The 144,179-nt window shown below is 39.9% G+C and overlaps 2 protein-coding genes across 5 annotated transcripts; one reads left to right on the top strand and one right to left on the bottom strand.

Moving 5' to 3' along the window:
- The first annotated feature begins 9,293 nt into the window (after positions 1 to 9,293).
- On the top strand, positions 9,294 to 23,632 carry ADH5 (alcohol dehydrogenase 5 (class III), chi polypeptide). The gene is made up of 9 exons (XM_045792300.2): positions 9,294 to 9,394; positions 12,775 to 12,876; positions 14,647 to 14,788; positions 15,307 to 15,394; positions 19,201 to 19,420; positions 19,571 to 19,831; positions 20,669 to 20,804; positions 23,028 to 23,166; positions 23,302 to 23,632. The coding sequence occupies exons 1-9, from the start codon at positions 9,383 to 9,385 to the stop codon at positions 23,324 to 23,326; spliced, it is 1,125 nt and encodes a 374-aa protein (XP_045648256.1). The 5' UTR covers positions 9,294 to 9,382; the 3' UTR covers positions 23,327 to 23,632.
- A 1,349-nt stretch (positions 23,633 to 24,981) lies between these two features.
- On the bottom strand, positions 24,982 to 103,730 carry METAP1 (methionyl aminopeptidase 1). Of its 4 annotated transcripts, none has more exons than XM_045792280.2 (12): positions 103,506 to 103,730; positions 69,286 to 69,337; positions 63,225 to 63,337; positions 62,009 to 62,069; positions 57,859 to 57,950; positions 56,602 to 56,685; positions 54,292 to 54,430; positions 52,652 to 52,783; positions 49,007 to 49,150; positions 45,088 to 45,153; positions 40,324 to 40,510; positions 24,982 to 25,630 (listed from the first exon to the last, which is right to left on the bottom strand). In XM_045792280.2, exons 1-11 carry the CDS (start codon positions 103,617 to 103,619, stop codon positions 40,347 to 40,349), a joined length of 1,161 nt encoding a protein of 386 aa, XP_045648236.1. In that variant the 5' UTR covers positions 103,620 to 103,730; the 3' UTR covers positions 24,982 to 25,630; positions 40,324 to 40,346. The 4 variants fall into 4 exon arrangements, with proteins under 4 accessions (XP_045648236.1, XP_045648245.1, XP_045648226.1 ...); XM_045792289.2 differs by lacking the exon at positions 24,982 to 25,630 and adding an exon at positions 37,270 to 37,477; XM_045792270.2 differs by lacking the exon at positions 24,982 to 25,630 and adding an exon at positions 38,826 to 40,236 and having other exon boundaries at positions 103,506 to 103,729.
- Between the last annotated feature and the right edge of the window lie 40,449 nt (positions 103,731 to 144,179).

Consider the following 144,179-nt stretch of genomic DNA (forward strand, 5'->3'; position numbering starts at 1 on the left):
ACATCACGTGCCCTCCTTAATGTCCATCACCCACTTACCCATCCCCCTATCCTCCCCCCCCTTCCAGCAACCCTCAGTTTGTTTCCTATAGTTAAGAGTCTTTCATGGTTTATCTCCCTCTCTGATTTCCTCCCATTCAGTTTCCCCTCCCTTCCCCTATGATTCTCTACGCTGTTTCTTATATTCCACATATGAATGAAACTCTATGATAGTACTGGAAGTCCTAGCCTCAGCAATCAGACAACAAAAAGAAATAAAAGGCATTCAAACTGGCAAAGAAGTCAAACTCTCTGTCTTCGTAGAGGACACGATACTCTATGTGGAACACCCAAAAGACTCCGCCCCAAAATTGCTAGAACTCATTCTGGAATTCAGCAAAGTGGCCGGATATAAAATCAATGCGCAGAACTCAGGTGCATTTCTACACACTAACGATGAGACAGAAGAAAGAGAAATTATAGAATCAATCAATCCCATTTAAAATTGTACCAAAAACGATAAGATACCGAGGAATAAACCTAACCAAAGAGGTAAAGGATCTGTACTCTAAAAACTGTCCAGCACTTTTAGAAGCAACCATCTACCCCTCTAGCTTTGAATGACTCATGCACTTTAATACTCCTCTGTGGTAAAAACTGAGTAGTCCCCAAGGTTTTGCCTCCAATACTTACTCACTTCATTCCAGAAAATCAGAGTTGATTTTTTAATTAATTGTTTCATCCATCCCTGCATACCTAGAGACACTCTACCCCTTAGAATCAACTGAATTTTCACTGCTTTCAGCCTCAACCAGGTCAGATAATTAATCCCAGATTAACCCCCTGATGGTCTGTTTTCTTGCAAAATTCCTAGTACTATTTTTGACTGATTTCATCAGAAGTCACAGAAATCAATTCTGGCTAATTTAAAACGATAAGGAATTTATTTAAAAGATATTGGGTAGGTCATATTGAGTAGGTCACAGTATTATCAAGAGAACTAGAAAACACTTTCAGAGATATACAGCCTGAAATTTATGTCCAAGCCTATGCAGCAGAACTGATCTATCAGGCTCCAAATGCTACAGACTAAACCACTATTCCACCCCTGAACACAGGACCCCCACCCCTGGCTTCGCTGCCCTTGCTGCCCCAGGAAATTAAATCTGCAATGAGGAAGGAATGAGGGGCTTGCTTCTTCTCTTGTTCATGCTCTATCGCTCCCACCACTCGCTAGCTACTACTGCTCAAGCCCCTCCATTGTCCAGAATCAAAGGGAGGTGAAATTTGGGGGAAAAGACTATATTCTACATGACCAGTAACTACTGTCGCAATCTGATTTTCATACTCTTTGGGTGTAGCACCTTTTAAATACTAGATTCCTTCTTGAGTAGGGAATTTCTGTGGGTTTCACAAAGAACCCTCCACCCCACTGGGGACCCCCTACCTACAATTCCTTTATAGGTTGGATTCTTTACACAACCAGACAACTAAGACTTTGCCTTTAGCCCCTGACTTCCACCAGGGTGGATCTCTTTGATGAAGTTTAAGATTGTCTACAACTGTCTCCCTTTGCAGGGTCCACATTTGGTCCATGGGAAAACACACCTGTGGGTCTGACTCCACTAAACTCTGCTCTACTTCATTCTGCCACCAAACAGAATGCTCTAGCCAGCCTCTAGCCTGACTTTTTTTTTTTATTATTTCAGATACCAGACTTTGAGTCATTCAGGTTCCAGAGAACACATTTCAAGCTTTTTGAGTGGTTCTCTTCTCCTGGCTTCAGATGAGAAGAAAATGCTTCCATCACCCTCACTAGAAAGTGGGAAGGGCATATACAGCACACTCTCTCCAAAGAAATCCTCCTTCCCAATTATTTCTGTCCTTCCTCATGAAGTCTTTGCTGTCCCTTACAGAGCTCAGAAACAAGAGATGAGCTAATGCTGGCAGAAGAAATTGTCTGTGTCTTAGCATGTCCTACATAAGGTAGGCTAGTACCTTGCCTTAGAGTGTGGGGGTACTTTTGGTACCTATATTGTTTAGCCTTGGAGTTCAAAGTCAAAACTGAGACAGTATGAAATTAAACCTTATACTTCTCCGGGCTGTTAGGTTTTCCAGAGTCTCCAGAGTTCCAGAGTCTCCAAAGTTCTTGTCTGGAAAAGATAAGCTCAGGTTATTTACAATAAGCAATAACTTCTAATATATGATTACCTACAAAAAATACAAAGAAAATTTCCTTCTTTGGGATCACAGAGCCACCTGAGAAGTCTCTGACCTCCTGATTCTGTGATATGTGTTGGTCTTGAAAAGTAACAGGAAAAATTGCACAACATAATTCAGATCTGTAGCTGCAAACTAGATATCCATCTTCTCTGTATGCTATGTGTATATCTGTTTCCCAAGAGAAAGGGTTTGTTGGGTAACTTTGGAACCTTTGATTTATCAGAACTAGTACCAGCCACTCTGGTTCCCTCATGTCAACCCATCTGAGGCTTCCTTCAATTCAGACAGTTTCCTGTTCCAATTCATGGGGTCTATAGCAAGGGCTGTCTCTGCCTCTCAAATGGAGTATGTATACAAGCAGTGTCAACTAGAACTAGGGGGAGAAAGAGTTCCCCTTAAAATGCATAAGATATTTATGGCTTCATGAACTCTCCTTTCAATTCGTTCAGTACTTATCTTTCTTGCAAGCTCTGTGAAATACACTTCCACTTTTTGAACTCTCTTTGACTCTGTACACTTACTTGCTATTATAAAGTCTAAAATGATGGGTCATTTTCACCTAACGAGCCCTTCAGTTCAAAATAATCTGAACTTTTTTTCTTGAGAGTCAGAATTAAGTTAGCAGTATAACTCATTGTTTACTCTCTTCTGGTAGATGAAACACAGAGCAAGATAGATAGATCAAGAATTTAACTACATGATGCCTTGGGGTTGATGTTCCCCATTACTTCTCTTGTGCTGCTATGCCCATTATGTGATCTGTATTTGGAAAATATCACGCGTATCTTGCATCTCCTACCTGGACAGGTTATTTCTAATCTAGTCTACACTAGCAAATTCCCTCATGAAACTGAGGGCCTCTGATTTCACCTTGAAACAATTTTTCCTTCTCATAGAAAGTAGATGTGACTTCTATATCTATTTGTAACTCCTGTCTATTTTTTAATATACCTTATTTTTTGAAGTTTTAGGGTTCACAGCAAAACCAAGCAGAGTTCCTTTCTACCTGCCGCCTCCACACACAGACACAAGCTGCCCCTCTATCGACGTGTCCCACAATACTGGTACATTTGCTACAACTGATGACACTGACACACCATCATCACCCAAAGTCCAGACTGTACGTTAGGGTCAGTTTTTGGTGTTGTACATTCTATGGGTTTTGACAAACGTGTGATGATGTTATCTACCATTACAATATCATACAGAATAATTTCATTGCCTTAAAAATCTTCTCTATTCCACCTATTCATCCCTCCCTCCCCCAACCCCAGCAACCACTGATTTTTTTTTCTTTTTTACTGTCTCCATAGTTTTGTCTGTTTCAGAAAGTTATACTGTTGGAATTACACAGTATGTAGCCTTTTCAGACTGGCTTCTTTCATTTAGTAATATGGATTAAAGATTCCTCCAAGTCTTTTCAGAGCTTGAGAGCTCATTTTTTTTTTCAGCGCTTGACAATATTACACTATCCAGATGAATCATAGTTTATTTATCCATTCACCTACTAAAGGATATTCAGTTGCTTCTAAGTTTTGGCAATTGGAATAAAGCTGCCATAAATATTCATGTGCAAGTTTTGGAAGTTATGAATAAAACTTCTATAAAATTTGTGCAAACACAAGGTTTCAACTCATTTGGGTAAATATCAAGGAACATGATTGCTGGATAGTATGGTAAGAATATGTTCAGTTTTATAAGAAACTGTCAAACTGTCTTCCAAAGTGGCCATACCATTTTGCATCCCCACTAATAATGAACGAGAGTTCCTGCTGCATTTGGTGTTCTGTTTTGAATTTTGGCCAAACAGTTGTGTAGTAGTATCTTATTTGTCTTAATTTGCAATTTCCCAGTGATATATGTTGAATACCTTTTCATACTTGCTTGCCATATATACATCTTCTTTGATGAGGAATTTGTTCAAATCTTTTGCCCATTTTTAAGTTGGGTTGTTAGTTTTCTAGCTGTTGAATTTTAAGAGTTCTTTGTATATTTTGGAAGACCATCCTTTATAAAACATGCCTTGCAAATATTTTCTCCCAGTCTATGGCTTGTCCCCTTCTCTTGACACTGTCTTTCAAAGCATAAATTTCAAAGAAGTCCAGCTTATCAATTATTCCTTTTATGGCTCATACCTTTGGAATTACATTTAAAAATCGTTGCCATACCTAAGGTGATCTAGATTCTCCCCTATGTTATCTTCTAGGAGTTTTACAGTTTTGCATTTACTTTCAGGTCCATGATCTATTTTGAGTTAATTTCTATGAGGGATGAAGGTCTGTGTCTAGATTCATTTTTTTGCAGTATATATCTAGCTGTTCTGGCACCATTTTTAAAAAGACTGTATTTCCTGTATTGTATATTGCGTATTTTCTTTACTATATTGTCAAAGATCATTTACTATACTCACATGGGTCTATCTGTGGACTCTATTCTGTTCTATTGCTCCCCCACTGTCTCAATTATTATAGCTTTATAGTAAGTGTTGAAGTTGGATAGTGTCAGTCTTCCAAATTTGCTCTTCTCCTTCAATACTGTGTTGACTTATTCTGGCTCTTTTGCCTCTCCATATAAACTTTAGAGTCAGTTTGCTGATATCTATAAAATAATTTGCTGGGATTTTGACTGGGATTGTGTTCAATCTATAGATCAAGTAGGAAAGAACTGACAGATTGACAATACCGATTCTTTTTTTTTTTTTTTTTTTTTTTTTTAGATTTTATTTATTTATTTGACAGAGAGACAGCCAGCGAGAGAGGGAACACAAGCAGGGGGAGTGGGAGAGGAAGAAGCAGGCTTCCAGTGGAGCAGGGAGCCCGACGCAGGGCTCGATCCCAGGACCCTGAGATCACACCCTGAGCCAAAGGCAGACGCTTAACCACTGAGCCACCCAGGCGCCCCAATACCGAGTCTTTCTTTCCATGAACATGCAATATCTCTTCATTTATTTAGTTCTTGTTTGATCTCTTTCAACAGTTTTGCAGTTTTCCCCATATTGACATTGTACATATTTTGTTAGGATTATAGCTAAGTATTTCATTTTTTCACAAGCAAATATAAATGGTATTGTGTTTTTAATTTCAAATTCCATTTGTTCATTGCTGGTATATAGGAAAGTAATTAACTTTTGCATATTACCTTGTACACTACAAACTTGCTCTAATCACTTACCAGTTCTAGGAGCTTTATGTGGATTCTTTCAGATTTTCTACATAGGCAATTATGTCAGTTGTGAACAAAGATAGTTTTATTTCTTCCTTGTCAATCACTATACCTTTTATTTTGTCTTATTGCGTAAGCTAGGATTGCCAGTGTGATACTGAAAAGTAGTGGTGGGAGAGGACATCCTTGTCTTGTGCCTGATCTTAGCAAGATAGCTTTTAGTTTCTCTTCATTAATTATATTTTTTGTTGTAGATGTTCTTTATCAAGCTGAGGAAATTCTCTTCTATTCCTGGTTTCCTGAGAGTTTTTATGGTGGGTGTTAGATTTTATCAGATGCTTTTTCTGCATCTATTGATATGACCATGATTTTTCTTCTTTAGCTTGTTGATATGACAGATTATGTTATTGATTTTCAAATGTTGAACCAGCCTTGCATACCTCAAATAAATCCCACTTGGTCATGCCATATAACTCTTCTTATAAGTTGCTGGATCCAAACTGATAATATTTTGTTGAGAATTTTTGCACCTAGGTTTATGAGATATTGGTCTATAATTTTCTTTTCTTGTAATGACTTTGTCTAAATTTGGTATTAGTGTAATGCTGGCCTCATAGAACTAATTAGTAAATATCTATCTTCCTCTGCTTCTATCTTCTGAAAAAGATTGTAGATAATTGGCATAATTTTTCCCTTAAACAGTTTGTAGAATTCACCAGAGCCTGGTGCTTTCTGTTTTGAAAGGTTGATTCAATTTCTTTACTAGATATAAGCCTATTCAAATAACCTATTTTTTCTTGTGTGAGTTTTAAACGGATTGTGTCTTTCAAGGAATTGTCCCTTTGATCTAGGTTATCAATTTTGTGTGCAAACAGTTGTTCACTGTATTACTTTATTATCCTCTAGATGTCCATGGTATCTGTAGTGATGTCCCTTTTTCATTTCTGATGTTAGTAATTTGTGCTCCTCTCTTTTTTCTTAATTAGCCTGGCTAGAGGCTTATCTATTTCATTAATCTATTCAAAGAACCAGCTTTTGGATTTGTTGAGTTTCTCAACTGATTCCAGTTTCCAATTTCATTTATTTCTACTCTAAATTTTATTATTTTCTTTTGCTTACTTTGGACTTAATATGTTCTTCTTTTTCTACTTTCCTAATGGAGAATGTTAGGAAATTAATTTTTATCTTTCTTCTTTTCCAATGTATACATTCAAAGTTATAAATTTTCCTATAAGCACCACTTTCACTACATGCCACAAGTTTTATTGTGTTTTCATTTCCCTTCTTTTTTTTTTTTAAGATTTTATTTATTTATTTGACAGAGATAGCCAGCAAGAAAGGGAACACAAGCACGGGGAGTGGGAGAGGAAGAAGCAGGTGCTTGCAGAGGAACCTGATGTGGGGCTCGATCCCAGAACACTGGGATCACACCCTAAGCCAAAGGCAGACGCCCAACAACTGCGCCACCCAGGCGCCCCTATTGTGTTTTCATTTCCATTCAAGTAAGGAGCCAATACAAAACTTTCTTCTCTTCCTTCCCACTGAGCAGCTTGCCCAACACCCTAGTTCAATTCTGATAGCCCATTTACAGGCCACGCCCTGCACACTCCCTGAAATCACAAAAGTGTGAGGACCCGCCACCCCCCCATGACTAGATCTCTCTGGAGTTAACTCTGACTTATCCACACTAAGCCTTCAGCTATTCATCAATTACACTTCACAATTTCCAATACCAATATTGGTTCCCCCAGAGGTGGGTTTTTGCTCCAGTAAGTTGTGATTCTCTGTATTTATCTAACTCTCCAATTCTGGGGTCATTGGTTTGCCCTGAGATCTCAACTCTCTGACAGATCTAAGGAGAGTTTTTGATTTCTCAGTTTGTTCAGCTTTTTACTTGTTGTTAGGATGAACTGACAACTTTCAACGTCCTTACATGTCAGACCGGAAACTAGCAAACTAGAAAGGTATCACAAAAATGCCAATGCTTCTTCCAAGAAGATAGACAATATATCTACAATAGGGAAAAGAACATTAACTCTTTGCTAAAAGCTTTCTTTCACTAAAAAAATGCTTGCTGTATTCCAAGCAAAAGTTCTATTATATACAAAGGCCTGGAATCAAGAAAGAGAACAGTCCTTTTAAGAAAATGCAAATGTTCCATAAGCTTGGAATGAGACTTGTGTGGCAGAATAGCAGAAAATAAGGTTGTGGAGATAAGTGGGAATCATGTTACACAGAACCTGACTGGCCCAGCTAGATACTGGATTTTATCCCTTTCTCAGCCCTTGATGACTTTTAAATAGTAGAATGACATTTATTTCCTTCGAATCCACTGCATTCAAAAACTATTAAAGGTGAGAGAAAATGGCATGAATTGATGTATGTTTCAGAAAGATAACTAACGGGGCATTAGTTAGAAGTACATTAGATGCAGAGGCCTAACAACAAAGACATCAGATGGGAGGCTTTTTCAGAAACCCTGGAAGACATGGTGACAGCCGAAACTAAGGTGGAGGCGCGGGGGAGGGGGGGTGGAGGCACAAGATATGAGAGGTGACAGAATGAATGCAGGCACTGAGGGTCAGGGAGAAGTTGAAATTTCCAGGTTTCTGGCTTGGGAAGGAAGGTGGGGATGCCTGGGTGGCTCAGTCAGTTAACCATCTGCCTTTGGCTCAGGTCATGATCACAGGGTCCTGCTCAGCAAGGAGTCTGCTTCTCCCTCTACCCCTCCCCCTCTCCACCCATGCTCTCTCGTTCTCCTTCTCTCTCTCAAAAATAATAAATAAAATCTTTTAAAAAAAGAAAGAAAGGGAGGGAGGGAGGAAGAAAGAAAGGAAGGGAGGAAGGGAAGAGGAAGGGAATGGTGGTGTCACACACAGAAAGAAGATAAACTTTAAGAAGAAAAGATGACAAGATGAGTTTTGAACAAGCTGACTTTGAGATAACTACGAGATACCCTAATGGAGACAGAAAGATGTCTAGCAGCCAGTTGTATGCCCAAGCCTGGAGTTCACCACAGCCATCCTTATTTATAATCCAGAAGCTGTCCTTATATAAAAAGAAGTTAAAAGCCATGGTGTAAATGAGAGAGTGGAGTGAAGGAAAGCCGTTGGACAGAATTTTTTTGGATCACCAGCATTAACTTAAGATACATACTGAGCAAAAAAAGCCACGAAAAAGACCGGAAAGCAGAGGAAGAGAGTGGTCTGTTAGAGCTTTTTTTTTTTTTTTAATTCAGCATTCGCAACAATCAGAGTTTAAGAGAAACTGGCAAATACTCCATCTTCCCTCTTTCTCCACTCTGGCCACTCCTAAACCACACCACATCAAACACGTCCACGTTCCGGAGGCTTTGCACTCACTCGTGTCCCTCCTCGCAAAGTTCACTCCCCGTATCCCACCGACCGCCAAAACTCCTACTCACCCTTCAGGAGCAGCTGGAATAGAGCCCGGGGAGTTTCCCCAATGGGTACCTCCTTTGTGCCCCCTTAACCACTCTTCTCCCAGCTGAGTTTCCCCCTCAATGGAGTCCTTCGAAGGGCTAGATCCTACTCATGGGATCTCAAGACGCAGCGCACACTTGGTGTGTAGAGGAGCACAAAATGGTGCAGTCCTGTTTCTCACGTGCTTCCAGTTAAATTCCTGGTTCTTCACCTTCCCTCTCTCCCCTTCAGAAGCCTTATCTACGCTGCCTGGGCTAAAGTGACAAGGGGAAAACCCCTTCCGTACACAGACGTTTCGCATCTAGCCTGATGGCCTCGCCCAAACCCCGCCAAATTCAGAGCTGAAACCACGTGGGCGCGCGCTAGAGCGCCGCCCGCGCCAAGCTCAGGCCCCGCCCTTCGCGCCCAAAGCCCGCCTAGCAAACCTCGTTCACGCTCCGCCCCCTGGGCGGTCGGAGGCGGTACCACGCCAAGAGCACGCCCCGCCCCCCTGCGCCAGCCGCACGCCCCGCCCACGTGCCCAATACGGTGGGTTCCACCCCGGATGTCCGCCCCTCGCTGACCGAGTCCGAGGCCATGGCGAACCAGGTAGGCCTGGCAGTGCAGCGCGACCGACTCCAAGGGAGGAGACAGAGGGAAAGCGTAGGATGGAACCGGGCCGCTGACTGCGCTGGTGGCGCGGGGCTCGGCCCGTAGACAGGCATGAGCTGCCGGATCCGAAACAGTGCCTTGGGCGAGCTGCTCTGGGGGAAGGAAGGGAAAGAATCTTTTGTTTCCGCTCCTTCCTTGAAAGGATTTTGCTGCTTCTGGGATAGCGGAGCGGGGTGGGGGTGGGGAGAACCGGAGATTAGGGGACCGGGGTGGTCGGTATCCTGCTAGAAGTGGTTTAGGAGCGCTTGTGCTTTGCGTATGCTAAAATAACTAACTTGCCTGCGGTCATACTTGCAGGTAGCGGAACCCGTGCTCCTAACCCTTAAGGTTGCTGTGTTTCAGGATTGTAAATCATAATTGAACAATTATGGTGACACCAAAGAATGTATTTGGGGAAGATTCCTAGGCCCCTTTCAGTAGTAACATTTTTGAGCACTTTAGGCACCAGAAGTTTATATTTCTTTAATCCTCCCGTGACACTTGTGCGAGATATTGTCTCCATTTTACAGGCCTAGAGGTTCGGCGTCCTTAGTGGTCACTTTAAGATAGCCGAGATTCCAGTCCCAGGTCTGTCCCTGTGCGAGGACCTATTCCAGGTTCCTGAAATATGCATTGGACAATAAAGGCAGAAATATACGAATAACAATAAAAGTTATTTAGTGTTTTAATGTTTTGAAAACTTTAGAAATTTTCTAGAAAGATTTAGGACCTTAAATGTTGAAGTAGAGAAGAAATCGTAAACTCCAGACGATCTTTTAGACTTAACACATTGGCAAGTTGTTTTTCCTTATTACCAAGTGAGAAGGAGAAGGTGAAAAATTATAATCCTGTGATAGTTCAAATGTTGAGGTAGGGCAATTGCCTGTGGATTTAGGGTGGAGCTTTGCTTGCTTAGAATTGTCATTGAAAGGAAAAGGTTAATCTTTCAAACATTCCTGAAATGAGGGGAAGGGGCATAAAAACTTAGATTATAGACGAATTATTTATGCGTGTTGCTCAAGTTCTCTAGGACCCAGGACTATTCTGAATTTGACCTTTAGGACTTTTGTTTTGAGATTTAACGGAACATTGAGTTGAAAACAGATTCTAATGCAATGTCTTGAATTTTTCCACCATCAGATTTAATATATACACTTTAATTTTAAAAGCAGTAATTTCCAGCCTCACCAATTTACACAAACCACTCATCTCTATATATAATTCAACTCTCCTTTTCCTCCACTCTCTGCTCTGCTACCAATAAATATTGATTCGTTTTTGCCGAGCTACACCATGCCAAGGATTGTATTAGGGACTTCATTTTCATTTACTTCTCACAGTTGCTTTTTGTAATTGTAGCTGTTTTATCACTGTTTGTAACTCTTTCTCATCCTTTGGTATCCTAGGTAAAAGTGAAGTTTTTTCAAACCCACCAACCAAAATTAACTTTCTTTCTCTACTTTGTGCATTCTGTAGCACTTTATGCCTCTCCCTTTAACTTACACTTGTTGGAATTGTTGACTTTCAGGTCTGCCTCCTATAAACCCAGCAGTTTGCAACGTTTATTCTGTCAACACATTTCATAAGCATTATGTGAACTAATCAAAACTTTCCTGTGGGAGGGGAAGGGAGGGCAAAATAGGAGATTAAGAGGTTCAAATTTCCACTTATAAAATAAAGAAGTCATGGAAATGTAAAGTCCAGCATTGGGAATAAAGTCAATAAAATATTGTAATAACTTTGTATGGTGACAGATCATAACTAGACCTCCCATGGTGATCATTTCCTTATGTATTTAAACATCAAATCACTATGTTGTACACCTGAAAGTAATATTCAATATTAACTATGCTTCAATTAAAAAAAAATTTTTTTTTAACTCTCATTACACCTGATTCTCTAGTAAAGGAGGAGTGTACTGACTAGAATTTCTAAGGCAATGCTATGCTATAGATACAAGTCCCGTATGTAATTTTTATTTTTCTAGTTACCACATTAAAATTGGATAAAAATTTAATCCATTATACAGTAATCCCCCCCTTATCCACTCTTTCAGTTACCCAAGGTCAACTATAATCCAGAAGCAGGTGATCTTCCTTCTGACATACTGTCAGAAGGTTAGTAGTAGCCTAACACTACATCACAGTGCCTTTGTCACTCACTTCACATCACCTCCCGTAGGCATTTTATCATTTCACATCATCACAAGGGTGACTGCATACAGTACAATAAGATATTTTGAGTGAGAAACCATATTTACATACCTTATTATAATTGTTCTATTTTATTATTGTTGTTAATCTGTTACTGTGCCTAATTTATAAATAAAATTTTATCACAGGTATATTTGTATAGAAAAAACATAATCGTTTCAGACATCCACTGAGAGTCTGAGAATGTATCCTCCACAGATAAGGAAGAACTACTGTATTCAAGTTACTATCTTGACATATAATTAATATTTTTTAAATACTGAAATACTTTTACTTTTTTTGTACTAAGTCTTCATAATCCGGGTAACTTTTACACTTAACAGTTTATATCAGTTCAGCCTGGCCATTTTCCAACTCCTCAGTACCACACATAGCAAGTGGCCACTGTACTGGATAGCACAGCTAAAGGAGTCGATGTGGTATTTTAAAGTTCCTGCATTCTGGTGCTCTTTATGCTTCTTCCCACTTTGCAGTTTTGCACTAAACCAGTGTTAACTTAAACCAGCCTTAGCAAAGGAATACTCTAGGGTAAATGTTAAGCGTTCAGATTCCTTGGATCCTATGCCAGACCTATTGAATCAGATTGTCTTGGAACCTGTATTCTTTTTTTTTTTTTTTAAAGATTGTATTTATTTATTAGAGAGCGAGGGAGAGAGAGCACAAGCAGGGGTGCGGGGCAAAGGGAGAGGGACAAGCAGACTCCCTGCTGAGCAGGGAGCCCGACATGGGGCTCAATCCCAAGACCCTGAGATCATGACCCATGCTGAAGGCAGACACTTAACCCACTGAGCCACCCAGGTGCCCCTGGAATCCGTATTCTTGATGTGCTCCTGCTTCTGCATTGTAGAAGGTCATTAAATATTTGATTAATAAAACTTCTTAACCAAAAGAGGCTTTTATATCTGACCATGTGGTCATCTCAATTAAATTTTTTTAGTGAACATTATATATATGAAATCTGAAAACATGCAAAACAGTTCTCCATATCACTTCGGGGTGTATAGTTTTTGTGATTGTCTGATATACTTTCTAAGGTTAGCATTCGTCAGGATCTAAATTAACTAATAAGTAGGTCATTATTATGCAGGAGGATAAATAACTTGCTCTCTTTTTTGCCCATTTCAGGTTATCAAGTGCAAGGCTGCGGTTGCCTGGGAGGCAGGAAAGCCTCTCTCTATAGAGGAGGTGGAGGTGGCACCCCCAAAGGCTCATGAAGTTCGAATTAAGGTAATGATACATCCAAGGCACTGGAAGAGAAGACTTACAATTAGGTCTCTGGGTAGATGAATCCTCTGAGGAGAAATCCCAGAGGCCAGTGTCAAGGAGAAGGTATCGAAAGTCGTCCAGCCTTAGAATCACAACATCCTCCTCTTATTTTACCCCCTTCACTTTTGCAGCACTCTTCTCCGTCTTTTTAGCTTTGACATTGAGCTCCGCAGCCTTCCCCACGGATCACTGGATTATTGCAATTTATCTTCCATAGCCTGTGTTTAAGATGAATTTGTAAGATGCTCCCCTTTCTCCTGATCCCATGACTTAAAATGTATGATGACACTTCAGAAACAAAAGTAGAAATGGTCTTCAGTTTTGTTAGAGGAGGTTTCACATAAGATTTGGGAAGAGACTCCGGATTTGACTGGAGCAGCAAGCAAGTGAAGTCTGCTTGCTTCGAGAGCTTTAAAATGTACTCACCCTTGCAGGCAAGGCCAGGGTTCAGGGGATCCATCAGTCTAGTCCCACTCAACCTCTGCTGTGGCAGAGAAAGGAAGTTACCCCTGGAAAGAGGGATGTTGCCCAAGGCAGCCACCTGGATATTTTTAGCATTCTACTCTGTTGTTTTGATATAAAATTAATACTTTAAAGTCGTGACCATGGAATAAAACTAACATTCTAGAAAAAGTAAACTTTCCTGAATTAGAGTATACTTTCCCCATCCCACCTCCAAACGCTCATACTCCCAGGGATCAAATGTCAAGTGGAGGAGCCCAGGGCCAAATAACTTTTTAAGATCCTTTTCAACCTGGACCCAGGAATCTGAAATCTTGTACAGTTTATATGTTTTTCTTTAAGTTCAGAAATTAACCTGATTGTGATTTTGCCACCGAAAAAGAAAATGTGTCCTGGGACGTACTAAGATGAGCTATATGGGAAACTACTAACAAATAGCAGGTATACGTGAGAAACAAAGACGCGTAAATATAAACACTTCAAGATTTCTTTTTCTTTTAAGATTTTGTTTATTTGAGAGAGAGAGAGGGAGAGAGCACAAGCAGGAGGAGTGGCAGAGGGAGAGAGAGAAGCAGACTCCCCACTGAGCAGGGAGCCTGATGCGGGGCTCGATTCCAAGACCCTGGGATCATAACCTGAGCTGAAGGCAGACTGAGCCACCCGGGTGCCCCTCCAAGATTTCTTTTCTGTGCTTTTAGTGGTTTAGAAAGATACTACTTTTTAAAAGCCAGAGATATGGGAATAAAGGGTTATTTAAGTAGAAATTGTGTGTGTCTGCTAAAAAGGGAGTTGGTTTCACTAAAAGCTCTGAATTTTGGCCCAGAATAAGCAGCGTGTCATATTTCAGAAGTAGACTGTACCTTCTTAGAAATCACATTTGTCAGCAGCCAGGAGGACCCCAGCAATGAAGTGAGCTCCACCTGCTTTGTACATGGGTCATATTCCTCTCCACACTTGGAGGCCCAATGCCCATAAAATCACTGTGTTTACCGGCTCTTGCTAGCCTGCACTGGAAAGGAGATAGATGTACCATTTCCTCTGCATATAAACACACCATTATTTTATGGATCACTAAAAAATGTCAATTCTAATTGTTAAGATGCCATAGATTATAAGCACATGCTGATTTTGAAGAGGTTAAAATATCAAAGAAATGTATCTTAGCATCAATGAAATAGGGTTAAATTAAAAATGCCTTACCTTTGACCTATATCTCACCCTGAAATGCATGCAGACAAACACACTACATGCTCTTTAATATCCTGCTAGATTATTGCCACTGCAGTTTGCCACACCGATGCCTATACCCTGAGTGGGGCTGATCCTGAAGGGAGTTTTCCAGTGATCCTGGGACATGAAGGTGCTGGAATCGTGGAAAGTGTTGGTGAAGGAGTTACTAAGCTGAAGGCAGGTAAGGAGGATATTTGAACCACTTAATTTCATAATTTTGACTTATTTCTACATGGAAATTATATTTCCAATAAGCTGTACATTGTTTCTTCATGAACAAGTTATCACCTGAGTCATTTGTCAAGAATGATTTTGTTCCTTATCTGGGAAGCACAAATATTTGAGTTTTTTTCTTTTGGATTTTGTGGACTGCTATTCATCTGAAACTATTTCCAAAGCCAGTTTCGACCAATTAAACAAGAATTCTTAAAGACTTATCTGTGAGTCAGTATTTTGAAGCCCATGACCATGTTTTCTAGTTACAATTTTAAGAGCTTCTTTTCAATCAAAATTTTGAAAACTTGTATTTCTTGTATAGTCAGTGTCTGAATGATGTTATATAGGTAAGGTTCTAAGTTGAAGCTTTTAACTTTGCAAAGCCACATGCGTTGACAGGAGTGGGAATTTGCAGGGGCTACTGTATCCATTTAGAAACGGGTGCTCCCTATTCAGGAGAATGTCTCTGCATTTGTTTCCCAGGTGATACTGTCATCCCACTTTACATCCCACAGTGTGGAGAATGCAAATTTTGTCTAAACCCTAAAACAAACCTTTGCCAGAAGATAAGGTTAGTATCTTTGTTATTTTATTCTTAAAATAGGAAGTAATTGTGTGGCAGTCTATACGGAATATTCTACATGAATTATTTCATTTCAGCTTAATGGCAACCTCACTATCACTGGTATCCCCACTTTCATAGATGAGAAAGTTAAGACTCAGAAATTAAGTGGTTTACCCAATATCATAACTTTTAGATAAAACAGAATTTTCTGAACCCATTCTTCCATAACACAAGGCTAAATTTGCCAAAATATATATTAAGGAGGGACATGGTTATGAAATTAAATGAAATGATTTTTATGAGCCATTTTATTGCCCATGAAACCAAAGTAATAAAATTCATAAGGTTACTAGGAAGACTACAAGAGATAAAATAACCCTTGACACAGAAAAGGTGGCTGTTTTATTGTAGTAAGGAAGCACACTTAAAGAACTACTATTTTGAGGCAATTTAAGATCTCCTCATATTTGCCTTTTTTTTGCCTTCTTCTTGAGGTAGAATATATATAATAAAGTACTTCGTCTATAAATCTTGAGTGGACAGCTCCATGAATTGTTAGGTATACATACAGCCGATGGTTATAACCACCCAGATCAAGACAGAGAACCTTTCCAGCACCCTACAGAGTCATTCGTATCCCTTCCACGTCAGTAGCTCCTCCCTCAAAGGGAACCACTCTTCTGATTTCTTTCCCTACAGGACTTGATATAAATAGAATCACCTACTGTGTGCTCTTTTGTCTGGTTTCTTTCTTTCTTTCTTTTTTTTAAGGATTTTATTTATTTGAGAGAGCGCGAGAGAGCACAAGCAGGGGAGAGAGGAAGAAGCAGGCTCCCTACTGGGCAGGGTTCCTGATGTGGGGCTTGATCCCAGAACCCCGGGATCATGACCTGAGCTAAAGGCAGACGCTTAACTGACTGAGCCACCCAGGCGCCCCTTGTCTGGTTTCTTTCATTCATAATGTCTGTGAGATGTATCCGAGTTGCTCTGTGCATCAGTTGTTTTTGTTGCTCTGCCATGTTTCATTCATTTATCTCTATTTATCCATTCCCTGTTGGTGGACATTTAAGTTTCTCCTTAAATGTTTGGGGGCTGTCATGATTGATGCCGCTGTGAACGTTCCTATTCATATGTCTTAGTGAATATATGCACTACTTTTTCTTCGGTGTTTCCCTAAGATTGGAACTGCTGAGTGTAATACGGTGATGACCAAATTTACATTTCTCACATGTGTTTGGTCTTCTGCCATGGTTTCTGGCTCAGACCCTTGGAATTTCCCGTGATGTGGGCTGTATAGGTGTCTTTATTATATTAATGAATGTGACTTTTGGAAAACTGTTAGGAAACCTATGGATGGCCTGGCCTTTGGTAGGGGAAAAGGGGCTCTTGTGGTTGAATCAGCCAATGGCCAATGACTTAGTCAATCATGACGATAATTAAGCTTCCATAAAACCTCACAGGTACTGGCTTCAGAGAGCTTTGGGGCTGGTGAGCACATGGAGACTGGGGAGAGCGACCTACCTGGAGAGCGTGTGGAGGCTCCTCGGCTTCTCCCCATACCTCCTACGCGTCTCTTCTCTGGCTGTTGATTCAGATTCTTTATCATATCCTCTAATAACTAAGTGTTTCTGGAGAATTAAAAGAACCTAAGGAGGAAGTCTTTGGAACCTCCCATCTGTAGCCTATGGCTCAGAAGCATAGGTAACATGGGGCACCTGGGTGGCTCACTCGGTTGAGCTTCCTACCCTTGGTTTCAGCCCAGGTCACGATATTGGGGTCGTGGGGTTGAGACCCGTGTTGGGATCTGCACTCGGCACCGAGTCTGCTTGAGATGCTCTGCCTCTCCCTCTGCTCCTCCCCCAACTCGTGTGCACACGTGTGCGTGCACGCACTCTCTTTTTCAAATAAAATCTTTAAAAAAAAGACACCGGTAACCGCCTGGAGCTTGCAGCTGGCTTCTGAAGTGGAGGGTAGGGGGCCATGTTGTAGAACTGAGCCCTTAACCTGTGGAATCTGATGCTCTGTCCAGGTGGCTGGAATCAGAATTGAGTTGAATTCTCAGACACCCCGCTGGTGTCCAAGAATTGTTCAGTGTTGTTTGTGAACACACCCCCCCACACACACATTGGAATTGAGTCCATGACCTGGAAGATTGAGTCATCTATGGAAGATCCGTGTGATCTTACTTTTGTTTTCTAGTGCCATTGACAAACTTAGTTTATATTTTTGGGAAACAAGATTCCATTTATTTTATAACAGAAGTCCAGTTAGTTTTGGCTAAGCTAGAACCAAAATAAGTCTTGTTTTGAAAGGTAGTCTCAACACCGCCTAAAAGCTTGGGTGGGACCCATCAAGTATAATAACGGTAACGGGCTTTTTGTGGCTGGCTGTAGCCTTTTAGAGGGACAAGTCCTTTCAAAGCCTAAAATGTGTACCATGTCACCTTTGGTTCAAGAAACTCCTCTGGGACAGAAGTGATTTCTTACAGTAACGAAGGCTAAACAAACAAGTCGCTCCCTTAAAGATCTAGCAGTTATTTGTGGTAGAGCTTTGTCACATAGCTGTTTGTTTCTGGTCATACTTTTCTCTCAAAGGAAGTGTATTTACTCTGGAGTCTAGAGGCAGTCCATTCTCTCTTCATCTGTGTATTTGTTTATTCTGTGTATTCCAAAAGATGAGCCTAAGAATGTACATCAAATTATAGTGCATTGTTTTTGCTAAAAATAACAAATACTTATGAAGCACCCTGTGCCCGGCACAATATTAATGCCTTACATAAGATCACATGTGATTTTTATAGCAGTCTCTAAGGAAGATATGATTGTTTCTATTTTCCAGTGAGGACACCAAGGCACAAAGTTTAATTAACTGGCCCAAGATCACACAGGATTTGAACCCAGCCGTGTTTGACTTTAGGGCCTATACTCCAAAGCAGGACATTACATTACCTACCTACCTATTTAGAATGTCAAAAATAATATTTGATGCCATGTATCATACTGGTTGCCTTTGTGAGGTTTTTTTTCTTTATCTTTCATTAGTGTTACCAACTACATAGGCAAAAAACAAAGAAAAAGAAAAGATAACTTGCATCCTTGAGGACTGTTTAAAAAACAAAAGCCTCCTGGAAGATCTAAATTAAATTAGCCAGTGTGGCTGTCTATTTGCATCACCTGATCTGCATAATTGCTCATAATCTCTGCTTGTGTGGATTCTGGTTTGGGCTCTGTGCTTTCAGAAGTTATATTTGCTCACAGTTTTATGATGGAATTTTAAAATTACTTCATCTGACCCATAAGTTGTAGCTGTTAAATTTATTTCAATACCCAACAGTGAGATCCAGAAGGATATTGAATCTTGGAAAAGATATGTAAGATCATAAGTCTTCCTTAGATTTCCCTAATAAGGCACTGCTGAAAGTAACTAAAGTACTTAATAAATACGTTAGAAATTAGACTCGGGGGGTCACTTGGATGGCGCAGTTGGTTAAGTGTCCAACTTTCGTCTTCAGCTCAGGTTATGATCTCAGGGTCGTGAGATGAGCCCCGCGTGGGGCTCTGTGCCTAAGCATGGGAGTCTGCTTGAGTTCTCCCTCTCCCTCTGCCCCTTCTGCTCATGTGCGCATATGCTCTCTCTGGCGCGCACACGCTGCCTTTCTCTAAAATAAATCTTTAAAAAAAAAAAAGAAATTAGACTTTGGGTCTTAGCACACTTTCCTGTCTATCTGTCGTATTTAAAATTGATTTCTTTTTCCTGTGCATTTTGGGAAACCTGATTTTACCCTTCCTTTTTCCTTTTTTTATTTTCTTTAGAGTTACTCAGGGGAAAGGATTAATGCCAGATGGTACTAGCAGATTTACTTGCAAAGGAAAGACCATTTTACATTACATGGGAACCAGCACGTTTTCTGAATATACAGTTGTGGCTGACATCTCTGTTGCTAAAATTGATCCTTTAGCACCTTTGGATAAAGTCTGCCTTCTGGGTTGTGGCATTTCAACTGGTTATGGTGCTGCTGTGAACACAGCCAAGGTAAGAGATTGGCCTGGATTTTAGCTTCTGCCTTCTAATTTGATACAACAGAGCTTTGCTAGAAAGTGCACTTGGCCCAGCGTGTAAGAAACCTAATGATTTCCTTGACACTTGTGCGATGAGTACCTAACAGACCGTCCTTACTGGTAGGTGGAGCCTGGCTCTACTTGTGCCGTCTTTGGCCTGGGAGGAGTTGGATTGGCTGTTATCATGGGCTGTAAGGTGGCTGGTGCATCCCGGATCATTGGTGTGGACATCAATAAAGATAAATTTGCAAGGGCCAAGGAGTTTGGAGCCGCTGAATGTATTAACCCCCAGGACTTCAGTAAACCCATCCAGGAAGTGCTCATTGAAATGACTGACGGGGGAGTGGACTATTCCTTCGAGTGTATTGGTAACGTGAAAGTCATGGTAAGTACGTCTCGCTTCATTCCTTTTTTTTTTCCTCTAGCTTTATTGTAAGAATAGAGCGTATGATACATACACAAAATGTGTTAATCACTGTTTATAATATTGGTACGGCTTCCAGTCAACAGGAGGCTATTAGTTAAATTTGGGGGTAATCAACAGTTACATGTGAATTTTCAACTGCATGGCAGGGTCGGGCCCCAGTCTCCGTGTTCAGGGGTCCGCTGTACATCCACGTTACTAACCTCTAGCAACAACTTCCCTTAAGCTCAGTTTCCTCTTGTGTAAAACACAGACGGTAATGACCCGTCCTTGACACGGGGCAGACGCTCAGCAGGAATGTTACTATTCTCCACTGCTTGCTTTAATAGAGTCTTTAGAATTTGAACTAGGATTTATTTTAAAAACTAGACAGCAAGGGGCACCTGCATGGCTCAGTCAGTTAAGCATCTGCCTTTGGCTCAGGTCCTGATCCCACAGTTCTGGGATCGAGCCCCCATGTCGGGCTTCCTGCTCGGCGGGGAGCCTGCTCCTCCCTCTGCCTGCCACTCCCTTGTTTGAGTGCTCTCTGTGTCAGATAAATAAAATCTTAAAAAAAAAACTAGACAGCAAATAAAAGCTTTACATTCTTTCATTTTGTGTTAATATTCCACCAGGTTATTAATTTTTTTAAAAAAACTGTTGAATGAAATTACATTTATTAAATATTCAGTGTGATCATTTTGTTGTGATTTTTTTTAAAAAGCTCTGTGCCACCACCCTCTCCCTGCAAAGATATTTCGCTGATCTTCTCAGCAGAATGCACTGACTTCTGTCGTTTGGCCCCGTCTCTGTCTGCAGAGAGCAGCGCTGGAGGCCTGCCACAAGGGCTGGGGTGTCAGCGTGGTAGTTGGAGTAGCTGCTTCGGGTCAAGAAATCGCCACTCGCCCGTTTCAGCTGGTCACAGGCCGCACGTGGAAAGGCACTGCCTTTGGAGGTAGCTCAGTGGATGAGCACATTTTCTCTCTTGTTATTTCCACCGGCAGAATTTGAATCCCAAGCTGATTTTTTTTGTTTTAACAACAACTTTCATAGACTACCTTCCCATCACAAGTTGTTGCATACAGTTATTTTAATAGGAGGGTTGCACATTTGATCCGTGTTCAGCCCTGGGGCTGGGAAGACGCTCGGCTTCCTCTGAAGCACAAGGTCACGCTTCACACACACAAAACTCAGCACTGTGTTGATGAGGAACTAGTTGGGGGTAGGGCAGGAGTGAGAAGTTGGTTCCAGGGTACGCAGACGACAGTGTCAGCCACACTGTTGTGTTGGGGACTGAAACAGATGATTGGCATTTCTACTCACTTTTGCAGAGCGCGGCTGTCGCTGGACGTGATTATCCCCCCGTCTCCGTAGCACTGACGTCAGCTGTAACCAATACAAGGTCTTCAGCTGAGAATACTGTGTGAGACCAGACCTTGTAACAGAATTGAAAGGCTGCCAGACTGATCTTTTTTCCCTTTTGTGATCATAAAAAGTACATGGTTGTTTGGGGTTGCCTGACTACTGGGAGAATGCTGAAAAATCACTTCCATCTTTTTCGTGGTTGCTCAGCCAGGAAGCACAGATCATGCTTTTATATCCCAACAATATGAATGATTGAAATCGGAAGTTTTTATAGATTTTTAAATATATATATATTTATTATTTATAGTCTCACCATCCTTTTTGGGGGAAAAATCACATAGCACGAGATTTTAATAATCTGTATTTAACAAAGTGTCTCTTAAGACCCCCATCCTCATACTACTATGTCCACTTTTCTGAAGGCCAGAGGAAAAGATGAGGAAAGTATGAGGAGATTAGCCAAGTTTTCTGTCTTTATACTGTAGAATTCACCATTAAAAAATGTCAAGGGGCACCTGGGTGTTGCAGTCGGTTAGTGTCTCTTGGTTTCAGCTCAGGTCACGATCTCAGGGTCTTGAGATCGAGCCCTGCGTCAGGCTCAGCTCAGTCTGTTTGGAGATTCTCTTTCTCTCTCCCTCTGCCCCTCCCCCGACTCGAGCAAGCCCCCTCTCTCTCAAATAATAAAATCTTAAAAAAAAAAAAATTATATTCAAGAAAAGTGTGAAGCTGACTCTACTTGCCTTTCCAACCAGGTGTATGCCTCACTTGAGTATCTCAGAATAGACTTTTAAAGCCACACATCCTCTCAGGTCCTGAGCTGAGCCAGGGGGTTTGAGCCTAACGTCTCCCTGAAGCCTCAACCTCCCAGCACGTGCTGGTTGGGAAATAAGCTGGAGCATTGGGGCGCAATGGGTGGTGTTAAAGCATGACCCACAGATGGAAATAGAACTTTTGGTCTAGAGAGGAGTGGTGGCTATGCCTGTCTCGGTTACCGGGAGTTTTAAAGGAGAAAGAAAGGGGCGCCTGGCTGGCTCAGTGGGTAGAGCACACGACTCTTGATCTTTGGAGTCGTGAGTTCAAGCCCCATGTTGGGCATGGAGCCTACCTAAAATAAATAAATAAATGAATAAATAAATAAATAATTTTTTAAAAAAGGAGAATGAAAAAGGCCCACAATTTGTAGGGGAAGAATAATTGGTAGAAGCCATAAGGAGGCAGATTTGGAAAAGACTTGGAAGAGGTTTGAAATGTCCCTGGTTTAAAAGGTGGGAAGGCTTCTTTGTCAATTCATTGCTTCTTTCAATATAAGTGAAAGACTGAAGCACCTGATTTTCTTTAAAATCTTAAGGAGCTAAAAATTTCCCACTTTTGTTTTCAGTTTCACAGTTTTCTAGGGTGAGATGCTATCACTAATTTCATTGCTAAATTTAAAACCAAAGAAATAAAGTCATGTATCACATCAGTTTTATTCTTCCCTGAATTTCACAATTACCGAAGTCTTTCTGTTGTGGACCTAAGTAAGTTTGTTTTAAGACTTCCAGAGTTCCGTCCTTGGTAGTTTAAAATTTTGTCTCAATTTGCTAAAACCTTAATGAGATTTTCGTAAATCTTAATACAGGAAAAGGAAAATACTCAAAAGGCATTTACTAAAGACATACATTAAGTTCATCCTCCTCTCTGCTGATTCTGAACTTCTTCATTCCTCTTTAATTCATGATAAAATGTATTGTCTTAAATGCCTGTCACCCACTAAGTAATAAGCTAAACTGTAAAGATTTGTTGGGAGAATTAATAGACGTATGATTTCTTTCAGGATGGAAGAGTGTGGAAAGTGTCCCGAAGTTGGTGTCTGAATATATGTCCAAAAAGATAAAAGTTGATGAATTTGTGACTCATAATCTGTCTTTTGACCAAATTAATGAAGCCTTTGAACTGATGCATGCAGGAAAGAGGTAAGCCTCCTGTGTGGCTGTGGACTGGAAAATGTAGTGATGAGTTAGGGATTATGGAGGAAGGGTAAAAAAAATTAGTTTTAGTGGTCTTAAAAAAATCATTTAAAACCTGTTTATTGCTTCCTTCTCTTACAGCATTCGAACCGTTGTAAAGCTTTAAATTCAGCAGAGAAAACATGTTCATCCTCGTACGTAAGGCTTGTGGTCCAGCTGAAGAGCCAGACAAGCAAGGAGACGATCTTCCAAGTCCACAGCCCCGTAGACCTTCTAGACCTTCTCTACTGCTACTTCTACTTCTAGAGTAACCTACTCTAGGCAATAGTATTTCTTGTATAATTCATAAATCTCTAATCAAGGACAAGGCTAATACAGTCATTTATCTGTTTTCTGAACTCTCCTTCACATGAATAATTGCCAGGTCATTAGGGAATATTCTAACATAATAAAAGTAATTTCTGTGTATGTAGATGTTGTCGTCTGTTTTATGCTGAACTCATTCTCATGGTTCCTGCCCCTATAATCTTCATTCTTTAAAGGAAAGCTAGAGAGACGCCTGGGTGGCTCAGTCGGTGAAGCGTCTGCCTTCAGCTTAGGTCATGATCCTGGGGTCCTGGGATCGAGTCCTGCTTCACGCTCCTTGCTCGGTGGGGAGCCTGTTTCTCCCTCTGCCTGCTGCTTCCTCAGGTTGTGCTCACTCACTAGCTCTCTCTCAAATAAATAAATAAATAAATAAATAAATAAATAAATAAATCTTTAAAAAAAAAAAAAAGGAAACCTAGAGGAAACGGGGCGGTGGTGAGTATCTGAACCTTGCCTTCTTCCATCCTCAGTAATTTTTGCTTAATTTTTAAGAGTCTCTGGCCCATTTACTAAAGAACAGATTTCCCTCACCGTCAGGGGCAAAGTTAATCAGCCCCTGTGAGATTACATTCTTGAGAACAGTTACCATACCTTGTTCAGACTTACTCTCCCAATTCCTAGTGTGGCCCACACGGGGCACTAAACTTCACTGATGAAACTACCTTCTGGGCATAAGGTATATGTGTGTTGGTGGTGGCTTCTGTGAACTCTTTCTAGCATATAAAAAGTACGTACTGAATTTCAAAGTTCCCAGGCACTCTTTCGAATCTTAACATTTCACCACTTCTAAACCACATTGCCTTTCCTTTCTAGAGGTTTTTTGTGAATTATCTGTCCATATCCTTTCCTCACCACCCAGAATTTGGTGTTTTTTCACTCTCATGCATGTTGTTACACTTTCACTATAAATATCCCCAAACCCTCTAGTCTTTGGTACTGAAAACCTAATACCGTCTCATTCTGCAGCTTTCATTTTTTACTCATTATTGTGTAATGAATCCATGTGATGCTCACATTCACTATTTTTAACACTGTGCAACAGTGGTCAGTTATATGAAATAACAATTTATCTGCTGTCCAGATGATGGCATAAAGCAGCTTCCAAAACTTTCTGTGTTGCTAACAACACTGGTGAAACATTGTACGTCTTGCTCATTGTGTAGTTACTTAGGATATACAGCAGACCCTTCAACATGGGTTTGAACACAGATGCACTAACATGGATTTTCTACATTATGGTATTGTAAATGCATTTTCTCGACATTCTTTCTCTAGCTTTTTTTTTTTTTTAAAGATTTTATTTATTTATTTGACAGAGAGAGACAGCCAGCGAGAGAGGGAACACAAGCAGGGGGAGTGGGAGAGGAAGAAACAGGCTCCTAGCGGAGGAGCCTGATGTGGGGCTCGATCCCAGAACATCGGGATCACGCCCTGAGCCGAAGGCAGATGCTTAACGACTGCGCCACCCAGGTGCCCCTTCTCTAGCTTTCTTTGTTGTAAGAATACCGTTTATAATGCATATATAAAAAATGTGTTAGTCAACTGTTCTCCTAAGGCTTCCAGTCAAAAGTAAGCTGTTAGTACTAAGTTTTTGGGGAGGGAGTCCGAAGTAATGTGTGGATTTTCAAATGCGTGGAGGGTCGGCGGTCCTAACCCCTGAGTTGTTCAAGAGTCAACCATATATCATAGGATTAGCACATCTTAACTTGACTAGAAATTGCCAGACTGTTCCTCAAAATGGCTGAAAACTTGCCAAGTGAGATGGGCATGAAATGATATTTCATTACTTTACCTGGCGTTCCCCTCAGTTACTGACGTACTACCGTACATCTGCATTTCCTTTTTTGTGAAGTATCCGTTTACGTCCTTTGCTCATTTTTCTATTGGATTAATTATCTTTTTCTGAGTAATTTTGAGGAGTTATAGATGCCAGTCCATCAGTTTTATATCTTATTTTAATATATTTTATATTTTTAAAATAGTCAAATATATCAGTCTTTTCGTGGTGCTCTTAACATAATAACACTTAGGTTTCTTTCATTCTGAGCAAATATAAAGAAGCAAAAATGATTCATAGTCTTCCCATCCAGGTAATCCATTGACACTGAAAAAATAAAACGTAAAAGCAACATATCCAAGAGTTAGAAAATTCAGATAGAGAAAATTATACAAGAAGAGCGACACTCCCGTCCCACAATAAAAACAGTTGACTGCTATTAAGTTTATGTATTTTCCCAGAAGTTTCAGTGCATGTAAATAGCATTTATACATACCCTTTAAAATTACAAAAGCATGTTGCAGACGGTCTTTATATCAACACCTTGGCTCCGCCATGCACATAGATTATTTTTGGTTGGATTGAAGCCATGTGCTTTTTTGTTGTTTTAATCCTTTTGATGGATGTGGCTTAATTGCTCCTGTAAAAAGGTGGTTTTTCTGAACACTATCTAGCAGACTGAAAAGTAGAAGTAGCAATTATGGTCAGGACCCCACCTTTTGGATCTTTGGTGCATTTGTAGAGCCGGGCAGTGCAGCCTAGTTTTTCATTTTACCTAGAGGGCTGGAGATGCAGTAGCGGCCCAAATGGCCCCAAACTATTGCCCTGAGAAAACCAGAAGAAATTAAAACTAGTTTCTACCGAAGTTGTAAGAAAGAGGCTTTTAGGGGCGCCTGGGTGGCTCAGTCGTTAAGCGTCTGCCTTCGGCTCAGGGCGTGATCCCAGCGTTCTGGGATCGAGCCCCACATCAGGCTTCTCTGCTGGGAGCCTGCTTCTTCCTCTCCCACTCCCCCTGCTTGTGTTCCCTCTCCCGCTGGCTGTCTCTCTGTCAAATAAATAAAATCTTTAAAAAAAAAAAAAAAAAGAGGTTTTTAATCAGGTTTGATTTAGCCTAGCCTTCTAGGAACAAAGTATATTATTACCCTGAGCAATTGCACTAAGAAAATGGACATGTAGGGTGATAATGGAAAGCTAATAATTCTTTGAAAAGTTTTTTTCCCCATTACTTTTCTTCTCATATGTACAATGAGGTACACACAAATGAGATGGCATTTTAGGTTCACCAATGTGAGGAAGTAAAGCCATTCTAAAATGTAAAACAACTCCAAGTCTTGTAGCTAGCCAATTAGTCTACTTTTCATTTCTGCCACAGTTAAGTACATACTCTCGAGCCAGGTAATTCAGTTTAACAAGTATGAGCATTTCCGGGCTGAAAGCACAATTGTCTCTTTTCAAAGAACTAGCAGAAACAATCAAGTTTATAAGATCCTGATTATAAAGATTCTTGGATCATGGGACTTAAAGCATTTTCAAGATCCTTTTAATACATCTTCTCAGATGGCACCTAGGATGTTATGTACAATGCTAGACAAAATAGGTTTTGGAATAAGGTATAGATAAAACACGGCTAAAATCCATTCACTATGTGCATGTGAGCGAAGCTATCCTGGTTGTCCAAAGTTTGGGGTCTAGCACTTTAGAAGCATTGCTGGAATTTTTTTTTTTTAAGTATCTTAAACTGCTTTCTTGGACAGATACATAATTTTAACACAAATGGCTGACCCACTGTATATTTCATGAAAGCTAGCAAAATGTATTTTCAATTTAAGTACCTAAAATTTTACAGTATTAAGAACTAACTTTAGGGGCTCCTGGGTGGCTCAGTCCATTAAATATCTGACTCTTGGTTTCGGCTCAGGTTGTGATTTTATGGGTCATGGGATTGGCCCTGCATCAGGCTCTGCGTTCAGAGGGGAGTCTGCTTGAGATTCTCTCCCTCTGCCCCTACCCCCACTCATGCTTGCACTTTCTCTCAAAAAAAAAAAAAACAAAAAACTTTAAGCATTTTTTTTTAAAGATTTTATTTATTTGACACACAGCACAAGAAGGGGGAGTAGCAGGCATAGGGAGAGGGAGAAGCAGGCTCCTCGCTGAGCTGGGAGCCCGATGTGGGGCTTGATCCCAGGACCCTGGGATCATGACCTGAGCCGAAGGCAGACGCTTAACTGACTGAGCCACCCAGGTGCCCCTTTAAGCATCTTTTTTACTGAAAATTTTTCTTATACCTAGCTAATATGTTTCAAATCTTGCTTGCATATGCATTTTCAGCATGTTGTGCTGTTCTTTCTATTTAACCCTACTGACGTTCACTGGGGTAAGACAGTCCATATACAGACATGTCTGACTTGGAACAAGTTCTTTATTACATGCAGAGAACTAACCTATAAAGTAGGAACATATAGAATGATGAGGTTTTGGGGGTGGAGGCAGGAAAAAACTGCATTATATCCAAAACTCTGTCACAGGGAACCAATTTATGTATGTACAACTGAAACCAAACAAAAAATTCTCCAAAAAATATACATAGTGATATTTCCATTTATCCCATTTGAATGCAAAATTATACATAGCTGGTAATTCTCAAAACGTTTGTTGATTTGGGGATAGAGGGAACATCTTTTCCATGCACAGAATGCTTCAGAACATCTTCTGCTTGGCTACCAATCTGCCAATTAAGCTGGTGATCAAAGTCCCAAAGTAACTGACAGTTCTTTGGGCCTAGAGTCACTTTGTGACCCGGGAAAAAGACCAACTTCGGATTCAGCCAATTTTGTTTCAGTTAATATGCAAGACCAGATTCTTTGTCAGCAAATACCCTTTAGAAAAAGTATACCACAAACACGTTTGGAAAACATTAATTATATTTAAAGAGATACTTAGATAATAAATGCAAGGAACTAAGGGAATTGTGTCTTTAAAGAAACAAAGTGAACAGGGACATACAAAGTCCTCCATTATACAAATTCCTTTGGTGGAACTTTCCTTTATGGGCACAAAGCAGGTGGGATGGGTTTTAAGCAGACTGGTGTTTATCGAAGTGGACATCATACCAGAACTCCTTGTGGTGAGATAAATTTTGCACATGTTCTTTTCAAGAAAGGAGTGCTAATCCACCAGAGAACCCCCTCCAGTTTAGAATGGACTCGAACGTCCTTGACGACCAAACCCAGGCTATCTGAGGCAAGACAAGCAGCTAACCAGATCTGCTGCTCTCGGTCTCTAACACACATCTTCATACTAGACGTTCTTATCCTTGGCTATTTTGTTTCCTCAGAATCACTCAGGGCTCAGATTTACTAACAAGGTTTTAAATCTAGCCTGAGTTTTCTGTTGACCCCCGGCCCAACTACTGAAATATTGCAGATTTGTTTTATAGTCACATTATCCATAGACTAAAACAGTTCCTAAGTTACGCTATCACCCCACAAACAGGGGGGCTCCAGAGAGTGAAGTACAGTGATCTGTGCTAGTCACGCAACCACGTAAAAAACTGGAGCAATCAGAGCCCTGGGGTCCTGACTGTTGGTCTTGTGCTCTTCTCGTGACACCAAAGTACAGATGGGCCTACAGGTTTCGGAAAGTGTTCACATGTTTGTTCTTGGGAGTGGGACGAGGTGGCTGGGTTAACAGTAAAAGGGCTAAGCGCCCTGGAGATGTAAGCAATTACTCTCTTAAAAACTTTACAATGGACATGACCGGGGAGGGAGTGACATGACGGGGGAGGGAGTTCAGATGGCGGAGGAGTAGGGGACCCCTTTTTCAGCTGGTCCCCTGAGTCGAGCTGGATAGGTACCAGACCAGCCTAAATAACCACGGAACCAGCCTGAGACGCAGGAAGATGCATCTGGATCTCTACAAATGAACATCTCCAGCGCTGAGTATTGAGGTACGAAGAGGGGAGCTGTAAACCGTGCACGGATATCGGAAGATAAACGGAAGGGGGAGGGAGCCGCCGCATTTGGGCGCCGGGAAGCGGCAGCCACCTGCACGGGGGGGAGCGGGCGGACACACAGAGGGCACCCGCGAGAGAGCGGACTGAGACCGTGAGCCGGGTGCGCGCGCCACCAGGCATCTCCCGGAACACCGGAATCCCGGTGTGCTCACGGGATCCAGACTGAGACCGGGAGCTCACGGAGCGTGCGCGGGGCGGCTGGCGGGCCACCTGCACGGGGGAGCGGGCGGACTCGCGGTCGGCACCGCGAAACAGCAGACTGAGACCCTGAACCGGGTGCGCGCGCCACCAGGCTTCTCCCGAAACTCCGGAATCGAGGTGTGCTCACCGGGCATAGACTGAGACCGGGAGACCCGGGAGCGCGCGGGGCGGCCAGTGGCTGGCGGCATTAGAAACACAAAGGACAGAGACGCGCGGGCTGGTGGCTGGCGGCATTAGAAACACAAAGGACAGAGACGCGCCGGCCCTGGAAGTGAGGGCAGGGACGCCGGGTGTGGGGCGAACAGCCCGGGACGCTGCAGGGTTGAGCAGCACCAACAGAAACAGAGTTAAAGTGGCCAGAACATCAGTGGAGAACGGTCCGCAATCCCTCTGTTCTGCGACAACGCAGCCTCTGCTGCTCTGACCCTCAGAAGAGGCATAGCCGGCCGCCAGGGAAAGCCGCCAGAGAACAAAAGCCTGGAAATACCGGCTCAGAGAGTGCCCATCCCCATCCTCCCTCGCAGGGGACACGGAGACTCTAACCAAACAGGGCTGCCTGAGTATCGGTGCGGCAGGCCCCTCCCCCAGAAGGCAGGCTGAGAAATCAAGAAGCCCACAACCCGGGTGCCTGGGTGGCGCAGTCATTGAGTGCCTGTCTCCAGCTTAGGGCGTGATCCCGGCGTTCCGGAAAGGAGTCCCTCATCGGGCTCCTCCGCTGGGAGCCTGCTTCTTCCTCTCTCACTCCCCTGCTTCTGTTTCGTTCTTGCTGACTGTCTGTCTCCCTCTCTAAGTAAATAAATAACATCTTTAAAGAAGAAGCCCACATCTCTATGATCCCTATAAAACAAGGGGCACGGCCTGGGACCCAGTCAATAATTTTGGGCTCTGGACAACCCCGCAACCTCCCCTCATTAGAATGACAAGAAGGAGAAGCCCCCCCCAGCAAAGAAAAGACAGTGAGTCAGTGGCCTCTGCCACAGAAGTAACGGATATGGATGTAACCAAATTATCAGAAATGGAATTCAGAGTAACAATGGTCAAGATAATGAGTAGACTTGAAAAAAGTATTCAGGAAAATGTTACTGAGAATATAGAATCCCTAGGGGCGGAAATGAGAGCGAATTTGACAGAAATTAAAAATTCTATGAGCCAAATGCAGGCAAAACTAGAGGCTCTGATGGCCAGGGTCACCAAAGCAGAGGAAAGGGTTAGTGAATTGGAGGATGGGTTAATAGAGGAAAAAATAAAAATAGAAGATGGTCTTAAAAAAATCCACGCCCACGAATGTTGGCTACGGGAGATTACTGACTCAACGAAACGATCCAATGTTAGAATCATCGGCATCCCCGAGGGGGTGGAGAAAAACAGAGGTCTAGAAGAGATATTTGAACAAATTGTAGCTGAAAACTTCCCTAATCTAGCAAGGGAAACAAAAATTCGTGTCCAAGAGGCAGAGAGGACCCCTCCCAAGCTCAACCACGACAGACCTACACCACGTCACGTCATAGTGCAACTCGCAAATATGAGATCCAAGGATACAGTATTGAAAGCGGCCAGGGCAAAGAAATTTCTCACGTACCAAGGCAAAGGCATCAGAATTACGTCAGACCTGTCTACACAGACCTGGAATGAGAGAAAGGGTTGGGGGAGCATTTTTAAAGCTCTTTCAGAGAAAAACATGCAGCCAAGGATCCTTTATCCAGCAAGGCTGTCATTCAGAATTGATGGAGAAATAAAGACATTTCAGAATCGACAGTCACTAGCCAATTTCGTAACCACGAAACCAGCCCTACAGGAGGTATTACGGGGGGTTCTATAAAAGTAAAAAGGCCCCAAGAGTGATACAAAACAGAAAGTCACAGCCAATACAAACAAAGACTTTACTGACAACATGGCAGAATTAAAAGCATATCTCTCAGTACTCAGCCTTAACATTAATGGTTTAAATTCTTGCTTTAAACAACACAGGGTTGCAGATTGGATAAAAAGAAATGACCCATCCATTTGCTGTCTACAAGAGACTCATTTCGAACCCAAAGATACATTCAGACTGAGAGTAAGGGGATGGAGTACCATCTTTCACGCAAATGGACCTCAAAAGAAAGCTGGGGTAGCAATTCTCATATCAGATAAACTGGATTTTAAACTACAGAATATAGTTAGAGATGCAGAAGGGCACTATATTATTCTTAAAGGAAGTATTCAACAAGTGGATATGACTATTATAAATATATATGCCCCCAACAGGGGAGCAGCAAGATACACAAGCCAACTCTTAACCAGAATAAAGAGACATATAGATAAAAATACATTAATAGTAGGGGACCTCAACACTCCACTCTCAGAAATAGACAGAACACCCTGGCAAAAACTAAGCAAAGAATCAAAGGCTTTGAATGCCATACTCGACGAGTTGGACCTCTTAGATATATATAGAACACTACACCCCAGAACCAAAGAATACTCATTCTATTCTAATGCCCATGGAACATTTTCAAGAATAGACCATGTTCTGGGACACAAAACAGGTCTCAGCCGATACCAAAAGACTGAAATTATCCCCTGCATATTCTCAGACCACAACGCTCTGAAATTGGAACTCAACCACAAGGAAAAATTTGGAAGAAACTCAAACACTTGGAGACTAAGAACCATCCTGCTCAGGAATGACTCGATAAACCAGGAAATCAAAAATCAAATTAAACAATTTATGGAGACCAATGAGAATGAAAATACAACAGTCCAAAACCTATGGGATACTGCAAAAGCAGTCCTAAGGGGGAAATACATAGCCATCCAAGCCTCACTCAAAAGAATAGAAAAATCTAAAATGCAGTTTTTATATTCTCACCTCAAGAAGCTGGAACAGCAACAGAGGGACAGGCCTAATCCACGCACAAGGAAGCAGTTGACCAAAATTAAAGCTGAAATCAATCAAGCAGAAACCAGAAGTACAGTAGAGCAGATCAACAGGACTAGAAGCTGGTTCTTGGAGAGAATCAATAAAATTGACAGACCACTGGCAAGACTTATCCAAAAGAAAAGAGAAAGGACCCAGATTATTAAAATTATGAATGAAAAAGGAGAGGTCACGACGAACACCACTGAAATTGGAAGGATTATTAGGAATTTTTATCAACAGCTATATGCCAATAAACTAAGCAATCTGGAAGAGATGGACTCCTTCCTGGAAACCTATAAACTACCAAGATTGAAAAAGGAAGAAATTGATTTCTTAAACAGGCCAATTAATTATAAAGAAATTGAGTCAGTGATAAACAACCTTCCAAATAACAAAACTCCAGGCCCGGACGGTTTTCCTGGGGAATTCTACCAAACATTCAAAGAAGAAATAATACCTATTCTCCTAAAGCTATTTCAAAAAATAGAAACAGAAGGAAAGCTACCAAACTCTTCTATGAGGCCAATATTACCTTGATCCCCAAACCAGGCAAAGACCCCCTCAAAAAGGAGAATTACAGACCGATTTCCCTAATGAATATGGACGCCAAAATCCTCAACAAGATACTTGCTAATAGAATCCAACAGTTCATTAAAAGGATTATCCACCACGATCAAGTGGGATTCATACCTGGGATGCAAGCGTGGTTCAATATTCGCAAATCAATCAGCGTGATACACCATATCAACAAGAAAAGACTCAAGAACCATATGATCCTCTCAATCGATGCCGAAAAAGCATTTGACAAAATACAGCATCCTTTCCTGATTAAAACCCTTCAGAGTGTAGGAATAGAAGGTACATTTCTCAATCTCATAAAAGCCATCTATGAAAAGCCTACTGCAAATATTATTCTCAATGGGGAAAAGCTGGAAGCCTTTCCCTTAAGATCAGGAACACGACGAGGATGCCCACTCTCGCCACTACTATTCAACATAGTACTAGAAGTCCTTGCAACAGCAATCAGACAACAAAAAGGGATCAAAGGTATTCAAATCGGCAAAGAAGAAGTCAAAATGTCTCTCTTCGCAGATGACATGATACTCTATATGGAAAACCCAAAAGAAGCCACTCCCAAACTATTAGAAGTTATAGAGCAATTCAGTAACGTGGCGGGATACAAAATCAATGCTCAGAAATCAGTTGCATTTCTGTACACGAATAACAAGAACGAAGAAAGAGAAATTAGGGAATCCATCCCATTTACAATAGCACCAAAAACCATACGTTACCTTGGAATTAACTTAACCAGAGACGTAAAGGACCTTTATTCTAGAAACTATAAATCACTCTTAAAAGACATTGAGGAAGACACAAAAAGATGGAAAGATATTCCACGCTCATGGATCGGAAGAATTAACATAGTTAAAATGTCCATGCTACCCAGAACAATCTACACTTTCAATGCTATCCCGATCAAAATACCGAGAACATTTTTCAAAGAACTGGAACAAATAGTCCTTAAATTTGTATGGAACCAGAAAAGACCCCGAATCTCCAAGGAACTGTTGAAAAGGAAAAACAAAGCTGGGGGCATCACAATGCCGGATTTCGAGCTGTACTACAAAGCTGTGATCACAAAGACAGCATGGTACTGGCACAAAAACAGACACATAGACCAATGGAACAGAATAGAGAGCCCAGAAATGGACCCTCAGCTCTTTGGGCAACTAATGTTTGATAAAGCAGGAAAAAACATCCGGTGGGAAAAAGACAGTCTCTTCAATAAATGGTGCTGGGAAAATTGGACAGCTACATGCAAAAGAATGAAACTTGACCACTCTCTCACACCATACACAAAAATAAACTCCAAATGGATGAAAGACCTCGATGTGAGACAGGAATCCATCAAAATTCTAGAGGAGAACATAGGCAGCAACCTCTACGACATCGGCCAAAGCAACCTTTTTCATGATACATCCCCAAAGGCAAGAGAAACAAAAGATGCAATGAATTTATGGGACTTCATCAAGATTAAAAGTTTCTGCACAGCCAAGGAAACAGTCAGAAAAACTAAGAGGCAGCCCACGGAATGGGAGAAGATATTTGCAAATGACACTACAGATAAAGGACTGGTATCCAAGATCTACAAAGAACTTCTCAAACTCAATACACGAGAAACAAATAAACAAATCAAAAAATGGGCAGAAGATATGAACAGACACTTTTCCAATGAAGACATACAAATGGCTAACAGACACATGAAAAAATGTTCAAAATCATTAGCCATCAAGGAAATTCAAATCAAAACCACACTGAGATACCACCTTACGCCAGTTAGAATGGCAAAAATAGACAAGGCAAGAAACAACAATTGTTGGAGAGGATGTGGAGAAAGGGGATCCCTCCTACATTGTTGGTGGGAATGCAAGTTGGTACAGCCACTCTGGAAAACAGTGTGGAGGTCCCTTAAAATGTTAAAAATTGAGCTTCCCTATGATCCAGCCATTGCACTACTGGGTGTTTACCCCAAAGATACAGACGTAGTGAAGAGAAGGGCCATATGCACCCCAATGTTCATAGCAGCAATGTCCACAATAGCTAAATCGTGGAAGGAGCCGAGATGCCCTTCAACAGATGACTGGATTAAGAAGTTGTGGTCCATATATACAATGGAATATTACTCAGCAATCAGAAAGAACGAGTTCTCAACATTTGCTACAACATGGACGGCACTGGAGGAGATAATGCTTAGCGAAATAAGTCAAGCAGAGAAAGACAACTATCATATGATTTCTCTCATCTATGGAACATAAGAACTAGAATGATCAGTAGGGGAAGAAAGGGATAAAGAAAGGGGGGGTAATCAGAAGGGGGAATGAAACATGAGAGACTACGGACTATGAGAAACAAACTGAGGGCTACAGAGGGGAGGGGGGTGGGGGAATGGGATAGACCGGTGATGGGTAGTAAGGAGGGCACATATTGCATGGTGCACTGGGTGTTATACACAACTAATGAATCATCGAGCCTTACATCGAAAACCGGGGATGTACTGTATGGTGACTAACATAATATAATAAAAAATCATTATTAAAAAAAAATAAAAAAATAAAAAAAAATAAAAACTTTACAATGGCAAAAAGATTAAACACCCATAAAAAATTATTAAAATACTTTGCGCTATAACAAACATATTACTGATGACTTTCCAGGAAGCCCTTCCTCAAGTGTTCCACTTACTGACTTTCCGGCACATTTGAATAAGATATACCAATGTTAACACATTTTTTTAATATAACCACAGAATCGCCATGGATGGGCAGCTCTGTTTTTGCTCATCCACAGTCCCCAAAATAAAAAGCTGACAGTAACAGGTAGCCAAGGCCACCTTATTCCTCCTTCCTTTTTCTCAAAATAACCAAATACAAACCACTATTCTTTTTCATCCTTAGCACTGAAAGGAAGAAGAGGTAAAGGGGAAGGCTGCCACCAAAGGTTGCTGGCTCCTCAGAGTTCAAACACAGGAGAGCCAGGGAATCCCATGCACAGAGCCTGTGCTGCTAAGCGAACCTCTTCTTGCATGTTCATTATTAAAATGAAACAACACTTTAAAAGCCTTTAGGATATTAGCATAATGTAGCCGACATTGTGAAACAATTTGTTCCTAAAGCATTATGTCCAGATGTTCTTCTCTACTGGAAAAGGGGCCACACACCCACATAACATGGTAGGATTTGCTCCTCTTGTAGCTGGAGCGCTTGGCAGAAGTCAAATACCAGCTGCAGACAGAATCTTATCACACTGTCTCAAACAGCTGCAATATTTCTAACTCCCAGACCACTAAAATATCATCCCCACTCCTCCTACGGTAGGTTTTGCCCCCAACATTCGCTGTAATCATTGTTAAAAAGTAGCTCGGTTTATGAAATTTAGAATACAGTAGGAACAAAACTGCTTCACGTAATTTTTAAACCAATACTCTGTACTCCCACAGCGAGTCATGTTCCAAGAATAAAAATTGCAAATTTTACACTTAAGTTCATTGTTGGTAGTGATTTTGATATAGTAATTCTAAATTCGACGTGTCGTATAGAATCCAGCAAATACGTAAATATTAATGTTATTCAGAACCAAAGTTCTCACCGTGGGATAAAGCAGATACGAATATGAAACAGGAAAAGGTGAGGAAGATTAGTGTTAGATTTGCAAGTATCAGAATGAACTCACGATTTATAAAAAATGCTATTCCTGGCTCTGTTCCCTGAAAGTGACTGGAAACAATGACACCCAGTAGTACCCAGATCTTGATTTCCAAATACCAGTCCCCATGAAAAGAAACTAGGGCTCCTTGAAGAAACAGCCTGTCCCACTGCAGGACAAGAAAACTAGATGATACACCTCCATCTTACTATGGCAAAAAGCAAGAAAGTGCTCAAAGACTGATGGGCACAGGTCAAGATGACGCATGGGTGAGCTGCAAGGTGCTTCTGCTGGCCAAAGTCGGAACAATTACAGTAATTAAGTAGAATTTTATGAATTCATGAGCTCACATGTATACTCAAAAAACAGTGGGTAGAGGGGGAAATATGCTTCTTTGTTAGGAGTGCCAGCTAATAAATGATGTATAAATAAATGTAGATGGAATGCCAAAATTAGAAAATCTCCATTTGCAGCCATCAACGTAACAAGGCAAGTGCCAAACTTATATTGGCAATGTGACAATAACACTGTCTCATGATGTGATGTGACACCATGAATGAGACACACTGCATACCATCAATGGACTCTTCTGCCAAAACATTTATCCTGAACCTACTCATGAGAAAGAGAAATATAGAATTCCACAAGCTAACTGGCTTGCTTCTTAAGCAAACATCAAAAAAGGTAGGTCTGAGGCACCTGAGTGGCTCAGTCGGTTAGGTGGCCGACTCTTGATTTCAGGTCAGGTCATGATCTCAGGGTCCTGGGATCGAGCCCCAAGTCAGATGCTGAGCTCAGCATGAGGTCTGAGTTTCTCTCCCTCTGCCTCCTCCATCCCTGCACACACACGCTCCCTCTAGAAATAAATGATAAAAATAAAAAATTATTTAAAAAGGTAGGCTTGTTCAAGAATAAAGAACACTAGAGATACAGGACAACCAAGTGCCATGCGTTTGGATCCTGGATTTTTACAAAAGTAGAAAAGCTTTAAAGAACATTTGGGAAAAATTGAGATTCACATTTGAATGTATACTATACGTTAGATAATTCCTTATCACTGCTAAATTCCTGGAATGTGGTAATTGTATTACGATCAGGTGGGAAATGTGCTTATGACAGGCTCCGATAGTAATGAGTGAGGTAGGAGCCACTGCTTTCCAAAGGGAAGTGCCTCGTGAGAGAGATCCGGCAAAGTAACAGGTGCTGAAGCCAGGGAAAGGATTTAGGATTATTTCATTATACTATACTTTGAACTTTTCTATAAATCTGAAAATTTTCAAAATAAAAAGTTGGAAGTAAAAAAAAAATTTTAAGAAGAAACAGCTAACAAATACCGTGAGGGTGATTTGGGGGCCTTAGCCAAGTGAAGCACCAGGCTGTCATTTTTCACCAAACAGAAAAGCCAGAAGTGGTTTCAGGACAAAGGAATCAAGTTACGATGCCAAACAAATTCCTAACCCTTCTCCTATTAATTTTGACCTGTGGCAAGCGGTATAAAAGGGTCAGTGAATGGGTTCTAATGTACCTTAATCCATTTTATCAGCAAAAGATATAAAATGAAGATAAAAGGCAAACGTTTCCCTGCGTCTAAATTTTAATTCCAAGGGGGATGGAGGAGTAGCAGGAAAAAAATATATGTATTATTTTAAAAGTTAACACAAAAAATGAAAACTTAATATACCTTCAACTTATTTTGAAAAGTTGGCAGAATGATACTTAAGGTTTTCATCTAAATCTAATAAACATCTGAAATTAGATATTTACATTTAGACTCGAGCCCATATTGTTTTGAAATCTCCCAAAGCGAGAAAAGCATCATCACCAATGTGTTGGTTTAACTTTTTACAAAAATACTATCCCATCAAGACTTTTTTTTCCCTTCAGCTTATTTTCTAATGACAGACATCAAAGAAGCCTTCACTGTTAATTCCGCAACCAGTACGTAAAATGCTCCTCTAAATATTCAGCGTTCTATCTTAAAATTAGCTCTCCAAATATGGCTTCCACTCAAATGCTGCTGGTATCTCGACTCTGCTGAACCAAACACAACACTGGAATTTCTACAGAGTCATTAGACTCGAAAAACTCTTTTTACTCAAATGGTCATGAGTCTATTTGAGATGATGAAATCAGCCACCCTATTCCCACCACTGCCCTCAGAAATCCCAGACAAATGCAGCAAAGTGAACGACTACACGGCGGGATAATCATTCAAACTTTTAATCTCCCTTTACACATTATATTAACATTCATATTGCAAGGCATTCCATTCACAAATATTACAGTTTGATAAAAAACTTCACACACATACCCCCAAAAGTCTATACCAGATTCAGTCACTGCACTAAATCATTAAAATAATAAAAGTAATGAAAACATTATCATAATTCTTTTAAAGCAATAAAGGTCTGAGGCACTCTGGGAAAGATGTTCTCGTATTAACGTGTCAGTGGTATCAAATTATCTTACAAGAAAGTTACCAGATACCCAGCGATCAAGTACACTCCAATGACAGTACCTTCGATCTGATATGTGTTCACTGACGCACTCCCATTGGACTTGAACTACTGAAAGGAACACAGACAGTGGGCAGCTGAGGTCATTTCTAATGAGGTTCCCAACTATGTGAAGGTAAAGCGTGTTTTCGACACCCAAGGACAGCTGTATCTCTACTGCGAGGGAACAGTCCAGTCTCGAAAGAAGTTCCCTTTTCATCACTACCAGGTTTACTAAATGTCAGAAGCTAAAAGCCCACCAGACTTATTCTGCTCGCTGCTCAAGAGATTTCAGAACTGTCTCTTCCCATCAACCTCCACAGTGCAACCTTCGCCCTTCTCTGAATATCTCCAAGGTGTGCCCTTGAAATAAAACAGAGGGCAAGAAAGGGAGCTTTCTCCCTCCCATTTCGACCAAACAAGAGGTCTGAAATAGCAACATATTACAAAATTCTCATGCTCTGTGACAGCCAGTTACCATTTGAAGCATGGCTATTTTTGCCATAAACTAGATTTTTTAAAACCTGACAACTCTTTTCCAAAGTGAATTTTGCCACATCCATACACTGACAGAGTCCACATTAGAAAGAAAGTCTCACTGACCGAGTGCTTCCTTACACACAATTACGAGGGTAAATAATCAGCATGGGGAAGGAGGGAGGCCAACTCCCAACTGGGAAATAAGTCACTGCAAACTACGGGTCCATTTATGACAGCATATAACCCTGTCAGAGCAGAATCAACACAAACCCAGGTCATATAGTGTTCGGTAATCACATACTTGGAATTTAAAATGTATACATATATATTTCCATACATATATAATAATAAAAATCTGGAACAACATATGTTGCTAAAGTTTCAAGGATTCTCATCTTCCACATTCACCTGGAGAGCAGCTGGCTCTTGCTGGCCCAGTTGTGGCAGTGATAAAAGCAACTAGAAGCAGGTTTAAGAAAAAAGTGCTCAAAGGCCAAGTGAGAAAACAGGGGTGCAGAGATTTCTGGAGGGAGAGGGGAGCACTGAAAAGAGTTGAGAATGTTTCCTTTACTCTTCTCAGCTTCCTCAGACCCGAGACAAGTTCTAGAGACACACATCCAATGCCGTAGTCCTTCCTTATCTATAGTCAAAACAAAACAAGGAATAAAAATCTCCTCTTCCGTTCTGTACTCTCTATAGAATGCATAGGACAGCCAGAAGGTATTACCGAGACGCGCCATCTCGGAGAAATTAAACTTGGGACATGAAGTGAGGCCGCGTGCTGTCGAGTCGCCGCGTCAGGATTTCACAGCCAGTGTCCGTGACCAGCAGGGTGTGCTCGAACTGAGCAGACCGCTTGCCGTCTCTCGTCACCGCGGTCCAACCATCTGGCCAGGTTTCATCCTGCCATCCGCCTTAAACAAACAAACAAGAACAATTGCTTAATTCTACTGCTCAGATTTCTAAACAAACTCTCTAGGTAAGTGTATTTGCAGGTACTCCTATATCCTCGGATATCACAGAAACAATTAGAAAATTCACTATTAAGACTCCTACTTACAAATGGTGGACAGCTACATGCAAAAGAATGAAACTGGACCATGTTCTTGACACCACACACAGAAATAAGCTAAAAGTGAATTAAAGACTTGAATGTAAGACCTGAAACCATGGAACTCCTTAAAGAAAACACAGGCAGTAATCTTAGACTATCAGCCTCATCAACATATTTATGAATCTGTCTCTTTAGGCAAGAGAAACAAAAGCAAAAAAAAAAAAAAAAAAACTACTAGGGGTCCCTGGGTGGCTCAGTTGGCTAAGCATCCAACTCTTGGTTTCGGCTCAGGTCATGATCTCAAGGTCGTGAGACTGGGCCCCGCCAAGGACTCCGCGCGGAACATGTAGTCTGCTTGAGATTCTCCTTCTCCCTCTGCTCCTCTCCCCGCCACCCCCCAATAAACAGATTAAATAAATAAATAAACTATCGGGGCTACACCAAAATAAAAAACTTTTTACACAGCAAAAGACACCATCAACAAAACAGAAAAGTAACCTACTGAATGGGAGAAGATATTTGCAAATGATATATCCAATAAGAGGTTGATATCCAAAATACATAAAGAATTTATATACCTCAACACCAAAAAAAAAAAAACAACCAAAACCAAAAAAACAAACACAAAACCCACACAAATAATCCAATTAAAAATGGGCAGAAGACATGAATAGACATTTTTCCAAAGAAGATATACAAACAGCCAAAAGACACATGGAAAGATGCTCAAATCACTAATAATCAGGGAAATGCAAATCAAATCTACAAGAGAAAACATCTCACACCTGTCAGAATGGCTAAAATCAAAAAGAGAGTAACACATGTTGGTGAGGAAAGAGGGCAAAGGGAACCCTTACGGACTGCTGGGGGGAGTGCAAACTGGTGCAGCCTCTGTGAAAACCAGTGTGGAGGCTCCTCAAAAAATTAAAAACAGAATTACTACACAATCCAGTAATTCCACTACTAAGTATGTACCCAAAGAAACAAAACCACTAATTCAAAAACACATATACCCCCCTACGTTTCTGCAGCATGTAGCCAAGATATGAAGGCAACTCTAGTGTCCACTGATAGATGAACGGATGAGAAGGTCTGGCAGACATACACAATGGAATACTACTTGGCCATAAAAAAGGATGAGATTGTGCCATCTGCCACAACATGGACAGACCTAGAGGGTATTATGCTAGGTGAAATAAATAGAGAAAAAACCGTATGATTTCACTTATATGTGAAACCTAAAAAACAAAACAAATGAATAATCAATCAAGCAGACTCTTAAATACAGAGAACAAACTGGTGGTTGCCAGAGGGGAGATGCATGGTGGGGCACGCGTGGGCGGGCATGTGTGTGTGTGAAATAGATAAATGGGAATTAAGAAGTACAAACTTCCAGTTATAAAATACGTAAATCACAGAGATGAAAAGTACAGCATGGGGCGTATAGTCAGTAATACTGTAGTGCTGTATGGTGACAGATGGTGACTCCACTTATCAGGATGAGCACTGAGTAATATACAGTACTGTCCAATCAGTATGGTTACTGGACACCTGAAACTAATACAGCATTGTATGTCAATTATACTTCAGTAATAATGATGGCAAAAATAATAATAATAAAAGATTCCTATTTATACTTCAATTGTTTTAGTCTTTCCAACTTCATTTTGGTCTTTAGTCCAATGACGTAATGATGATATTTTATTTTAAATTTCCTGGGGTGTGTTATAATTTCACATTTTTTATACCTCCCAAATATCAAATCAAGATGGTATTTCCAAAATAAAGGCACTGAGTTTCATTTTAGAAAACACACTGATATCACTCATTACAGAACTATGAGTTAAAAATTGAATTAATGAATTTAGCTCTTTCCTTTTTTTTTTTTTAAAGATTTTCTTTATTTATTTGACAGAGAGAGAGACAGCCAGCAAGAGAGGGAACACAAGCAGGGGGAGTGGGAGAGGAAGAAGCAGGCTCCCAGCGGAGGAGCCTGATGTGGGGCTCGATCCCATAACGCCGGGATCACGCCCTGAGCCGAAGGCAGACGCTTAACGACTGCGCCACCCGGGCGCCCCTGAATTTAGCTCTTTCCTGATATAACTTTGGCATCTGACTTAAATGCAGCCAATGTGTATTGTGAAGGAAAATAATCTTTTTACACTTTTATTACAGCATTTAATTCCTGATATTATTTTTAAATGGCAAGCACACAGACTGTGAGAACAGATGAACAGATGATACTGTGCAATTTCTGTGGACCACGCACCCCTGTAACCAGAAGAAGGGGCTAAGAGAAAGAAACAGGGATTGGTGAGGGAAGTTAAGAAATTACAATTAGGCAAAACAGGTTAGGGAGGGGCTGAGACTAGAGAAAGGAAAGAAAGGGACAGTGAAAACAGCCCTAAGACAATGAAAAAGACAGAGAGAGAGAGAGAGAGAGAGAGAGAGAGAGAGAGAAGGAGAGTGGGGGAGGGGAGGCAAAAGTAAAATGAGAAAGTTCTACAGTCCTGGACACTGCTATAAAACTGTTCACAGAGACTTACTTTCTTGTCTCCATATGAGATGTCAAAAAAATCAATACATTCTTCATTCTGAGTAACCTTTATCAAAGATTAGGTCTCACTGACTCAGAAAAATCCCAGAACATAAACTCTGCAGTGAAGTGACCTATTTTGCAATATTAAATCCCAGCCTAAAAAGAAAAATACGAGGTAGCTTGAGGAAAGTTAACTCATGCATTGTCAAACATCTAAAGGTAAGTGACTGGGGTGCCTGGGTGGCTCAGTCGGTTGAGCGTCTTCCTTCAGCTCAGGTCATGATCCCAGGATCCTGGGACTGAGCCCCGCATCAGGCTCCCTGCTCAGCAGGAGCCTGCTTCTCCCTCTGCTGCTCCCCCTGCTTGTACTCTCTCTGTGTGACAAATAAATAAATAAAACCTTTAAATAAACAAATAAAGATGAGTAACTGGATATTTCTTGATGTAATGAGTAACCTTTTCACAACTGCATTTAAGGTATAATACTTCTCTGACTTTACTGTGATCTGCTTAAAACAGGTTTTTTTCTAATGTCAAGTCAAACTATCCGGATATTATTCTGAGAAAATCCAAATTCCTCTTTGGATTTGAAACTTTGCAGGCGAGCGGCAGGATTTAACCTAGCCGAGCTACACTGAAGTATGGGCATTACAATCTGATGAATATCTGACCAGGCTCCTTGGAGAGTTATTTGCTTGTACCTGGAAATACCACATATGCCTCACCAACCAGGTGCCGGTTAATGAAAACAGGTACATGATGAAAACACCCCCCTCCAGCTTCTTGCCTTTCTCTGCTAATATACTTACTGCCCTTGCTACTGGCTGCACATGATCAGAACTTGATTCTCACTCCACGAGGATGACAAAAACAATACCTTACATCTGTCCAGCACTTTAAAGCACACAAGGTATTTTTGCTGCTGTAAGTCGTCTCGACCCTTACTGCAGCCCTGGGGAGTTGGCAGGTTCAAGACTGTCATTTCCATCTTACAGAAAAGGCAGCGAAGGATCACGTTATAAGGCAGCCTGGGGGCTGGATTTAGTGACTTGCTTCCAAGTCACTGCAATCTGGCAGAAGTAATGGGATGTCACTCCCAAGGTCAGGTTATAAAAAGACTGGAAGGATCCAGAAAGGAGGTATCCTTCAGGGAGGCCCCAGGACACACCAGCCCCACTACCATCACCTCCCTGCATGCCCTAATGCCAAAAGAGAACTGGCTAAGAAGAAAGGTGGGGAGAACATGTGAGCATCTGGGTGAGAAGGCCTAATCGTGACACCGGGTCTTCACCACGGCCACAAGCCTGCCACGGGGAGCAGTGACAGTGAGGGCATAAATGTGCCAGCACTATGTCTGGGCTGTGCTTCCACAGAACCTGGAGAGGCAGAACAGCTCCTGAGTTTAGAGTTGGACAAACTCTGGCACATAACTAGCTCAGTGACTGTGGACAAGGTACTTAACTTCTTCAGGAATCAGTTTACTCTTCTATATAATGGGGGCAGCACCTGCCTCCTAAGTTGTGGAGAATTAAATCACATACCTGTGTCTGCCTCAAAGTGAGTAGCTCTACCTCTTCCCTCCCCCGGAGCCCCCCCCCCCCGCCCCCAAGCCAGGAACACGTGACAGAGGCTCAAGATTAACAGTGCCCCCTCTGACAGCATCTTTTATGGAGGGGGACCAGGATTCAAGCACCTCAGCATCTCCTGACAGAATTAGCAGGCAGAAAATATTGCTTTCTTGCCAACCCTTACAATTCTGAGGTCTGAGTTTGAGATGGGACAAGAAGTAGAAATGAACCAAAAAGAAAATAAACAGAGCAGACTACTAATCTGATCGTGAGTAACCAAAAGTAAATAAAAATTCAATTAAAGAACATTACAGCATCCCTTTTTCTCACCTTCACAAATCATTGGCTCAATTGTAAATACGTGGCCCGCCTTCATCACTCCGACAGCTTTATTTTCTGAAATTAAAGAAATAAAATTCTCAAAACACAGCAAAAATTCAACAGTGTACTGTTGAACAGCTCACTGGCACGAGTACACATTGTTCACGAATGTGAGAGTATTTTTCAGGACCACCATGAAAAACACAACTATGAATTCAAGTATCCAGACCTGCCATCCTCCAAAAAAAGGCCAGAAGGTAGAAAGAGGGACAGACCTTTGGAGACAATCTCAGACAAAAATGGAGAACCAGTTTAAAGTTCAAATCAAAAAACAAGAACGGATGTGCATATCGGTGAACGAGTGACTGCATTTGCTCCGCCTGACCACCAGATGGCGAGGGCACCGGCTTTCCTGCTGCTCTTCGCGACCGTGACTTCGGTGATGAGGGACAGGTGTCCACAGGCCGCATCTACTAACCACCATTCTTCTTAGGTATGGTCTCACCTCACCCACGCATTTCTACCTCCACATCTTTCCCTGTGAACAGCTATCGTGCTGCTCTCCGCTATCTTCCGTAAATACACTTCCTGCAGATTCTAAACCTGAAGTTTGTACATTGTCATAAAATCTGAGAGGCAAGAAGCAATTCTGACTTTCTATTTCTGATCCCATGAACTTTCTTTCCCAAAGACCTGCAACTTAGTACGTTTAAAGAACTGGTCCTATTCCCCGGGGATATGTATATTTTTTGAGTGTCAAGAGTGTCAAGGGTGTCGGTGTGGTGTCAGAGAGAAAAAGGATAAAGGACTCTGGAGCCGAGCTGTGCCATCACGGCAGCACCGGCTGCACGGAGCCACTGAGCACTTGCAAAGGGGCCAGTCACAACGGTATCCGCTCTAAGCGTAAACAATGAATCAATCTCAAAGACAAAGTATGTGATACTTCTCATTTTTACATTGACTAAATGTTCAAATGCTGCCACTGGGAATGCAACGCATTAAATAAAATATACCATTAAAATCAGTTTCACCTATTTCTTTTTCCTTTTGAATACGACCACAAGAAATTTTTAAATTACATATGTGCCTCCTAACATATTACCAGCGGACAGTGCTGATACAGAGAACTCTAGTTTCACTCCTGTTTCCACCACTGACTCATTATTCTAGAAAAGTTACAGCTCCCACTCAACTTGACTCACGGTTTCAGTTTCTCAACCTACCTCACTCAGCAAATATACCTTATCTGATTGACTACACGACTGCAGACACTATGCTATGTACTTTTTAAAAAATTTGTACCTGCTCGACCATCTACCTCAAAGAATTATTGTAAAATAACCTTCTAAGTGTAGGGTATTATCGTCACTTCCCAACCATGATGACTTAAATAAAAGGGAATCACCCTAAGGGAACAAGGACTTCTCTTACATAGAAGGGGTGGAGTGAAGTTACACAACAATTTCCTAGTTCCACCTTCAGCTGGCTAGGAATATGGAGGGACAAGCCAAAGCAGGGATCATTTACATTTCAAAAGGTCTCTTCTGTACAAAGACTCCGCAGTTTCCTTTTACACTTCCCTAAAGTGATCAGAACGTATTTTAATTTACGTAAACCCAATTTATACTGGACTTTTCATAAATGTCTCAAATTTATGGAACAAGTATATTCCTGGTCCTTGCTTCTTTTCCCAAAATTGTTTTTTATTCCTAATTAAATGGTTTTATGTGTTTTACGGACGTTATCATCATCGACCCATATCCCTTTCTCCCATAAATTCTACCTTCTTCAGTCTCTCTTTATATAATCCATATCTAAACCTGAGATGTCAATTCAGTAAGTAAAGGGACTTTTTCTACCCCTTCCCCTACACACACTCTTTTTACACACGCATACACAAACATACATGGTTATCACTGTAATCGGACTAGCTATTTCCATTCTGTTAATGGAATGCACATCAGGTGATAACAGGGCCTACCAGGAAGGAATTAGTAAGTTAGTAACTTATTTTCTGTTGCTAATTTTTATTTCAAGTACAATTCACAGCTTAAATAAGAACTCTGTGGTCTGCTAATAAATGTTTGTTGATAATATATCAAATGCTGTTCTCTAAACTACTCCTCCAGCTTCTCCTGCTGAGAGGCTTCTCACTCATTTCCCTTTTCTTCACAACTACTGACACCTAGGATTTTCCAGCTCACACCTCAACTGCAGCAACTGTGCAACGGGCTGGCCAGCCTGACTCGCTCACACCTGCAATACATTCTAGACACCACTGCCAAACTTGTCTTCCCGAAATAGCAACTTCACCTTGTCCTTCTTCTGCTCAAAAATGTTTCTGCAAATCCCTACAGATGAAGTCAAATATCCTTGGTCTGGAACTGCCTACTGCTAGTTTTTAATACAAAATCTCAGCCCAAGCTTAACTTGCCTCTATTCAGTCTCAGCTTGAAGCATCTACTATTGATAACCTCCACCTGGAATGTTCTTCTTCGTCATCTTCTCCCCCAAACCAGAATTTCAACCATTCCGTATGTCTCCCACAGGACCTACACCCAACTGCCTTAGTCCTCACTAGGCAGTACAAAGTACAGAAATAAAGACTGCCTTTAGGAAGACAGAACCCAGGTACCACTCCTAGCCCTGGCATATATTTACCAGTCTGTGTGAACCTGAGTAAATAAAGTACTGCTCTAAGCACAGAATCAATCAATCAATCATTCTTTCTCTCTTTCCCTTCCCTCCTTCCCTCCCCCCTCCTTCCTTCCTTCCTCTCTCTTTCTTCACAATCTGCTCTTTAAAATAGGGCTAAAGGGGCGCCTGGGTGGCTCAGTTAGTTAAGCATCTGACTCTTGATCTCAGGGTCGTGAGTTCACGCCCACGGTAGGCTCCACACCCAGTGGAACTTCATAAATAAATAAACAAATAAGGCTAAGAAATTATTCAGAGTTGTGATGATCAAATGAAATAATGTATATCATCGTCATCATCATGGTCATTCTAAAAGTTAACATTAGGTGCTCTCCATGTATTCTCTCCCTCACTCCTAGTAACACCTGTAGGGGAGAAGCCATTCCCTACTTCATTGTTCAAGGTGAGAAAACCGAAGAACAAGAAGCTATGTGTGTCTACATAGCAATAACTCATACATACGTGTTAAATTCCTTCTTAGGTCACTTAGTGTGGGCAGCTTTCCTTTTTAGCACTAAATAGCAGACGTATTCCTGCATGCCTTAGGTCTCCAAGAGAAAAGGTTTCTGGAAGACATTAATTGTCCCACGCTTCCTTTGTTATTCTATCAAACACCGCTCAACTTGAGGAAAGATACTCTGTCTATTCCCCTGTACCTGACGTGCACTACGAAATCAAACCAAACCCAAGCAACCTCATTTATGGAATCAGAATAGTGATAGCTAGACCCACGGCAGAGGCGTTAGCTGTTCAGCAAAACTAGTTTACTTTTCTTCTGAGTACTCAGCTAGATTACACTTCCCAACCTCCTTTGCAGTTAGTGTAGCCATGTGACTGCATTCCTGCCAGTGAAAAGTCAATGTCAGTGATTTATGCCAGTTCCAGGCTGGTTCATGAAAACCTCCCAAACATAGCCCTTCAGGCCTCTCCTCATCCTTCCCAGGATCTATACATTAGAAGAGTAACCGAAAGTGACCCTGAAAGGTATAGGTTGACAGAAGCTGCGTCGCAGAATAACTGCCCTACCACCACCCCCAACAGTAACTAAACAACATGGTCTGGACTGTTACGTGAGCAGGACACAAATGTGTATTGTGTATGAGCAAATATACATTTGACAGTCCAATTATAACAATTTATAGATTAGTAAGTACAAAATGGTAGGTCCTGTTAAATGTTTGAATAAATATTAAATAAATGGCTAGCAAAGACCAAATCTTTGGATAGTACTTACTGGCATAATGGGGTACATTGGGGGCTGTATGAAAAAGCTTGTGGATTCCATGCCCACAATAGCTTCGAACAACTGAAAACCCATTTGCTTGGGCATGCTTCTGAATAATGTTTCCCAATTCTCTGTATCGAACACCAGGTTTCACTGAAAGGAAAAAAGAAGATTCATGACAAAGAGTAGTAATAATTTACATTTACTGGGCAATTACTATCTATGTGCCAGGAACCTTTCCAAATGCTTTATGTGCCTCCGTTGTATGCCTACAGGTAAACAGATCTGTACAAAACTTTCAGATGAGGAAACCAAGGGACAGAGATGCTGTACGCCAGTAAGTGGCAAAGCTGAGATTCAAACCAGGAACACCTGTACTCCATCCTTCGGTGTAGAAAAGGACACATGCGCAGTACTAAGGCTTTGGGGAGATGTACCTTTTGTTTTTTGAATAAACAAAACAATAGAAAACATGCATCTCTTCCTCTCCTTCTCTAAGGTCAAGTGTGCTACTCTTTTTTTTTTTTGAGAGAGAGCATGTGCACGGCGGGGGGGGGGGGGGGGAGGCAGAGGGAGACAGAGAATCTTAAAGCAGGCTCCACACCCAGTGCAGAGCCCAATGTGGGGGATCCCACTAACCTGAGATCATGACCTAAGTCGAAATCAAGAATCGGATACTTAACAGACTGAGCCACCAAGGCACCCCAAGTGTGGTAATCTTTTAAAGTGAACAGAGAGGTAAGAAGAAGAGAGCGCACTGGGAGAAAAAGGAATGTCCAGAAAGTAACTTGACTTGTCCTCGGTTTCAATCTGATAAACTTCTCAAAGAATTACTTCCCCTGGGGTTCTTTATCCCCATAAAAGTGATCCTAAAATTATTCAGAGTTGCCTCTGAACAGTCCTGGAGATAGGGTACAGAAAGATACTTCTTGGGGCGCATGGGTGGCTCGTGGTGAAGCGGCTGCCTTCAGCTCAAGTCAGGTTCTGGGATTGAGCCCCACGTTGGCTCCCTGCTCATCAGGGAGCCTGCTTCTCCCTCTCCTTCTGCCCCTCCTCCCTACTCGTCCATGCTCTCTCTCTCACTCAAATAAATAAATTCTTCAAAAAAAAGATACTTCTTACTGTATACTTCCTGCTCTGCTTAATTTGCATAGCTTTTACCACTGTTTCAATAAAAACCAAAACCAACGAAGTGGTTCTCTTTCTTGTCATGGCTCCCTGGCACTGAGGCCCCAGGAGCTGGGCCCTGCCAGGCTCCTGGGGAACCTAGCCATGGTTCTGGGGGTTCTCAGACCCCCTACAATTTCCTACTCTGCCCACCTGACTTCCAACCTCAGGTTCAGGTACAACGTATCTTCTCCAGCCAAACAAATCTCTGGGCAAAAAGGTCCAGGAACCATTTCAATTAACATATACTCCTAACTATATGTCCCAGCTTAACTTTGGGGGGGGGGGGGTGGGATGTTAATAATTTTGAGGAACCATGCTGACTTTCATAATGATTTGCTTGTATTCCCATCTGAGACTTCTTATCAGCCCCAGTCGTGGGGGAGGAAAGCAAAATTTTAACCCACTTTGCACAATTTACAACAAAGAAAATCCCTGTTCAAAAATAATGAGAGAGTAAAAGAGAGAAGATTCCTCCCTAATTCTCAAATCCGAGGCAATTTTCATGCCAAGGATGCACCTCATTAAAATCCGGAGACGTTTCTGGCTGTCACAAGGAGGAGCGCAGTGCAACTGGCATCTAGTGGGGAAGGACCAGGAACGTGGCTAAGCCCCCTACAAGGTACAGGGCAGGCCCCACAACAAAGAATTCCCAGACTCAAAACGCCAATGATGTTCAGGCTGAGAAGCCCTATTCTAGGATAATTTCCACAACGGTCAAGCTCTCCACTGGCTAAACCACACTGAGCTGCCAAGTTAATAGAAAATAAAGGGCAAGAATGATACACACAAAGGTATTAATAGCATTTTCCAGAGATTAAGAATTTTTGTTCCTTCCTGGCTACTGCTACAAAGACTTTGGTTTCTGATAGTTTCTTGGCAAGTTTTATTCCTGTGTCTTCATAAAACAACACTTTCGGTGTCTGGTTATTTCAATCAACTCACAGAAAAGCAAAAAGGACATAAGCATTGAAGACATTATCTGGCAGAAACCCTAAGAGTTGTTTTAAACTACAACTTCCACAAATGAGAAACTAAACACTAAAGAATATTAGTTTTTAAATAATCAACAATAGGGATGCCTGAGTGGCTCAGTCAGCTGAGCGTCTGCCTTCAGCTCAGGTCGCGATCCTGGGGTCTTGGGATCGAGTCCCGCATCAGGCTCCTTACTCAGCGGGGAGCCTGCTTCTCCCTCCGCCTGCCATTCTCCTTGCTTGTGCTCTTTCTCTGACAAATAAATAAATAAAATCTTTAAAAAAATTTAAAAAACATCAACAATAAGTAAAAAGAAATCTCATACACTGATACATGAGAATATCATGTTTTCATTTATCATTCCTCCAACTTTATTAGTAAAGATCTCATCATCTCCCATGCACGTTAAAACAGACTCAAAACAAAAATAACAGATCTACTTCATTAGAGATAACTATGTGTTTGCCAAAGAACCTGGTCATGTCCCATACTTTGTTGATGATATATCAGGTTTATTGTGTGGGAAGGGGGAGGCGGGTTCAGATAATATACTGAACAACACAGCTAAAATGTGGGCTTCAACTGAAAAAGTTGTTTGCACTCAAACTGTCCTTTTATAACATTCTGCTAGCCATTCCTTCTCTCTCCTCATAAGACAGTATTAAAAAAAAAAAAAAACTGTATGAGCTATCTGTATGGACAAAGACAGCCTGAGTAAAATCCTACAGAAATACATTTCTACTCAAAGGTATTATTTACCAAAAAAAAAAAAGTTATTATTCACTATAATAGCAAGACACCTGGAAAACACCAAATTCTAGTAAGGGAATAGCTGTAGAAATTTTTGTACAGTGGAATATAACATGTAGCCATTAAAAGAAGGGGGTAGACCTATGCACGCAGATGCACACGCTAATTTGGAAAAATCATAAAGATCCTACTGAGAAAGTACCAAATTGGAGAATACTAACAATACTATAACTCCATTTACCCTAACTAAACACATATGTACAGGTATATGTGCTGTGTGTCTGTCTGTCTGTCAATGCACAGGGGAGAAAAAAACTAAATGCTGAAAGTAGAAAAAATGTAAATGTTAAAAAGTAGGGGAAAAAAGATATAAAAAGGAAAGAGGAGAGGTAAGTATAAAGATCATTCCTTTTTCTCTCATCATCTGGCATCTTGTTTTTTTTATAATGAGAACATCATACTTATGAAAGAATTAACAAGCAGCAAACCGCAGTCAAGAACTATACATTCCTATACACGCCTCATTTATCAGCCAAAGAAAAGGCAGATAAATCACAGAAGAGATAAAGGATGACAAGCAGTCACGTGGTCCACCTCATCAAGAGAGTCCCAAATCACCCGTAAATCCAGCACCGCTAAAACCCCAAGCTAACTCAGGGTAGGGCAGAGGCGGAGCTGGCGGGGACAAGGAGTGCACGAAGGAGCCAGTGAGGCCCCAACAACACACAGCAGCTCCAGCGGGTGCCCAGCACGGACACTGACCTGCGTCGATGGCTTGCATCAGGCACTCATACGTGGTCTGCACCAGTTTCCGCGCTCCCTCATCCACATCTCCAACAAAAAACGTCTCATTCAAGTCCCCGTGATAACCATTGCGATAAAGAGTGATGTCCACTGCAAAACAACGTACAAGTAAAAAGACCACATTTGTTTTTATTTCAGAACAGAAGTCACTTCTCCAACATGACAGCATCAAGCAGTTTCACGAGCAAGACACTTTCTGCAGTCTCCAAGTAGACGCTACGGGATACAGAGTGACTTCCTGAAAGACACTCCCTGCCTGAAATGCAGCTAAACTCACTGTGGATAAAAGTGAGGGGTCATGCAGCACAAGCCAGAAGGCGGGCTTTCAGACGTACAGTAGTAATCAGATCATGTGTGGCAGAAGAAATGCACTGAGGAGACATTCATGCAACATCAATAAGCCACATTAATAGCATTAAATGGGGGACTATGCTACATTTTGACATTAAAAAGAAAATACTGCTTCCACTTACCATCTTCGACAAGTTTTTTCCTCCCCCTAGCACATCCGTGAATAGAAAAACGTGCACTCTTCTACACTTATTTTTCAAAGACTCATCTGCCTTCTCCTTATTTGTGAATATTCATCCCTCCCGTTGTCTCCATAGTTAAGAGGACAGGCTACTAGTACACAACTATAATACACTAAATGTGTACCTTAAAATAGGATTTTTAAACCATGAATTTTCAATCAACCTACAATATCACAATACAGTGTGTTGGATAGCATGACACATACATCCCTGAAAAACCACAGACGTTATGCATGTAACAAAAATAAGACGGTTTGTACAAAACACAGGGTTGGGCAGAGCACTCAACAACTACGAACAGACACCCTAACTGTTACAACCGGAACAAGAAGTGTCGGTTGTCTCCACTACCGCTCCCAGCCGGCATCGCGGGCAGTGCAGTCCCGGCAGCCTTTACCGCTTGGGCTCATGTTTCCCCGTCTGATACATAAGCCTTTGAAGATAACTGATTACTAAAGAGACCGAGTTCATCAATATTAAAAATACCATCTAGGGATGCCTTCTTTGTCGGTATTTCTTTTAATCACAGAGGGAAATATCTTGGCAGCCCCTTCCTCTGCACTTGCAAGATAGTTTAACACAGTCGTCCTTAAAGCCACCTTCTGAACTTCTTACATCAAGGTAAGGACTTCTATAGGATTTTAGCTTTTTTCTTAGGGTCTTCAGGTATTACTAAAAACTTCTCCTTATCTGTAAGAAAGCCTGCCCTGATCTCTTCGAAATCATCAGGACGAAACAGAAAAGGGGGGAAAAAACCCCACTTGAATTAACATTACTTCCACATTTCACTGACATCTTTCACCTATTTATCAATCACATACGATAACTGGCATTAAAGAAATTCATGCTGTACCAAACATATATTAGAGGTATCTTAAAAGCAGTATCTTAAAATCATAAAAAATGTTTCCATAGATTTAAGATTTCTTTTAAACTTTAAATACAAAAAAAAGGATAAGTTAAAGATAGGAAGCGAGTGAACAAAACAGAAGTCACTATCAGACTCCCAGAACTTTGTTATTGCTTCACTGATGGGGACAAATGTCACACTTGCGTATTTCTTACCATTAACAATATCACCTTCTTGCAAGGGCCGTCTGTCCGGAATCCCATGGCAGATCACCTCATTCACTGAAGTACAACAAGACTTCGGGAAATTATAATAATTCAGGGGAGAGGGATAACAATTTCTTGCAATACATGCCTATAATAAGTTAAAATACAGAGAAAATAATTTGGACTGTGCAAAAGAAAAAATTAATCAGTATGCAATTAACCAGATTTTTTTTAAGACTGTTTATTTATTTAGAATGAGAGAGTGTGCGAGTGGGGAAAGGAGCAGAGGGAGAGGAAGAGGATCTCAAGCAGACTCCGCAAGCACAGAGCCCAATGCGGGACTCAATCTCACCACCCTGAGACCATGACCTAAGCCGAATCAAGAGTCAGACGCTCCATGGACTGAGCCACCCAGGTACCCCAATTAGCCAGAATTTAAAATTTGAAAAATGTGAAAAAATTTGTTGCACAGATGCTAGTGAACTTAATATTTTAGAAAAGTAAATATTATCTTAAACGATATATACCAGACTGTATGCAAACTACTTTACTAATAATTGCAAAAGAGCAAATTCACATATTACAAATATTTACAAATACACACAAATGATATGTATATGAAGATTCTAGTTTAGAATTAAGTACTCTTTATTAAAAATATATTACTTAAAATAAAGATAATATTTAAAGTTAATATTAACATGTGCTTTTAATGTAATTATAATATTTTATATAACAAGCCTATATCCCTATGACCAAAAAAGAAATACCAACACAATTAAGAGATGATAAAGTACTTCCAGATACATTTTAATCACTACATTCATATGGAAGAACAAAGGAATTTCTAAGAAAATGTTCTGGTTTTCCTTAACAAGTCTTATTTTACTTGAATGTTTTTATACAGTGGGAGTTATAGCATACATGATTTCTCTCTCCATATTGCCACACAGTCTTCAGACTAATAATTTCTAAATAGTTGCATATAATAAGATTTGTGAAATACACAATTTTACTCGCAATTCCACTACTGTTGGAAATTTAAATTAAGTTTCCTCAATTACAAAAAATGTTACATCCAATATAACTACAGGCCTGTCACTCTCCCCTTATTTAATGATATGCTTCCATACGTCTCAAAGCAAGTATAAACAGTAGTTTACACAGCAAACTGTCTTGATTAAAAATGCCAATTCCATCACTTACAAGGTGTATCTAACACTGGACGAGGTAATTAACCCCTGCCTCAGTTTCCTTTCCTATACAATGGAGACAACAGTGATACCTACTTTGTAGAGTTGTTGCCAAGATTAAATGAGTTAGTAAAAGCAGAATGTAAAAGAGCACCTGGGGGCACCTGGGTGGCTCAGTTGGTTAAGCATCTGCCTTCAGCTCAGGTCAGGATCCCGGGGTCCTGGGATCAGGGCCCAAATCGGGTTCCCTGCTCAGGGAGGAATCTGCTTCTCCCTCCTGTGCCTCCCCCATTCACACGCACAGGCGCGCACTTTCTCTCAATAAATAAATAAATAATTTTATGAACATTTTGATGGCTCAAAACACACTGTCAAATTTCCTTTCAAAAAGGTGGTCCCAAATTACAGTAGCACCACCACGTAAAAGAGTACCAGCTTCATCTTCTCCATAAATAAACATCTTCAAAATACTGAACTAATTCAGTAGGTCTTCATGATTTGCATTTTATTACCACAGCAGGTTTAATCAGTTTTCCAGGTGATTTATTAACTAATTATGGCTCTTCTCTTGTGAACAATCTATTAACATGACGTGTGCATTCATTACTACTCATGTACTAAGGTTTCTCCATGATGGAGAGGCAATCTTTATATAAAAGATATCCCTATATCATACTTACTACAAAAATTTATCTACTTATTGCTTTGATATGAAAGGGAACATTTTTCTACTAATCTAGTTTCAGAAGTTATATTCTTCTTTATATCAGAATATTTAATGTATGTAATGGCATGATTTATTTAAAGCACTAGTATTAAAAAAATAAAAGCACTAAAAATTTATAAAATTATCATTTTATAAAAACTAAACTAAAACACTGTAAAATGTGAGGTTTTTAGAAACAAGATATTTCAAGCTTGCCTCAGACCTCAAAATCACAGATATTTAAAAATGGGAATAAAGACCTGAATATTTTCTATATTGAAATAAAGTAAAAATCTGCTTTCAAATTAGCTATGTTAATTTAGACATTACTTAGGACATTCAGACCTTAAGTTTACTTAATTTTTAGAAGCCTGAAACATCTAATAGTGTGAAAAACATTCTCAAAAGTAAAGTTCTTACTAAGTGTACAGCATGATCTATTTCTTCAGTAGTTACACCGGGTTTAATCATGCCAGCGGCAATGTCCAACACTTCTCTAGCAAGCTGTAAAAGAGAAACATTTAATACATTTAAGAAGAAATGAATCAGAAACAGAAATCAGTACCCTTTGTACCATCTCAGATTTTGTGAGAGATTTGTAAAACAAATCTCACCCTGAGTATTATAATCTTGAATTTTCATTTTAAAACCATTCACATATCTAATGTCCATCAACAAATAGATGTGTGTATAAATATATAAATAAAATTGGGCTAACTAGCTTAATAAGCAAGCGTGACTGACTTCTATGTGAAAATGCATATCCTAGGAATCTAAACAATAATCAACTGATGGAAGTTAAGTCTTCTCACATTTTTATACTTCCTAGGTACGGTAGTCTCCCACTATCTGTAGGGGCTATGTTCCAAGACCTCCTGGATGCCTGAAACCAGACAGTACCAGAACCAACATATACTATGTTTTTCCTCTACATACAAACCTATGATAAAATTTAATCTATAAATAAAGGACAGTAAGAGATTAATAACAATAATAAAACAGAACAATTATAACAATATACTCTAATAAAAGGTACATGAATGTGCTCTCTTTCTCAAAATAGCTTACTACGCCGTACCCACCCTTCTGGGGATGATGTGAGATGATAAAATGCCTCCATGAGGAGATGAAATGAAGTGAATGACACAGGCATTGCGATGTAGCGCTGGGAAACTAACGACCCTCTGAGAACACATCAGAAAAAGGACCGCCTGCTTCCAGACTCTGGCTGACCACGGGTAACTGAAACCGTGGAAAGCGAAACCACAGCTAAGGGTGGGCTACTGTATTTCGTAACAGAGGCTTTAACTTCATGTTATATAAAGCCTTAAACTTTGCCCTATGTTATGATGACTTGTGAAAATAAAACGACAAAATATCATAAATACCTGGTTCTTAAAAAAAAATACACTGGGCCAAAAACCTGACTGCCAACTAAACTAGGTTACCTGCCATATTATTTTTCAAACAGGCTATATCTGAGCTATCGATGTAGAAAACAATAGTTCCATAAAACTATATGCTAACAATAGTTTAATGAAAAGCAAGTATGGCTCACTATCGTCTCACATGTAACATTAGCTACCTTTATAAATCAACAAATCACTGATGTCATGTCTAATTATTTCATGTCCACTTAAACATATCTTACCCCATGGGGAAAAAAATAACTCTTACCCTACATACAAGTCGCATCCCTTCTATGTCTTCAGATGAGAGTAATTTAATTTGAGAAGTACCTTTAAGAGCCTGTTCAGATTCAGACATTCCTGAAATATCAGTAAGAAAAGCCAAAATGAATGGAAAGATGTAGTATTTATTAGCATAACTGTCTTCCTGATGACACAATAATCGTCAAGCCTCATTATTTCACACAACAGTATCTCATCATTTGGGAGGGCCAGGTCAGATATTTTTAAAAATATTTTCAACATGAAAACGAAAGTTGCTAAACAAACTGAAGAAAGAATTCTAAAGAACAAACTCCCAGATCTATCAGGAATCAGTCAATATGGAATACTTATTACATGACAGGCGGTAAGCTGATAAGGTCAATGAAGGATTCAGACTTAAAGAGTACCATACAATTTACAAACTGCTTTCATGATCATCAACTGATGAAGCAATTATATACCAACAACTGATGAACCAATTACACTCACTGACTTTTTTTAAACAAGAACCTAAGTCAGTGTTGTGGACCATGAGTAACATTTTTTTAAGTAAATAAATGGAGGAGAAGATATTAGACTAAATCATATAGAGTAGGAGTAAATGCTGTTGTGGAATGTTTGTTAATTTATACACATACATACACACACACTCACACAGATCATGTTATAAAATCCACTTCTTGTTCTAGGTCATAGGCAAAAAAGTTTGAAAAATACCTCCCTAAAAATCTTCACTAATAAAATTAGCTTAATTCAAGTTATTCATACATTTAGAAAGTGTTCGGCCAGTATAATAATTTCAGAATTTGACAAAAAAGAATATAATAAACCATAAACTAAGCTTTTTTATAAATGATATAAAAATCCCAAATAAGATATTATCAAACAGAATTCAAAAAACATAATAGAGCATGACTTAAATGAGATTCATATTGGAAAGGCAAGGATAGTTCAATATTACAAATCTATTAATATAATTCATCAGAGCCACAGATTAAGAGAGGAAAGATAAATGACCATCATGAAAGATAATTCTGATAACACGGCCAGCTATCACCTTAACACGACAAACACAAATCTCAAGTTAAGAACCATCATGGAATGTCCACTTGTCAGGAGTATTATTTAACAATGTTCTGACGGTACTAACAAACATAATTAAACAAGACAAAGATGTATAAAACTAGAAAGAAAAGAACAAAATCCTCATCATTTTTAGATATGATTACGTGTCCCTAGAACTAGGGAATACATAACAAATGACTAGAAATAAGAGTGCAGCAAGCTGGCAGAATATCAGATAAATACATCAAAGTCAACTAACTTTCCCCTATACAAACCACTGCTAGAAAATACAGAAAATACCATTCACAAGAGTAACTAAAAAAGATAAAGTATCCAGGAATAATCTTAACAACAACAAAAAAAACCTAATGAAGAAAAATTGAAAAGGCCACTAAAAGACATAAAAGGAGACAAAAGAGAAAAACACCCTATTCTTGGGTAGGAATACTCAATACTGTAAAGATGAGAATTCTTCCAGTATTAGTCTATAAATTTAATGCTATCCCAATAAAAAATGGCATCAGGATATTTCCGGGAACCAGACAAACGGATTCTAAATTTCACATGGAAAAAATAATAAAATAAAATAAATTTCACATGGAAAAACAAACATGCAAGAATGCCAGGAAAATTCTGAAAAAGAGGAAAGGTGGGGCAACAAGGCTAACCAAGTATTAAAACACTATATAGCAATAATAATTAAAAGAATTTGGCAACAGCACAATTAGACAAATGGGTTAATGAAACAGCTTAGAAACCAAAAACACACCCAGAGTGTGAGAATTTACTATAAAGACATAGATTACATTTTAAATCAATTAAAAGACAACTGATTTGTTTAAACACTAGTGATATGATAAATGAGATATTCTTCTGAGAAAAATTGAGTTGCATCCCTATTTAACAACTAATAATAAATGATAAAAGGATAAAAAAAATCTTATCATACACAAAAAGAGTGAAACCATGAACAGTGGAAGAGGAGAAAATCTTTTTCTAGTATCTGAACCAAAAAGGTCTTTCTAGGTCATAAAGCCACAGACACCTTAAAAGAACACACTGATAAATTTTATTACAGAAAAACATTGAAAGTTTGTCATAAATGTAATGCTACAAAGAAAAATGTAAATGTTTAGTTGGGAAAAAAACATTTATAGCATAGCACATACATCAAAGAATTATGTTTTAAATATAGAAAGAGCGCTTATAACTCAGTATAGAAAAAAACTACAAATCTAACCAGGGCAAAAAAGGCTAAGGATATAAACAGATCAAGAGGGAAAAAAAAAAAAAATACAAATGACCTTTAACATATAAAAAGATGCTCAACCTTACAACTGAAAAATATAAATTATAATAAAAATCAGCACAAATCATAAAACTTGGCAACATTCTATACTGGGGAAGATATAGGAAAAGAAACCCCCACATGTTTTTAATGAGAGTAACAAATGGCAAAATCTCTGAAATTTGCAGTACCTCTCAAAATAAAAAATGCATGCATCCTTTGATCTACCTATTTACTTCAGGCAATTAACCTACAGAAATAACCTCACATGTTCACAAAGATGTAATTATAAGAAGAGTTACTGCAGTCAAATTGTTAAGCAAAAACCTGGAAATAAACTAGCCATACATTAGCAGAGGCCTGGTTTAACAAACTATGATGCTTCCACACAATGGAATACACCTCAGTCACTAAAAAGAAAGAGGTGGATTTACATGGGTTTATACAGAATGTTTCCAAAAAAGATTAAGAAAATATAACAAGGTGAAAAGGGGTATACAGTTTGTTCCTTTTGTGTGGAATTGGGGGTAGGGTATTTATGTGTGCACACATAAAATATCTCTAGAAAGTGCCCCAAAAAACTGTTAACAGTGGTTACCTCTGGGGAGCAGGACTTACTTTTCACTGTATAACATTTTATCCTATTAGAATTTACCTTGTCTATGTATTTTTTTAAACAACTTAAAACTATACTCAAGAATATTAAGTATAGAGTAATGAAATTATACATCCTTAACAATATTCTGTCATTCAGACTGTCCTGTCCTTCAATTCAGCTGAAACTGTGGAGTTTAACTAAATCTTAAAATTATATTTATGGGGCGCCTGGGTGGCTCAGTCCGTTAAGCGGCCAACTCTTCATTTCGGCTCAGGTCATGATCTCAGGGTCGTGAGATTGAGCCTGGAGATGGGCTCCGTGCTCAGCTGGGGAGTCTGCTTGCGGATTCTCTCTCCCTCTCCCTCTGTCCCTCCCACTCTCCGTGCACACTCTCCCTCTCTATCTCTAAAATAAATCAATAAATCTTAAAAAAATAAAATTATATTCATAAGAAGTTATACACCTCCCCACTTCTTAGAGAACAAAGCAAAGGTAACTTAGCTTAGTAGATTAAACCACAGAAAAACGCTGATACTCAACATTTTAGACATGCAAAATCAGTAATCTCACATAGTCCAACTTAAGCTATGTATGCAGACCCTAAAATCAGACTGGTCCACTACCCTGTGCTGCAAATTACCTATCTTCTCTCCATATCCATCAATAGCTATGAAATGGAGAAGACCATGGAACCCAACTCAGGAGTAGTCAAAGTATTAAATGGAGAAAGGAATGCACGTAAAGAAGTAAGCACAGTGCCTGACACAGAGTCATGAAAAAATAAGTACCAGTTATAGAATCATAATCATCCTATTTCTATTACTGCTACAGCCCAGAGTCTTTAGTTAGGCATTCAATCAAGGCCTCCACAAGCTGTTTTTTATCTAAATAGATACTACATAATTGAGGTAGGAGGACATGTTAAAATCAAAACAATTTTTTAATCTAGAATTTGCCAGAACAACACAAAATACTTTATGTTGAATGTAGCCGTTAGCAGCTACATAAACAACGTTTTCAGAATTGGGTAGATTTCTAAATGGAGGAAAGAATCTTTAATTCTTGCAAATGTTCTCGGAAAAACATGTTTACATTTACTGGAAATCCAGCACTGAAAAATTTCTACCAAAAAAAACACTCCTTTCCTTTGCAGTAGTCACCAAGCCCACAAATTGAAAAATGAAGAATCAGCACAGAATTTACCTAAAGGGTGATCAGCATAATCTGGTCTTTGAATATAACTTGGCACTGGCCTTGTTGGCATCTAAAAACATCAAAGAGGTTAGTTAAAACCAATTCAAATCTGAAAGTAACTTTCATTATTAAAATTTGCTAACAAAGAAAAAAAAGTAGAGGAAAAAACACTAAAGATAAAAGTTCATTCGTATCATATAAAAGGAAAACAAGTTTTAAATGACCTCTTAAATATCATACCTATTTCATGAAGACTAAGCTTTCCTTTCCCAGACTAATGCCACTTTCTGAGGATATTTAAGAAAGAAGGAGAGCGGACAAGTTAGGATTTAAGATGACACACACAGCAAGGTGCCCATGTTTGCTACAAACAAACCAGCAAACCAAAAACAATAATAAAATCATGTCTCGAAGTAAATATACATCAGTGTGCTCCTGGTCATTATCTCTGGAGGTAGAATTAAAGAGACTTTCTCATGTTTTTTGTATTTTTCCAAATTTTAAAAAAATTAAAGATACACTCCTTTGATAAAAAGAAAACCATCAGTAAAGCATTTTTAAATGTTTAAGGATGGCAAACAGATGCCAACTTAAGTCGATTCCTATGTTAAGATTCTTGAGGTCCACCTGCCAAGAACATAGGAAGGGCTGGGAGTGGCAGAAAAGCCGTATCTAAATTAAGGTGGAAATATATCCTGCTTTAAAAAAATGAGGAAAATAGTAATAGACACCATCACTTTGCTGCCCAGAAAAATACCTATTCTACCTCATTCTTTTTAAGACTAAAGAATTTTTAATTCTTTCACCTAAAATTTTTTCTGCTTTGCCCATGACTGTCAATTATCCTAAATTCTAAGTAATACATCATAAAACCTAAAGAGCTAGAATGCAAATTTAATCCTGATTATATGATTTATAAGTAGAATATAAAACATTTGGATCATTTTTAGGAAACTGAAAATTCTGAAAATCGGTTTAAAAGAATGTAAAATTTTGGGCGCCTGGGTGGCTCAGTCAGTTAAGTGTCTGACTTTGGCTCAGTTCATGATCTCAGGGTCCTGGGATTGAGCCAAATAAGCAACAGCAGGCTCCCCCACTCAGTGGGGACTCTGCTTCTCCCTCTCTTCCTGCCCCTCCCCCGCTTATCCTCTCCCCCTCTCTATTAAATAAAATCTTAAAAAAAAAAAAAAAAGAATGTAAAATTTTTATTACCTTATTTACTCACCAGTGGATAATGTGGTCTGAGTTTACCAGTGTATCGATAGCCTGCCCACGGATCAGTGTTGATATCACCTTCTACAGTCCAGGAAGACACTTCTCGCTTGGCCTTTTCATCTTCTAGGAGGTGGGCAGACAAGAAAAAAAAGAGAAAGAAATACTTCAGTTGTCAAGCTACTGAGCACCAGAATACTTCATCACTTGTTTGGAAATCTAGCCCTGCAGCCCAGGCATAAACATCTAGCAAACTTCCACCCTAACCTAAATCAGCTTTCTTGCTATGTTCACAACCCTATGACTCCTCAAAGATCTAAAGTATCTTGGGAGAAAAGACCCAAGCTAAAGATACTATAAGATTTTACACAATATCAAATAGGAGTAGCTCACAGAACTCCTTTCCCAAGAAAATGCTAAATGTATTCTCTCTACAATGTCAACTTACAGGAAGCCCATTTTTTGAAATATAAAATCTAAACCTAGGCAAAACTTTCCAGCTGAGAACAGATGTTATAAATGTATTCTGTGCTCTTACTGAAAGAACAGATTCTAAATAATTCCACAGCAAATTTAAAGTAAAAAACAAAAATTTCCCACTTAGCTGACGAATAGCTTTCAGACCAGTATTTCAGAATGCTTTGAAAATCCTATAGTCATCATATGCCTTTTTTCAGAAAGGGAGTAACAGAAGTAGGAAAGTCAAAGATAAGAGGAGGGTGGGGCGCCTGGGTGGCTCGGTCGTTCTGTTGTTAAGCGTCTGCCTTCGGCTCAGGGCGTGATCCCAGAGTCCTGGGATTGAGCCCCATATTCGGCTCCTCTGCTGGGAGTCTGCTTCTCCCTCTCCCACTCCCCCTGCTTGTGTTCCCACTCTCGCTGGCTGTCTCTATCTCTCTGTCAAATAAATAAATAAAATCTTTAAAAAAAAAAAAAAGATAAGAGGAGGGAGATCAATAGAAAATTACTGAGAACTCAGTAGAAAAATTAACACACACACTCTTACCAGGCTAGTTATTAATACATGTTAATGCACCTAAGAATTCTTTGCACATGGAACAGACCCTCGATGGTGTCTGATGTCAGCGCCCTGACTACATCTCTTATCCACCAAGCAAAATAAAAGTAACCTAAGACTTTTACACAGGAGGAATTCAAATCCCTCCTACACCTCCCAACGCACACTGACCTTCTCCTGTTTACTGTTAAGCTATCATAGCTTTTAAAAGTCAGACATAAAAAAATAAAACAAAAAAATAAAAGTCAGACTTCAAATAATTTCTGAAGTGCACAAGAAAAATAAAACTCCCCCCTTTAAACAATCTAAACATCCAAAATGGGGGAGAACAGATACTCACATAATGTTAAGCTAGAGAGGAATGATGAAATGAGTGAAGGGGGGGGTCCCAAAGTGTCAACTTCCAGTTGATAAGATCAGTAAGTCTAGGCATATCAGGTACAGCATGGTGACTAAAGTTAACAACAACAAAAAGACAGTCTACACTAACGGACTCCTCATTTTACAGAGGAGGAAACTGAGGCAGTGTGGCTGAGACATGTAGGAACACTGGTTCCCAGCGCAGTACCCTCTCCACAGAGCCCGTCGTCAACCTGGGACTGAAAGGCAGCTGAGGGACAACGGACAAGACTGCAAAAATACAGCCACTCCAGTCACATTACTTTGGAAGAGAATGCAATTATAATATTACATATAAAGTAAAGGAATAGAAAAGAGTAAGACTAGAAAATAAGAATTAAGAGTAGCAAAGGAAAAGAAAAGCTCCACCATGCTTCTGAATTTTAGATCTTTCTCCCCTCTGGAGTTCGAGAAAGCCACCGTGAACGTGACTGTCAACAGGAAAACTGTTTTGCATTCCAGGACAAAATGGACTCCATTCATTACCCCCTGTGTCAAACATTACAGAAAACAGTTCAAAATGCAGGCAAATGGATGCCTGCTTCAGCTATCAATTGCATCAAGTGCTCTGTCTAAAACAGGAACTTCAAGAATAATTTTCACCTGAAACCTAGGACAGAATAGCAATCAAGATGTAGGCTTTTTGGTCTGACACACTCCCGGGGAGCGTGGAGGGAAAAGAAAAGGTGTACAATCTTTAAAAGCTTCCTGCTGATGTGCTTTGGGGCCCTTCCACAATCTATTTTCAAAAGAGAATTAAGAGCAGACCTCCAACAAATAATATAACTCAAAGCTACCTAAATAAGTGAAGACTGAATTATGGCAATTTCTTTTCTACTCCCTAGGTATAATTTATTTAGGGAAAGTTACACGCCAAAAGTAAGTTAGTTTACATTTGAGGATCAATTTGATCTCTTAATGCCGGACATATTGACAGATACCTAGTAAGCATGAACTGCCCTGGGGGGGTCAGGAACAAAATTCTATACTAATTGGTCTTTGTCAAAAGACTGACCACACAGGACAGTGTAAATAAGTATCTGCAGCTGCCTTTCAAACATCACAACGCAAAAGGGCCAGCCAGGTACCTTGCAGGGAGCGGAAAGAGGATCTGGTATGCACAAGCTGTGACCCAAAGCACAGCACAACCAGGCCTTGTTCTTGCAAAGGTCCTGCGCAGGTGGCCTCCTCCTAGTCAGCTGACACGGAAGTACTGCACACGTCTAAGCTTTGCCTGGGACGGGATTTTCTGCTCACAATCCTGACTCAGTTCTTCCAGAGATGATTATTAAACAATTGTTGAGCACTTACTAGGCATTGTACATATGTGGACTTATTTATTTAATCTTCACAGCAAACCTATAATTTCAGCATTTTGGAGGTAAGGCTTTAAGATAATCCGTGCTCCCAAAGCTTGGTGGAACCAGTTCTGAATGATTACATAACACCTTCTCTCTGCAATCCAAACATCAAGCATGCTAGGTTTGGAGGGGTAGAGAAGTAGAATAAAGAGGATTATTTAAAGTTTTGTTTTTTTTTTAAATAGAGTTTTCATATCATACTTGTGGCTATTCAAAAAATACTTATAAAGTGCTCCTCCTACCTTTTACTGTAGGCAAAGGCGACAAGGAAACACACTGATTTTATCAGTGATAAACTAAAAAAAGTGACAATCTAAAACATACTGTATTATTATTGACAAACTTTTACAGGTCAGACTAAAAGCCAATGGTACTGTGCGCATTCTGACGACGTTGGAAGTATGCACCGAGCGAGCGTCAACACTATGTGCCTTGAAGGGCTTTGCGATCTAACCAGTCTTCTTCACTAGGACACATGAAAAGTAAATTCTGCCCTTGAGTCATTTCTTTAACTCACACTTGAAATTTTTCTGAGGCCTGATTAGCTTCTGCAATCAAAACAACTCCAGGTCCAGATGGCTTCACTGGTAAATTCTACCAAATATTTACAGAAGAAATAATACCAATTCTACACAATCTCTCCTAGAAAAGAAAAGAGGAGGGAACATCTCCCATTTCGTAAGTCCGGGATTACTCTCATGCCAAAACTAGGCAAAAATATTAAAAGCAAATGACAGACCAATATCCTGCACCAATATAAATATAGATCAAGCACCCTTAATTAGAGATCAGTACACATTACAGTTACCAAAAAAAAGAAAAGAGGGTGCCTGGGTGCTTCAGTCATTTAAGTGTCTGCCTACAGCTCAGGTCATGATCCCAGGGTCCAGGGATCGAGGCCCACATCGGGCGCCCTGCTCAGCGGGGAGCCTGCTTCTCCCTCTCCTGCCCGCTTCTGCTCTCCCTCGCTATATCTGTCTCTCTCAAATAAATAAAATCTTTACCAAAAAAAAAAAAAAGAAAAAGAAAAAGGCTGTGTATATCATCTTCATGAAATGAACTGCAAGCTATATGTTATCTCACTATTGTTTCTTGGAATAAGATGTGATCTTCTAATATGCCCTGGTTCCTTGCCAGCCCAACATTCTTTTCCCCTGATCCCTTTCCAGATACTCCTCTTAGCCCTGGATACCAATCTTCCTCACACCATTCCCTCCTCTAGGACTGTCCTCCCCAATCGGTGTAGTCAGGGTCAACTTAATGGGATCTGAAAGATACAGGGCTGGCCAGCTGAGGGGCTGTCTCTATCCAACACAGCCCAAAGGGATCAAGAACAGTGCTCACTCAAAAAGAAAACTATCCCCAAAGATCCAAGAGGGCACCATCTAAAAGATGGCACCATAGTAAACACTAGAGCAATGAATAAAATGCAAATAGTTTCAGTCTAAGGCAGTAATAATTATGATCTTTTTACTTAGGGGACATCAGCTGTTTAATTCTCTTGGAGTATAGGTGATAATGGCCCTTAATTTCCTGTAGGAATCCAGTATTAAAGAAACACACACACTTGGGGCACCTTGGGTGGCTCAGTCAGTTAAGTGTCTGCCTTCAGCTCAGGTCATGATCCCAGCATCCTGGGATCCAGCCCCACATCGGGCTCCCTGCCAGCAAGGAGCCTGCTTCTCCCCTCTGGCCCTTTCCCCATTCATTCTTGTTCTCTCTGTCTCTCTCTCTCAAATAAATAAAATCTTTAAAAAAAAACAAAACAAAACAAAACAAAAGAAACACACATTTCAATGAGTTAGCAAACGCCTGGGGTAGAGACCCATTCTAAGCTGTTTTACTAACATACTATTTCACCTCAATCCTTCACTTCCCTATGCTTTAACCTCCTGGATATAAAAATGTTAATAACTGGCTCAAAGAGCTCTAAAAATATCTAACACATTAGAAATACAGTATTAGTGTATGACTGAATAAAGTTAAATAGCATTATTTAAGCCAACCTCTATACTCTGATTTGAAGTAACAAATCCTGTTATTTATGCTTTGTTAAACTCTCATCTATTCTTGATCCTTCTTCCTCCTCTCTAACCACATTTCCTCCCACAATAACCTAGCATTTCCATTCAGTGTACACTTCACTTTACAGAACCACAGGAATTGTCTTTCTACATTTTTATTTCCCTTTCCTTCAAATGCTGGTTAAACTGACCTCAATGAGAGTTTAAGATAGATAGATAGATATAAAATAATCTACCTATGTTTATTAAACCAGCAAATTCCTAAAAAATATACAATTAGATGAATATAAAACACCAAGATCAGTAGGCTGAAAGAGAAACTTTATACCAAGAACTATGTGTTGTCTGCCAAGCCTTCATCCATCAGGATGACAATGTTTTAAGACCAGAAAGCCCTTGTCAGTTTTTAGGTAACTGCAGACGAACTGTCTTAAGCCCTTAAGGCAGCCCACTAATGAAATGAATTCACAGAATGAGTGAGTAGCCAAAGCAGGAAAATCATGTGAATTGGTGATAGATCCACGTGGCTGAGAGCAATAGCTAAGAAGTAGCTAAGAGTTTCACTTTGTGGTATCTCAGAAAGTAACTTTATTTTTTTTTTAAGATTTTATTTATTTATTTATTTGACAGAGAGAGAGACAGCCAGCGAGAGAGGGAATACAAGCAGGGGGAGTGGGAGAGGAAGAAGCAGGCTCCCAGCAGCGGAGCCTGATGTGGGGCTCAATCCCAGAACACCAGGATCATGCCCTGAGCCGAAGGCAGACGCTTAACGACTGAGCCTCCCAGGCGCCCCGTCAGAAAGTAACTCTAAAAAAGAAAAACTGAACATCCAGCTGCAAATAATAATATTAAAACACCAAAAACATAAAGTAATAAAATTTTGAAAACAAAACAAAAACAAGAGATCCAGCTAAATTTAGAAACCAGACAGCTCATGTGTCCCTGCCCACAACACGCAAACACTTCTAGCAAAGGAAAGTGGATGCCAGAAAATTAGGACATTCTCAGGTACTGCTCCAGAAAGATCCATCTATCCTAACCACCATCTCATGTTTCTATGTCACATACAAGATTAACAAAGAGACTACTCAGCCACATGTTATTTCCACGATTACAAACCACAAAGAATAAAAATTTTCAAGTATGTGCTAATTCTAGCTCTTGGGATTACATTTTCAGAAATTCAAATACACACTTTCAAAACTGGAAGACTTCTAGTCTTCTGCATAAGTCACTTCTAAGACAAATGGTATAGAAATATGTGATTTTACTTACTTGCTTTCTTATGCAATAACTTGTGAGTTGCCCAACTTCCTTTAAAACATTCCTAAAAGAGCAAACGTGAAAATTAGTGTCAGGACTTTCTTCATCAGAGACATTTTAAGGAATACTGTATGTAAGAAATAGACACTGGAAACTTTGTTTGCACCAGTCAAAATCTGTGACTTTACTACATTTGGTATTCGGGAAAGCTTAAGAAATGATGATACCTATTTAAAAATTCACCTCAAAAAACAACCTAAACTTGAGAGTACTTCAAATAAATAAGAAACAACATATATTATAAATATTAGTCGTATTTCAATTTTAGGTCACCAAATTGTTTTGAAGTGTTTGAAAAGAACCATGACCCAATTAATCAATCATACACTAGGGAAAAAAAACAAGGAAAAATTTGCAGATTTTTCCATTATTTACAGTAGTCTGATTCCTGATTAGTTATACCCTCTTTGTTTTCTCCATGCTGACAGTCCTACACTGTAAGCTCCGTGAGGGAAGAGAGGATGTCAAGTTTACCCCCACATCCCCAGGGCCAACAGTAGCTAGCACGCAGTGGAGTTTCAGTGAGTACTTGCTGATTGATCAGAATGGATCAATGACCACGAAGACTCGACTTTTCACTTAGGAAAAAAGTTCACGTGACATATTTCAGATGCCAGTAGAAGTACTGTATTGGGAAAATGAACTCAAGTAATAAATTAGAAAAATGAATTCAACCAGACATAGATCTTATTTATGCTTTCATTTTTATAGTATTTCCTTCAAAGAATTTTAAATTATTCAAACAAATCATTTTCAATACTAAGAAAATTCACAAACTCCTACAAATGTTTTGACTTTGCAAATATAAAAGAGTAAGGGATAAGAAAAAAATAGAAAGCACCCCTAGAACTATGTAGTAATCAAACCACATTACACCAGTGATGCTAAAGTTACTCTCCCCCAAGGTTTGTCCAAGGGCTCTGAGGGGTTAGTTTCTCCCTCCAAGGCCAGAATCTTCACAACTTCCCCTTTCCTCTCCTCGTATCCTCCACAGCCTGCCAACTGTTAGGTTAAGAAAACCCAGTCATGGGGCGCCTGGGTGGCGCAGCGGTTGGGCGCCTGCCTTCGGCTCAGGGCGTGATCCCGGCGTTACGGGATCGAGCCCCACATCAGGCTCCTCTGCTGGGAGCCTGCTTCTTCCTCTCCCACTCCCCCTGCTTGTGTTCCCTCTCTCGCTGGCTGTCTCCATCTCTGTCAAATAAATAAATAAAATCTTTAAAAAAAAAAAAAAAAAAAAAAAAAGAAAACCCAGTCATACCTATTACCTCCCACTGCAATGTTAAACCTCAAGACTTCAAATGTATAAAAAGGTGGTATCCTCAACAGTCAACATTTTTTTTCATTTTTGAAGCTAAAACTAAGCTCAGTCTTTTGGAGAGGATGGGTGATGTGGTTGGCAGAATAATGACACCCCCAAGGATGGCCATGTCCTAATCCTTGAAACCTGTGAATGTGCTGGGTTACAACTAAGGCAAAGGGGAATTAAAGTTGCTAATCAGCTGACCTTAAGATGAGGAGATTATCTGTTTTATCCAGTTGGGCCCGATATAATCACAGGATCCTTAAAAGGTGGAAGAGGGAGGCAGGAGTCATCAGAGAAAGAATAATGGAGGCAGGTTCGGAGAGAAGTTACATTACTAGGATTGAAGATGGAAGAAGGCGCCACAAGTCGAGACACTAGCCTCCAGAAACTACAATCGGCAAGTAATAGTTCCCAAAGCCTCCAGAAAGGAAAGCCAACCTGCCAACACCTGACGTTAGCCCTGAGACCTATGTCCGATTTCTGACCTACTGAAATGTGAGAAAATAAATTTGTGTTGTCTTAAGCTACCAAGTGTGTGGTGATTTGGTAGGACAGCTATAGAAAACTAATACAGGAGGGGAAATAGTTATCCCTCTCTGCTGTCAAACTGCAAAAACACACACAACTGGCAAAAAGATCAGTTCTTCTCCACACTGAAGTTATAGAAAACTGGCAAAAAAAAAAAATTTATCTATGATTCTGCCATAAGTGGTATTATAATTAATTGAAAATCCCCAAGAACTGAAACGGGAATAAGTGATTTCTTCACTACTACCCCTATTCAGCCTAAAAAAAGAAAGGTAAAGTGAGTGTTAAACTGTAATTTGAAGACAACCATAATAAATAACTATAAGTTACCATTTACTAAGCATGTGCATTAGACACCTATATCTCATTTCATCCTCACAAAAACCCTGCAAGGCAGATGGCATTATCCCCATTTTACGCATGACAAAACTGCAGCACAGAGAGCTAAATCATTTGTCTGTCACATAACAGAATCACACCAGGCAGAACGAGAACTCAAATCCAGGATCACCTGACTAAGGTCAGGCTTTCTCACTGCTGTAGTGTGTGGATGGGCAGGTGTGGGTGTGTGTGGAGAGTTTGTACTCAACTCAAAGCATCAACTTTGCACCAAACTCAGAACTAGAAAAGATGTGTGCAATTAAGCTCTACCATTATAAGCTCTAAAATTTTATCTTTAAGGGGCGCCTGGGTGGCTCAGTTAGATGAGCACCCAACTCTTGATTTCAGCTCAGGTCATGATCTCAGGGTCATGGGATGTGGAGCTCCACTGGGCGTGGAGCCTGCTTAAGATGCTCTCTTTCCCTCTGCCTCTCCTCCCACTCGTGCTCGCTCTCTTGAGCTCTCTCAAAATAAATAAATCTGAAAAAATAAATAAAATTTTATCTTTAAATCTAGGAAATGATAACTTCTAACCATTTTCATCGATCCTCAACTGCCTCACCTATAAAGTGGGGCTGATATCTCTAGGCGAAGATAATATAGCAGATTAAAGGAGATCATGTAAATAACTCATGGGAAAGTAGTTAAAGTGTCTAGCACATAGCAAGTATCAAAATATGGGAGTCCCTGACATTCCAAAGCTTATCACCATGCCTGGCATCAAACAGGTTTTCTCAGTGTATTTATTAGAGAATGAGTGAAAATTAATGTGATCATATACACAAAGCCTTCTTCTGGTTGTAGATGGAAATGTAAACTGTTTCCATCACCTTCCAGGACCAACTGCAGGCTGCCTAGTCCACAGCCATTCTCCCCTCTCCCTGACACCAACAGAACCCTGCTATAACAGAGTTGTAACGGACCCCGCGAAAAACATCCACAGCTTCCTCGATGATACAAGCGGTCTCATGACCTAGTCTGGCCAACATCTGAGCCCAGTTGTTGGGTGGTGCCTCTAGAAAGCTTCTTAGAAAACAGGCACCTATTGTCTCCTCTTTGCCCTTTCCCTGCTTCAAACCCAGAGACGCTAGCTGAGGTGAAGTGGCAGTCTGGTATTCACAAAGCAATGAGTGCACCCCAAGAAGCCTGGGTCCCTGATGACTTTGTGAAGCTGCTGTTCCAGTCTCAAAATACCCACCTCCAGGCTCTTCATCATTAAAATAACTCGACACCCTTAGTTTTGGAAGATGTATTGGTTAGAAATTGCACTGGATTATGAGAAACAAAAACTCGAAGAACAGTGGCATAAACAAATCACTCACCTGTTTGATAACAGACTAAAAGGCAGGGGGTGGGGGTGGAGGAAGGGGGCACTGGATGAAGGCGGCCATAACAACTAGATCAGATTGAATAATGGTCACCCAAAGACACCAGGTTCTAATCCCTGGAACCCGTAAATGTCACCTTATTTTGAAAAAGGGTATTTTCGCATATGTGATTTAATTAAGGGTCTTGCGATAGGGAGATTATCCTGGTAGGCCCTAAATGCCATCATCATGAGTGTCCTTATTATAAACAGGGAGGCAGAGGGAGGCTCACACACACACAGAAAAGGGGGTAATGTGGCCAGAAGGGTAGAGACTGGAGTAATGTGGTAGAGCCTCTGGAGGGAGCACCGCCCTGTCATCACCTTGATTTAGGCTCAGTGAAACTGATTTTGGACTTCTGACCTCCCCAACTGTGAAAGAATACATTGCTGTTGTTTTATGCCACTCTGCATGTGGCAATTTGTTACAACAGCCACAGGAAACTAACGCAGTAAATAACAAGACACCAGGGCACACACCAAAAGAATGAATCCAATTAGGGCACTGAGGTCGAAAGACTAATTACAGTCTTCTTGAAGCTTTTTCTGCTTACATGTACTTATTCATGGGGTCAACTCCCAATTAGGCACAGCACTTTTTAAATGGGATCAGCAAAGGCACATGACTTATTTTAAGAAACTTAACTTCAGTCAGCAATTTCAACTGCTTCTCTTCCTCCCCTTTCCAAACTATTCATCATCATGGATAAGATTGGCAAAAGTGATGAGACAGATTGGTGTTTCACTTGTTTTTCCTTCTTCCAGCCTACCTGATACCGGAGACATTTGTGGCAGTAAGGCTGTCAGCAAGGAAAAGTTCAGGGATGGGGAAGAAGGGAGTGGAGAGGAGCGTGCAGGGGGGGTCCTAGAACTCCAGTCTAAGAGGCAGCCCGGCCCAGAGGCAAAATCCCACCAGGGCTGCATGCTTGGTGAACCAATGCCGTTCTTCAGTTCGAGGCCTCGACTCCAATGTTTCCTTAATACCAGGCAAACCATCTGCATACTAAGTACACTTGGTACAATTTTAAATTCATTTTCAGTAGGACAGCTTAGAATAAATCAACCAAACGTCTGCCCAATGAGAACGACGTATGGCTCAAGCAGCTTACATGTCTCCCAGGTACTGATACAGCCAGGATTGTAGCAATGTAATAAATGGTCTTCCCTGAAAAAAATTAAGGACAGATATTTGCCCATCACATACACCCTCTTCTCCAAAATCCGAAGGTACTCCACTTGTCAGGTAAGCACCACAGTTTGTACCCTCAACCTGGCTCTCCCTTTTCCAGCCACCACTAAAATTAGGATGTAAAAAGGCAGAAGACCACCAAAAAATGAGATGAAAATAATGTCAAGAACAACAGAGAAGAAACTTCTGGACAGAACAGGGATATCAAAAGATGACTTTTAGATTCTCTTCAGCTCCACAAGCCCAGGATTCTATCTTTTAAGTAATTACAGAAGAGATTACAATTTCTTAAAAACCTGTGACAGTAGAACTGATTATCTCAAAGTTAATCTTTCCCCCAAAGTAGAGCAAAATGACAAAAAGTTGAAAATAAAGAGATGGTATTTTTGAAAAAAAAAGGATTTGAAACCAACAAGTCTGGGGCACCTGGCTGGCTCGGTCAGTAGAGCATGGGACTCTTGATCTCAGGGTTTAAGTTCGAGACCCACATTAGGTGCAGAGATTATTTATAAATTAAAAAAAAAAATCTCAGGGAATAAAAAAAGAAACCAAAAAGTCTAATACCTGAATAACAAAAGTTTCAAAAAGAAAAGAGAGAGTTAAAGATATAAAGTTTTCCATAACTGAAAGACAGAAGTTTCCAGACTGAAAAGACCCCCAAAGGATACAACTCAACTTGCCCAAGGCATACAATATGAGGTAAGAGAAGATCTAATAAGCTTCCAGAGAATTGGGGAAGGGCAAAAATATGTAAAAGATTATGAATCCCATGGTAACAGACTTTCAACAACACTGAAAGCTAAAAGAAAATGGAGCAATAATATAGAAATTCTGAGAAAACAATTTCCAAACTAGATTCCAAACCCAGCCAAACAGAAAATCAAGTGTCAGGGTAGAGCAAGATATTTTCAGAGTCTCAAAATTTTACCTCCCGTGCAATCTTTCTCAGAATTACATAAAACATGCGGATTAACCCAGAGAGAGGAAGCTATGCTACAGACAAAAGAGAAGTAAAGGATGATGCTTGAAGAGGGATGTAAGGATGATTGTTCTGAAGCAAATGCAGAGAGCAAGAAGTTCCGGCTGGAGGCTGCCAGTGTTCTCAGGTAAAACTGACTAAATGCCAAACGTATTTAAAAGTACTGAGAGGAATTCTATGCAATTGTGGAAGAGTCTGGGGACGAATCAGCAACTGACTAAAAGAAACTGTTAAAAGAATGGGAAATAGGGACACCTGACAGGCTCAGTTGGAGGAGCATGCAATTCTTGATCTTGGGGTTGTGAGTTTGAGCTCCACACAGGGTACAGAAATTACTTAAAAAAGAGAAGAAAAAGAAAAAGAAAAAAGAGAAGAAAAGAGAAAAGAAAAGAAAATAGGAAATAGGAAAGGGATGAGGGGATTTGTAAGTTAGAAACATTTGACTAGGTATGTGAAATAATTTGAATAACCAACTAAAAAGTTACGAAAATTTATTTTTAATTATGGACATTTTGCCTCCATGACATTGAGACAGTAAACATAAACCCAATCAAAAAAGATTTAAGTTACTTTATTGTGAGTTGTTTCGATATAAAACACATTTTTTAAGATTTATTTATTTGAGAGACAGAGAGAGAGAGGCAGCATGAGTGGGGGAAGGGGCAGAGAGACAACCAGACACCCCACTCAGTGTGGAGCCCATGTGGGGCTTGATCCCAAGACCCTGAAATCATGACCTGAGCAGAAGTCAGACACTTAACCAACTGAGTCACCCAGGCGCCCCTCGATATAAAATATTTTAAAACATGTATTATATATTTATATATCCACTACTAAAAAAAATTTTTGAATAAGTTTAAAATATGAATGAATTAGCATCTAAAAAAATCAATAGGTAATTTTAAAAAGAAAACAAAATTTTAAAGCTAGAAGAAATTTACAATTTTATAGAACATGAAATCACGTAGTCTCCCACTCAACAGTACCTCTACTGTGTTGTCATAAAAGTTACATAAAAAATGATAGAGATTTTTAAAATGCTATTATATAACTTTTTTTAAATGAATTTTATGTTCTACAGACAATTTAAAATGCTTGCTCACTGCCATATACATCTTATATATCCAGATACTCAAATATAGTTTAAAATTGAAAAGTAATTACACTATATGTTAACCAACTAGAATTTAAATAAAAACTTTAAAAAAACCAGAAAAGTAAACATCTTTAGTATTTAATGATACCATCTAGGTAGAGTATCCATTTCATTGTATCAATTCCTATAATGTGATACTTAACTTTTTTTTAGAACACTAAATCCTTTGAGAATCGAGAAAGCAATCATTTGCCGCCACAGAAACAAAAAAAAAAAAAAACATCCATGCACATATAAACTTGTGCACACAATTCTACTAATTCATTCATTCATAAAGAGGTACACATTACGCCCAAAGCACTTGCAAGGTTCTGGGCATTCAGCAGTGAACAATATAGGCCTGTTCTAGACAAATATTACATGGCTAATTACACGATTACATAGTTTAAGTCATAAGGGCTAAAAAGTAAAATTACATAGTGCTATGAAAAAAGGTAGAGGACAAGCGCTAAAGATACAGCTAGGAACTTGAGGGAAGAAAAATATTTGGGGACAACAGGGTGGGTACTGATCACTTTCATAATAAGAGAAAAATCCCAGGGACTTCACCTTCATTCTCTCCTCACCTTCATTCTCTCTAACTGTGTCTTGGACATTTGTTTCCCTTCAAAGAGACAGCGCCCATTTTGCTGCTCTAAAGATTGCTAAAGCCTCAAGAATAACAGGATAAAATTATCCTCTAAAGTCTGTATTTCATTTATGAAATATTCATGTAATTAAACCTCCATATCCAGAGAGAGAGAGAGAGAGAGAGAAAGAAAGAAAGAAGAGAGGAAAGGAGGGAGGGAAGGAGGAATCTATCTTAGATACAGGCAGGGGTCAGATTAGGTTAAGGATTCCGGTCTACTCTAGTTAACAACAAAGTTTTAAACCAAGGAACAACCTGATAAAGACTTGAGTTCATGGCATCCCTGATCTTAATCCATAAACCCAAAATTAAAATTCCTTTTTCTAAATAATAATCTAAAGAATGGTCTTGAAGAACTGGGTGGGGTTTTTTTTTTTAAGATTTTATTTATCTATTCAAGAGAGAGAAAGAGCAGGGGGAAAGGGATAGCAGACTCCACGCTGAGCACTAAGCCCCACGTGGGGCTCGACCCCAGGACCCCAAGATCACAACCCGAACCGAAACCAAGAGCCAGACACTTTACCCACCGAGCCACCCAGGCACCCCAAGAACTCATTTTTAATACAGGCAGTCCTTGCTTTGCACAGTAGTGCAGAACCATAAAAACGACCATGCAAGCTATAACTGTGCAAAGCGATCTTTGTAATCAATGGGAAATTACAATTGTTCCATGACCTTTAAAATTTTAAAAACTCTTTCACCGTCAGTTATAAATACACAGAGAACGGGGTGGGGGGAGTAAAACTCACATTTAGGACACTGTACCACAGAATTAGAGCATTTTATTTCTTTACTTAAAAACTTACAAGCCCAGCTTGAATGTTTGCCTTCTTGCCATTGTATAACGCATGAAACAGAGTGAGCACCGTGTTTATGCTTGCCAAACTGTCCTACTCCTTTCCAGGTATGGAACAGCTTCCAAGTTTTATCCTTTGCCCTTTCAACACCTCTGAGAGTTCCGTGAAAGTTTTTTTTGGTATCGTTTCCCCTATGTCTCTGCCGTTCTTGTCATCACAACCATGTTCCTCATTTATGCCAACAAGTTGGCCTCACAGAGTCGCTCTGGCTGCACATCGAGAGTTTCTAGAATGGTGAGTAACGCCAACATTCCCGCGGCCAGCTATTTCTTCTACAACTCCCTTTACATTGGATTTGGATTTCACTTCCAGCATTATCATTTACCATTTCTTTGCTGCACTTTCATCTTTGTTGGCCAATTCCTTGTTTCGATTATCCATTTTTGTAAAATATCACAGAAGTCATCATCAGAAAACAAGAAAGCAACACAACTACAGACTTTGCTGTTGGATAAGAAACAAGTGAGAGATGCACAACGGCCAATCGCTGACAGGTTCTAAGAGAAGGGAACGACGGGTCACTGATCAAGGTGAACACCTGTGATTTACACAGTGATCCTAGGACTGGAGCGCTAGCCGTGAAGTGTGTACTTCATGTAATGACTCTGTGTCGTTGGGAGACTGGTTTCGCTTAACTAACTATGGCAACTAAATTCATGCATATCAAAACTGCAAAATAAGATCTGCCTTTAGCGGTACCTATCTAGCTCAGTCGGTAAAACATGCAACTCTTGATCTTGGAGACATGAGTTCAAGCCCCACGTTGGGCGTAGAGCTTACTTAAAAAAAAAAAAAAAAAAAAAGATCTGCCTTTATATCGTTGGCACTCTGATACAACCTATTTATAAAACTTTTCTAAATAGGTTATGTGAACAAAACACTTCTGCATCACCCAGCATCTTTTTTTACCCTCACAGAAGCTGACACACATTTTCTTAAGTTAAAAAAATCTCTATCCCAACTGATTCATTTAGAGAACACAGAAGTTTACATACCAATTTAAATGGGGGCAGGGATACATACCAATTTAAACAAGAAAGGGAGGGGAAGAAACCATTTCTTTAAAGAAGCATTTTAAATGTTACCAAAAATTTAGCATATTCATCTAATTTTTTAATACTAAAACACAAATACTTTTTAAAAACACGTTGCCTACTTATTACTAAGGATAATTCATAATTCCTAAAGGGTTTATAAGTAGGGACAACTCAAAACCCACAAGGTTTTCTAAAACATTCCTTTTCAAAAATGGCCAGGGGCTAAAACTCAGGGACTCTGAAGGCAGACAGACTCACACCCTAGCTCGGTCCCGTACTAGCGTCACAACACTCGACACTCGGCATCACTCAAGTTCTGCATTCCTCAACTGTTACGTAGGGAAAGCAACTGTGTACAATGTGTGGCCAGTAAGTGCTCAATTCTAATTATCATCAATTTTATTATTTTTTGAAGCAATTTAAATTTTAAACTTGAAAAGATGATGTACCTAAATATCTATCCTGAACAAGTGTCAACCCCGGCCCAAATTCTCGGCTTATGAAAACGGATGGCAACGAGGCAGTTAGTCATTACTGCGAGCTTTGTATCTTACTAGCATCATTACTGCCCACGGAAGCTGCACAGTGGGGAAGGGTATGTAACCCCAAGTTTGAACGTGCTCCCACCACACAGACCTTCAGAGAGAACAAAGCCTACTGGTTCACGGTGTCGGAGGACAAGCAGGGACCAATCTCTGGCAGAATACTAAGCTTTGCAGACATAGCGGCAACCCTTAGAAAGCCAGGCCTTTTTTAAAATATATATAAAAAATACAACATTGATCGGTGACACCAGTAGCCATACTGCAAAGGAGACAAAAGTCACAGATTTAGCCCAACTACAAAACGTGAACAGAATGCTTAGAGCAGTTATTTGACGACTCTGAAAAGCAGACAGTAGCAGGTAGATTAGGGAAGACCGAAATCTGAAGTTCCACTGAGCTGGTGATGAGTTCGCCATCCCACCCGACCCCGCATATCTTCAGGGGCACCAGAGAAGTGACCACCTGGCACGAACACACAGTGCTCCAAGAGAAATCCTCTAATACTGGCTCAAGGAACAGAAGAGGGAATTCCCAATGCTCAAAGGGCACAGACACCACCTTCTCCTCTCTCTTCTATCCTGTCACGCCCCAGGCCCCAAGTGATCCCGAAGGGGCCACCTACAATATGAGCTTGTAGGAGCCAAAATTCTGAGGAAGAGGCATTTTCCTTCTCTGGGCAGTGAAGCTGTAGTCCACAGAGGGTTGGACCAAACCCCACTTTCTTCTCTCTGCCCTCCTGTCATTTGGCCCCAGATACAGGCACAGTCATGAAGTGTGCAGAAAAGCAGGTAACAAAACCAAAGCTTTTTGGCCAGAGAACCAAAACAGAGAATTCCCGAGAAACCAGCAACTCCCAGGAGGGAGCTCCAGAAAGGGACCCCACAGAGTTGTTCACAATACAATACACCGATGCTTGTGAGAACAGAACTAATCCAAAGTCCATCATCCAGGTCTCAGACCAAACACAGGGTCAGAAAGCAGGTTAGAATTTGCAGCCTAATATCAACATTCTCCATAGGATTTAAACAAGCCTCAAGAGCTCATAATATTCAAAATCTCCAGGATACAATCTAAAATTATTTGACATACAAAGAACCATAAAAATTTCAACTCACAAGGGAAGTGAGTCAACAGACAGCAATACTAAGACGACATGAATGTTGCCATTAACTGACAAAGACTTAGAAGCAGGTATCATTAAAACACCGAACAAGCAATAAGGACATTCTTAATACCAGTGGAAAAAGAGAAAATCTTTGCAACGGAAAATAGACATAAAGAAAAACCACATGGAAATTTTACAACTGAAAAATACAGCAGCCAAAATAAAAAACTTGGGTGGATCCAAGAGCATAATGGAGATGACAGAGGAAAGAGCCGGTGAACTAAAAGATCAAAAGAAATTATCCCATTCGAACACGGAAAAGATTTATTTTTAATGAACAGAGCCTCAGGGACCAATGTGACAATAACGAATTACTGACAGTAAAGAGGGAACTTACATAATGATAAAAAAAAAAAAACAGGTCAACTAAGATGATATATCACAGTCTAAATTGTACATGTCGAACAGAGCTCCAAAATACATGAAAAAGGACAAAAGTGAAAGAAGAGAAAAATCCGCAGTACAGTTGGAAACAAAAATTAACATCCATTCATAATAAAACTCTGAGTGAACTAGGAGAGCATTTCCTCAACTTGATAAAAATTATCTACCGGGGCGCCTGGGTGGCTCAGTCGGTTAAGCGTCTGTCTTTGGCTCAGGTCATGATCCCAGGGTCCTGAGATTGAGTCCCATATTGGGCTCCCTGCTCAGCGAAGAGTCTGCTTCTCCCTCCCTCTACCCTTCATCCCCCACTTGTGTTCTCGCTCTCTCTCTGCTCTCTTTCCCCCCCAAATAAATGAAAAATCTTTAAAAAAAAAATCATCTACCAGAAGTCTACAGATGTCACATTTAATTGTGAAAGACACAACACTTTCTCCCTAAGATCAGAAACCAGACAATGAGGTCCACTCTCAACATTCCTAATTCAACACCACGCTGGAAGTCTTAGAATTCAACAAGGCAAGAAAAATAAATCTAAACGGCATACAGACAAGAAAAAAAGAAATAAAACTGTCCCCATTCAAAGATGACATAAGTATCTATATAAAAATACAAAGGAAAAAAACTCCCAGAACTAAAATATCAGGTTAGCAGAGTCACAAATACAAGGTCAACACACAAAAGCCCACTGTATTTCTAGATACTGGCAATATATAATTGGAACATGACACAAAGGCAATAACATTTACAATCACTCCTCCCCAAATTAAGTAAAGAGTATAAATATAACAAAACACGTACAGCAGCTATATGCTGAAGACTAAGAAACAATGATAAATCAAGTAAGATCTAAATAAATAGAGAGAGGTCTTGTGTGCATGGAGTGGAAAGCTAAACATTGGAAAGATGTCAATTCTCCCCAAATTCATTTATAAGTTGTAAGCAATTCCAATGGGGATTTTTTTTTAGATATAAAAAGTATGACTAAAATTTATATAAAAAGGCAAACAAAGCAGAACTGCTCAATTTTGAAAAAGAAGACTAGAATTGGAGGAATCTTACACTTTTTCTCTTGTTAAGGGAATAATTTTTCCTACTGCTACTCTAAAAATAATTAATAAGGCCTGACGGTGAATCTCATCAAATGCATCTTAAGCATCTACAGAACCAATTTTTTTTGTATTTGACATAGTGGTTTAATGTATTATTATATTAATAGCTTTTCCTATTATTTCATGATTTCTACCTCCTTGAAATAAAGTAGTTGACTACAGTGGATTATTCTTTTTTATACTACACAATACAACTTGAAAATATTTGTTTTGCAAAGTGTAGGCATTTTACATCTCTCACCATGTATTGCTGGATATTTTAATTCAGGGCTTCCTTGCTGCCCCCCTTCTTCCCTTTCCTGTCTACCTGCCATTTCACTATTACTGCCGATCCTTATTATTATTGGCCAAGAGAGAATTTGTCTCAAAAATATAAATAGCCCTGCCATTTTCTTAATGAATAAAAAGGCCCAGGTGGCAAATATCTACAGAGGAAGGTTCCCATCAAGCTGGGTTAGCAGGACATCACCTTCCATTATAGATAAAAGCCTGTGGAGCCTCCATTCAACATTTATTAATGGGAACCACCATTTGTTGTCAGCCACCTAAGATGCATTATCTCATTCAGACATCACACTAATCCTATGAACTGGATATTAACTTCTCCATTTTATAGACGGGGAAGTTATTTAAACCCTTCCTACAAACTAAAGTAGGAAATAATACTCCATAGCCAGTTCAAACAGCTACTGAGTGGCAGAGCTGGAATATAAATATAGGGCTTTCTGGTTCAAAGTCCACTCTCTATACAGCTGCAAGGCTCATGAGGGCAGGGCTCAGAGGAAGTGACAGCTAGGTAAAGGAGATAAGGGGGGGTAAGATACTCGTCTGCACCACTGCTCTCCACCGCTATACCGTGCCCTGTGTATCTTTTCCATTTGGCTGTCCTTGAGTTGTATGCCGTATAATAAATCAGTAAATGTAAAGAGAAACAAAAACAATCTAGCAGCACAGAGGAGAGAGAGGAAGAAGCAGATGAGATCGACGTAAAGGAGGACAGATTTTAGAGAAAAGCCTAAATAAAAAATTTTAGCTTAAGATTTTTAAAAATATAAATATGAAAAATATTAAGAATTTCTCAGCATACACCAAGAACTGGCAAAAGGACAAAATCAAAGGGAAAAATATGAGACTGGTCCCAAGCAGAATCACATTACCATTTAAAAACATTTTACAACGTTAAACGTTCTCATCCAGGGAGCTTATATTATTGTAAGTATGCTAATTCTCTTACCAAAAGTAATTATTGCTTTATTAGAAACTATAGTAACCCACGTTATCAAGCACAGACAGGAAAACAGGATGTTTCTTATTGAATTCTGAATAAAGATGCTCACTAAGAGATGTATTACGTACCTTGAGAACTTCTTGGGATACACAGCAACCTGTTCACAGAGATTACTCCTAAGGGGTAAGAGAGAAATTTGGGGGAAGGCACCTCTCACTTTAAATTCTCTGCAACTAACACGTATTACCTTTCTTTTAACAACAACAACAAAAAAGGATATGGTAATAAAATATTTCAAAGATTTTCATGGAATTAAAACATATACACAGAAAAATACTCAGCATCTCAACAACAATGAACAGAAGTTAACCATCCTGATGCATCAGCAGCTCCCAGAAAGGACTTTACATGAACAGAATGAACTCGAGAACTTTTAAGTTGTACTAGTGAAAAGTTATTAAATGCTGTAAGTCACTCCACTACATTACTAATCCTTTCTGTTGGTAAAATGCTACCTCTAAATAATAAAAATGAGCAAACATAGGCAGAACATTATACAATATAGTTTCTTAACCCCTTCTGTTAGGCTATAAGCAAGTGCTTTCTTCTTCATTTTGAAATAGAGAGGACAAAAAACAAAAAAACTGCTTACTCTAGAAGACCTACTAGACATAAGGAAAACAAAGGAACAGAGTAACATTAGAAAGTTCAGGAAAATGTCCTTTCAAGAAGATACAGGCCTGTTTTGTAAGTTCCAGAAATACTAAAACTAGCAACTATAATGTCATACTGAGGTTTTTTAACTATAAGACTTGGTTGTTTCGGGGCGCCTGGGTGGCACAGTGGTTAAGCGTCTGCCTTCGGCTCAGGGCATGATCCCGGCGTTCTGGGATCGAGCCCCACATCAGGCTCCTCTGCTATAAGTCTGCTTCTTCCTCTCCCACTCCCCCTGCTGTGTTCCCTCTCTCGCTGGCTGTCTCTATCTCTGTCAAATAAATTAAAAATTAAAAAAAAAAAAAAGACTTGGTTGTTTCTACTGTAAAACCTTCATCAAATAGAAGGATTAAGAGTTGCCAAAATCAATCAATTACTATTAAGTGAGTGTTCAACATATAAAAAGCATTACTGACTGACAGTTTACTGCATTTGAAAGTACCTATTTTGAGTCCAAACTAAGGTATTCCATGTAAAATCATTATTCAATAGCTTTCACCATTACTGATTTCTGTAACTATAAATATCAAAATTACTTCCAACTAAAGGTCATTAAAAAATTGTCACCCATATGTGGTTTTAAATTAGAAATACATGCTTTATAACCTTAGAAAAGAAAGTTTTCTCAAAATGCTGTTTTTCAAAAAATCTGCCACAAGTATTTTAGCAGGATGCAGGAATCAGGAAATACTACACAAGAGAAAGTACAAGCACACCCCGGAATGATGTGAGATAAATACCCACCGACGCCCCCCCCCCAAAAAAAAAAAACTATACAGGAGAGATAGAGACCCACCATCCTTTCCAGGATGAAAAGGTCAGAAGACCTGAAAGAGGATTCTTACAGAAACATGGAAACTGAGAGAATACCAAGTATTTTTAAATATACTAAAAAGAGATTTACAAAACCAAAGGAAGGGTTGGAGTAAATTAAAAATAAGTACACAGAGAGCTAAGTAAAAGATCTGCACGGGAAAGAAAAAGTAATCCCAATATAATATAATAGGTAAGACACGTAATGCCTACTATGTGTCACTATTCTAATTACTTTACAGATGTGAATTCTTAACAACCCTATGAGGTAGGTACTATTTATATACTCATTTTACAGATGAGAAAACTGAAACACACAGATGATAAATGATTATTTAAGTGGCAAGCAGGATACATGACTGCTGTCAAAACCACTTAAAAATCAGAAGATAAGCATATGGCAGGCAAGGGGTAAAACAACTAAATCTTCTTGCATTCCAGGAAACCGAGAGAAGGCCTGAGCCAAATCATCAGGACATAGCAATATAATCATGTTACTTAGAGATATGGAATTAAATGCCAAAATAATCTGTTTAAAATGCTGAAATAAAGATAAGTTCGTTCTGAGGACATAACGTACAACATGATGACTAAGTTAACAATACTGTGTTGTATATTTGAAAGTTGCTCAGAGCATAAATCCAAAAGTTCTCATCCCAAGGAAATAAAAATTTGTAACCAACGAGGTAATGGATATTATCTAAACTTACTGTGGTAATCACATTGCAATATATACATATAGCAAATCATTAAACTTGATACGTCTTAAACTTATACAAAATTAAGTCAATTACTTCTCAGTAAAATTGGAAAAAATATTGAAAGAAATTACGTGGTATGAGGATTATAGAAGATTTGACTCTAAGCCTGTCTTTTCAAGAATCAAAACCACATTCCCTATAATGCAAAGTGTAGATACATACACTAAGGCTCATCTCCTCCAGTCAGTATTGTAAGTTGAATGCCATTTTCTAGGTCCATGAAGAATCCATCTAAAAGACAAGTTGCTTTCTTATTCTGAGTTAAGGCATTACACCAATTAATACAGAATTAGAGCAACATATTTACACTTTCTGCTAATAGTGTGACTGAACAAGTTACTCTCAACCCCACAGCTGACTATCCCAAGTGGCAAAACTCACAGCCCACCTTTTCAGCCTCTTCCCTGGGGGACATGACCCTTCCGGTGAACTAGGCTTGAAAGACTGGAATCAAGAATATCAATCGGACTGATTGCCCCTTTCTTTCACATGGGTCTTACTTCCCTCCTAACACCTGTTGTATTCAGTGATTTACCCCCTTACAGGGGATATGTCTACACAGTCATCATTATTGGATCGTTCCAAGATGATGCTCAAAAGATAATGTTATTTATGACAGGACAACATCCAGAACCCAATCATCAAATCTTCCCGAATTTTAAATAAACAAAGATGTCTTGCTTCCAATAGCAAATGTTTGCCATCTGGAGTATGTTGAAGTTCCAAACGTTTTTCTTTTTACCCCCCTTGATCAAGGAACTCTTGTTAAAAAGAAATCTAGAGCAGTCTTCAGTATTTAAAGCAGAAAAAAGAGCGGCTCTGACTGAGAGAAGAGCAGGGAGCTGGTGCCATTCCCACTTGTGCCCAACTCCATAGGTATCTTTCAAAGCAATTAAGCTTAAATAATCAGATGCCCTCCTCTCCTCCATTCAAACCTCACCTTTCTTCAAGAGTACAGAAGATAATAATAACTGATTTTAAATACCATCTGTCCCTCAATGGGAACTGACACTTCTAAACCCTTTAGCAATTACTGCCTCTACAATTTACTTAACCTATTCCATTGTGATCTCTATTATTGATTCGATTCTCAGGTAAACCCTGGACAAACTTAAAGCAGTATAATTTTCTAAAGGAACCATATTTCAAAACCCTTCTACTCTATCCTCACTTCATGGTGGGCAGAGTAAAACAACCCAAAATAATATTTAAAGACTAACACTTAAATACCTCATAAGTATTCATAGAATATTTTTTCATGGGGCGCCTGGGTGGCGCGGTTGTTAAGCGTCTGCCTTCGGCTCAGGGCGTGATCCCAGTGTTCTGGGATCGAGCCCCACATCAGGCTCCGCTGCTGGGAGCCTGCTTCTTCCTCTCCCACTCCCCCTGCTTGTGTTCCCTCTCTCGCTGGCTGTCTCTCTAATAAATAAAATCTTTTTTTAAAAAAAAAGTATTTTTTCATATCTATTCTGAAAAGTCATAAGCTATGTAGTAATTACCAAGATTTAAAAATAATCACGCTTGATTCTACTTCAGCAAAGAACACTTCCAACAAGATAATGAACATACTCCTGGAAAAACACAACACACTTTACATATTTCAGACTACTTGGTATTTTAAAGAAGCTTACAATGCACTGGGGATCTACTCTGTCCCACTTAATTTTTCTCCCAACTGTATTTTCTTTTTTTTTTTTTAAGATTTTATTTATTTATTCATTCAACAGAGAGAGAGACAGCCAACGAGAGAGGGAACACAAGCAGGCGGAGTGGGAGAGGAAGAAGCAGGCTCCCAGCAGAGGAGCCTGATGTGGGGCTCGATTCCAGAATGCTGGGATCACTCCCTGAGCTGAAGGCAGACACTTAACGACTGTGCCACCTAGGCGCCCCCCAACTGTATTTTCAATGTAGCCATCACTGACTAACATTTTGAAATTTCACATTTATTGAAAAGCAGCTATCCAACTAGCCTTCTACTTTCCCCAGAGGATTTCAGAGTGCTTTATATTTGGTTCATGAAACTTACATCAAATCCCAACTTTTTAATAAGAGGACTAAGAGGATTATTCTCATTAAATAAACAGGGAAGCTATCTCATGGAACAGCTTAATTAGCTAAAGACTTGTATTTCAAGATATATGAGGGTTCAAGTAAACAAAGGAACTAAAGTATTCATAATAAACACCTCTCACCTGTATAAGGACACCCACCTTCCTCTTACTTGTTGAAGCCATGAAGCAACCTGGTCATAGCCTTCAAAATCACCGAGGGTATCAAGAACATCCCTACATCTCCTAATAACTTTTGATGGCTGAACAGTGCTCCTTCCCTAAACCACAATCTCGCTTTTTCTTCTCCCATTCATTACTAGAGTAGGACCACCCAAAACTATGAGTGACTGACTACCCATTCAGACTTCTGAATGCTTAACTGGGCAATCTTTCCCTCATCTCTGCAAAACATACCACTGACATAACTAAATTAGACTTAGAGTTCCCCAAACACACTTTGCTTTCCTTGCCACAAGCGGACCTATCTGCTGCTGACACTCCCCTTTACATCTCAGTTCTCAGAAGCTTTACCTACCCCTTCAGGTCAATTTCAAATGCTACCTTCTCCATATAGTGCCCACACCACACCCCATCCCACCCCCAAACCTAACAGGTCACATGTGCTTATCTGATACTTGTGTGAGAGCACTTTGTCTCGCTGCTTTATTCTGCACCTGTTTAAAAGCACCAAAGCGCTGTCTATTGATTACCTATTATAACTAGTTGTAAACCTTGAGTTTTCACCCCAAGAGAACATATTTTTTCTTTAGCACCAAAAAGGTCTACCAAGTTCAGGACCTGAGAGGAGATAGTGTGGTTCTTAGTCCCATCTACTATTAGAATCCTCTGGAAAGCTTTTCTTTAAAAATATTCATGCTGTTTCCTACCTCAAATTTAATCAGAATCTCCAAGGACAGGCTATGTAGGTGATTCTTATTTATTTCCAGGATTGTGTCTCACTGGAGAGCAAAAAAGTACCAAAAGGGTTAAGAGACTTGTGTTTTCATTTCACTGCTATAACACATCATTTCCTATTTTATTCTTTTTATCTAGTTAATCCCAACATCTCCCACCCAATTTGGGGCTTGACTGACTTGTCAAACTACCAAAACAGCTTCCCACTGGTCTCCCTACCTGGACCCTCTCTTGGTTTCAGCTCAGATCATGATCTCAGGGTGGTGAGATCCAACCTCATGCTGGGCTCCATGCTCAGCTGGGAGTCTGCTTCAGATTCTCTCTCCCTCTCCCTCTGCCCTTCCCACTTGTGCTCTCTCTCTCTAAAATAAAGAAGTAAATCTTTAAAAAAAAAAAAAGCTTATGAGATGCAGTTAAAGTGAAGTTTATAGCTATAAATTCATATATTAAAAAGGAAGAAAGGGGACATCTGGGTGGCTCAGTTGGTTAAGGAACAGACTCTTGGTTTTGGCTGGGGTCATGATCTCAGGGTCAAGAGACTGAGCCTTGGGGCGCCTGGGTGGCACAGCGGTTAAGCGTCTGCCTTCAGCTCAGGGCGTGATCCCGGCGTTGTGGGATCGAGCCCCACATCAGGCTCCTCCGCTATGAGCCTGCTTCTTCCTCTCCCACTCCCCCTGCTTGTGTTCCCTCTCTCACTGGCTGTCTCTATCTCTGTCAAATAAATAAATAAAATCTTAAAAAAAAAAAAAAAGAGACTGAGACTTGCATTGGGCTCTGCGCTCAGTGCAGAGTCTGCTTGGATTCTCTCTCTCCCTCTTCCCCTTCAAAAATGATAAAATAAATCTTTAAAAAATATTAAATAAAAAAATAATAAAAAATTAAAAAGGAAGAAAGATCTCAAATTAGTAACACTAACTTTACACTTCAGGGAACTAAAAGGACAAACTAAATCTAAAGCTAGCAGAAGAGAGGAAATGATAAAGATTACAAGAAATAAATAAAACAGAAAAACAATGACCGGGGGGGGGGGCGGAGAATCAACCCAACTAAGAGTTTAATTTTTTTAAAAGATCAACAAAATTGATGAACCATTAGCCAAATAAACTAAGAAAAAAGAGAGAAGTCTCAATTCACAAAAAAGAGGGTAAATTCCCAGTGCTTATATTCTATGAAGCCAGTGCTACCCCGATACCAAAGCCAGACAAAAGACACCACAAAACTATAGAACAACATCCCTGATAAATACTGATGCAAAAATCCTCGGCAAAATACTAGCAAACCAAATTCAACAGCACATTTAAAAAATTATACACATTGATGACATGGGTTCCTGGAATTCAAGGATGGTTCAACATATAAACAATCATCTGATTAGCATTTAAAAATCACCACTACATTAACAGAATGAAGGACAAAAATCACACTCCTCTCTATGGATGCAGGAAAAGCATTTGACAAGACTCAACAGTCTTTCATGATAAAAACACTTGTTAGGAACAGTAGAAACTACCTCAACATAATAAAAGCTGAAAGCTAACATCAGTCAATGGTGAAAGAGTGAAAACTTTCAAAGACCAGCAACAATACAAGGATGCCCCCCTCACTTCTATTCGACATAATATTGGAATTCTTGGCCTGAGCAATTAAGCAAGAAAAATAAAAGGCATCTAACTAGAAAGGAAAAGCAAAATTATCTTAGTTGACAAATGACATAATCTTATATATAGAAAACTTCTTAAAGATATTTAAGTGAAAAACCATTAGAACTAATAAAAACAGTAAAGTTGAAGGATACAAAATCAACATGCAACAATTGTGTTTCTATCACTAACAATGAGCAATCTGGAAAGGAAATTAAGAAAACAATTTCATTTACAATAGCATCAAAAAGAATACTTAGAAATAAATCTAATAAAGAAGGTGAGAGACTTATACCTCTAAAACTACAAAACATTGCTAAAAGAAATTAAAAGCACCTACAAATGGAAAGAAGTCCCATGTTTATGGATTGAAAGACTTAATATTGTTAAAATGTCAGTAATGCCCAAAGCAACCTACAGATTGAACACAATCACTATCAAAATTCCAAAGACTTATTTTGCAGAAATTCAAAAAAAATCTTAAAATTTATATGGAATCTAAGGGTCCCCAAACAGCCAAAACAATCATTTTTAAAAAGCACAAACTTAGAAGACTGACACTTCTTGATCTCAAACATACCACAAAGCTACAATAATCAAAACAGTATGGTACTGCCATAAAGATAAATACAGAGACTACTGGAATAGAATGGGGTCCAGAAATAAACCCTCGTAAATATAGTCAAATGACCTTAGTAGAGTGCCAAGACCACTCAATAAGGAAAGGACAATCCCTTCAATAAATGGTGTTAGGAAAACTAGATATCCACAAGCAAAAGACTAAAGTTAGACATTTATCTTATACCATATACAAAAATAAATTCAACATGGGTTAAAGACCTAAACATAAGGCCCCAAACCATAAAACACAGGGGGAAAACTTCATGACGTTAGATACAATGATTTCTTGAATGTGACACTAAAAAGAACAGATACACAAAGCAAAAATAAAGTGGGACTACATCAAACATTTAGACTTTTTTTTTTTAAGATTTTTTTTATTTATTTGAGAGAGAGAGAGCACAAGCAGCGGGAAGGGCAGAGGGAGAGGGAGAAACAGCCTCCCCACTGAGCAGGGAGCCCAACATGGAGCTTCATCCCAGGACCCTGGGATCATTACCTAAGCCAAAGGAAGACACTTAACCAACTGAGCCATCCAGGTGGTCCACACATTAAGACTTTTGTTCATCAAAGGACACAACTGACAGTGAACAGACAACCTATGGAATGGAAAAAGGTCTGCAAATCATGTATCTGATAAGGGGTTAATATCCAGAATATACAAAGACTTCTACAACCCAACTAGAAAAAAAATCAAATAACCTGATTAAGAAATGTCAATAGACATTTCTCCAAGAATGATTAAAAAAAAAAAAAAAAGGCCAACAAGCATTTGGAAAGATGCTAAATATCACTAGTCATCAGAGAAATACAAACCAAAACCCAATGAGAGATCATCTCATACACACTAGGATAGCTACTACCAAAAAAATTTAAACTACATTTTTTAAAAAACTGAAAATAACAAGTATTGGCAGGAATTTGGAAAAGCTGGAACCCTTGTGCACTGTTGATGGACCCGTAAACTACTGTGTAAGCCACAGTGGAATAATGCAGATGCTACGGAAAACAGTATAATGGTTCCTCAAAAAATTAAAATAGAACTAGTTAATGATACAGCAATCCATCTTCGGGACATATGGCCAAAAGAACTGAAAGCAGGGCCAAAGAGACAATTGCACAGCCATGTTCATAAGCAGCACTGTTCACATAAGCCAAGAACTGGGAGCAACGCAAATGTCCATCAAAGAATGAACAGATAAACAAAATGTGCTACAAACACAGAACAGAATACTCTGCAGCCTTAAAATGGAAGGAATTCCTGTCACATACTACACCATGGATGAACCTTGAGGACATTATGTTAAGAGAAATAAGCCAGTCACGGGGGCGCCTGGGTGGCTCAGTCAGTTAAGCGTCTGCCTTCATTCAGCTCAGGTCATGATCCCAGGGTCCTAGGATTGAACCCCACATTGGGCTCCCTGCTCAGCGGGGAGCCTGCTTCTCCCTCTTCTGCTCCCCCCCACTGCTTGCATGCATGCGCGCTCTCTCTCTCTCTGTCAAATAAAGAAAATTTTTTTAAAAAAAGAAAGAAAGCAGCCAGTCACAAAAGGACAAACACTACATGATTCCACAAGTATGAGGTATCTAAAATAATCAAATTCATAGATACAGAAAGTAGAATGGTGGTTATCAGGCTGGGAGACAGGAGCAAAGGAGAGTTCTTGTTTAAGGGGTTTCATTCCTGCAAAATGAAAAATTTCAGATCTGTTCCACAACAATATAAATATACTTAATACTGAAACTGTACATTTAAAAATGGTTAAGATGATAAAGTTTGTTTTTTTACCACAATAAAAAAAAAAGACACACTTAAAAAAAGGTTAAGTGATAAAACTGTATAGCTGTACGGGAAGAGCAATGACCCCATTTTTGTTTTAAAAAAAATAAAAACAGCTAACATTTGGGTGCATACTATATGCCAAGCTCTGATTTAGGCACTTACTATGTATTAATGCTGTCAATCCTACAACAACAACTCTAAGAGGTCAGTAATGCTATTACTATCCCATTTTACAGGTGAGAAAACTGAGACACAGGTTACTTAGCATGTCCAAAAAACACAGAGCCAGAGGGTTTTCTGTTTTGGTTGGTGTTGGTTTTTTTTAAAGATTTTTTATTTATTTGAGAGAAAGAGCACAAACGGGGTTGGGTGGTGGAAGGAGCAGAGGGGAGGAGCAGAGGGAGAGTGAGCAGACTCTCCACTGAGCAGGGAGCCCAATGTGGGGCTCGATCCCAGGACCCCAAAATCATGACCTGAATGGAAGGCAAACACTTAACTATCTGAGACATCCAGATGCCCCTAAAGCTTTATTTATTTGAGAGCATGAGAGCACATGCATATGCACACGTGCGGGAGTAGGGGGGTGGACAGAGAAAGGAGGAGAGAGAGAATCCTCAAGCAGACTCCCCACTGAACACACAGCCCAGTGAGGGACTCGATCCCAGGATCCTGGGATCATGACCTGAGCCAAAATCCAGAGATGGCCGCATAACCAAGTGGGCCACCCAGGCACCCCCCAAAGTCAGGTTTTAAATGCAGGCCCTCTTGAGACACCATCCATGCTCTCAACCTCTACGTAATACATATAGAAAAGTCTGGAAAGATAATAAACCAAACTATTAACATTCTCTTAGATTCTCTCTGATCATGATGCAGTTTTCACTTCATACGCTTCTATTAAATTTATGAAAAGATTATGTACTGTTTTTTATAATGAAAAGCAAAAAGAGAGATTGACATTTTCAAAAAGTATACTTAATGTAACAGCAAGGTCTCTGTCCCTACTAACCATGACTTTATTTACTTTTATCTCTCCACTACAGTAAAGCTACTCTATTTGCCATAACATGCTTTTGCAGCTTGCTTCTCTACTTCCATAAGCTAACCTTCCCCCAGAATACCCTCTCCTACACTCTAATGCACACCTTCTGATTTACCTTTTCACTTTTATTTATTTTTGTAATTTATCAAAATCCAGTTCTTAACTCACCTCCTTCAGGAGGCTTTCCTGTCCTTCCCTATACCACTTTTCACCTATTTAGTATGCTGCTTTGAAAAACTGCCCCAAAGAGGTTTTATCTGTATGATGGCCCTCACAGAGCCATCAGCAAAGTTCCTTGAATATGTTACTACTCCTTCTCCTACAGGCAAGGACACTCCAGTGGCATGAAATATACTTGGCACCGACATCTGGATTTCTACATCTGGATTTCTAAAGACTTTCCTACAAGAAACAAAAGCTCCTTAGAGAGAGGCCTGATTCCAGACCTGGGACGGGAAAATTACCAGGTAAGTCTGGTTTGTCTTGCGCCAGAAGGCCAGGAAGTAATCAGAGACTAATGCAGGAGGGTCAAAAGGATATAGAAGCCACTCTGAAAGTGGTATCACCAACCGAAACTGAGACAACCTGAACATCAAAAAGAATAAGGATTTTAACTTATTTTAATGTTTAATGAAAGAAGGGACACCTGGGTGGCTCAGTCGGTCAAGTATCTGACTCTTGAATTTGGCTGGGGTTGTGACCTCAGGGTCATGAGATGAAGCCCCACTTCCAGCTCCCCACTGAGCGTGGAGTCTGGTTGGGATTCTCTCTCCCTCCCCCTCTACCCCTCCCCCACTATGATCGCTGGCACGCTCTCTTACATGCTCTGTTTCTCTCTCCAGGCGGGGGCATGGAGGGAAAAAAAAATCCAAATGTCCCTATACTGAAAAATGAGGAAACTACAACAAACATTTGTGATCACTGGAAGTGACCAATATATTACCATTACACGTCTTTTGAGTAGGAATATTATCATTTTTAGGTAGAACATAGTTTACTAACCAGTTGATGAGGAAGAACTTCCTTAGAGGGAAAAAAAAATCAGCTAGTAAATGACAGAATGGGACTGGAAGGGGAATCACTATTTGCAACCCCTATTGAAATAATTACCAGGCAAGGATCATTACAGATACTAAAGCCACTTGGAGAAAGATCATTGACGAAAAGCCTATTCTCATCATGCCAGAGTATCACCCCACAGATTACACAGTCATTGCAAAGTGAAAGATGTATGCTTACAGTGGTGATGTGGCAGCAACCTCTTTAACCAAATGATCAAATTCAGGAGTGGGACAACCAGGCAATCTTCGTCTCCTAATGTGATACAACAGAACAAGACAACTGGCTAGTCTCTTTAAAGAGTCAGCATCATGAAATAAAGATGAGAGGACTCTTCTAAATTGAAACAGACTGAGAGACATGACAACCAAATGCTATCTGCGAGCTTTGATAAGAGCTTAATTCCAAAAAAATAACAAAAAGCAAAAACTACAACTCTTAAAGATGCCTGAGGGATAACTGAGAAATCTGAATAGGATTGACTGTTAGATGATGTTAGGGAATTCTTGTCAATTTTCTTAAATGTAATCATGGCATTGTAATTAAGAAAGAAGAATGTCCTTGTCATTAAAAGAGGCGTGCTGAATATTTCACGGGTGTGGTGTCATGTTGTCTGTGACTTACTCTCAAATGTTTCAACAAATACACAAATGCAATACACACATAAGCAGACAAAAACAAAGCAAACAGGTCAAAATGTTAATTTAGGTGATGAGTATACCGCAATTAGTTATTAATAGAATTTTTTCACAATAAAAAGCTAGGGAAACTTAATAAAGTTGTAAAATAAGTAAGGGGAAAAATAACTCCTTGTCTCTAACTTTCATTTAGCATCTCCTTGTGATTTATCTTTTTCTTAATTAAAGCATACTTCACATATTAGTTTCAGGTGCACAAATCTTGGTTCAATCACTTATCTTTTTTTAAAGTATTTCCTGTCTGTACAAGTAACCTTAAGTCCCTTGAGGACAGTTAAATTTTTACAGGTTTACAAATACGCAAATAGCCCAACCGACAAGTTATTCATAAGTAACACAAAAAACCAGTTTGATAAAAATCAAAACGTCTATTAATTTCAAGTCTTAGCAAGGATATGGAACAATATAAAGCTTTTGATGATAGGAGTGTAAGTACAATCACATTGGAAAACAATTTGGCAACATCAAAATAAAGCTGAACACATGCATATGCTAGGACTCGAGAAATTTTCTGATGGGTGTATGCCCAGGAGAAACTCGCACATAGGCACCAGGAATTAGGAATAAGAATATTTAAAGCAGCACTGGTTACAACAACAAAAACCTGGAACAACCCAAATTTCCATTAACAAAGAAATGAATAAACTATCATATGTGAATTCACTGGAGTATCATAAAGCAATGAAAATGAATGAACTAGAGCTACACACATGAACGAATCTCAAGAACATAATGTTAAACAAAGAAAGCAAGTTACCTAAGAATACTAGCAGTGATTTCATTAATAAAAATTTCAAAAACATCGAAGGTAAACAATGCATTATCTAAGGAATCAAACATACGGAAAAGAAAATGAATGTAGGGGCGCCTGGGTGGCACAGCGGTTTAGCGTCTGCCTTCAGCTCAGGGCGTGATCCCGGCGTTATGGGATCGAGCCCCACATCAGGCTCCTCCGCTATGAGCCTGCTTCTTCCTCTCCCAGTCCCCCTGCTTGTGTTCCCTCTCTCGCTGGCTGTCTCTATCTCTGTTGAATAAATAAATAAAATCTTAAAAAAAAAAAAAAAGAAAGAAAATGAATGTAAACACAAAATTCAGGATAAGCAGTTCCTCTTGTGTGGGGAACACACTGAAGCCTTCTGGTTTTACTAGTAATGTTCTTTTAATAAATGAGGTGCTAAGTACACAGGCATTTACTATATCATTTTTTTTAGATTCTATTAATGATTTACTATTAGTTTTTTATTCTACTCAAAATCTAATAACTGAGTAAAAAAAAAGATAATAACTGACTTTAAGGTACATAAAACCTCAATTCAAAAACAATACTAAATTATTCACATAATAACTGCACTTACAGTTCTCCACCATTTATTTAGCAGTGAACAATGCAAAGTGGTCACTATTCAAACAGTCAGACCTATCAGTAGTACCAATTAGCAAAAAAATGAGGAATAAAATAAATCCCTCCACCCAAAAAGCTATGCCCATTTAAGGAAAAAAACAAAAGCCATGCCACATCTAATGGCACCTACAGTTACCTAGTTTACTGAATGATTTAAGCTCATAGCTTGATGGATAAGACAAAGTAGCTTTCAGAATCCGATACAAAAGGTTGCCCTTTTGCACCTTTTATCAAGGCAGAATCGTTAAATACAGGTTCATAATATAGAGAAGTTTCTGTTGCCTCTTACTTTATGATGATAAGGAAACTGCTAACATCACAATTTCATTTATCTTTTATACCCTAACCACTAGAGGCCTGAGCCTATGACCCAAATAAATGCCACACTGGCGGACCCCAGCTGACAGGGTTTTTAAGAATGCTTTCCAACAGGCACGGCACACTCTAGTGTATCAGGAAGAAGTCCCTACTGAACCTTGCAATAAAACAGATGTTACTGGAGACAAAAACAGGAGAAAACTTTTTTTTAATGTGAGAACACTTTAACATGAGATCTACCCTCTTACCAAATTTAAGTCTCAATATAATTTTCCTTGTTGTAGGTACAAGGTTGAATAGCAGATGTCAAGAGCCCATTCATCTTGTGTGACTCAAACTTTAAGCCCATTGGTTAGTAGCTCCCCATTTCTCCCTCCTCCCAGCCTGTGGCAGCCACCATTACATTCTTCGATTCTATGAATTTGACTATTTTAGATAACCTCATGTAAGCGGAATCATACAGTATCTTTCTGTAACCGGCTTATTTCAGGTAGCACAATGTGGCATATTGCAGAATTTCCTTCTTTGTTAAGGCTGTATTGTATTCCACTGCATGTATATACCACAATTTGTTTATCCATTCACCCATCCATGGATATTCTGGTTGTTTCCACAATTTAGCCACCGTGAACAGTGCTACAAGAAGAGAACTTATTTGCAATGTATAATTTGAGGGAAGTATCACAGGGTCCTTCTACCAGGCTCAACTATAGCTGCCAACACACTGAGAAAAGAAGACCTAGCTTACAGAGTGTGTTGAATTGCTCTTTATTCAAAGCCACGCACAAGACTGATACCAATCAAAGAAATCGAAATAAAAAGACATAATTGTTGAGCTACGAGTACTACCTGCCCAAGCATGAACAAGCAAATGCCTCATGTTAAAACAGAGAGATAGGAGAGGTTCGGGATCAAGCAGAAAAGGTAATAATTATATTTATACTCCATTACATTAAAACTTTACTATGCAGAGATTTACGGTTGCTCTATAGAGTATGCCTGCCTATACTACATCTACTAAATGGGTTTGCTATTAATACCAGGGACAATTCCTCATTAGTATAGGAATTACCACACTATTGCTTCTCTCTTCTAACATCTAGAGCTAAGTATGTTCTTAGCTATGCGCTCATGTGTCTGTTACACCACCCCTACCAAATTTACTAAAACCAAACTAAAAATTTTGTATGTCAGGACACCTGGGTGATTCAGTGGGTTAAGCGTCTGCCTTCGGCTCAGGTCATGATCCCAGGGTCCTGGGACTGAGCCCTGCATCAGGCTCCCTGCTCAGCGGGGAGTCTGCTTCTCCCTCTGCCTGCTGCTCCCCCTGCTTGTGCTCTAACAAATAAAATCTTTAAGAAGAATAAAAATAAAAAAATAAAAATTCTGTATACCAAACATGAGATTCGCCCCCCAAAAAATGACTAGAACTTCTATCCACAAACTGTATGAACAATATAAGACCACATCTACTTCCACCAGCCCTTCAATCTCTAAAAACAACTGAGTTCAAGACTTGTTCAATTTTTGATTACCTACCAAATGACGTTTGCTTTTTACAAGTTCTACTGGAATACAAATATAACTATGCCAAAACCCCAGCATAACTGTTTATAAGTGTGTCAATGAAAGGATATCTCCACTGACCACCACAATGTCCTCTAACCAACAATGGTCTTTTATAAGATCAATGAGCTTTATAAGAAGCTATGATAGTTATACCCAATCACCTAACTTACAGTGGTACCTAGGGATGGTGTGAGATAATGCAAGGAATTGAAAGATAATCCCTATAAATACAAACTATAATATGGTAATATCTCCATCAATGATGAAGATGAGTTCCAGAAACACGCTGCATTATCAGGAACTTTGTTAGGGAAAGACAAAGAGTTTCAGAGGGCACAGTCACATTTCAAAGATGCTACATGTTGGAAGGGCAGTTCCTCCCTCAGTTCCCAACTCCAACCCCCAAGATGCCCAGCTACTCACTTTCTTCCTGGAGACCAAAATCATCACCTTACTTTGCCACTTTGCCACTGCCCCTTTGAAAGAATCTACTGCAAGAATTTGTTCAAAATTCCCATAAACAAACAGGAGCAGGAGTGGCAGGGATAGGCAAATGGATGAAGGGGAGTGGGAGATACAGGCTTCGTTTCAGAATAAGTCACAGGTATAAAAGGCATAGCATAGAAAATACAGTCAATGATACTGTAATAGTGTTGTATAGTGACAGACGGTAGCTACACTGTGGTGAGCACAGCCTAAGGTAGAGATGTTGAATCACTGCGTTATACACCTGAAACTAATGTTAACATTGTGTGTCAACTATACTCGAACTAAAAAACTTTTAAAAATGATGAAAAAGTTCTAAATACTGTGAGAATTACTAAAATGTGACAGAGACACAAAGTCAGCAAATGCTATTAGAAAAATGGGGCCAAGGGACTTGCTTGACACAGGATTGTCACAAACCTTCAATTTGTAAAAAACACAGTATGTGAAAGCACAATAAAACAGGTGTATATATGTCTGTGCATATACATATATAGGTATACCTATGTATACCTCCACTTCTAGCTTTCTTTAATTTCTCTCAGGAATGATATGAATTTTTTAGTGTAGAGATCTTTTGTTGCTTTTATCAGATTTTTCCCAGTTGTTTGATTTCCTTGGGTGCTACTATAACATCTTTCATAATTTTATTTTTCAATAGCTATTATGGAAAAACAAAAATTGCTTTTGTAATTTAAAAAAAAACAAAAATAAAATTTTCATAACAAATGGTAACTTCTCTCTAAACATTTTTAAACCTTCCTTATAACTGGGACGCCTGGGTGGCTCAGCTGGTTAAGCGTCTGCCTGCAGCTCAGGTCATGATCCCAGAGTCCTGGGATCAAGTCCTGCACTGGGCTCCTTGCTCCTTGGGGAGCCTGCTTCTCCCTCCATGCTGCTCCCCCCGCTTGTGCGTGCTCACTCTCTCTCTCTGGCAAATAAACAAAATCTTAAAAAAAAACTATAAGTGTAATAGTATTAGACCTGAGGCTACATGCATAATAAAACCACTCACTGAGCACTGTGCTAAGTACTTTGCATAGTCTCTTATTCACCTTCCTCTCAACTCCATGAAGAGGATACACCATTAGCCCTCTACTACAAATTTAAGAGAGAATTTGGCCAAAGATCTGGCAGCAAAGAATTAACCCCAAGTCAGTCTATAAACCCTGTCTACTTCCACTCATACTATACTCTTTAAAGTTCTTATATCTTATGAATGGTTACAAATCACTCAGGTCCTTCTCAGCTGATCCTTTACAGACAAGATAGCATCTACGCTGGGCTATTTACTAAGGGGCTTGAATGCTCTTTGCTTTCCTTCTCAGGCCCATCCACCTCTTTTCGTTGTTAAGAAACTGAGTGCCTATGGTGTACAAGGTAGAGAAAATGAAAATATGTAAAGCACAGACTCCATCCTCAAAATACTCTTACAGATTCCTAGGAACTAGGCCTAAGCTACTACACTATTAAAACTGGTAAACTACTATCAAATAAGAATGGACACTTCTATAAGGAAATACCATCAAACATCAGAAAAGCTCAATTTTCAAGTAAAAGGGATTTTACTCATATAAAGAACGAAAACTTTTCTTAAAATTAAACATCTTAGGGGCACCTGGCTGGCTTAGTCAGAAGAGCATGTGACTCTTGATCTCAGGGTTGTAAGTTCAAGCCCCACATTGGGTACAGAGATTACTAAAAAAACCAAACTTAAAATATAAATTAAGCATCTTAGATAAAAATATTTTTTACCTTAAGCATTAAACACAGCATAATACTAAAAAGACCTAACACCGAGAGGCACCTGGGTGGCTCTGTCGGTTGGGCATCCGACTCTTGATTTTGGCTCTGGTGGTGATTTCAAGGTCCTGAGACTGGGCGGGGCGATGGGCTCCCCACTCAGTGGGGAGTCGGCTTGAGGTTCTCTCCCTCTCCCTCAACACGACCCCCCACTAGCGTGTGCTCTAATAAATTTTTTTTAATGTTTAAAAAAAAAAAGGCCTAACATTGATTAAATTTACTAATGTGCAAAGTGTTTTACATACAATCACCAAAATTCTGTACTATCAATGGCCCCATTTTAAAAGAATGTAACATAAAACAGAGAAGTCAAGTTATTTGCCCACAATCACACAGCTAGTAAACGATGGAGTCATCATTCAACTGTAGTGTGTACCTCTCTATTCAGCCTTGTGATACATTTAACATTGATTCAAACATTCACAGCCCACCTACTGCATGCATAGCACTGTGCTGAGAAATGAGAGGGCAGTGAACAAGATAGCTTATTCATGAATCTCACCTTGTGATTAAAAAATAAATAAGAAAACAAATGAGATAATTACAGATTGTGTAAAATATTCTAAAGGAAATCAAGAAGGTGTTGTGAGAAAGTAACTGGGAAAGGCTTACCTCTGTTATGTTCTCTTATAGTTTTGTTCTCAAGATTGTTCCCACACAAGCTGGCCAGACAGCCAAGCTGGGGACCAGAGAAGCAGGCAGACAGAAGACAGAACACTCCTAGTGAAGATGACCAGAGAAGTGGCGAGGAGAAGCCCTAGTGTCAAGTTTTCACAAACGTGTTCGCATTTTTCCACAAATCATAAGGAGACAATGTTCTTTCTACTGAATAATACCATGCGTAAGAGAACATCACCTATGCCTGATGAATATGATTTCACAGTACCTTTTCAAAATCTCAACAGGTAGTGTCTATAACTCATTTAGCATTATAAAATGCAACCTAATTTTAAACTCAATGTAAACTACATTATTCCACTCATGGTACACAATTTCCAAAGCAAATTATTGGGTTTTTTGTTTTAAATCCAGGTCCCACACAGGCTTCAACAAATTAAAATTTGAAAATTATTTCAAAGAAATAGACTCATACCAGGTTTAGCATGCTGAGTAGTCCCAATGCTATTTTTAGAAAGAGCAACACTTCTCATGTGCAACTTTTTCCAAATGATACTAACAAGGTCAAGGAGCATATCCTATCTAAAAACAAGACCTATACAACATAGCTCTAAGATCTCTTATAATGGCTTATGTACAAGTGGTGTGACCGGAAGGATTTATTTGTACTTTACATACACCTTTATGTTTACAGACTTCATATTTTAAATATTCATATTACCTGTATATACAATTCTTATGTATTTGTTTTCATTCCATTCATTTATATTTGTCGTATGGCAGTGTTGCATTGTACTTACAGCCTTTAAAAAAAAAATGCTTCAGCATTTCACATTCACTGGATAATTTGAGCTCCAGAACAACCTTGTGAAATATGTAAGTAAGAGTATCATCTTCCCCTCTGCACAGTGGAAGGACTGGAGCTCAGAAAGGTTAGGGAACTTGACTAGTTCAAGATTGCACAGGACTTGGCAAGGGCAGGGCCCTGACCAGGCCTTCAGACTCTTTGTTCATGCTCTTCTCCTCCCCACAGGACGCTACTAATTTAATACCTGAACTTTCCTGTGTCTCTCTCTTCAGCAAACCTGGACTGTAACTAAGAGCCATACCACTGCTGCCCTGCCAATACTCTGAGTGTCCAAATGCAACCGGAACACTAGTACTTTTCAGTAAACATAAACACGAGCACACGTTTCAGTCAGGACCCCATTCAGTGCTGGGTTTGCTTCACTGCACAAAACTTATTAAAATACACCACGGCCTTAAAGCATAACCCTTAATGGAACTGACTTTTCACTCAGTGGGAAATTCTGTAAATGAGAACGGTGACTCATAGCGCTAACTTATGGTTTTCTATGTTAATAATTTTGGATGCCAAAGCAAAAGAATGAATTACAGACCCTTATCTATCCCCAAGCCCAAAGTTGCTTAAGTGTCAAAGCGCGGTAGTAAAACACAAGGAGAGAGGTGGGGCTGGAGCTAGCGTTCCTCCTCTCTGCGTCCCCGGGCAACCCACTCCTCAAAACCCAGAGGGTCTCTTCCGACCCCCAATCCCGCCGGGACCAGAGTGACTAACTACCCGGCCCTGCAACCCTCCGCGACCACGACCAGAGTCCTGCCGGGAGCTGCGACTGTGGGGACACGCACGGCTGAGGCTCCCCCTCCCCGGGCGTCCCCACCTGTCTCAGGTAGCCCGCACATCTGGCAGTCCCAGCAAGGGCAGAGGATGCGCGACGGGAACCCGCCCCTAAACGCGGCGCCCTAGGACCGCCGGGCTACCCGGGACAAGTCGCTTCCGCCCCCAGCCCACATGGCCGCTGGAAGACCGCGCCCGCGTCCGAGGGGCCCAGGATCCCCGGAGGCGGGAGGGGGCGGCGGCGCTGCGGCTAGGGGGAGGAGGAAGCGCGGCCGGCGCGCCCGGGGGGTTGGAAGAGGAGGAGCGCGTCCCAACCGGCCGCGAGGGCAGGCTGAGAGGGGAGGAAGTCCGCCGCCAGTGGCGGCGCCGCGGGGGAGCAGGCGTCTACCTGGGAGCAGAAGTACGAGCCCTGGATGCCCAGCTTGATGCAGGTGGGACACTGGAGCTTGGCCTCGCTGCTGCAGCCGTCGGTCTCGCACACCCGCGTCTCCACGGCCGCCATGCTGCCTGGCTGCTGGAGGAGCGCCTCACCGAGGAAGAGGAGGAGGAGGAGGAGGGAGGGCAGAGGAGGGGACAGAGGCCGAGCCGGGGGAGGAGCTCGGCCCGCCGGGCCTGGGCGCGGAAGCAGGAGGAGCGCCGGGCCGGCCCAGACCACGCTGCGCGCCCCGCCCCCGCCCCGCGCGCGCAACTGGCGCCCCGCCCCGCAGCGTTCGCCCCGCCTCCGCCCGCGGCCCCCGCCTCCCGGCGCCAGGCGCGCACGTGGGGGCTAGAGGGAGCTTGGCGGAGGTCTCCACCAGCTCCGCGCGGTCTCACGTGTGTCCCGGACCAGCGCGACCTCCTGGCGCCGGGCGGAGAAGGCCAGGTGCGGCCGGGAGGGAGGGCCCCTCATGTCTTGCGCTCTCTGTACTTACAGAGACAGCGCCCTGGTCGTGCCTTGCTGGCTCGCAGGGTCCTGAATATCCCCCACACTCACAGGAGGTTGGAAAGGGCGTCCCGCTCCTCTGCGTTGGTCACCCGGCAGCTCCTCGGAAAAGGAAAGTAATTCCCTTTTTAAAGTTGTTTCTCACGGATAGCGTCTGCTCTGAGGCCTAAGGACCACCACTCAGTCATTCACAGAAAGGGGAGCCAGAGAGCTGTCAGCTGAGATTTGCATCAGCCCTCCCTCGTGCCTGATTTTTTTTCACACAACCCCCCCTTCCCATTCATAATGTACAATGCTAGTGACAGTAACACTACGACTACTAGATATTCAATAAAACAATTTTGTATTATCCCAGTCGATTGTTTAAAAGGTGAGTAGGGAAGAATTGTATTAATCTTGAATCATCAGGGTTGAAAGGAGCTTTAGAGGTCATCTGATGCAACTTGTTGCCCAAATCTCTTCAACTACGTCCCAGATCTGCCATTTTCTAACTTGTGCTTGAATACCTCCTGTCACTAGGGAAGGGACCCTTTCCTAGTACTTACTGATCGTCAACTAAATGTTGTGAACTTCGTGTTATCTAATCCATATTTTTTTAAACAACATACTTAATAGAGGAGAAAAAGCCATGTTACTTTTATTTTTAATAAGTTTTGCTGGGTAAGCAATACAAACAATGTAATAAAATCAAATAAATTTTTTAAAAGATTTTATTTATTTCTTTGAGAGAAGAGATGGGGGAAGTTCTGAGGGAGAGGGAGAAGCAGGCTCCCCGCTGAGCAGGGAGCTGGATGCAGGGCTCAATCCTGGGACCCTGGGATCATGACCTGAATGAAAGGCAGACACTTAAGGGACTGAGCCCCCCAGGTGCCCCCAAATACACTTTAAAAGGTTAGACCTGAGCAAAAAGAAACCAACCAGTAAATATATATGTGTATAGGTGTATATGTATAAATATGATACATATGTGTGTATATATATAAAATATTTTTTAACAAAAACTGGGCCATACCATGCAGTCTTTAGTTACTTGCTTTCTTCAGTCATTGTGAACCTCCTTTATTGTCATTAAATATGGTATAATTTAATATATTATTATTGATTTAATTATAATTAAATCATTAAATTTTGACTTAATTATAATAAATTAAATTTACCATATAATTTTAACATCTGCATAATATTCTTTTGTATGGATAGTTTACTGACCAAGTTCACTAAAAATAGGCATTTAAGTTATTTTTAATTGTTACATATTATAAGCAAGGCTTCAGTGAATACTCTTTTAGCTAGAACTTTGTGTACATCCTTATTTACTTAGGATATATTCTTTTTTTTTTTTTTTTTTTTAAGTAGACTCCACACCCAGCATGGAGCCCACTCTGGGACTCAAACTCACAACCCCAGACCAAGGCCCAACCTGAGACCAAGAGTGGGATGTTTAACTGACTGAGCCACCCAGGTGCCAGGAAGATATGTTCTTAAAAAGTGGAATTACTGCATCAAAGGGTTGTCACTATTTATTTTTTATAATATAATTTGTCAAATTTTCCTTTAGAAAGTGTATACAAGGGGCACCTTGGTGACTCAATCGGTTAAGTGTCTGCCTTCAGCTTAGGTCATGATCCCAGGGTTCAGGGATCAAGCCCCAGGTAGGGCTCCCATGGAGCCTGCTTCTCCCTCTCCCTCTGCCTGCCGCTCACCCTGCTTGTGCACTCACTCTCTTGCTCGCTCTCTCTCAAATAAATGAAATCTTCAGGAAAAAAAAGTGTATACAAATTTACAATATGGTCAGAACAATTCTGACATATTATTTCCTGAGACTTTACTAGTGCTAGTTATTACCTATTTTTAATGCTTGTCATTTTGATAAATGGAAAATTGTATCTTGTTTTTTTATTTTATATTATAATGAGGCCAAACATTTGTCTCTGATTATCAGCATTTGTACGTTTTCCTGTATGTGTTTGCTTTTATTTGTCAATTTTTCTTTTTTGCAGAACAATACTTAAAAAAAGCCAAGACAAATTAGCCACAATACCATCACCTAAACACATTGTTCGCCTTGTCCTTGTCACCTTCAGTCCTTATCCATGTGCATATTCAGTGTTTACTATTTGCAGTTACTGATAAATTTTTTTATTCTACATTTTCATATAATATTAGGCCACGGATTAATCTTCGATTTAGGAAAAACACTAAGTTCTATTCCTTTCCTACATGACAGCTCTTTATGTGTTTGAGACTTTCATGTCTTATGGTTTGTCAGTCTTAACAGCATCCCCTTTTATCTTCTAGTGTGTTTAGATCCCTTGCAATCTTTCTCCGTCTAATCTGGAGGAATTCCAGTTTGTTTTCCCCTGATGGGTTGTGTTCAGATTAAGCTAATCAAATAGAAGAACAGGAATTATTGAAAATTCTAGTCCAAAAGACCCTCGGGGTTCTTCTCAGGCAAGGGGAGACTGGAAACTCTCCTTTTGCTGGCTGTCTGCTTTGGAACTGCTGTGTCCTTGCACCTTTAGGCTGTGAGGCAATTAAGAACACAGATGTTGCATTAAGATAGGCAGACCTCGGTTGAAACCCCTGCCTCCAACTCTTCTTCTTGAGTCATGTTTCCATAAGCAACTTGTTTAACCTCATTTTCCATATTTGAAAAACACCGGCTAGAGTACTTACCCATAGAGTTTTATGCTAATTACATTGGATAGATTTTGTGAAGTGCTTAGGAACCCCGTAAGTGATACTTAGACTTGCTACTAGGTCCTCCTTATTTGGTCCTCCTCACCCTCCACAAAACAAGCTATCGAGTGAGAGAAACTTCCTAAGACCAGCTTTCTTAAGATAATCATACAGATCTCTTTTGTTTAAGCATAAAAAAGTGACGAAATAGGAGATTTTTACAAAATTATATCAGTCAGAGTCCCTGTTTTATTCTTCTCTTCATTCTGAGATTTTAACTCAAAGTCCCCATTGGACATCCTGTTTTTATTTTAATTCCTGTGGGCAAAGTTCAGCCAACCCACTTCCAGGTGGAAGAGTGGACTTCAGAATCTCAGTGAGAATTTGGCAATGATAAAGAGTCCTTTGGCCTTGGAAGGCACTTGTCTCCTGGGACTTCTGCACAGAGAGAAGCCCCTTTGAGATTGTGTCTAAGCACATGCCCAAAGCCATCTGTCCAACTAGCTACTATATTTCCAGTGTCCATGGACATTTCAAATCCAGCATGGCCAAAAAGAAACAATTATCTTCTGTTTACCCACTTTTGCCCTTTAAATCTGCTTTTTCTCCTGACTTCCCTGTCTTGCTTAGTGACATCCTTTACCAACTCTTGTCTCTCAAGTTAAAAAGTGGGCCCCTTCTCTTCTCCATCCCCTCACGTCAAATGAATTGCTCAGCCCTGTAGATTTTATCCTCTAAATATTTTTTTAATGTGTTCTCTCTATTCTTATGGCTGCAGCTTTAATTTAGGCCATTTTAAGCCTTTGCTTAGACTATTATGGTAGCTTCTTAACTGCCTTTAATCCACTGGATCTACCCTGCCATCAAGCTGATTGTTCTCAGAGATAAATCTGATCATACCTTTCCCCTGCTTAAAAGCCTTGGCTAATATGGGAGAGCTGGGGATAGGGTCAAAAGGTGGCCAGAGCCTGCAGAATGGTGGCAAGGAAACAGTCAGGACTAAGGAGATCTGTGGACCACCAAGGCCAAAGCTAAAGACACAGTCAAGGAGATCAGGGGCTTGGTACATAAAAGGGAAAATAGCAAATAAGTAACTAAATTAAGGATAATGAGAGCCAAGTTTATCACTGTCTGAGGAGGGAGTTACAAATAGGAAAAGGATGAAGGCTAGGATGAATCATGTCATGTTGTATTGGAATTAGAACTATTGACGTGAACTCAAGGTTTTGATTAATAGATAATATGGACATGTGCATACATATATATATATATATATATATATATATATATATATATATATATATATATGAAGTTCTGACCACTAAGGGGACCTATAGGCAATGAGCACACTTAATTTTCAGATCTTGGTTTCAAAATAGTGTTCTTCACTAAAAGGAATCAGATCTCCTTGAAGAGCTGGCTCATTTCAGGACCAGAGCAGAGCAAGTACAATTCTGGAAAGTCTCATTGTACCAGAACATAAGGTAGAGGACACAAATTATGGAGACTATAGAAAGGACACAGTAGCTAATTTGAAGCATCTCCCACTGGCCAAACTGAATATAATTTGAACACCAGAATAAATAATGATAGTATCAGATGATAACCCACTGAGGAAAAATAGTATTCCATGAGCCCATACTGATAAAAAAATATATAGATAAACAACCAAATGAGGGGCAAAAGTAAGCACTTCTTTACAATAGATTGTCAACTAAGAAATTGGAAGAAAATTGAGAGCTTTTATTCTAAGATCAGGAACAAGACAAAGATGTCCATGGTCACCACTTTTATTCAACACAGTACTAGAAGTCCTAGCTGTAGCAACCAGACAAGAAAAAGACATAAAAGGCATCCAAATTGTGTAAGGAAGAAGTAAAACTTTCACTGTTTGCAGATGACATGATACTATATACAGGAAACCCCAAACACTTCACCAAAAAACTATTAGAACTGATAAATTAATTCAGTAAAATTGCAGGATACAAAATTAATTACAGAAATCTCTTGCATTCCTATACACTAATAATAAAATAGCAGAAAGAAAAATTAAGAAAACAATCTCATTAACAATTGCACCAAAAGAATAAAATACCTAGGAATAAACTTAACCAAGGCGGTAAAAGACCTCTACTCTGAAAACTGTGAGTCGTTGGTGAAAGAAATTGAAGACAACACAAACAAATGGGAAGATATTCCATGCTCGTGGACTGGAAGAATTAACATTACTAAAATGTTCATACTACCCAAAGCAATCTATAAATTCAATGCAATGCCTATCAAAATAACAGTAGCATTTTTCACAGAAATAAAACAAATAATCCTAAAATCTGTATACAACCACAAAAGACCTTGAATAGTTAATGCAATGTTGAGAAAGAACTGGAGATATCACAATCCCAGATTTCAAGATACACTACAAAGCTATAGTAATCAAAACTGGTATATGGTACTGGCACAAAAATAGACACATAGATCATTGGGAACAGGAAAGAAAGTCCAGAAATAAACCCGTACCTATATGGTTAATTAATCTATGACAAAAGAGGCAAGAATACGCAATGGGGAAAACAGTCTCGTCAACAAATGGTGCTGGGAAAACTGGGCAGCCACATACAGAAGAATGAAACTGGACCGCTTTCTTACACCATACACAAAAAGAAGCACGATATGGACCAAAGACCAAAATGTGAGACCTGAAACTATAAAACCAAAAGAAAACATAGGCAGTAATCTCTTGGACACCAGCCCTGGCAAAATACTTATGGGTATGTCTCCTCAGGCAAGGGAAACAAAAGCAAAAATAAAGTATTGGGACTAAACCAAAATAAAAAGCTTTTGCACAGCAAAGGAAACTATCAACAAAATAGGCAACTTAATGAGAGAAGATATTTGCAAGTGATACACCTGATAAGGGGTTAATACCTAAAATATATAAAGAATTTATACAACTCAACACCAAAAAAAAAAAAAAAAAAAAAACCAATCCAGTTAAAAAAAATGGGTAGAGGGACACTGGTTGGCTCAGTCGGTTGAACAGCTGCCTTCAGCTCAAGTCACGATCTCAGGGTCCCGAGATAGAGCTCTCTGCATCAGGCTCCCTGCCGAGCGGGCAGCCTGCTTCTCCCACCCCCTCTCCCTCCTCATCCTCATGCTCTCTCTCTCTCTCTCTCTCATGTTCTCTCTCAAATAAATAAAATCTTTTTTAAAAAAACTTTTTTAAAAATGAGCAGAGAATCTGAAGAGACATTTTTCCAAAGAGACATACAGATGGCCAACAGACACATGAAAAGAAGCTCAACATCACTAATCAGAGGAATGCAAATTAAACCCACGATGAGATATCACCTAACACCTGTCCGAATGGCTAAAATAAAAAAGACAAGAAATAACAGGTATTGACATGGATATGGAGAAAAAGGAACTCTCATACACTGTTGGTGGGGAGGCAAACTAGCGCAGCCACTGTGGAAAACTGTATGGAGTTTCCTCAAAAAATTAAGAATAGGAGTGCCTGGGTGACTCAGTCGTTAAGCGTCTGTCTTCAACTCAGGGCGTGATCCTGGCTCCTCTGCTGGGAGCCTGCTTCTTCCTCTCCCATTCCCCCTGCTTGTGTTCCCTCTCTTGCTGGCTGTCTCTCTCTCTGTCAAATAAATAAATAAAATTTAAAAAAAAAATTAAAAATAGAAACACCACACACACCAGTAGTTCCACTACTGGGTATTTACCCATAGAAAACAAAAGCACTAATTGGAAAAGATATATGCACCCTTCGTTTATTGCAGCATTACTTAACAATAGCCAAAATATGGAAGCAACCCAAGTGTCCGTTAATAGATGAATGGATAAAGAAGAAGTGGCATATATATATGTAATGGCATATTACTCAGCCATGAAAAAGAATGAGATCCTACCATTTGTAACAACATAAATGGACCTGGAAGATATTATGGTGAGTGAAATAAGTCAGAGAAAGACAAATAGTGTATGATCACTTATATGTGGAATCTAGAAAACAAAACAAATGAACAAACAAACAAAAAGCAGGAATAGAGAGAACAAACTGATGGTTGCCAGAGGGGAGTTGGTAGGGGGGTGAGCAAAACAGGTGAAGGGGAATGGGAAGTACAGGCTTCCAGTTATAAAATGAATAAGTCGTGGGGATGAAAGGTACAGCATAGAGGATATAGTCAAAGGTATTGAAATAGCATTGTATGATGACAGATGGTAGCTACACTTGTGGTGAGCATAGCGTAATGTATAGAGTTGTCAAATCACTATGTTTTACACCTGAAACTAATGTAACATTGTGTGTCAACTATCCTTCAATTAAAAAATAAAGGGGCACCTGGGTGGTTCAGTTGGTTAAGTGTCTGCCTTCAGCTCAGGTCATGATCCCAGGGTGAGGTCCCACATCAGGCTCTCTCTCAAATAAATGAAATCTTTTTTAAAAATAAATTAATAAAATAAGACTAGAAAAAATAAATAATGGAAAGAAAGAGTTAGAAAATCATCATTTGGCAATCATTATAGCAGTAATTTATTCAGGCCAGAATCATCAGAGGATGCTAAAAAAAAACAAACAAACAAAACTTGACACTTTCACTGGGTGAAAGGTTCTTAAGGAACAGGATATTTTCATAGTCTCAGTGAAACTCCCTACAAAATATTTATCATTTAAAGAGGCAAAATAGGGATGCCTGGGTGGCTCTATCAGTTGAGCTTCTGACTCTTGATTTTGGCTCAGGTCATGATTTCAGGGTCATGAGATGGAACCCCACATCAGGCTCCAAGCTCAGCCAGGAGTCGGCTTGAGATTCTCCCTCTCCCTCTCCCGTTGGCCTTCCCCCAACTCACTTGCGCCTGCCACACGCACTCGCTCTCTCGCTCTCTCTCCCTCCCTCTCTCAAATAAATAAATAAATAAATAAATAAATAAATAAATAAATCTTTTAAAAAATAATAAAAAGGCAAAATAATAATTTTACAGTGAGAAACCTTGCAGATACTCTCTTAACTGTGTTATCAAAGTTAAAATCACCAGTAATGAGACAAATTGACTTTGTGAATCTTCTGATATGAAACACTGAGAACACAATCTATCTTCTGTGGTATTCTTGGCAGAAATGCATAATTGATTCTAATCATGAGGAAACATCAGTCAAACCCAAACGGAAAACAATATACAATATAAATGATCTGTACTCTTCAAAATGTCAATATCCCAAAGACAAAGATTTGAGGAACCCTTCCAGATCAAAAGAGACTAAAGAGATATGACAACTGGGTTGGATTTTGGATGAAAAGAAAAAAAATGGTTTTGCCATGAAGGAAATATAATGATAGTATTGTATCCTTAAGAATTCCCTGATTTTTACAGTTATATTGTCAAAATTCTGAGGGACAGAGAAAGTGAATGGTAAGACATTTGTGGTAGAATGTTAACAATTAGGGAACCTGGGTATACCAGTGTTCTTTTTACAATTACAATTCTTGTAACTTTTCTCTAAGTTTGAATTATTTCAATATAAAAGAGGGTTTTGAAAGTTTTTCTAGTTGCTCATGACCTGCACAATCAAGTCCAAACCAGGCTGTTTGCGTGTTAAGCCCTTGCTTAACTCACTGGCCTCAACTCTCACTATTCTTCATGTCTTGGCCTCTACCCTCCAGCAAAAATAAATCACTCGTGTTTCCCTAAACATACAATGCTATTTCATTCTTCCATGTTCTTATACATGCTGTTCCCTCTCTCTCAACTGTCTTTCCCTATTTGATCTCTTGATGAAATTACTATTTCTTCAAGATCCAGCTCAGACATTATTTCACCCATTAAACTTTGGTGACCTCAGCTCTAGCTAATCAATACCTTCTCTGTGCTACCTCTAAACCAGGCACAAAGTGCTATTTTTGCAATTAACAATAATTTTAAGTAGTATTTATTGAAGACAAGTAGATCACAGTATCTATCTATGCTGAGCGTATAGTAAGTAAGTATAGATGCTAATGGGTTCACTTTTAATCTTCCCAATGACCCTGTGAGGAAGGTATTTGCCCAAGATGTCGTAGCCAGTAGGTGGCTTAGCCTGGACTTGAGCTCAAGTCTGAAAGTCTGACTACAAATCCCTTGCTCTTAACCACTATACTTCATTGCCTGGAAGTTTTCACCTGTCTCTTCTACTGTGACTTTCTTGTGAGTGTGACTTTCTTGGACATGAAGGTTTATATCTTGTTTTCCTCTCTATTCCCAATCCTTAACCCTATCACAATGCTTGACATATAATAAATGTTCAATAAATGTTTTCCCTTAAGGTTTTTGTAAATATAAATTATCTCAAATATACAAAAGAGAAAAAAGATTGTGTGGGGGGGGTGTTTAGAAAGAAAAAGAGAGAATACCTAGTTTATTAGTTAGAACCCAGCAAGAAGCAGATGACACTCACAAGCTGGATAATTTGGGAAGAGGGAAAGATTTCATAAAGTGATTATGTACCAAGGCAAGTCAGTGTCTTGGAAAAATAACAGAAATAGTGCAATAAGCAGTTAACGATGGGGCAATATTCCCATTCCCAGGCTTGAAAGAGTAAGAGGACTGGGAAAATACCAAAACTTAGAGTAAGTTGGAAGGAAAGAGCCTCTGACAGGAGCCAACCCAAAGCCACCCTAAAGTTAGGAATCTGAGACCTCATTGTCTTCCCTCCTTCCAATCCTCTAAAAGCTAAAAAGGATAAGGAGCCCATTGATCTACAGTGGACCCTACAAGTCAGCCTCTCAGGGCCGAGGGCTGGGTTGAGAAGGATGGAACGTGGGTCCACAGTGGCAAATGGAAGATAATCCAGAACAACACCGTCCTACCACCCATCTTCAGAAATGGAGTATGGCCAATGCCGCTGAAGTGCTCAGTGTACCCCTCCCCATGGCCTCCCTCTCTCCTGCGGGGGAGTCATTATCCTCAGGTTGTTGTTCCCATGAATATCTTCAAATTTTATAATGGCATTAAAGTGTTTGTGGTCTTCGTCTTACCTTCCTTCTTCATTATGACTGTGAGATTCATCCTTGTGGACACTTACCGCTCTAGGTTGTTTATATTCCCTACGATAGAGTACTCAATTCTCTGAATATACCGCAGTATATGCATTCTCCTGCTGATACACATTTACGTTGTTTTCCACATTGTGCTCTTACAATCAGTACAGCCGTAAAGATTTCACATAATATGTCATTTTTTTAAAATAAAATTGAATGATGGATTTTTCTGACAAGAACTCTTTCTTTGCTCTGTCATATCTTTATATTGGAGAAACATGGTATAAACAATAGGTTGGGAGTTGGAAAACTGAGCTCCATGTACCTAGTTTATAACTTTGTCTTGTCAAAGCATGGAAAATCTTTGAGCTTTGTTTCTTCATCTGTAAAATATTATGAAAATCAAATTAATTGGTGCCTATGAAAATACTTTGTAGATTGTAAAGCACCATATGAATGTAAAAGATCACTGTTCATTATCTGCCTCCTCTTGTATAACATGTCCTGTAAAAGCAGAAACCTCGTCTCTCTTGTTTGTTTGCTGTCGTGTCCAGAATGAGGTCTGGTACAGAATAGGCATTGCATTAGTATTAAATAAGGAAGGCTAACTACTGTTACAATCCCAAAACTCAGGGATTTAAGAAAAAAGTTTGTATCTCTCTTTATCAGAGTCAGCTGTAGGTCAGCCAGGGAAGCAGGGAAGCCCTGCCGCTTAGTCATCAGAGATTCCAGACCCATCTTTTAACTCCACCACCTCCTAGATTCTTGGAATCCTCGCTTGAGGCTAGGCTAGCGCATGAGCGTTCTCGTGCATGAGACTGAACAGGCCAATCCTGGGAGTGGTACACTTCACTCTAGTCTCTTCTGCTAGCCAGAAGTCCGTCCCTGGCCATGTCCTATTCCAAGTGATGCTAGAAAATGTAGTCCCTGTAGCCTTGAAATAAGAGAAAATGAGTTTGATCAGCATCTAGCCAGTCTTTGCTATGGCCTTCAATAGATATTTGTGGAATAAATAAATTAATGAAATAGACACATATGCATGTGCCTAACATCCACTTTATTTTATTTTATTTTTTTTAGCCTTAAAAAGTACCTTAATATTGAACTCGTGTCAGCTAAAGTGACTACAGCTTTTTCACTGCGTGCTGTTAAGGTCCACTGAGAACCTAGTAGTTTCTCAAGAGTCTCATTTCCCAGGGGTGGGGTCTGGGGAGATTGGTTAGCAAATGCTGCTGCTGCCCCATTACTAGACCCGTTCTCTAACAGCATCATGCCAACGTCTACCTTGCTTAAGAGACAGAGCCAGAAGCTCCTTCTCCTGAAATCTTGCTTCCAAAATCTCACATGGAAGGCTTGTAATTTCGATCTGCTGTCCAAAAGGTAATCCCTGTCTATTCCATTCTGAAGCGACAAGGGCTCTACTTCAGGATTTCCATCATCCCCGCCTCAGTTTACACACAGGTGAACACACTTGTGTCATCAAGTGAATGCTGAAGTTTCTGAGGCCAGACCTTAAGAGAGCTGCAGCTTCAACTTTTACTCCTCTTGGAATATTCCCTGTGGGTGCCTAACCACCATGCAGGAAGTCTAACTTCCTTGAGACTTCTGTGTTGGGCTTACATTTCTTTTTCTTTTCGTTTTCTTTCCTTTTTATGGATAGCCACAGAAAAATTCAGTTTCTGGGGATTATAGATATAAATATGAAAAGTAAAACAATACAGATTCTAGATAGTAACATTGGAAAATATCTCCATGACATTGTGGAAGCTAGCAATTTCGTAAACAGGACACAAAGCTTCATTTTTTGAAGTCTGCCCTTTTCCCTCTGCTCCACTCGCCATCTTTGTCTTAAATCAAAGGTCCGTATGTGAGTGTATTTGTGTTTTGACACTATTAAATGATGTTGGTCTGTTTGGCTATCCCTTGGCTCTATACTGTACTGCCTTAATTAATGTAATTTTATAACAAGTATTGGTATCTGAAAGAGAAAGTCCTTCTACTTAGTTCTTTTTTTTCAAAAGATTCTCAGTACTTAGCACCAGGAGCTGTGAGAAAAGTGTCCACGGGAAGGTGAGGGGAACCAAATGACACAGGGTGTCAGAGCTTAAAGAGGTGAGGAAAGAGTCCATGCGGCAATGGGGGGGAGGGGTGGTGGTTAGTGCAGCTCAGAATAGAGTGTCAGAACCTAAGCAGGTGTGGAGGGAGTCCATGTGAGGGGCAGCTTGAAGCTAAGTATCAGAGCCCGACGCCACACACAGTTGCCACTGGGGATTGGTTGTGTATGCTGGATCCAGCAAATAAATCTGTTAAGAATAATCAAAGCCAGTTCTCTCTGTCAGAGAAGGTAGTTGCCAATATGGAAAGGTGGAGCACGGGAAGAAACCCTGTGGGGGGTGAATGAAATTGGATGGAATCAGTGTGAGCTATGATTTTCAATATACAGAGATGGATATAGACACAAGTATACATTTAATTGTAAGTATATGTGTGTATGTAAATAAAGACACATTCCCTAGCTCTATCCGCTGAGTGAGGCTGAGACCAGCATCACCCCAATAGCAAAGATCATACCTAGTGCCAGATCTTAGCTTCTAAATATCAGTCTCTGCTAAAAGGAACCAAAATAATGATAATAAGGGTAGTAGATTATAGTCCATTAAATAAAGTAAGAAATAATGATTCATAAATCATTTACTGCTATAAAATGATAAATGAGTAAGTTGCCAGTTTGATAAGGAATAGAATCTTTACATTTTATTTTATTTTTTAAAAGATTTTATTTATTTGTGAGAAAGAGAGACAGAAAGAGAGCATGAGTGGGGGGGGGGCGGCAGAGAGAGAAGCAGACTCCTTGCTGAGCAGGGAGCCTGACTTAGGCCTCGATCCCAGAACCCTGGGACCAGGACCCAAGCTGAAGGCAGATGCCTAACCGACTGAGCCACCCAGGCATCCCTCTTTACACGATTTTAAATATTACCACACAAATTCTTATTAATCATAAAGGAGGAAAAGTAACTTCAGAGTTGACAAGCCCAGCAGATGCCTCCTAAATCAAGTAATCAAAGCAAACATCAGCAGCAAAGGGACAAATCGAAATAGTGTTCCTTCCACCTGATAGGATGCAATGACAATGGATGTATCTTCTAAAGATGCATAGCCTGCATCTGATCACGAAGAAACATCAGGCAAACCAAAATTGAACGCTATGTAGACAGCTCCCTTAATATGAAAATAAAGGAAAGACTAAGAAACTGTTTTGGACAAAGAAAACTAAAGAGACATGACAGTCAGACACAACTCATGATTGTGAAATGGATCCTTCTGCTATAAAGGACATTATGTGAACATCTGGTAAAACTCGAGTGGGGTCTGCGGATCAGATGGTAGTAATGTGTCAATGGTAATTGTCTTGTCTTTTTTTTTTAATTTTCTGATCTTTATGGTAGTGTGTGATTACAGAGGGCCATGTCCTCCTCATTGTAGGAAATACACTCTAAAGTATTAGGGGGTGATGGGACATCAGGTAGGCAATTTTCTCTCAAATAGCTAAAGAAAAAATAATTTTTGCATTGTACTTACAACTTTTCTCTAAGTTTGCGACAGTTTCAAGAAAAGTAGCCTCATCCTATGCAAAGTATGTATAAAATAGTATTTTATGGGGGCACCTGGGTGGCTCAGTTGGTTGAGCCTCCCACTCTTGGTTTCAGCTCAGGTCATGATCTCAGGGTCGTGGGATCAAGCCTCATGTCTGGCTCTGAGGTCAGCGAGGAGTCTGTTTCTCTCTCTCTCTCTCCCTTTCCCTCCCCCTGCTTGTATACTCTCTCTCGATCTCTCTCTCTCTCTAAAATAAATAAATCTTTAAAAAATCATGTTTAATGTATGCTAGTTAATTTTTCTAATGCATTGCATAATAAACTCTGCCTACAATTAAAAAAAAAAGTTACCTGTAGGTATTGTGAAAATTGACTGATCCACTTTGAGGTGGTACTTTGACCCTGATTCAAATGCTTTAATTTTTACATGTCTGTATTTTAATTCTACTAGAAAGTGTTTTTACAATTAATATTAGCAATGTACATATTTGTGTATGTTTTTATGTGTTTATGTGCACCAAGTAACAAAGCACAGTGGGATCGCACAAATGCACATTTCGGCTATGAACCACATAAAGCATATCCCTGTGCTTATCTGCAATATCCAGGTGTTTGTTAGATAATGGATATGGTAAATTGTATCTCCAATAATAATTTTTACTCTGCTGGGTGTTATACGCAACTAATGAATCATCGAGCCTTACATCGGAAACCAGGGATGTACTGTATGGTGACTAACATAATATAATAAAAAATCATTAAAAATAATAATAATTTTTACTCTGGATATACAGTAGAATTAGCATGTTTTATTGCTACCTACCATATCCTACGCACTATTCTAGATTCTCAGGATACAACAGACAACATAGACTTTGTATTCTTGAAGGTTCTGACAAGAATCAAATAAATAACTGCTTTCATAAAAAATACACAACTGTGTGGTATTGGCTTATAGGCAGACATATAAATCAATGGAATAGAATTGAGAGTCCAGAAGTAAATCCATACATTCATTTTCCAAATTAATGGAGACCACACTAATGTTTATCAACTGATAAATGAATTTTTTAAAAGTCATTCTATCTATGTAACAGAATATTATTCAGTTATAAAAAGGAGTGGCAGAGTAATGCATGCTACAACATGGGGAAATCGCAAAAACATTACATTAAGTGAAAGAAGCCAAACACAAAGGCTACATATTGTATGATTCCATTTATATGAAATGTCCAAATTAGGCAAATCCATAGAAACAGAAATTAAATTAGTGGTTTCCAGGGATGAGGGCGAAAAGAATGGAGAGTGACTGAGGGTTTCTTTTTGCATAACAAAAATCAGATACTGGTGATGGTTGTTCAACCTTGTAAATATACTAAAAACCACTCAATTATATGCTTTGAAAAGGTGAATTTTATGATATATGACTTATATCTCAATTTTTTAAAGTTACTTTGAAACAAAAAAGGAAAAAAGACGTAAAGACTGATTCATGGAGATACTCCTGAAAAGGACTTTAAAATTATCATTCTCGGGGCGCCTGGGTGGCTCAGTTGGTTAAGCATCTGCCTTTGGCCCAGGTCATGATCCCAGGGTCCTGGGATCGAGTCCTACATTGGGCTCCATGCTCTGCGGGGAGCCTGCTTCTCCCTCTGCCTGCCACTCCCCCTGTTGTGAGCTCTGTCTCTCTCTCTCTCTCTGTGTCAAATGGATAAGTAAAATCTTTAAAAAAAAAAAAGTTACTCTTTTTTTTTATTTTATTTATTTATTTGAGAAAGAGAGAGCATCAGTGGGGTGGGAAGGGGCAGACGGAGAGAGAGAAGCAGACTCCTTACTGAGCAGGGGCTCGATCCCAGGACCTCGGGACTATAACCTGAGCTGAAGGCAGAGCCAAACTGACTGCGTCACCCAAGATGCCCCTAAAGTTATCATTCTATTATCTCATGGTCTTTAGGGCTTCTGTTAAAAAGCCAGCCATTAGCTTGTTGTTGTTCCTTTGAAAGTGACCCCCCCCCACCAGAATACTTTAAAGATTTCCCTCTTTGCCTTTGATTTTCAGTAGTTTTGCTATGATGTGCCTAGACATAAATTTCTTTGTTTGTATCCTGCTTGTATACTATTGCTTACTGGCTCTGTGGCTTGATATCTCTTGTCAGATTTTGAAAATTCTTAGTATCTCTCATTACACATATGTTAAAAGTAAATTCCAATTACACATATATTCAATTTCTTTTCTGTGTCTTATGTGACTCTTAGGTTCTTTTTTACATTTTCTGCCCTTTCTCTTCTCTAAGTTTCTGTCTGAATATTTCAGACAACAAGCCAGCCCTTGTGTTAAGAGCCCAAAATGTTATTATTTGGTGGTCTTTTCTCCTGATCTTAAGTTATTCCAGAAAATAATTCTCTTATCTCCTGCCAAGAAGTTGTATATATCTGACAGCCTCAACCCCCAGCAAAGAGTCTGCATATTTTCCCTTGATTCTGGTCAACTCCCGGAGTCACTGCTTCCTGTGGTCCAGATTTCATATTTTTCTAGAGGGAGAGCAAGAGAGAGAGAGACTCCCAAGCAGACTCCCCACTGAGCGCAGAGCCCCACACGGAGCTCAATCCCAGGACCCTGAGATCATGACCTGAGTTGAAATCAAGAGTCAGATGCTTAACCGACTCAGCCACCCAGGTGCTCCCAGAGTTCATATTTTCATTCCCATTTTCTTTAATCTTCTGAGTTAGAATACATAATTTTTTTTACTGCCTCTTTAATGAAGCTTTGAGTATAGAAGAAAATAAATGTATATGGTCATGGTGCTTTTTTACAGGAAGTCATATATATAATACTGTACATTGCTGCTCCCTCAGCCCCTCCCTACCCCACTCGTGCTCTCTCTCTCGCTCAGATAAATAAAATCTTTTTTTTAAATGATAACTGGTACAATAATGCCATTCAACAGCATTCTCATAAGTTTCTGATGGTATCTGATAGTAGTGTCCTTTTTTTTTAAAGTCTTTAATTATGATTTCCCTTTTGAGAAGAAAGCCTACATAAATAATCTAAAATTCAAAATTAAAAGTTTGTCCTATGCACAAAGATGTTCACAGTAGTATATTTTATGAAATTTAAAACTTACAATAACCTAAATATGTAATGACCTGGGACTAGATAATTTGCAGACCCCACATTTAATAGAAAATTGTATGACCCTTTAAAATTGTAGAGATATGTGTTAACATAGATAAATGGTATTATTACTGTTAACTAAAAAGAGCAGAATAAAAAAATAATTGTATACAAACTCAAAACTGAAATATTAAAAAGCATAGAGGAAACATACTCAAATATGGATAATACCTATCATTGCATGGTGGAACAATGACAAATAGGTTTTTTCTTTCCTATACATTTCTGTATTTTCCAGTATTTTTAATGAATATGTTCTTAGAATGAAGGAGGAAAGCTGTTTTAAAAAGAAAAAATATTTCTTTAACTTACACAATCTTATAAATAATAAGAAATACAATAGCCACACTATTTGTCCAAACCTTCCATTTTCTTTTTAATTAATTACAAGTTCTGGATTTCAGTTCTGTTATAAAGATGGGGATTTTTCAACCTGCATTTCTAAAATATAGTGTCTAAGAAAGAGTACTGAACTCAAAAGCCCAGCAAACTCCTGGGATCATCTTCATTACTTTTCATGGAAAACACATGTTTCAGGTACAAGTCAGCCTCAGAATTAATTGACTCAAATTCTGTGCTAATACAACTCGAAAATGCAATGCCTCAGATAAATACCAAACCAAGCACTACAAAGTTTAATTTGAAATATGTGTTCCACGTTACAGTCTGGTTTCCCTCAATACTGTTAAACAAATTAAAATGTCAAGTGGCATCATCTGCTAACCCTTTGAGGCAGCAAGAGATACTGAAGAGTTGCTTGAATTTATTTCTGCTGACATATTCTTCAAAGTATTATAAGACGGCTCTAAGATTGATTAGGCATACAAGTTGAACTAAAAGTGATTTTTTTTTAAAGAGGATTTGGAGATGTAGTGTACAATCAGCACCGTTCTCGTGTTCTGTCTTGAGTGCTTGTGATAAATTTTTTTAAAAAGTGAAATCCTTGAGTGATTAGAGAGAGACAAATATCCATAAATTGTGGAATAGGTGACGTATATATATTAGCACCAAAGTCACACTGCAGATTCTGAACTTTATTTATCATCGGCACTGCGAAAGGAACATGTCATCTGCAGGCTGGCAGGATCTAAAAGAGATTTGATTACCCATCTACAATTTATATACAAGGAAAGAGCTTATGTTCATGGCAACCCTTTTAGCAAAGACAGAGGCCCTGGAAAGAAGCAAGGGGAAGTACAATTTTTTACATCTTTCACTTTGGGCTTTAATTACACAGAATGGTTTGTCATACCTTCCAGGTAGATGGCGGGAAAGACAACTACACCACACCAAACCCGTTTGGAAGTGAAAGACAAGCAGCTGTCTGTTGATAAATTTATCCGCTTCTTTTCTGAGAGCTGAGCCGAGCGTCTTCCAAGGCCCTCTACAGCTGCCCTTTGGCACTGCTTGGTGGGATACTCAAGGAAAACAAGCTTACTGATTTCTACTGCTTTCTTTCTTAGGAAGCAAAATGGTCCTTCTCGATCATGCCTTCTAGTTACTCTATTTGCATAGCTTTATGGCTCTCAAAGGAACACACACCATGTAGCATGTAAATCAGGAAATTTATGGTATCCACTCACGGACCTTGATTTATGGCAGGACTCCATTTCAGCTCCATTCTGGGCATGTCTAAAAGCAGTGCAAGAGGTGAGATCTACAGAAGCTAGCCGAGAAGACTCAAAGGAGAGGTCAGACATGCTTCCAAGGTCAGACTGCCTTTGTGAGAATGCCACTTCACCCAGCTGTGAGTACAGCTGCTGTGTGAGAATGGCCAGTGTGATGGTGTGATGCTGCTTAATTATCTCTTGATAATTCAAAGTGTCAACGTGCAACCTGGGATCGCATAAGCTATCTACTTTGCTTTAGTCCAATCTCATCAGCATCAAAATGAATAATGTAACTGAGTAATGCAATTCAGTTCTCTTTCCTTGTCTTGCAGTTAAACCACATTTCTTCTCAAACACTTGGTGCATTAAGGCAAGTTTTTTTCGATAATGGTCTTTACGGGGGCGCCTGGCTGGCTCAGTTGGTAAAGCATGCAACTCTTGATCTTGGGGTCATGAGTTCAAGTCCCACGTTGAGCGTAAAGACTACTAAAAAAATAAATAAACTTTAAAAAAAGTAATAGTCTTTACAACAAGAATATTAATAATGTCTCTCTAAGGATTCTGAAGTAATTTTATTTTTTTATCATTGTTTTCTCCATGTATTCTGGTATTTTTTACAATGATGAACAACATGGTCTTCCAATCCTTACGTCATTTTATCATTTTTTTTTTAATTTATTCATTCGACAGAGAGAGAGAGACAGCCAGTGAGAGAGGGAACACAAGCAGGGGAGTGGGAGAGGAAGAAGCAGGCTCCCAGCGGAGGAGCCTGACGTGGGGCTCGATCCTGGAACACCAGGATCACGCCCTGAGCCGAAGGCAGACACTTAACGACTGAGCCACCCAGGTGCCCCCATTTTATCATATTTAAAACATCGGGATTATAAATACTTGGTTTATCATTTATAAAAACTGAATGTGACATAACCATAAATGCTTTTTTAAAAGATTTTATTTATTTATTTGAGAGAGAGCGTGAGAGCATGAGCAGGGGGAAGGGCAGATGGGGAGAGAGAGAGAGAAAGAAGCAGACTCCACACTGATTGTGGAGCCCAATGTGGGGCTCAATCTCACACCCAGAGACCATGACCTGAGCCAAAATCAAGAGTTGGATGTTTAACCGACTGAACCACCCAGGCGCCCCAACCATAAAACAGTTTTAAAGGGTTCTCTGAAAAGTCTGATATTAGTGAAACCACTCTTCTAAGGCTTCCTTAAAATAAACAAAAATAGAGGTCCCCAGCAAAACCACGTTACGCTCCTCACAGTTTTGAATATTGAAGAAAAATATTTACCATAATCAGATCTCTATCTTCTTTTTTACTTAGGAAAAAAAAAGCTTAATGAATTTGTGAGATTTTTGAAAGAATCTTTCTGTGAGTGATACTTAAAGATTGAACTGCAATCAGCAGCTCGGTGGGGATATTCCTGACTTAACTGAAGAGTTGGATTATCTGTCTCAAGTCAGAAAATAAAGGAACAACTTCTAACACACGGGGATTTTATAGGATGCTAGAAAAGTGCTTTGGCCATGGAATTGGTAAAATAAAAAAAAAGGTTTGTGTTCATAATATTTAGAGATCAACTCATACATAAAAATCCTACCCACAGTGTGCAAGATTATACCTGTGATGATTCAGGAGATTTAAAGAAGCAGAATGATGGGGCGCCTGGGTGGCACAGCGGTTAAGCGTCTGCCTTCGGCTCAGGGCGTGATCCCGGCGTTATGGGATCGAGCCCCACATCAGGCTCCTCCGCTATGAGCCTGCTTCTTCCTGTCCCACCCCCCCTGCTTGTGTTCCCTCTCTCGCTGGCTGTCTCTATCTCTGTCAAATAAATAAATAAAATCTTTAAAAATAAATAAATAAAATAGAGAAGCAGAATGTTAATTCTGAGGGACAAAAGGTCTTTTGGGATGTATTAGTTTGCTAGGGTGGCCATAACAGAATGTCACTCACAGGGTTTGTTTTCTCACAGTTCTGGAGATTAGAAGTCCAAAATCAAGATGTTGTCAGGTTTGGTTTCTTCTGAGACCACTCTTTCCTTGGCTTGCAAATGATCACCTTCTTGTCGTGTCCTCACATAGTCTTCTCTTGGTCTGTGCTGTCTGTGCCCTAATCTCTTAGAAGGACACCAGTCTTGTTACATTAGGGCCCATCCACACAATCTCATTTTACCTTAATTACCTCTTTGAAGACCCTATCTCCAAACACAGTCACATTCTGAGGTACTGAGGGGTTAGAACTTCAATATAGGAATTTTGGGGGAAATAGTTCAGTCCATAATATTAAGAAATATAATCTCAATAAGATCTATCAGAATCTAGATTCAGGAAATGTGGAAGCAGTTCACAGTATTTCCCAACGGATGACCTTAATTATGCACATAATGATTCTAGGAGGTTCAAGGAAAGATGTCCCAGCATATAACAGTATTTGCATAGATAGACACATATGTAGACGAGAAGAGTCAATTACTGCTGGAAGGTATTAATCTTTAGTAAAGGTCAGTAAAGAGTTAACAACATTTTCTTCCCAGAGCCTTTGTTAAAACTGTTGAGGGCACTTAACATCAATGTCTAAAACATTTATATGGTTAGAACATCTCAACCACACATTTATCAACAAATTTACAAATTTTAGTCAAGAAATTCGTGCTTACATGTTGCGTGTGTCGGAATAGGCTAACTGCCATAACAGCCCCCAAAGCTCAGCCCGTGAAAGTTTATTTCTCCCCTTTGTGAAATCTTGCAGATGTTCCTGATTGGCAGCTCTCCTAGACAATTCTTCTCCGAGTGGTCAGTCAGAGAACCAGGCACTTTCCATCTTATGGCACTACCATCTTAAATAGGTAGATTCCAAGTTTTCCGTGGAAGGGGAATAGAGCATGAGGAAGGCTCACCAGACACTAAGCTCTCTGACCTGAATGTGAAACACATCGCTTGTGTCCACATCGGCAAGAACCAGTCATATGCTCTTACTTAGGTTCAAAGGGGCTAGAAAACAGGGGTGCTCTACGGTCAGTAGAGCATGTGGTTCTTAATCTCCAGCTGGTGAGTTCAAGCCCCATGTTGGGTGTGGGGCCTACTTAAAATAAATAGACTAATTTTATTTAAAAAAAGGGACCAAAAAACATAGTCCTTGGCTGGCTGGGCGACTCCTTCCCAATTACAACCCTCCACTATGAACACAGAATTTGAGCCGTTAGTAGTCAGCTAGGCCCTCTGCTGTGCACAGCAGCTCCAGTGTAGATTTCTTTAAATTCAGTCAAATTAGAAAGGTAGTTTGTACAAGCCAGAATGCCTGGTTAGAATCCTGGTTGCTTACTGGCTGTGTGACCTTGGAAATATTGCTCACCTCTAACCATTAAATAGCTTCCTTACCTATAAAATGGGGATTTTATTCAGAGGTTCAAACAGACTAACTGTAAAGCACTTGGAACAATGTCCAGCCCATAGTTAGCTCTCCATAAGTGTTAGATATTATTGTTATTATTTTCAAAGAGTCTGTCCCTAAAACACTCCTTGTTGAGGTAGGCCCTGAAAAGTTCAAGAACCCATTGCGCTGGCTACAGCAGGATGATACAGGTGTGAGAGCGCCACTGAAGACAGGTGGCCGTATAACTAAATGAATGGACCAGTATCCTCTTTCGCAAAGGCCGAGTGTATGACGCACTGAGTAGGTCAGCAGTTTATTATGGGGGTAGAATTCAAAAAATGAAAAGAACAAAACCAAACAGACACCCAGAGAAAAGGCAATAATCAGAAGCCACGAGACAATAAAACCCAACAGTAGTCAGAAACCATGAATGGCAAAAGCTAAGGAAGACAATGGAGAGAATGGAATAGCAGGAAGAGCAGCTACAAAGAGTAGCTGAGTCACCAGGATGGTATAGGACTGCAGCAGGGATCCATGGCAGCCCGACACAATGCTAATATCCCAAACGACCTTCTGGATTCACTCCAGTGGGGTCGGGGGGGGGGGGGCTGACTGCAGGACAGCTATTTGTCTGCCTTACTTTAAAGCCCTATCACTTAAGCTTCCCTAGCATGTCATTTTGGCTTGTGATTTGAAAGAGCCTGTCCTCGTAGCCACTATGATTCATTTGCAACTAAGAAGTGATCTTGGTACTTTTCTCTTTTCTGATAATGCAAGTATAGTGCCTTGTGAATCTCAGTTCGAAGATATAAAGTTGCAGAAATGTTTTCTATCAAAGTACTTCCTACTGCTGACCCCTACCACCATCATTCCACCGGATGTGTGGAAATTTGACCTTGTTCATTCTTGGAGCCGAGCCCAACTTGCACGGGGCTGTTCATAGTGCTGGAGTCTTCTGCGGTGCCAAGGCATCACTCAGGTGGAAGAAAGGCTGTCGGTTGTGGGTCATCCACTCACAGCCCAGACCATGCTCTGTCTGCATTGTGCCTCCAGGTCCAGCCCCTCTCAGCTGCTTCTGCACCAGGTTTGCAGAATGGATAGTTTTACCAAGGATTCCAAGCCTGAGGTCTCACGTACCCTGCAGCCATCCCTTTCTGAGGTCTATCTTGCTTCCTCCCTAACAATACTATTCGAGGGCATGATCCAGGTTCCTGCATCCAAAACCCAAGTCCTCTGGCCCCCATCGAGCGTATAGAATCTTTTTGTTCTAAAGTGAGGGAAGTTCTTTTACTTCAACTTTCTCCAAGCAATTTTGTCTCTACCTGCAACTTCTCTCCTCTACTGAGGCTTAGCCTTTTGAAATAAGAGCCAGAAAGTTTTCCCAGCAACTTCCATATCCATCCTTAGTACATACTTCTTCTTGGTGAAGAAAGCAAAGATCTGGCCCACCTACCTAGGGAAAAGGAAAGGGAAAAATAAAGAGATAAAAGTTAAATGTTTTGAAATATTTTGGTCTTACTTTTTTTAATTCTTGCCTTTGATACCTGGAAGCTTGGGTTCCAATTTTATGCTCAATACACATAACAATTATAGAACCTTGATGTGAGGATATTTACTAATTTATTATTCTTAAATTCTGATTTCAGATTGTCATTCTCATATCATTAACTTTATGAGGTATATCATATAAACAAGTACACTATTCAAATCAGTACTGTTTTTTTTAAACTGACAAAATTCATTGCAGTAGTGTAGGAGGTAGCTAGGGTCTAGCAGGTTACAGGAATAGAGACATACTCAAGTTACCAGAACTCAAGCGGACAGAATATGGCTCGGGAACTACAAGGTCCGTCATGATGTTCAGCAGTTCTAGTGACTGGGTAACCTTCCAGTGACCTTCACTGTATGCTCGACCATCACAAAGACTCAGTTACTCTGTGTCTGATTGTCCTGCTCCAGAGGCCACCACTAAACTGACCAGCTTCTTTCTCTCAAAATACCGACATCTGCTAATTTTAGCTTCTCCTCATTCTTGGCTTCTCCTGCTTATATATGGGCCTCTACTAATTCCCTTTTCTCAAGCTTTGTCTTTCAATTTTTGCCTGTGCTACCATTTGAGCACCTCTCAAGGAAAGAGGATAGTCATTGGCCTAACTAACTACAATTATTCCCAACTGAGTTTCTATGAAAGATCAACTTGTATGTTATTGACCGAATGGGTGATTGGCTTTCCTTGGATCAGATAACTAACTGCTTTTGTTCACAACAACTGTGGCTAAGATGACAGGGTGATTTTATACAAGAAGAGAATTCTATGTAGAAGTAAAACTCTGGAATATTACAGACAAGAACCTCTTAAGGCTTCGCTTGCTCAGTGCTACTATCAAAGGGGAGTAAATAAAGGAAATATCGCTTTCAGAATATAAACATACCCTTTCCTTTGGGGATAAAACCCCATCCTGCCCCATGCAGACATGGTTTGGTTCCATGACCTCTGTAAGGCAATGACCAGAGTCCAAACTGGTACCTTTTCCAAAGTCTGGGTCATTTAGTCTTAAACAAGACCTTACACAACAAGGTAGCCTATGGCTACAAAATCAGATTACACGTTCCGTGTGTGTCTACATTATTATGACACAAGTTTCCTTCAAATAGCCTCGATAGTTCTGATGATGACTTCTGACCTCTAGATTATTTTATATATCCATCTGTCCAGCCTCCACTAGCTTGTGGATGCAAATAAGGTCATGTTAAGAGGAATAACCCAATAGTCACTGGCTTATGTCATCACCTGCATAATGCAGGACTTCAGTCCTTTTTTGAAATCTCACTTTCTTGAGGTGTTTTAGGCATCTTCAGTGGGTGTCTCACATATGCTCACCAACACACCCTGATTCAGCAACCACCCACCAGGTACCACATTTGCTCACAGGAGCCTGGAACTTTTCCCCCAGCATTGTTTCCCTAGCAGGAACTGTGCATGGCAACTTCTGCTGGGTTCTGCTGGTGTTCAGGGAGGCCTACAGATCACTTGATGGGCACTGGAGGTCCCAAGTTCCCGGCAGACACTGCGATGTTCCATGGGGCATCCCAGCTTCTGCTCTTCTCCAGCAGGCATGGCGGTTCTTACTGGCCTTAGCCTTGGTTCTGCCTGCCAGCGTCTGTCAGCACGCACTATCACAAAGGCACTGCAGGAATATGCTTCTCCCCTATCAATTCTGATAGGGGGAATCCAAACCAGCAATGTCAGTGTTTTATGGCCTTCAGTGAAACACACTTACAATTTTTACTTAGAGCCCTCTCTCTCCCTAAGTCCTAGATTCCCCACTTGTAAATGAGAATGAGCTAAATTGCAGCCACCAGGAGGCCCACAGAGCACCATTCTCTTCCTAATAAGGCTCTCTGACAAACTCAAGTCCATTGTTTCTGACTTGGTTTTTCTTCAAGGTGATTTCTCCCAAGGGACCACTTTGTCTTCATAAACATGGTTCTGGGGGAGCCCACCCTACAGTTTGCCAGACATCCCTGCTCATGCCAGAAACTTACCCTGATTTCAAATTGGGACTCCACTCTATACTTCAGTACTACTTGATATATTGTTCTTTCCCAGTTCTATCTTCTAGATTAAAAGGAGATCTTCAAGTAATGTGCACAAATACATATGCTCTCTACACCACTAAAACAGAAACAAGGCATTCCTATAGATAGGGGAGTGATAACACAGTGACAGAAAAAACTGTAGAGATGAGAAAAACAAAACTCACTTCATGTCAGAGCCAAATGCTTAGTCTAATATATGTAATTAGTTATAGACTTGCCAGGTTTCAACAGCTCTGCCGAAATTATTGCACAAATAATAAATCATTGCACTCCAGAATCTTAGAATAATTTAGAAAGCTGTCAGTAATTCATAGGACTGAAGAACAAATGAAGACTGAATCTATCATGGTAATTCAAAGAGAGTGACTAAATTAGATTTGCTTAAAGCAAAGTTTTTATCCAAATTAAACAGAATTAAACAGAGAAAATAAAATGAAGTTTTCAGTTAGCTTTGTTGAGAAATGTCAAAAGCATTTATTAGGGATTCAAGAACAATCTGTGGGGCACCTGGTTGGCTCAGTCAGTTAAGCGTCTGCCTTCAGCTCAGGTCATGGTCCCAGGGTCCTGGGATTGATCCCCACATAGGCTCCCAGCTCAGAAGGGAACCTGCTTCTCCCTCCACCCCTCCCCCCTGCTTGTGTGCTCTCTCTCTCCCTCTCTCTCTCTCCGATAAATAAATAAAAATTTTAAATTTTTAAAAAATTTTTAAAGATTTTATCTATCAGAGAGAGAGAGAGAGAGACAGAGCACAAGGTGGGGGGCAGCAGGCAGAGTGAGTGGGAGAAGCAGACTCCTCACTGAGCAGGGAGCCCAATGTGGAACTCAATCCCAGGACCCTGAGATCATGACCTGAGCAGAAGGCAGACACTTAACCAACTGAGCCACCCAGGTGCCCCCAACTTTTTTTTTAACTGAAAGAGTATTTGTACATAAGTTAAAGGAATAATAATAGAAATCACTTCTGCTTTATCACATGTCAAGCAATGTTCTAAGGACGTTATGTGTCTAATCTCCCCCACAACCCCATGACATAAGGACTGTTATTATCCTCATTTGCAGATGAGGAAACTGAGGCATGGAGATGTAACGTACATCGTACAGGCTCACACTGCTAACACGTGCAGCATTGGACTGTGAACCACGCCATGTGGCTCTAGTATGTGGCTCTCCCCCAGCCACTTCGCCACGTTGCTGGGAGACCACAGGCCAAAATACTGAAGGGAAATAGTCTTTCTTTTACACATGCCAACCATTGATTTGCTTCTCATTTATCATACCATTTGGAATGCATACTATGAAAAAAAATGCTCTTCTGGGAATGGCACAAACATTAAAAAGTAAACAAACAAACAACCAGCTACAGGAACCGAAGAAATACGTAAACTCAGTAGGAAATAAAACAGATTAGTCAATTACATTAGTGACTTGTTATAATCAGATTTGCAGTTAATTTTATTTTTATTTTATATTTTTAGAGAGAGGAAAGCAGAGGGAGAGAGAGAATCTTAAGCAGGCTCCACGCCCAGTGCATGAGCCTGACTCTGGGCTCCATCTCACAACCCTGAGATCGTGACCTGAGCCAGAGTCAAAAGTGGGCCGATTAACTGACTGAGCCCCCCAGACGCCTCTTGCAGTTAACTTTAATCCAGTTCAGGACAAATTGTTCTTTTTTTTTTTTTTTTTAAGATTTTTAAAAAATTTGGGGTGCCTGGGTGGCTCAGTTAAGCGTCTGCCTTGGGCTCAGGTCATGATCCCGGGGTCCTGGGATCGAGCCCCACATGGGGTTCTCTGCTCCACAGGGAGCCTGCTTTCCTGAAAAAAAGAAGATGGCATTCTTTTTTGCAGCAAAATATACTTTTTTATTTCCTGGCTGTGTCATATGCATTTATGCCATCTGCCTGGTCTTGTAGGTATTGAAGTTTCTGGTCTATGTTCAGAAACTTTGCTTAAGTGAATATGTAAAGAAAGCCTTAGCAACTATTATCTTGGTAAAGATTTCAAGAAGAATAAAAATGTCCGGGAGTGGCTTCAGACGAATGCCTGTAGGATTTCATTGTTAAGAATGACTAACTGGCTATTTGTTTCAGATAAGTAATTATTATGATAATAAAGAAGTAGATTACAATTCTAGTTTGAATCTGAAGTGGGCACTGAATTTTTATTAAACATATTTTCGGTATTTATCTCGATGAGTTTGTGAACTTTTTCCTATAAGGGTTTAAGGTCATCAATTTTATATATAATACACGAATACATATCATAGGCTTTTAATAAATGCATTGTTTTTCGTTGCTGGAATAAATCATACTTTGCCATGATTCATTTTAAGACACATGGGTATATTTGTCTAATATTTTATTTGGAATTGTTTTTCCTCTCTTTTTTATTTTATTGAGGAATAATTGACATATAATGTTATATTAGTTTCAAGTATACAACATAATGATTCGATAATTGTAGGGGCGCCTGGGTGGCACAGCGGTTAAGCGTCTGCCTTCTCATTTATCATACCATTTGGAATGCATACTATGCATTCTATGCCTCTCCATCTCTGTCGAATAAATAAATAAAATCTTTAAAAAAATTGTATATATTGAAAAATGATCACCACAGTAAGTCTAGCCGACATATATCACTGTATATAGTTAAACATTTTTTCTTGTGACGAGAAGTTTTAAGATATGCTCTCTTAGCACCTTCCAAATATGCAATACAGTATTATTAACTATACTACCCAGGCTGTACATTACATCCCCGGACTTAACTATTTCATAACTGAAAGTTTGTATTTTTACCCCCTTTGCCCATTTCGATCACCTCCCACCCCTCTTTTTTCTCTATTTTTTTAAAGATTATTTATTTATTTATTTATGTTATAGAGAGACAGCCAGCGAGAGAGGGAACACAAGCAGGGGGAGTGGGAGAGGAAGAAGCAGGCTCCCAGCGGAGGAGCCTGATGTGGGACTCGATCCCGCAACGCTGGGATCACGCCCTGAGCCGAAGGCAGACGCTTAACGACTGCGCTACCCAGGTGCCCCATCTTTTTTCTCTATTTTTAAGTGATTGTTTCTATAGATTTAATTTTAAGTTTTGTTCTTTCTCTGGTTTTGAAGTCTGAATCATGTTAGCCTCTTAAAATTAACTGAAAATTTTTCTATCTTTTTATATTTGCTCCAAAATATTTAAATAGAATGTATAGTATCTGCTCTCTGAAATCTGATTTAATTTATCAATTAAACCATTTTGACCCTTTGTTTTGGGGAGAGTTAACTCTTTGACCATCTTCTCAATTTTCCGTGTTTTTACTAGTATATTCAGCCATGACCCTTCTTGGCTGAGCCTAAGTCAGAGACACCTAACCAACTGAGCCACCCAGGTATCTCTTGACTAAATTCTTTTTTAAAAAAATGTTTTTGCAATAAAGTTGTATATAACATGTTCATGTGAGTTTTAAAACTCTTTTCTGAATTTTTGGCTTCATTCTCTCTCATTCCTCACATGAAAGCTTTGGGTTTTTGCTTTCTTTTGTTATAATTTAACGCCATGAGGCTGAGAGTGCCTGAAATAACTCATCACCACGGTAGGAATGGTCTTGTCAATAAAGCCGCTCCACCGGCCAAGCCCCTCCCTCTCCCGGACAGCACTTGGATGGCTACTGCCTAATTTGTGCCTCTGACTCTTCTCATTCCATGCTGCTCTGTAGCAGACAAGTCCCTGCTGGCGGACACGTTCACACTTTCTTTCTTTTGATTTGTTGATGCTTTCTATCTTTTACAGTCCACTCAAGCTGGTCTAGAAGCCACTCTGGTTAAGATGACTTTACCATTATTGGTTTTTGCTTTTGACATAAGAGTAACACTTATCTTCTGATTTTAAAAATAATACAAGCTGGTTATAACACACTTAAATATTCCGGAACAGCATAAAGAATGTAAAATTGACCAGAGACCTACTACCCAGCTAAAACCACTTTTAACATTTTGGTAAACATCCTTTCCAATCATCTTCAATTTTAAAAAAGTATTATACATGCTTTTATATAATGTACTGTTTTAGTCAATAATATACTATAGATATTTTTCTGTCAATAACTAGAAATGTATGTTATTATATTAACAGGTATGGATTATTACATTGCATGAATTTTCTGTCGTTTATTTGTGGTTAATTTTAAGGTTAAGATCAGAGGAAAATTTTATTTCCTTATTTCTAAATTATTGAAAGATCTCACCATAATCTCCCTAGCACAAATACCCACTTTTAGGTTTACCATGTGCCCGCCACTCTGCTAAGACACTTCATATGCATTAACTTATTTCATTCTTCTCATAAAAGCACCGAAGCCTGAGTAAAAACCAAAATCACAGACTGTATCACAGGTGACAGAGCACCATAGGTTTTCTACAAGAAAATAATTTTTTTTTTTTTGGCGGACAGCAAAGCAAAGTTTATTGAGTGATAGTAAAGTGATAGTACAAAGCACCCCGAGAGGGAGGGGACCAAGAGGGTTGCCCAATAATTTTTTCCCTACTGTTTTCAAAGCATTCTTGAAGACACCCTTTGGCTTATTTGGCTGAATCTTCATTTTCACTTCAACTAGCATTTATGGGGCTCTTACCAATGCTGATTTTGAGACCCAATTTTTTCACCTATAAAATGAGGCAGTTCAATTACATGTCTCTAGGACTTTCTCCAGCTCTGAAATATTTGATTCTGGGTAGGAGACATTGAGACAGGTAGCTTTATGTATTTTCGGGGAGAACTAGGAGACAAAATGATGGTAAAATGTCCCTCACTATCAAAGAGTTTATACCATGTCAGAGAAGATAAACATATAGACAGCTCTTAATAAAGTGTAAAATTTAAATCTTTTAAATGGAATTTAACGGGAACATATTGGAGGACTAATTGGCTAAAGACGTTGGAAAGCCTTCACGGAAAAGGTGGAAATTAAGTTGGGCTTGAAGACTAGATGCAAAATACAAATCTACAGACCTGTGGCAATTTAATCTGTGATTTACAAGGGAGAGTGAACGGGATGGAAGCTGTGCCAGCTATCTTCCATTTGCCCCTTTGGTTTCCCTCTTCGCTGTGTTCCAGTCTGCTTCATCATGATCTGTGTGTCGGGAAGTTTGCCTGCATTCATAAACTTGCTTTTCCTCTGGGTTCCGATGGGGTTCAGCTAACATGAAGATAGGAGGGTGGGGGAATAGTGAGGTAGGGATATTTTTTCCCCGTACCCCACCCTGCCCAGTTTCCCTGGCTTGCTGCCTCTCGTTTAGAGGCCTGCTCAATATACTTCCCTTGGTAGGTCTTGGTAATGGTCCTTCACTTGCCCCTTCAGACTTAGAGGTTGTAATACCCCCCCATCCTATCCCAGAGCTAGCCTTAAGGATACTGCACCATGTCCTGTTGACTACCTAAACTTTGTTCGTGTCTTATAAGTAATTCCCTTGCTAAACTCTCCTGGAATCACTCAGTTTATTATGCCACTTATTTCTTGCTGTTTCCCTAATACTGTATCTGCGATTATAAGAATCATTAAATATGTCTTTACATTTTAATACTTGTGATATCATGATGTATCTTATCCACAATGTATAGGGCTCACTGTGCTCTTGTTTCCTGACCCAGAGGCTGTTCTTAAAGCAATCATGTAGTGAAAAGTACTCTAGTGGAAGGCTTAGAAGGCCCATCTCAGATTCTTGTGGAAAAAAAGAGAATTTGAATTTTGTTGTCTGGGCAACGGAGAGCAATTGTTGGGATTCTGAGTGTTATCATTAGGCTTGAGGTATAAGAAGAATAATCTCTCATCAGTGCAAGGGTAGACTGGACATAGAGGTCTGAATACAGGAATTAGGCTGCTACTGCAATGATTCAGATACAGAGTGATGAAGGTCCTAAGTAAGGGAATTATGGGGCGCTTGGCTGGCTCAGTTGGTAGAGCATGGAACTCTTGATCATGGGTTCATAAGTTTGAGCCCCACATTGGGTGAGGAATTTACTTTAAAAGAATAAAATCTTCAGAGTAAGGAAATTAGAGTGGAGATACTTCTATAGGCTGTTACAGTTGCAAGAAAAAGCAGCTAATCAGGATAGCTCAAGTATTAGGTTTGAGGCTTTCTAGAAACCTGGAAGGATAGGTATAAGCCCAGAGATCATCCCTGTCCTAGGTGTCAGGACAACAGCCTCCCTTGTGTGGCAACTAAGGAACCTCATACCAAGAACTTTGAAGGCCATACGTCAGTAATAGTTAAAGCTGGAATGAAGTTTGTTGTGATTTTTACTGCTTTTGTATATGTTTGGAATTTTCTATATTAAAAAAAATTGAAATAGTTTCCAAACTTTGAGAAACATCTTCCAAATACAGAAGCATTTGGGCAAAACTGAGGAAAAATTAAAGGAGAGGCATTAACATTAGAGGTTAAGAATACAATCATTTCTCAATTAAAAGTCCAAGACGTACAAAGCCTTCAAGTTGCCCATGGCCTCAGCCCACTTCCTCCCTCTTCCAAGCCACAGGAGGGTAATGTTCGTAATACCCAGCACTTACAGAGTTTGCCTATATGCCAGGCATCATTTTAGATGTGTTACAAGCATAAAACTCACTTAATCCTCACAACAGCCTCATTTTACAGGTAAGGCAACTGAGCCACAGAGATATTAAGAAGCTCAAAGTCAGCGACGCCTGGGTGGCTCAATTGGTTAGGCACCTGCCTTCAGATCTGGTCATGATCCCAGGGTCCTGGGACTGAGTCTTGCATGGGGCTCCTTGCTCAGTGGGATCCTGCCTCTCCCTCTGCTTGCCGCTCCTCCTGCTTGTGCTCTTCTTTCTCTCTGACAAATAACATCTTACAAAAAAAAAAAAAAAAAAAAAAGCTCAAGGGCATACGGCTAGTAAACAACAGACACAATGCAACATTCTGGCTCCAGAAGCTGGGTTTGTACATATTACGTATCACAATAAGGGATATTGGTTGTTATAACAAAGAGAATGTACCCATCCCTAATATTATAGGACAGTCTAACAGTTCCCAGGTAGAGAGATACTGAGCAACCAAGGAGAATTCATCAATAATATTTTTTGGACAAAAACACAGACTTGGATAGAATTGCTCGTAGATGCAACTACGAAGAAAAACCCTGCAGTAATAAATAAATGTACGAACTGAAAGAAAGAAAAGAACATATGGTACAACTGGTTGATAGTTTAGAAAAATAAAGTTGGATTCTTACACAACACATTCCACTAAAAAATATAAGTAATTCACAGATTTAAACTTAGATGTAAAAATAAAAATATAAAACTACATAAAAGAGATTAAAAAAAATCTTAGAGGGGCTTCTGGCTGGCTCAGTCGGTGGAGCTCTCAACTCTTGATCTCGGGGTCGTGAGTTCAAGCCCCATGATGGGCACAGAGCCTACTTAAAACAACAAACCAAAAACCATGCTCTTAAAATAAGATAGAGTATCCTAAGTATGAAATAAACCCACAAGCCGTCAAACATGAAACTGATAAAATGAATCACATAAAACAATTTTTTAAATTCTTGAATGGGAACACTCATCAACAATTAAGAAAAGTGACAAACTATAAACCGGGAAAAAATATTTGCAATTCATATCACAAAGAGAAAATTTCCTTACTACATAAAGGGATCCTTAAAATCAATAATAAGATGACTTCACAACTCAATAGAAAAATGGGCAAAGATACGAAAAGACATTTCACAAAACTAGAAATTACACATGGTTCTTTTTTTTTTTTTTAAAGATTTTATTTATTTATGTGACAGAGAGACAGCCAGCGAGAGACGGAACACAGCAGGGGGAGTGGGAGAGGAAGAAGCAGGCTCATAGCGGAGGAGCTCGATGTGGGACTCGATCCCGGTACGCTGGGATCACACCCTGAGCCAAAGGCAGATGCTTTAACAACTGCGCTACCCAGGTGCCCCTACACATGGTTCTTAAATATAGGGAGAAACACTCAATTTCATTCATTAGAAGAGACATTCAAACTACAGCATTGCAATACCATACTTCATGAAATTACTAAAGTACACAAAGCTTGATCACTTTTTCGTGAGGCTATGAGTCAGTAGGCGCTGTCATGTGTTGCTAATGAGTATTACGTATTTTATTATCTGTCCAGGACATTTTACAATTATCTGTCAGAATCACATATGCACATACACTTTTACCTAGTGATCCCTCTTTTGGATTCTCTTCCATACACATACTCACATGTGAAATTCCTTATGTATATGGAAATTTGTCGAACCATTCTTTGCCTTAAAAAATGTTTAAGAAAACACATAAAAGCCTCCAGGATACTGGCTAAATAAATCACCCTTCATCTATAAAATAGAATCATTTACAGTCAATGAAAAGAAGGAATTATTTCTATATATACTTATATGGAAGGATCGCCTACAAGTATTATGTGAAAATATTATCTATATATGAAAAAAAGTGTATATACACTCAAAAATATATGCACATCCAAGTGGATTACACTATATATACTGCTGTTTATCATATATATATATATATATATATATATATATATATATATATATGCACCGAATGACTACATTTGTGTATATACAGCCACAAATAAGTGGTATTCCAGAAATAAGATTGTGTATAGGAACATGCAAGGAAATCATCAGGTCAGTACTTAAGGATGCCCATTTCTTGTATTTCTCTACATTCCTACATTTCTCCATTTCTCCCTCCATATTGGCTTCATCCTGGAGCTTGTTCTTCTGTGATTACGAGAGAGCTGCGGCAGTTTAAGTACCTACATGCAGACACAACTTCTGGCAAGCGTGTCTCTTTTCAGGTTCACTTTCCTAGGAGTGAGGAACTCTTCCTAGGAGTGAGGAACTCTTCCTAGAAGCCCTCTAGTGGGCAATTCCTTAATAACACAGGGGCCCGGTTTGGGATACCCACCCAGTCCTACATCCACCACTGGAATAAGTAGGAGAATTACTGTAAATAGCTTAGACCAGTAGTTTTCAACCTGAGGTGATTTTGCCTTCCAGGGGGCATCTGGCAATATCTGGAGGCTTTCTGGTCACAACTTCGGGGAAGGGTGCTACTGGCATCTAAGAGGTAAAAACCAAGAATACCACTAAACCTCCTAGAATGTGCCAAACAGCCCCCACAACCAAGAATTAGCTGACTGCAAATGTCAATAGTGTGGGGACTTACTGACTTCGGCTAATCGTCTGGGGAGAGACCACTGCTGGGGAGTCATCTCCCAAGACCACCACAGTAACCTTGACTTGCAGAAGGTGAAGTTTCTGAAGCACATCCTTTCAAGTTTGCCTCCCCTTTTAATTTCCTCCCCTGGGTCCTGTGCCCCACTTGTGGCTGGAGTAAGGAGATCTCTGAGAGGGACCCCAGGAGGACCACAGGGTTAGAGTGGGAGAGGAGTAGGTCACCCGAAGAAGAGAATCACTGTTACCAGAGGAAGGGGAAAGCTGAGCTATGGGACCAAAAGATGTCCACTACAGTAAGGTAGTGAGAATGAAGAGATGAGGGGATGTTTCGGAAGGTTAAAAGAATTGTGTATTCCTGATGATTTTCTAGATATGGAAGATGAGAGAGATAGTCAGTGGAGGTCTGATGACAAGATTTGTAGAAAAAAGAGGGACTAGAAGGTGATTTTTATCATTAACCAGGATAAAGAATTCAGGAAAAGAAAAATGTTGGTTAGGTAGAAGAGAGATTAGTAATGTTTTGGATTCCACTTATTTTCATTAGCATTCATCTGGAAGCCATTTTTAAGATTAATTTTATAGGGTTACCTTTAAGTTTTATGTCCTATTTAAAAACAACAAGTGTCACCAACTTTGTCAGTCTAGAATAGGGAGAGATTCCTGGCTCACAGGTCAGCTACCATATTTGTGTTCCGAGGCCCTGAATACGCAGGCAGAACAGCCAAAATTATCTTTCTCAACTTTCCTTTTAGATATGACAGGGAGACTACCTACCACCAACTCCCTCTCCCTTGTTAAAGCACAATTGTTCAGCCAGAATATACTGTGACCACTTCATTTCAGTTTCTTGGTTAAAATCACAATCCAGTTGTGCTTCTCTAAATTTATACCTAGGACATCTTTATTGAATTTTGTTATTGTCCACTCATTACTGGAGGAGGATGCTGTGTTTTGGCATTAACCCCTGAATTATTAAAAAGCCTGGAAACTTACTCAGTCCAAGAAGGCCTGTTCTAATCCTAAACTGCTTAGCTACAGAAAAGAGAATTGGAGAAGCATACCAGTCCACCAACAGCTCTAGTTTGAGGTTATGATTCTGTTTACTAATACAATAATACCTCGCTGGTCCAAATGGGGCACAGGTCATTGTAGGTTTGCACCCCCAAAATTATAGCATTTTAACATATTAAAGAACACACTCTCCAAGACAAGTAAGTTGTGAGGTAGAAAGGAGAAAAGCAGGGCACCTGGGTGGCTCAGTCAGTTAAACATCTGCCTTTGGCTCAGGTCATGATCCTGGGGGCCTGGGATGGTGCCCCACATGGGGCTCCTTGCTCAGGGAGGAGTCTGCTTCTCCCTCTCCATCTGCCTGCTTCTCTGCCTGCTTGTGTGCGTGCCCTCTCTCTCTCTCTCATTCTGTCAAATAAATAAATAAATAAAATCTTTAAAAAAAAAAAAAGGAGAAAAGCTTACTTGTGAGCCAAATGCTATGAGACATAGGGATTTGTCCCTGTCCCCAGATGCCCCCTTTCTTCATGGCTAATTCCTCGTACCTTCAGTGTCCTTTACTGCCAGAGGGCATCATTTGAGACCATCTCAATCTATTAAATAGATTGTAATATATTGGAATATCAGAAGAGAAGAGGTCAAGGTCTTAGTTCCTTTCCACCCAGGAGGCTCCCTGGTTTCTATGAAAATTTGCATATCAAGAAGCATGTGGGGGGCGCCTGGGTGGCACAGCGGTTAGGCGTCTGCCTTCAGCTCAGGGCGTGATCCCGGCGATCTGGGTTCGAGCCCCACATCAGGCTCTTCCGCTATGAGCCTGCCTCTTCCTCTCCCACTCCCCCTGCTTGTGTTCCCTCTCTCGCTGGCTGTCTCTATATCTGTCAAATAAATAAAATCTTTAAAAAAAAAAAAAAAAGAAGCATGTGGAAGGGCAGCCTTTGTCAAGACAAAATAAAGGGTTTGGGATGCCTGTGTTCTTACATTTATGTAACCAAAAGCAGCCACTCTGGTGATTCTATTCCCCCAGCCTCAAAAAAATCTGCTCTAAACTGAAATTCTGTCTCTGCTTAGAGTAGTGCCTGGCAATTTTTAAATTTGTTACCACAAATGTCAAGTTCTCCCTGAACAGACAGCACATTACACTCCAGAGTTCCATTCTCACTGGGGAAGTGCACTGATCACTTTGTGTCATACCGTGCTTTTAGCTTCTTGAACCAACGAAATTTACTCTCTACCTCCTTTGGGGGGTATTGGTTACGGGTTACCTCGACAACCTAGGCCTTAGAAATCTTTGAACTATCCCTAACTCTCTTTCTCCTGCTTCAGATTCCTCTAATCACTTATTTTTCTTTTTTTATCTATCTAGCCTCCAATGCATTTTGTGACCTCAAGTCAGTATCTTACCCATTTCATGAGCCTGGCTGTTATTTCTTTTGCAGATACTCTTCTCCCAGAGAGCAAAAGAACCGTTCCCTCTCTTCATTTCAGATTCACAGAATCAGTGACTGTTGCATTTTTTAGGTTCTGGTGTGTTTTTCATCCCACATGACACTTCTTGTGGTTTCCCAGTACGTAACAGTCCTCTATTGTTGTTGCTTAACAGACTGTTAAGGACTCTTGGGTCTTCTGTCTTTGTTTGCTGTTTCTTCACAAGTTTGGTACACTACAAATGTACATATAATCATAAAAATGTCACACTATGGATGTGTAAAACATGGAAGTCTCTGCACGACCCTTCCCCCCACACATTCTCCAGAAATTACCATTGCTAATATATGGATATGTATTCCTCTGGATCTTTTCATATTATTGTTCTTTCAAAATATGCTTGGTTTTTACTCTATTGTTAGAGATTATTTATCTTATAATATCTAGGTTGGTCGAGCAGGTTAATTATTCATCCATGTATGACCTTTTTTTTTTTTTTTTAGATTTTTATTTGTTTGAGAGCAAGAGACAGAGACAGCGAGAGAGAGCACAAGTGGAGAAGAGAAGGAGAAGCAGGCTTCCTGCTGAAGAGGGAGCCTGATGCGGGGCTCAATCCCAGGACTCCGGGATCATGACCTGGGCCGAAGGCGTCTGACGCTCAGTTGACTCAGTCAGCCAGGCGCCCCGTGTATGATTTTAATGAAGGCTTTGTCTTGGTTTTTCTTCGATACTAAATTTACACTCTTTTCTTGGCAACACATCACTCCATTCACCTTTCTGTAACCTACTCTTTCGTCTCCTCCAGCTCTCTGACTCCCACAGAAGTTTCTACATTGTTACAAATGCTACCTCTTTCCCAGGCAGAATTGACTGGTCCAAGAGGGGTATGTAACCTGTCAGGCCAATCATAACAGCCCACCCTTGCCGGACTTCATCGGCTGTGGTCTAGATGTGGGCCCATGACTTAGAACCCTTCCTTCCCTGCGATCAGTTTAGCACAGGACCGTGGGAGTCAGTACCAGAATGGTGGCAAGTCCTATAGTATGACAATGAAGTTGAGAGTTTTGGGCAGCCGTGTTTCCTACAATTTCGAGACAGTTTGCAGTGAGAAAGAATGAAGCAGACTTGCACAGCGCAAATAACAGACAGAGGAGGTTTTGAAGTCGTTCAAATTCCTTGTTCCTGAGAGTTAGTTCATTCTTGTCTTTGTTTCAACAAAACAAGACATTTCGAGATATGTCATTAAGGGGTACACAGGGTGTTTTGAACTTTATTTTCACTAATAGGATCCTCAAAAGTTGTGAATATAGGATGCTATTTCTTCAAGGACCACTCATGTAGAATCACCTGGATCAGACTATCAGTACTTTTTCCTTGTTGCCAGTGCATGGATGAAAACGTGCAGTGAGGAGCACATGCGTGGCTCAGTCAGTTAAGCATCTGCCTTTGGCTCAGATCATGATTCCAGGGTCCTGGGATTGATCCCTGTGTCACGCTCTCTTCTCAGGCTCATGCTCCCTGTCACTATCTCTGTCTCTCTCTCAGATAAATAAAAAAAAAATCTTTAAAAAAAAAGAAAAGAAAACATGCAGTGAGCAAACACACAATCAGGATCATATCATGTTCTTTGAGTCAGAAATCGCTAAGACTGGGGCGCCTGGCTGGCTCAGTTGGTGGAATGTGCGTGGGACTCTTGATCTTGGGGTTGTGAGTCCAAGCCCCATGTTGGGTGTAGAGATTGCTTAAAAATAAAATCTTAAAAAAAAAAGAAATCACCAAGACTGATGTAAGAGTCACATAAACATACTCTGTCATCTTATACAACCATAATTTTCATAGTTAAAAGCACATTTTTCATCAATTCTATTCACAATCTCTTGATGAATTACATGTCATATTAATTACTAGTATTCAAACTAGGAATTCCATTTGGCAGGTTCCGACAAAGTATCTTAATATTAATTTCTTGAAAATTTTCTTGAGGCTGGTAAACAGCAATCATTTTAAATCAGGAAAGATTACTAACCCTTATAAGTTACATATGACCAACAATATATAAAAGGATTTTTAGAGGTTGAGTCTTTAGGAAGGATGCTCTAGGACTATTTGGGAGGGTTGGAGGGAAGTGTGATGTAGGAGGAATACAAAAGGGGTTGCAACAATACCTGCAACACTTAAAAAAAATTTTTTTTTATTAAGTAATTTCTATGCCCAACATGGGACTCAAACTCATGACCCCAAGATCAAGAGTCACACTCTCTACTGAATGAGCCAGCCAAGTGCCCCTGCAACACTTCATTCATTCATTCATTCATTCATTCATTTATTAAAATTTTTCTGAGATAGAGCATGTGCCTGCAATTGGGGGGGTTGTGGGGTAGGGGAGGGGCAGAGGGAATCTGAGGCAGGCTCCACATTCAGCGCCAAGCTTGATCTTACGACCCTGAAATCAATATCTGAGCCAAAATCAAGAGTCAGCTGCTTAACCAACTGAGCCACTTAGGCACCCCTGCAACACTTTATTTTAAAAATAAAACATCTGGTCAACATTGGAGGAGGCTGGTTAATAAGACTCCAATTCTACTTTAAGCTGGTGAGTTCCAGATACTATTTTTAGCTACTTCAGTGTCACTGTGCTTGTTAATGTTATGAGTCAGCTTGACTGGGCTAGGAGATGCCCAAATAGCTGGCAAATCATTTTTTCTGTGTGTATCTGTGTGGATGCATCTGGAAGACACTAGCAATCGACTGGTAGACTAAGAATGCCCTCACCAGTGTGGGTGGGCAACATCCAAACCAGAATAAAAAGGTGGAGAAAGGGTGAATTTTTTCTCTGCTTGAGCTGGGACATCTATCTTCTCCTGCCCTTGGACATCAGTGTTCCTGGTTCTCCAGCCTTTGCACTTGCACTAGGGCTTACACAATTGGCTCTCCTGGTTCTCGGACCTTCAGACACAGACTGAATCCTCCCGCTGGCTTTCCTGGTTCTCCAGCCTGTAGACAACAGATTGCGAGTCTTCCTAGCCTCTGTAAATGCATAAGCCAATTCCTATAAGTCATTTATATAGGAGATACATATATGTCCTATAGCAGGATATTATTCTGTTTGGTTAGGGTTCTCTGGAGAACCCTAATATATTCACATAAGATCACTTACTGGGAAGGTCTTGTCCTAGCAGCCTGAGTTAGAATTTAGTTGTGAGGATTAGAGACTATGGGGTCAGCATGTCTAAATGAATTTTTACCTGTTCTCAATCCAAAAAAAATAGCAGGAACATTATAAATAACATAAAGTATAGTTTCAGGATTTTAGCATTTCCAAATATAGAAATGAGTAAGCCACCCATCTAAGTATAATAATATTAGCCACATTCTCAAACTGTATTACCCTAAAAAGCAATAATAATCCTTTGAGTCAGAACA

The sequence above is a fragment of the Ursus americanus genome, chromosome 8, assembly GCF_024610735.1.
Source record: "Ursus americanus isolate L20-20 chromosome 8, mUrsAme1.1.p, whole genome shotgun sequence".
In the NCBI taxonomy this organism is placed as follows: domain Eukaryota; kingdom Metazoa; phylum Chordata; class Mammalia; order Carnivora; family Ursidae; genus Ursus; species Ursus americanus.

Bases quoted from the DNA above. Each gene is read 5' to 3' on its own strand.
- ADH5 (XM_045792300.2), top strand. The intron at 14,789-15,306 runs GTAAGGAGGATA...TTTGTTTCCCAG, and splicing joins AGTTACTAAGCTGAAGGCAG to GTGATACTGTCATCCCACTT. The intron at 19,832-20,668 runs GTAAGTACGTCT...CTCTGTCTGCAG, and splicing joins TTGGTAACGTGAAAGTCATG to AGAGCAGCGCTGGAGGCCTG.
- METAP1 (XM_045792280.2), bottom strand. From the start codon at position 103,619: ATGGCGGCCGTGGAGACGCGGGTGTGCGAGACCGACGGCTGCAGCAGC. The intron at 49,151-52,651 runs GTCAGTGTCCGT...TTTTCCTTTCAG, and splicing joins GATGCAAGCCATCGACGCAG to TGAAACCTGGTGTTCGATAC. The intron at 40,511-45,087 runs GTGAGAAAAAGG...TGTTTGTTTAAG, and splicing joins TGAGCCAATGATTTGTGAAG to GCGGATGGCAGGATGAAACC.